The 144,179-nt window shown below is 36.1% G+C and overlaps 1 non-coding gene and 2 pseudogenes across 1 annotated transcript; 2 read left to right on the top strand and 1 right to left on the bottom strand.

The window, feature by feature from the left end:
- Positions 1 to 46,851: 46,851 nt before the first annotated feature.
- Positions 46,852 to 85,836, bottom strand: LOC143640134 (transport and Golgi organization protein 1 homolog; annotated as a pseudogene).
- LOC143388572 (U6 spliceosomal RNA) lies at positions 68,617 to 68,723 on the top strand. The gene has a single exon (XR_013090025.1). It is a non-coding gene; the product is annotated as a U6 spliceosomal RNA (small nuclear RNA).
- Positions 85,837 to 101,959: 16,123 nt separating the features above from the next.
- LOC143640135 (TATA box-binding protein-associated factor RNA polymerase I subunit A-like) lies at positions 101,960 to 113,895 on the top strand (annotated as a pseudogene).
- The last annotated feature ends 30,284 nt before the right edge of the window (positions 113,896 to 144,179 follow it).

Consider the following 144,179-nt stretch of genomic DNA (forward strand, 5'->3'; position numbering starts at 1 on the left):
AACAAGAGGTGAAAGACCTCTACATTGAAAACTAGGAAAGAACAAAATTGTAGAAAACCTCAGAAGATTAAAAGACCTCCCATGGTCCTGGATCAGCAGAATTAATATTGTCAATATGGCCAAACTACCAAAAACATTACACAGATTTAATGAAATTCCTGTTAAGATCCCAATGACATTCTTCATAGAAACAGAAAAAGCAATCATGACATTTATTTGGAAAAATAAGAGCTGCAGAATAGCCAAAGCAATACTTAGCAAGAAAAGTGAAGCAGGAGGCATCACAATACCATACCTTAAACTACACTGTAGAGCTATAGTAACAAAAACAGCATGGTATTGGCACCAAAATAGACTTGTAGAAGAATGGTACACAATAGAGGACATAGGGACAAACCCACATGAATTCAATTATTTCATATGAAACAAAGGTGGCAAAAATATTCACTGAAGATAGCTATACAACAAATGGTGCTGGCAAAACTAGAAATTCATACACAGCAAAATGGAATTAAACCTCTATCTCTTATCCTGCACAAAAATCAAATCAAAGTATATCAAAGACTTAGGCACTAGAACACAGACCTTGCACCTAATAGAAGAAAAAGTAAGCCCAAATCTTTACCACATTGGACTAGGTCTTGACTTCCTTAACAAGACCCTCAAAACACAATTATCAAGAATACAGTCAACAATAAAAGTTGGCAAGGATGTGGGGAAAAACATATACTCATATATTGCCAGTGGGACTACAAATTGGTACAACCATTATGGAAAGCAGTATGGAGATTCCTCAAAAAACTTGGAATGAAACCAAATTTCAATCCGACCAGGCTATCCTACTCCTTGGTTTATACCCAAAGAACTTAAAATCAACATACTACAGTGATGCAGACATGTCAATGTTTATAGCAGCTCAATTCACAATATTTAAACTATGGAACTAATTTAGGCAAATGGATAAAGAAAATGTGGTGATATATATTCAATGAACATCACTGATCTTTAAAAAAGGAAGAGATTATGTCATTGCCAGTAAATGGTTGGAGTTGGAGAATATCATGGCAAGTGAAATAAACCAATTACCAAAAACCAAAGGTCAAATGTTTTCTCTAATATGTGGGTATTAATTCACAATAAGGGGGGGGGGGACACTAGAGAAGAAGAGAGTTACTTTAGGTGAAGGGAAGTAAGGGGAGGGAGAGGGTATGTGGGGTTAGAAAGGATATTAAAATAAGACAGACATTATGGTTTTATGTGTATATGTGACTACATGTCCAAAGTAATTCCACAACATGTACACTCAGAAAAATGAGGAATTTTGTCTCATCTATGTATGATATATCAAAGTGCAGAAATGCAGTCTACTGTTGTGTATAATTAAAACAAATAAATAATTAAAACAAAATAATAATTTATTAAAACAAATTTAAAAATAAAAAAATAAGTAAATTATAATTATATATAATATTGGGTTCATTTTTACATAATCATATAAGCAATGGATATAATTTGCTTCAATTCAGCTTGAAGTAATTACCCCATTCTTCTTTTTTTTTTTTTTTTTTTTTTTTGCTCCCTCTGTTCCTTCTACTCCACTCTACTGGTCTTTATTCTATTAATAGTTTTTTCATCAGTGCATTATGGACATAAGTAAAGATGAAATTCACTTTGGTATATTCATATATGTACATAGGATAATTTGGTCACTTTCATTCCACCATTCCTTTCTTTTTCTGTCCCCATTCCCTCCCTATAAATCCCCTTCCTCTGATCTCTAACTCTTTATAAATGTTTCTTTTAAAAATTATATGAGCATTCATCTATTAAAAAATTTTCTATTTATATCATACATCTATAGTGATGTTATACTTTCATTATTTATCTGACCAAAATATTTTCAATTTTTCTGTCATTTCTTCCTTAATATGTCAGTTATTTAACACACTTGGAAATGTGACATTGAATTTTTAATTTAATTTGTTACAGTCAGATTACATGTTCTGAATGTTGCAATATTATGAAATAATATTATGAAATAATATTATGAAACAATATAATATTATGATATTATATTATATCCCAGTATTATATCTGCCATGGTTCATGCCCCATATATACTTCAAAAATGTGTTTTCTGATATTTAATTGAGGTATTCTATGAATGCTAATTTAAATAAGATTAGTTAATGATATTTTCCAAATATTCTAGATCCTAACTTATGTTTGTTACTTTTTATTCAGGTATGAAAATTATATGCTGAAACCTCCATCTATAATGACATTTTCCCTGCAATGTCTCTTACCAGACTTTTAATTTCGTTTATTTTAACTATAAAATTTATATTAAACATATTGTTCTTTATTTCTGATAATTTAATCTTTTCTTATTATAAAATATATTTCTTTATGTCTAGTACTATTCTATGTTAATAAATTTTCTTTTCATTATTAATTTAGCCACTTACAGTTTTCTATGCAGTTATTATGTCTTTATATTTTAAAAAGTCTTATAGACAGCCTTCATTGTATACTTATATAATCTAACAACCTCTCACTTTTAATTAAATGTTGTTAATGTCCATTTGTTACATGATTTATGTCCAGTATTTCATTATTTGATTTTTATTTTTTTTCTATCTTATTTGTTGTTCCTCAGTTTTTAGTATATTCTCTTCTTTTGAATTGTTCTCCTTATTTTTGTTTTCCCTTCTTTGAAATATTTCTCAAGTGCAAATTGCACTTGCACTTATCTTTTTGTTTATCATTTTATTTTCTCTGGTGACCATATTATATATTCATCTACCTCATAATTTTTCTAAGCTTAATGTTTTCCAAATTTATGTAAATGAGTTTTCAACAGTATACTTCATTTATGATACCTATCCTAATGTTTGCATGTATTATATAATGTATAATGTTTTGATTTATTGTATTTAAAATAATATAAGTCTATATTTGTAATAATATATGTATATATATTTATTTAACATAACTGGAATATACATATATTATTTCAAATATACATATATACACATAATATACATACATACAAATATACAAATATACATACAAACATGAATAATATACATATCATATATACATTATGTCAAATACAAATGTGTTCTTTGGAATCCCTCATTCTATTCTATAAGTTCTTGTTTTCAAATTTTGTGATTTTCCTTCAACCTAAAAATTATTAGCTATCATATATGTTGAAGCAGATTTGTTCCTAATAAATTCTTTCAGATTTTATCGATGTCCTTATTTTATACTCATTTTTAAAATGTATTTTTGCTTACTATATAATTCTGGATTAAAAGTTTTATGCCATTGTGAAAATGTTGTTCTATCGTCCTCTGCATTCTGATATTTTTGTAGAAAATCCAATTATGAATAGTCGGGGTATTCTATTGAATGTCTCCATTTATGATTTTTATATTATCTTTGCAGCAGTTTTACTGTGATATATCTGTGTGGCTATCTTTTTGTTTAGCATGCTTAAGATTGATGGAATTTCTTATAAACATAGAGCAACTTTTTTTGTACATTGAGTATTTTGATCAATGTTTTTTTTTAATATTACATGTGTGTACTAATATTTATTTTAGCCCTCTGTAACTTCAAATAAGTGTTCAGTAGACAACTTGATATGATACCCTAGCTCCATACATACCTGTCCATATATTCACTTATTTTGCCCTTTTTCTTAGATAAAACTATTTTTATTAATGAGTCCTCAAACTCACTAATGATCATTCTTCAATATTAATTCTGCATTTTAAATTAGTTATCATGTTTTCTAGTTTTGAAATTTGATTCTTTTTATAGTTTATTTTTTTCTATAATCCTTGTCTGCTCATGTAAAAAAAATCCATGTTGCTTTGGATTTTGTTAAGGTTGATTGACTTTTTTATTGTTAGTACATTTTATGCTTCTTCATGTGTCTGATAGTTGAATTATATTCTTCACATTGACTGGATACACTGTAGAGATACTGTATTATGGCACCTTTCTTTAATGGATATTCCATTTTTCTATGTGACCCAGGATCTTACTGTTTTTGTCAGACTTAAAAAAAATACTTTTTATAATGAGGTTTGTACCAGTTGTTTCCTTAGTTGTAAGGCACATCTTTTATACTATGACAAGATTTTTACTCTAAAAAGTTGGCCTTTCTGGAGTTCCAAACAAAAGCTTTTGAAGTATTCGCAAAGCTTCCTTGGGCTTCTTCTCTGTGGCTGCAATACTTCATAATACCATGAGAACTCTGTCTCTTATATTCTTCTTTCAGCCTCAGGGTAACTGCAGGGTAGCAGAACTTGGTCTATCAGAGTCCCACTCTTTGCTTATATAGCACTGCATTTGGCTAAGGGCCCATAGCGAACTCTAGTCAGGATTTGGGGGATTTTTTGCAAAGTTCTTTCTTCTCCGGTATCATTTCCCACAAGTTCTATGCAATTTATCAGATCAAAATTCTGACCTCTATCTCCCCAGCTCAAAAGAAATTGTTGTCTTGTACTCTTCCTTCCTATACCATGATAACTATGATGATTCTCTTTATAAATTGTGTATTTGCATGAATTTTCTTTCTATGATATCATTTCTATTCTCTGATGTTTAAAACAGTCACATCATAGTTTTTCAAATTTTATTTTATTTTGTACAGGAGCAAAAATATGGTATCAATTGTGTTTTTATGCCCAGAAGCACAAATATCATCATTGTTTATCCTTTACATTAAATATAATAGTGGTAAGAGGCTTTCTTTGAAAAGTCATTTGCCCAGTGCTAGATACAGCGAGCAAGGAGGGTTTAGGCCTAAATACTTTTGAGCAGCAGCACTGTAACGTGAGATAGACATAAAGTAAGTAGAGTTTTAAATTTCTGTGCTAAGAAATTTACTAAAAAGCAAACAAATACTTGTGGAGAAAGAAAACACACACTTAATCCTACAAAATAAGAGATAATGAATTCAAAATGGTAGGTAGAGCCAGACAAGAGTGCACACACCTGTACTTTCAGTGACTTCTGAGGCTGAGGCAAAAGGATCACTAGTTTGAGGCCATCGTTAGCAACTTAGTGAGACCCTGTCACAAAATAAAAAACTGAAAAGGTCTGGGAGTGCAGCTCAGTGGTAAAGTACCTCTGGGTTCATACCCTGATCTCTAGTACCATACAAGGAAAAAAACCCAAAAAACAATAAGTGAAATTTAATTGATTTAGCAAATGTATCAGTTCAACAGACCAAATTCCTTTGTAAGTATATTAAAATATGTGAATATACTGAGAGAAAAATCAGAAAGGATTAAAAATGCATTTAGAAATTAAGGTGTTTCTGTGCTCATTTCAACGATTGTATTCGATTTACCAAAATATTCGTTGAGGATTTAGTACCTTGGTGGATTCCCAATATGGTTGTTAGCCAAAAGCAGATTTATAATGTATCCACTGCATTGGAATAAAGAGAAGAGAGCATTTTATGAGAACTGTCAGGAATTAGGTAGATCTATAAAGACATTATCTATGTTTGTGCATTTCTTTCATCAAGTGACCCAGTCCCAGGATAATGCACACATGGTGCTGCTGACAAGGGGGACGAAACAGGATTGTTTCCAGGAATATGTGCAGGGTGAACAAGGTTCTCTCACCCTTTTTCCTTAGGGCTCTTATTCCAAGGCTGTTACAGACTTCTCATCATTCCTGTGAATTGTGACATATAAGAGGTAAGAAATTAAATAGGTCAAAGCCATTCAGTGAAAGAGTTTAACTCAAAAGAACTTGAAGGCATCTGGTGCTGTACTTTTTTTCCCCCTATTTTTATTGGTTTATTTTTATTTTTATTTTTTGGCTGTGGTTTTGCTTTATACCATGAACAGTCATCTATATTGACCTTATATTTCTCTTTACTCTTTCAGGAGAAAGCTGGCCTTACTCAAAAATGGATATTAGCCTTAATGGAAAAAAAAAGTCCTTGTAAATGTTTCTGATTAGCAGAGATAAAGCAACATGAATAAAACAGAAAAATTGTTTTTCAATTAATCATGTAAATCATCTTTATCTTTTCTTTCTTTAGCATGCAGATTTACAAAAATCAGTAGAAAAATAGAATTTTGCTTAGAGAACACTTAAATAATAATGGCATAGCTTTATACATTATCATCACTTTCCTTAGTATTTAGAAAAATGAAAAATGTTCTTTTTCTAGTTTTTACATATTTGTAGTGTGAAGAGGAACAGAAGAATGTAACTGTAATATAACAAGTGCAATATCAAGGTAATCTACCATGTCATAAGATAAAAAAGGAGGATCTCAAGTTTGTGATGGCAGATGGACAAGGGGAGTATTCTAGGAAGAAGTGGTGGCCTTGATGAGATGGGATATGAGAAAGCAGTTACTCAGTTGAGGTGATGGCAATAACATTTGAAGAAGGACTGTCTTGACAAATTGACACATCAAAAGGAAACTCCCCCTACCATGTTTAACGTACAGCACGGAGTGTAAAGAAAGAATGGAGAAAAAGCATCTATTAAACATCATATTTGAAACAATTTCCTGAGAGCTGCGAAATCATAGAGATACTTGCAGTTTAGAGATTGTAGGAAGAGAATGAACTTGAGAAAAATCCATCTGAAATTAAGCAGCTTACTTGGGAATCAATAGATGAAGAACCCTAGATAAAGCCCAGGTGCCAGGTACTGTGGCACACACCCATAATCCTAGCAGCTTGGAAGGCTGAGGCAGGAGGATCAAAAGTTCAAAGCCAATTTCAGCAAATTAGCAAGACCGACTTAAAATAAAAATATAAAAAGGGCTGAGTTCAGTGGTTAATTGTCCTTGGGATCAAACCCTGATTAAAAAACAAACAAACAAACAAACAAACAAAATATCATGTGTAGGAGTTGTAGGGGTGAGTGATGCTATAATGCTATGAATACTTAGGGAATAAAGGCTATAAGAAAAGGTAATTGCTTTCATGTAGGAGAACTTATGGTAAAGAGAAGGGAAAAATCCTGTACTCATAACTTGGAAGACTAACTTATGGAAAGATAAGAAATATATATAGAGAGGATAGAACAGAGGGAGGATGAAGAAGTTTGGTTGTGACTGAATTTGATTTTGAGGTGTGCACAGAAACTATTGCTAAAGGCTCAGTGATGATGTATAATTTGAGCATAAATTTTGAGATTCATAACCACACTGTGGTTAGCAAAACTGTAGAAATGGTAAGCTGAATTTAGGAATAAAAGTAAAGAATTTTGAAAGAGAATGATCAAGGATGAAACTCAAGGAATATCAAAATTTAGAACATAAGGATAGAAAATGAAAACTAGGAAAGAGAAAAAAGATATTACTGTGAGAAGAATTGGCAGGGCAAATTAATTGAGAAACAATACAATTTTCAACAAATGATGCTAGGACAACTTGAATCCACATGCAATAAAATAAAGTTAGACCGCCTTCCTCATAAATATTTTAAACTTGGCTCTAAATGGATCATAGATTTTTATTTAGAAGGTAAAATTCATAAAACTTTCAGAAAAAAAGGCATAAATTTACTTTGTGTTGGATGAAGTAAAGACTTCTTAGAATATCAAGAGCATAAATGATGAAAAAAATAGGTCAATTAGACTCCACCAAAATTAAAAACATTTGTGTTGCAAAAGCATAATATCAGAAAACTGAAAATATAAACTGTTGCTTGGGAACATTTGCAAATTATATATTTAAAAGGAAATAGTATCCAAAATATGTAAAGAACTCTTACAAGTAAAAAAATAAAGCTTGAATGAAACAATTTTAATAAGCAAAGAACCTGAATAAAAATATCTACAAAAATATATAAAAGTGGCCACTAATCACATGTAAAGAGGCTCAATATGATAAAGTAGTACAGATTAAAACCACCATGCAACCACTTCACACCAGCTAGGATATTAATAATGACAACAAATTTAAAAACTGAAAATAATAATCAGTGCCAATGATGTAGAGAAATTGAACCCTTGGTGAATTAATTATAGGAAAGCCCAATGGTGCAGCTATTTTGGAAAACACTTTTGCATTTTCTCAAAATATTAAGCATAGAATTATATGAACCTAAACATATATCCAAGATAACTGAGGAAAAAAAATATTTACACAGTCAGTTTTATAAGGGTATTCATAGTAGCACTATTCATAATAGCTAAATCAAGGGGAAAATCCTAATGTATTTTAAATAGTGAATAAATAAACAAAACATAGTATATGCATACAATGAAGTATTATTTGGCAATACAAAGAAATGACGCACTGATATATGATATAATATGGATGAATCTTGAGACATAAATGTAAAAAAAAATAAGATCACATGTAGTAATAAATAATATAGATGAAATGTCAAATACTGGGAGAATTCATTACAGACAGAAGTTTGACTACTGTTTTCCAAAATATTGGGAGAATGTGTAAGGAGAGGAGTGACAGGTGGATCCCAATGGATATAGGGTTTCTGGTGGGGATGATAAAAATATCCCAGAGTTACATAAATGATGAAAAATTAAGTAAATTAGACTCCACCCAAATTAAAAACTTTTGTGTTGCAAAGCATACCATCAGAAAACTGAAAATATAAACAGTTGCTTGGGAACATTTGCAAATCATATATTTAAAAGAAAATTGTATCCAAAATATATAAAGAACTCCTACAAATAAAAAATAAAATTTGAATGAAACAATTTTAGTAGGCAAAGAATCTGAATAAAAATATCTACCAAAATATGTATAAGTGGCCACTAATCACATGTAAAGATGGTGGTGGTTTTGTAACCTTGTGAATATGCTGTTTTTAAATGCTGAATTATAAACTGTAAAATGTTGAAATTTCTAGTACCTGAATTAGGGTTTCAGTAAAGTTGTTCAAAGAATTACCTTTTGTGTTTCCCCATCCCATCACTTTATAGAGATTCAGTGTAGCTATGTGGTCTCCCTTGACCTTCTTTGTCAGACTTTGTATAGTTACTTCAACAACATTTGCTGATTCTAGTATTGGAACTCAACATAGGACAAGAGATTACAGCTGGGTGAATCTGCTGTCTGCACTACTGCATCATTAAAATTCACATACCAACTCTGTGAAACCATGAAATCAATTTTGGATTTGAGCTTTCTTACAATCATGTGCACAGAATGTCATGGGTGATGGTGACTCATGATGCCACAATTGCCCAAGAAGATAAATCTTCTGCTAAGACATACCTCTGTATTTGAGTTTAGAATAATACTTCAATCCTCTAAATCTTCAGGAGTTCCAAAATCTCATGTAGGCTTTCCTTCGAAGATGTGCTTCTTTAATTCTCTCATGCCCTTTAAAGTTAGATTAATTTTTTCCTTGCTTGCAGAAAGTTCAAAAAAGCCAACAAACCTTTTGTTTCTTTATAGGCATCCAATACAGGAGGCACAACAGAATTTTGAGACACAGTCTAAAGAAAGTTCACTCTGTTACTTTCCTTTCTTAGTTGACAATCTTATGTTACTTAACTGTTGTTTTACATTGTATGTCTAGTAAAAATAAATAAATTTAGGTTGAAGAAAGTCTTTTCTTGCAAAGTTATGTATATTTTTTTCTTCAATAATACATGTTTGGAATTCTTCTGTAAAAATTTGGATGCCAGCTGCACTATCTAATTACTAAGTGACCTTGAACAAGTTACTTGACCACTCTGTCAATTTTACTGCAAGAGAGAAAAATGATAGAATTGAAGATCACTTTTGGTTCCTATACTTAGGACATAAAAATAATAATTCAAAGATTGTATAAACAGAAATGGATTCTAGAAATTAGTGTTATTTGTGATTACAAACATTTTTTTAAAATTTTCACTTAGCTTCATGTTTTATTTGAGTATGCAACTTCAGTCATTATCTTTAAAAGTGAGCAAGAAATCAACCTTTAGAAAACTCTGATGGCAATAAACCAGAGTACCTATTATTTCTTGGAGTCAGAGTTCTGTTAGCCAAGTATGGTGCCATTTTTCTCTGAAAATGGTAAGCAATTCACAGTGAGGTGATTTGTATATGCCTAGTTGTATCTTTTGAGTATCTTACTATCATTCAAGGAATTGATATTCACTGCAACAGTTATTACTTGTCTATTCTGGTAGCCTGAGATTTTTAAAGAAAATCTATCTGTATGAATATCTTAAACTTCAACCTCATTAAAACCAGAAATGAAGCACAGTAGTAAATTATATGATTAACTCTTTGCATTTTCATCATCCATAATTAATCATTACAACACATTCATTGTTCCTAAAATAATATGAAAATGAACTTAAAGTGGATGCTTCATCTAAACTTTACTGTAAATGTCTTATCCCTGAACCAAATTATATATATATATATATATATATATATATATATATATATATATATATATAATGTATTATATATGTGTTTATATATACACATATATAATAAGTTTATATATGTGTATATATATAAAATTAATACATATATATCCACACACATACATATATACACACAAACATACATACATAGTCTTTGCAAAATACCAATATAGGGTAAATCCCTGGATTAGATGATCTAGGTGTGACATTCAGGACAATAGTCAGTTTTCCTTAGTACTTTGGAGAACTAGATATTTATTAAAAAAATAAAATCGAACTCAGATATCTAAGGTCCTCACTTTCCTTACATGTAAGTAAATGATAATGTGAATTTCTATTTTGTTAAGATGTCTCTTTTTAAAGTAAAGAGAAGTGCTTTATACATTTATTTCACCAGGATATGCTATTATAATACACACATACAACACATACACGGTACAGCACACACCATTTAGTAAAAATCTTAGAACACAGTGTATCTCTAGATGATGAGTTCCATTTTCTAGAATTGATTTTGCAAAAGGAATCTAGTATTTGGTTTGTGCTGTTGTTTTCTAGTTTAATTTTCTAAATAAAGCTTATTAAATATTGGCTGCTTCTTATAAAACAATTGGAAAATAGAGAAAACAAATGACACATAAAATCCTCTCTCTCCAATACCATCAATTGGAGTTAAGTACTGTTAGCAATTTTGATGAATTTTTCAGTTGTCTCCCTGACAGGTCTCACCTAAGGAAATGGACTCCTTCAGGTGCTTGAACATGGACCACCAGCTCCATACCCATTGCTGGTAGCTGATAAGAACAGACAAATTGGAATCAGAGGAATATCAGAAATCTTCAAAACCCAGGAGCAGCCGACTTTTCAAGGGTCCCAAAACCTCTTTGTACTTGACACAGTCTGCTTAAGAAGCTTGAGATGGCATTATAGGCTCAGGGTGCATTTCTGGAGGCTGCTTACTCCTGCTCTCTTTCCATCCGCATCAGGGAAGTCATTATGCATTTCTAATTAGAACAATATTTTTAAACACTCTTCAGAGCTCCCTTCTTCCAAGTAGGTTTAATCAGGCGAGAGACACCTTGCCTAGGACTCCAAGAATCTGATCTTATTGAATCCACTCTCACCCCTTACCAAGCATGTCAGTTCAATTATTGGCAGATTGGATTTTTCTTTGCACCCACCCCCCACCCTCTAGTCCTCAGGAGAAAAGGGATTAAATGATCAGCTCCCGACTGGTGCTCACCCGAGTGACCAGAGTACAGCCGGGTGACCGCAGCCGCGGGCGGGCGATCGCTGGACACCCCTCCCTCTTCCCGCACCGCCTCCAGCTGGAGTGAAAACGCACCCTCTGGGCTCCGGAGCCCTGGAGCTGAACAATCCCAGGCAAGTCTAGCCTCACCGGTGACATCACTCTCGAAGATAATCCCAGCTCTTAGTTCCTGCCTTAGCTGGCGTCCGTCCGTTTGTCCGTCTCCATCAGTCAACCACTGGAGAGTGCTTATCGCTTCCTGGGGACGGAGCCGGGCACTGAGGAGTGACAGGACCCGGAGGAGGCAAGGCAGCAAGGGAAGGAGGACCCTGGCAGGCGACAACATGAAATTCAGCCCTGCGCACTACTTGCTGCCTCTCCTGCCAGCGCTGGTACTCAGCACCAGGTGAGTCCAGGAGCCAGAGTGACCTGTGCCGAGGGGCGCTGCCGGTGCGTTGTAGGTCCTACTGCGTGTCACCAGAGAGGGTCAAAGGCACTTTAACAGTTCGCATCTCCCGCCTTAGAGAACTGCTGTAAGATTTGGGCTCAGACATCCTTCCGGGAGAACAGATACCCTTTCTAATTAACCTAGTCCCTTGGAGAAAGTCTCAGGATTGCTTCCAGCAGAGACCAAAAGCTTTTTTTTTTCCTCTATAGCTCTAGTAGCAGTGAACAGAAAACATGCGGTAATAGAACAAAATTAAGAAAGGAAATCGAGAAACAAGAAGGGGATTATCACAAGGCAGTGTCTTCACTGCTGGAGCTGTTGTAATAGTTAAAGAACTCACCATCCTGCTTCAGTGTGCCTGATTTTAAGATATAGGAAACCAGGGCAAACAGAACGTGCTAGATTTGAAAACTCATGCAAAAGTTCTTGGACTAGTGAAATGGTCTGTTTGACTTCTTGGGCAGGCTTAGTGATAGGTGTTTTGTTTGGGCTGTCTTGTGCATAGGTCTAATTAAAGAGCACAGAAGGCAATTAAAAGTTAGAAAACATTCTCAGAGTGCTGATGCAGAGACCCAAGTCAGAAACAATTAAGCACTGTACTCCATCACTGGGCATAGATGAGACTTTAAGGCTTAGTACAGAGGAGCTATTTTTAGTGGAGATTTAAAATGCAGCGATTGAGAAGAGTTTTGTGACTTACTAGTGTTGATCAAGTCCAAAGTTGGTGAGGGGCTTGCTTTCTTCTTCCACAAGCATAACACAAGGGTGGACTGTTTCATTGCCCAGGACTGAGTCTTTATTCTGCATGCCCTCAGCTTTATATTGGCAGAAACCACTCTGCCTTGGCTACTATAAAATAAACTAACACACAGAGGATGAGGCTTCTTTCAAATCTACATGAATAGAAACATTGTCTGATGGTGCATTTGATAGAAAATAAGAAAAGAACATAGAATTGCTTATAATTCTGAAGTGGAAAAAGATAAAGAAAACTCATTACCACTTTAAAATGAAAATGATAAAAAATTTTAATCCCATTCCTAATTCATAAACCTTCTCCTTCTCAAAACTTTGTTATTTTGTTTGTGTGTGTGTATGTATGTGTGTTGGAGCTGTTTCATTCAGCCCCATTAAGTGGATGGATTTAGTCTTTCTTTGCACACAAAGCCCAGGTGAATTTCTCAGACTAAAACACAATTTAAATTTTATTTTCCTTAAGGTTTGCTTGTCACTTTGGTTCATAAGATGCACATGGTTTTAAAGAATACCACTTTGCCTCTGAGTATTATCATAACTTGCTCCAAATGCAGAGACAATTTCAATATTCGTGTTTAGCTCTAAACAGATTATTATATATCACAGTGATTCTTTGAATTTTTGCCATTTACTCTTATGTTCTAGTTTAATAATTACTTGTGTAGTCTTCTAGAGAAAGAAAATTTACAGAGTTTATGCACTTAAGTAGACGCCAGTCAACATATGCTTAAAATAGTAAACATTTAAGTGCTGGAAACCCAGTGTACAGTGATTTTAAAGGGAATAGGAATTTTCAAACTTCCAGAAGTATATTTGTATTTTAAAGATGTTATAATTTAAATAACTGAGAAAGCTGTAAATTCTCATCTCCAAAGTTTTAGGGGTTAATAATATAACCACAAATAACCATATTCTTTCTCTGATATTAAAGTATTAATTTCTATAGAAACAAATTTCTTTAATAAAAGTCAACACATTTACAACAAAAAATTGAAAGTCATTCCTTGATCTCTTTAGATATAAAACTTCTGCTATGTTGGTATGTATAAAATTGTGATAGGTCCTTAAATTTTTCAAAAAGAGAATACTAAGCTTGAAAAGACAAAAATTTCATGATCAATACCACATATTGTTAATGTGAATACACTGTAGGAATTTATTTTACTGGATATCCAGTTTACCTTATGATGGTGAACACATTTCCAAATTAACGTGGTACTATCAGGATGTAACTTTGCAAAAAGAGAATATGTTTTAAAGAAGTCTAACAGAAGGCCATTCTCATTGCAATATTTGACAGTTCTTAAAGGCATATGGATAATGTGCAGGTTAGAACCCAAACTGAACAGCTTTGTGGGAACAGTTGCATTAGTAAGGTTTAACTTACTGTCCTGCTGTGAAAAACTGTGCAGCTCAGTCATGGCCACCTGTGACAGTGAATTTTCAAGCCAAAGACTACTGTTAACTTTGTTTCTTAGTGAGTGGTCCTATATGTGAAGCAAATGGCATTTCACGTTCTTAGGCTGTGTAGAATGCCTTATCAGAGGGTGGTAATTACTGTTTTTTTTTTTTTTCCTATAACCTTTGGGTAATGTCACTTGTCTTTTAATGTCAACTTCCTTGTAAAGTGTGGGGAATATGCACTGAGACCCTTTTGAATAAAAAAAGTATTTGTTTTATCTCTTACTCTGAATATAGCTCCTCCATACTTTAGTATTTTCCCCAGTAAGTCTAAAGTTGGTTTCTATTGTAAATTAAAGCAAAAAGTTACTGAAAGAAATACTGCAGTTCAGAAAAGTCACTATTTGATAGTATTTGTGCTATAGGAATAGAAACTCTAACACAATTCTGAATTTTAAATAGAAAATTTTGAACAGAGTTGTTTCTGTTTTCTCCTCCTCTTCCTCTCATGTGCTGTAGCAACTCTAGACTCTGAAGCACTAAAATACCCAAATTTCATTGGAAAAAAATGTAATTATCCTCCAATTAGAGTTCCTTTTTGCTATGAGAAAGATAAATGTCACCTTCAACAGTAGCCAAGAATTTTTCTCTGTTTTTCTGGTAAATTCCATAGAGTCAAAAAGAGCTGTTTAATTTAGTGGTATATTGTCTTTCTTGTTTGGAAAGTACACATAAATTCAAAACATCAAGTTAATAATATGAATAATGTAGCTAATACAGAGACCCATTTAACCTGTGCACAAATAAATGTGGTCAAAGAAAACAAACATATGTGTTGGTTTAATAGCTTCAGAGTAGAATGACTGTACTTTTTAAATAGCCTCATTCTGTAGAGGTATTAAATTGATATTCCAAGGCAGCCAGTAATTCACTTCAGAAAGAAGTGTAAGTATTAAAAAGAATGGTAGGGTGAAAAATTCTTTAGAAGTTCTTGGTGAAAAGGGACTCATGAGGCACTGGAGAAGGTTTGTTATTTAGTCTCCTGAATCTCTGTTCATTTAGGCTGTGGCTATATTCTTTATGCCTCTGGATTGTTAAGTTTTTAAATGATTTAATGGGCAGAGATGTAGCAGGGAGGAGTGAAGGTCCACATACTTCTGGTGATTTTCCATTAAGGAAGAACTCTCAGCAGATGGTCGGTTATAGTCTTCCCAATAGGAGTCACCTTAGAGATCTCTCCTGGGCCTTCTGATCAGCACTCACACCACATGTTTCCTTGGAGTCTATGTTTAGATGATATTATATATTGAAAATGCCCCAAGCCTCTGTTTGTTCTGTGACTTACTCTAACCTCAGGATAAAGTTTAGAAAAGGACAAAGATAAAGATAACAGTAAACACAAAATCAGTACACACACTTACACACAATTATTTTTTGAGACAGCATCTTGCTATGGCTCCCAGGCTCAGCCTTGAACTCATGATACTGCAGCTTAGCTTCCCAATTAGCTGGGCTCACAGGTATGCTATGCTGCATGTGAATTCACTCACAAATATTTTATATTTGATGTGGGAGGCAGTCTCACTCTAATTCCCCTGGAATAGTGTGAGGTAATTTGTTTTTTCCCCTAATTTTACACAGCGTGAGCTACACATGACCCTTTACGTGAAACCACCTAGGCTACCAGGGTGAAATTCTTTGTGAAAAGTATTGGAATATCCTATGTAAATAAGTTAGAGAAATAATTTTCACAAGAGATTTGGAAAGAAAAGATATTACAACATATGAGGTTTCAATTCTATCCCTGAATTGTCTATTGTTGAAACAATTTATTTGGAGATTATCTTTGGGGATTAAATTCTTTCTATGACTAAATGGTAGGGACACCCAAAACATTTATTTGTTGGCTGTGCAATTGACCCAAACTAAGTAAGTGGTTGAAGAGAACTTGACCTTCCAACCAGGAAGTAAACATCAATGGAACCACTGAGGAGTTTGTGAAATGAAATTTTCTCACATGCATTTTTAGACACTGTGTGTGTGTGTGTGTGTGTGTGTGTGTGTGTGTGTATTTCTGAGTGACTTCTAGAGGATTTGTTATGATTACTTGAACAAATGGGACTAAACCATTTAAGAAACCTGATTTAACAGACACTGTTCAAGATTATGTTTTCTTCTCTGAGGAATTAAAAATGAAACTACCTGAACTTATCTTTATCCCTTCAGAGTTGTCTGTTATGTTTTCATTACCATATAATGAGTGTGCTTACAATCAGTTAGTTATTGCATGAGGCGTAAGGACAATGAAACAGTAGATTAATGACAAATATATATCCCTAGAACTAGTTATATACACAAAAAGGTATCTATAGGAAAAAAATGGATGAAAGACAATATCAAAATTTTATGCAATGTTCTAAGTGTATGTGGAGAAAAGAGTGAATAATGCCAATTAAGGAGAATCAATAGCAACTTCTACTTTCTAAGGATGATGAGGTGAATAATATTTTGTAATTAATGTTAGTATCATGCAACAATTGCTAGTTGTATGATATTATGGAAATTGCTTATCATCTATAATCACGGTACCCATGTAGAAAACAGTACACCTCATGGAATTTACCTATTATGTTGCTTTAAAGACTGAATGAAGGATGGAGGTGAAGCAGCATTCAGAGCACTAACCTCACATGTGTGAGGTCCTACATTTGTTCAGCAGCACTACAGAAAAAAAAAAATTAAAAAGAAAAAAAAACTTTTGAAAAGAATTTAGCCATATTCCCTGGAACACAGGTGGAACACAGTAAGTATTCAACAGTGTTAGTCTGTTCAGGTTTCACCATACTATTACTATTATTTTCAGGAATTCTTCCAATCTCTGACGAATCTGGTCAAAGAAAAACAAAGAAAAACTTGACTGTAAATCAATTGAGTGACACAAAATTGAAAAGAATCACTGTCATGATCTAAAATAAAGAAAGAGAATAAAAGCTGTAGAAGGTCTAATAAGATCATTTGGTAGCTCTGCTAGTCCTTCTCAGTAGTGTTTTAGTGGCATTGTGCCTGAATAGTTGCACCCTTTGGTGAACATTGTGAAAATTAAAGATAGTTAATTAGTTAATTAGACTATGATTTAGCACAAAAGTATATGTTTAGCTACTCCTGTTCCTATTTTAAAATACAATTGCATTGACACTCTATGAATTATAATATGAAATCCAAGCCATAAGCAGAGATGTGGATGAACAATTGAAAAATGGTGTTTCCTTATCACATTGGCAGAATGAATATATTTTTTTCACTACATTTTCTACTTGTTCATAGGTTTCACCATCTATTAGCATTCTCTAATATTTACAAAACTTAAAAAAAAATAGAAAGAATATCTGACTTCAGGACATTTTTTTCTTCTATGGAAAACAATTTAAGAATCACTGATAGAGGAAAAGACAAAATGTTACATGTCTAAACAATCATCATCTGAAAGGGACCATATACTAAGACAATTTGGCAAATGGCTTTAGTGATATTCTAATTCAATTAGTTTGCATATATATTAACCTCTTCAAAGTTAAGTCATGCAATGCTGATCATTCCATGAAAAATACATATTATTTCATATATATGTTTGTGGATGTGTATTGACAATGACAAATATCAGCTGAATAGACCATAAAACAAGGTATCATTTGTGGCTAAAGGGAAATAAAAGGTTCAGATCATGTTCATTCTGCATCCAAAGAAATGCACATGTTTATCAAAACTTCCAAGAACTTGTCTCCAGGATGATGGAAGGCAAAGAAATATTGAAAATAGACCATTCTTCTCAGACACAAGCTGAAGGTCAACAGAGTGATCAGTATACTTTTGAAATGCCATCAAGAATACCAGGAGATGCTATTATACCATAGGTGGTGATTGCTTTGCAATTATGCCTGACTTCTTTGGTGTTGCTTTTGAGTGCTTTAATCTCCTCAAGTGTACTTTAAAGAGTTCTATTTATTGTGAAACATGCTGTGAATACAAGGTTGTGTTCTAGTCAAAAGACTTCCATTTTGGAAATGAGAAAACTGAGGCTGAGAGTGGTTGGGACTTATCTGGGGCCACAGAGGTAAGGCAAAACTAAAACCCAGAACTTTTCACAGGTTCTTTTATGTTCTATTATGTGACTGCTCTTTAGAATATATATCTTCTCTTATTAAACAACGTGTGAATTTTAATATCTCCAGTGTATCTACAACTATTCTAGTTATTGTGAAATAAAAAGCAGTCTTAAAACAAATTCCCTGACTGCATGACATCATGATAGAACAACACACTATCAACAAAGGGCATGAGAGAATGAAAAAGCAAACACCATTTGTCACCCTGTGTTCAGGTGATTTTTGAAGAGTGAGCTGGACTAAAAAAATATATATAGGTCATTTTCAAAACTCAATGCAGACTCATTAATGAGTTCTCACCATTGCACACAATTTACCTCTCAAAGGACACACTAAAATGGTTCGTATTGACCCTTCAGGTCTGTTGTGGGGTGATATTTTTAATGTCTTTGAGATGGAGTCAATGGAACTCTTTCCTGTAAGTGTAGTTCCAAGGTACTTGCTCATATTTTTCTCAGATGTTAGATATATCCTACAACTCTACATGTTGTTCAATGGGCAGTTACTTACTTTCTTGAAAAGATGACTTCCTAAATATGTTCATAGTTAGCATTAATGTAAGATGATGGTACATTTGTTTATTTTTTCTATATAGTTTCTTCCATAACTATAACAACTTTAGGGTCAAGTCTCTGAAAATGTCTTCCACCCAGCTCATACCACAATTTTTTTTCCTTTAGATAGGTTACTTAAACTTCATAATACTTAATTTTTTTCTTCTAGCAAATGGAAACCAATAATATGTATCATTTAGGATGAGTAGGATTGAAAAAAATATGTATTTTCACATGTGGCACATTTCTGTAGCTTGAAACCACTCAGTAAATCTTAAGTCACTTTACCTATCATTATACATAGGTTACAATTTAGAATGTTGGTTTTCTATAGGATACCGCAAGCAATCCACATGCAATTTAATAATTTGTTTAAAAATCAAGAAAAATACATTGCTTTAGTTATTTTCAACATTCTAGACTATTATATACCAAATTATAAAACTGAGGTTTATTTCTATTAGTATTCTTCTTGAGTGGGGAGCAGTGAATGTGTTTCACGATATGGCAAAACACATTTTAGAGAGTTCTTAAAAAGAAAATGCATTGCCCTAAATTCTAATGCTTGTTTATAAATAAATAAGTAAAGGTTGTAGGCATTGACCTCTCATCTTCAGTCTCCTTTTTCATTTTTCCCTTTCTTGCTTAGGAAACACTGGGATTAAAAGTGTGGTATAAATTTCTGCCCTTCCAAACTAGTCCTTGCAGCTGAACTAAGACATTAGTAAAGGTTAATGCAGGTTTGTTTCATGTCTGCTACGGAGGATATGACTTTCCTTGACTTATTCCTAGCCTCAAGAGATTAAGAGAGTTTCAAAATTTTTTACCTTTCAACCTTTGATTCAAAACCTGCTCCTATCATCTAGACACACTTACTCTTAAGTATATGTTTAGTGGTTTAGAAGGTAGAAAAGGAGGTTGAATATCTCCAGAGATATTTGCCCTGTCTCATTGGGTTACATCCTAATATTATGAAATCAGAGACTTAGAATTACATGAATTTAGAATAGTCAATTAACATCTCTTTACCACATTTTCCTCCTCAGTGAAAAGGTGATAACAGTGCCTCGGTCATAAATTTGTTAAGAGGATTAATTAAGCTAATGTATATAGAGAATAATGTCCAGCTTGGGGAACTGTAATTCAATATATTGCCATTCTTATTTTATTTGATTAAAGGGACTAGACATGTTTTAGCCTCCTAGAGTGAACTTGCACTTTAGAAAAAGTGATCCTAATGACAACTCCTCTCACACACCATAAGCAAGTTAGAATTTTTCCAGACGAGATTTTGGGGCTTATTCTTATCCTTCCTCATTATAGATGAAAGAAAGAAAACACAAACTAAAATAATAATAATAATAATGCTTTCCTTCAAGTTCATGCAGGCAATTTGAAACCAATATGGAAAGCAATTCACTAACATTCAAACCAATCCCAGTTAAGAACATTAATTAAAAAAATCTATAATATCCTTAATAAAAAATAAAAAGTAAACATGAGCATTTTCAAGGGTTCTAAAAACTCCAAATTGTTTTGACAATATGATTTAAAAAATAAAAATAGTTATTAAAATTGTCTCCTCATAATATGTCTTTAATGCCTCCAAAAAAAGGTTTATTACTCTAGGTTGCAAAATATGTCAAAAACAAAGGGATCCGTCTTAAACTAGGAAAGCATAAAAACTGAGAAATCTGACAGATTAAGGGTCCTGGACTCTTAAAATTAAGTGGTCCCAAAATGGAGTAAGTTTGGTAATGACCACTACAGAGGGGTCCAAAAGAGGGGCTGGAATGGAAGGAAGAAAAGGGAAATGTAGCAATCTGGAGCTCTTTGACTGACATATGCATAGCAAGAGATGGTAAGAGTGAAGAGGAAAATTCCCATCAGCTGCCTGCCTGCTTTTTGTTCTTTTATAATTTCCTTTTTCCTTTAATGCTTGTAGGCATTCATTGCTGATCTTCACAGTAAACTAAGCCTTTAGTACTGGATAGCAAAATAGGAAGAATATCTGAATTACAAAAAGAACCAAAAAAAAAGCATGAAAAATTAAAGTGACATGTTGGCAAGAAGCAGAAGTGGTTGAAGAAACTCCATATTATTGAGAACATGTAGGTTTTCCCTTCAGATATTAGCTCATTTAACAAATAAGAAGTTCACCCCCAAAATGGGGTAAATCATTCTTTTCCTGAAAACTACCATTTAGAATGATGCTGAAATATATTGAATCATTTTTGCATATTCCATATGCATCTTTACTTCAGTTGGTCATTTTATAGAACTGTAACTTACGTATCCCTGGATATGTGCTAGCTGTTTACCTTCTGTTACTTAAACCCTGTGTCTTAGCTTTACATTATATTTATACATGTTTTATAAAATAGGGAGAGCTGAGTTGTGAACACATTAAATGACTAGCCCATATTCCTTCAGCTAGAAAGTGAACAGATATCAGGCCATCATTTTGGGAATTGCTTTGTGAATTAAATGATAGTGTTGCCTATACAATTTAATCTATTCATTAAAGCACACAGAAAATAAAAACTACATATAAGGATGCTGACTCCAAATGGTGTTGGCAAATAACAACTTGCCATGAGATGGTATATGCTACATTAAAATTATTCTTAAAATAAATCAGCCAAAGTAATTCATTAGTTTGAACAGCAGCCAAGTTGAAGCTTTTAATATAAATAAAAAAGTTTGCCAGCTAATTTAATTATTCCTGTATAGAAAACATATATGTCCACAGGTGAGTGTTTCTCAAAATATACTCCTCAGTGTACCTCAATGAGAATCTCCTGGAGTGCTTCTTATAAAGGCAGTTTCCAGTTTCATTTGCTAGGTGGATTAGATTTGATTCTCTGAGAAAGAAGGCAGTTAATTTTTATCTTAATGTGGAACTAGGGTACATCTAATAGCTTGGAAACCACTGCTCTAATATTTCAGAACTGTGGAGTTTGAACACCTCTTTGGCATGTACTCAACAGAAAAATTGCCTCTGAAGTCCAAAGGACAGGAATTTGGTGATGTTTTGACAATGTATAAATATATTTAATAAGTCTTCCACCAGGTTGTATTTGTGAGCCAAGTTACATGAAAATTATTCTCTGCCTTATAGACATTTCTGCAGAGGACTGAGAAAATAGTCAAACAAATTGAATGATAGCAAATATTCAAATAATTTAAGTGGTATATAACGGTGTGCATGGATTCACCTTTGAATATATTCCATTTAAAAAGTATATGAGAGTAAAGGGGAATCTCTGAGGTGTACCTAGAAGAATGGATACTTGATTGTGCCACTTCCAGGCTTTCATCACTTTAGTTTACATAAAAGGTAGGCAGTAAAACCAGGCCTTACCCATGATGCCATAGAAATGCTTATTGTCTTCTAATAGAGGCAGAAGGTCTGAATATTCAGACAAAGTGTAAGTAATATTTAGTATGGTGAAAATAAAGGTTTGATCAACTCCCTATGACCTAGTGGTGATCAGTTGTTCATGATGTGGAAAAAAATTGGGAATGATTCATTTTCTGTGTTAAGTATAAAGTGCATCTATGGTACCCATATTTTCTTACTGTTCTTCTCTGTAGAATCAGTTATGTCTCTTGGAATTAAAAAGGGAAGGGAAGGGAAGGAAAGGGAAGGGAAGGGGGAGAGGAAGGAAGGAAGGAAGGAAGAAAGGAAGGAAGGAAGGAAGGAAGGAAGGAAGGAATTTGGAAATTTGGGAGATGTTTTAAATTTGGGAGATGTTTACTGATACTTCCACTTTCACTGGAGTGAGATTATTTGCCCAAAGTTATAAACTGATACATGGAAGAGCCAGTCTAAATTCAGACCACAAACAGCGCTTGGGCTCTTGCTTGGAATCAATATTCTACAGCACCTCCTAGTGTGTAAAGTCAAGTACTGAAATGAATTTGTATTGATTTCTTTTGCAGGGGGGTAGATTTCTGGTTTAATGTGAATATTCTTCTTAAAGGAATGGGTAGCTGAAAATGTTACATGCAGTGAAAGAACAAAAGCAAAATGCAGCATCTTCTCAGATGCCCTCTAATATCTCAACTAAAGATGACAGAAGATCCTTTCGTTAAAGTTGTAAATTGCTTATTTTGTTTTATTGTAAAAGAAAGTAATCCTAGTCCCATAAAGAATTGTCTTTCTGTGTGTAAGGTGTTTTAAAATATGCCATGAATTGCATCGTTCTATTGCCTGGCTTCAGATGTCCTACAAGTGTAAACTGTGGGGCTTAGGAGCAAGTGTGTAGGAATCAGGCTGATCTTTGTTCAACCTAATTGAAGTAGCTTAAACTTTAATTTTGAAAATAAAATTTTAACAGTAGCTATAGGTTATTTTTTTGTGTGTAATGATTCTACAATGAATTTCTCTAAGTTTTATTAAACTTAATGCTTTTCAGAACCTCATGAATGTACCTTATAGATTAAGATGCTAGGAATTAGAGAGGTTAATCAACCTAAGGTCATAATAATAATAAAGAATAGAGATGGAATTTGAACCCATGATTTAATAGGCATTAGCCTGAAGGTCAGAAATCTGAGTCCATAAAGGTTACCATAAAAGTTTGTGATGTCTAGGGATTTGGGAAGTAATTCAGGAAGTAAAGGACCTGTTGGAAACCACATGAAAATTGGCAGGGAAGAGGACTTGAGTCATAGATACTCATGGATGCATGAGCTGAGTTGGAGCTCAGAATGCAGTAGCATAAGCTTCCTGTTTGCAAGCTGACTCTCAAGGCATCCCATGTGGGAAGAGTATCACCTTTTTTTTTTACAGATGTGAAAAGCAACAGATGCTTCATCTGAACATAGTCTGTCTTGAATACAAAATAACAATAATAAATAGCAGCCAGATATCTCTTACGAAATTTTAGTGCTGTTTTACTGGAACTGCACTTCCACTAATAATCAGAAGATGGCACTGTGAAGTACTACAGTCATATCTATTCTAGTTAATCTACTTATAGAACATGCTCATTCCAAAAATGATTTAAAAGGAAAGGTTGATCTCACATCAAAATTATTGCAGTACAGGTATATATGTGTGCACAGTATATATAATATTCATACATATATGTTACATATAAATTAATACAATTTTAATAAATATGTATTATACATAGATATTTCCCAGTTTTCTGAGAACTTGTTATTGACAATATGTTTTGTTTAGCAACACACTACTTATCACTAACTGAATTCTGTGAATTATTACAATGTTTCTTATATGATGGCCTTCCCAAAGAGAAATCAAACATGAAAATTTCATAATGTAGGCATTTCCCCCCACAAATACTTTTACACAAGAAACTACATTATAACTTCTATGGTACAAAGACAGTTTTACCATCTTGAATACAATGTAACTTCTCCAATCAAGTGTATATATAGACATGTATATGGACAGGAAGGTTGTCCTGGTAAGAAGGCTTAATTAAGACTTTTCAGCTTCATAAAGGTGTCAAATGATATACATTCAGTATAAACTGTTCTTTAATACACATATGCTCATTTATGGTGACCACTTGTACAATTAATCTGTTTCTCAGTTTCAATACAGTATTCTTATAGATACTCTTTGCATTTTATTATAAACCAGTCTTGCATAGGTGATTTTGCCCTGTCATAGGCTAATGGAAATGTTCTGTTCTAAAGTGTTAAGATCACAGGCTGAGCTATCATGTTCATTAGGTGAATGTATTAAGTGCATTTTTGACCTAGGATATTTTCAACTTAGAATGATATATCAGGACGTAACCTTATTGGTAGTCAAGGAGTATTTGTGTATGTGTGTACACTGTGTGTGTGTGTGTGTGTGTGTGTGAATTATGTTTAATGATTGTTGATATACAGCTTAGTACATTAATATTGCATACATAATTCAACCTAAGAGTTAATTTTTGATGATAATTCTAGAGGAAAATGTTTGTGAGAGCTCCTAAATGTATTGTGTTGCAAACTAAAAAAAAGCTCAGGGGCTGGATGTTTCTACTGGGTTACTGAAGGATATGCATTTGGTCACAGCTGAGAAAAGTACATATTGATGGTGGTGGAGTATTGGTAGTATAAATCTTAAGAACATTCTCAGAATTCTATCATTTCATGTATTGTTGGGTCTTTAATTTCTACTCCAATTTATGAATTAATATAAGGAGGTTCTTATGTCATAGGCTGCCAGATTACCAGAAGTGATCTAATTGCCTTAGAGTACAACCAAGACAAGGGGGAAAATAGAACAATACTCACATTACACATTTTGTTGCTGATCCAGCCACAATCTTTCATAAAAACTGAGAAACACTCCTTAAAATCTTGAACTTCCCTAATCAATGTGAAACTTCCTGGAAAAACTATGAATAGCTCATGATGGTAGTTTTCATTTCAAATGTCTAAATTGTTCTTTTCCAAATAGTAAGAATGTTCAAAATTAGAATTATTTTGTGCTATTATGTGGTGCTAATACTTTACTCAGAGTTCTTATTTATTTACATATAAAAATATAGCATCACTTACCCAAATGTGACGTTTTTGGTTATGTTTTCTCCCATATGACATAACTTTACTTTTGTTCTATTTTTTTTTCTTTTCTTCTTATTATTATCATTTTTAAGGTAAATAAAGTATGATGATTATTGTTGCCATCTGAGCTATTAACATGATTTTCTCTCAGTTAATGGAGACCTACTTACAATGAACTTCTTTTAAAGTTAAAAAAAAATTTTTTTGACATGCCAATCATCAAAAATTAAGCAATTTTCATCTACCTTGAGATTCACAAAAAAATTTTGACATCATTAAAAAATCTTTACATAGAAAAAAATTTAGTAGTCATAGATGGTTAGTCTTCATTCTTTAGTAATCATTGGTAAAGTTTTACTTTATTTTTTATCAGTGCAACAATTAAAAACAACAAAGAAATGAGATTTTTTTTTAATAAGACAAGACCTATATCCCAAAGGATTATCAGATATTGGGACAATATAAACTTATCAATAGCCACTTTGAAATTATATTGCTGCTTTGTCTCCTAAGTAATAAAGGGTAAAGATTATTTATTTTAGTATGCTCAGGATTAATTCAGGACCCATATCATTTTGCCTGTGACTCATTTCTGCCCCTCATTCCTTGTAGCCATACTGTTTTAAGGCCAGGACTTGGGTCCTAGACTGATTCTAAAGCCTAGAATATACAATGGAAGAGCAGTCAACTCATTCTATTAGTACCAAGCAAATGTTAAGTTCTGGCAGAAATAAGTGAATTGCTCTTTTAGGAAATCACCAGCCTTTGTCTCCCTATGACCTTTCAGAGACTGGGGCAGACAATGTTTATGTAAAAGAAGCGATGAAAAAGATGATAGGATGGAAAAAATAGGAGTTGCCAAACCGAATGCTAAGTGGAGGAGCCAGTGAGACCAGAACTGATCTAGTGTTTTGATGTTAGCAATGTATACAGGACTCCCTGGCTATGTTTTACAACAATCTCATCTAGCTAGGGAATGAAAGCAGACCTATGGAAAACAAAATGATTTAAACATGAGTGGTGAGCACAGTGACCATCAATAAACATATGTTTTATGTCACTGTTACTGAACAGCGATCTGAATTGGCAGCAGAGAAATCCTCCACTGAGTGTTGAGTGACTTTTTTTTTCATTTCTAAGCAACAAAATGACATATAAGACAAATTGGAAGAGAGAGAGAGAGAGAAAGAGAGAGAGAGAGAGAGAGAGAGAGAGAGAGATAAAGAGAGAGAGAGAATATGAAAGAGTTCTTAATTCCCTGTCCAAGGTGAAACTAATAATAGAGTGAGAAGAATAATATATTTATTTGTTTTGCATTATTATAACAAAATGCCTGACACTAGGTGACTTCCTAAAGTAAAAAAAAAAAGTATTTAGTTCATAGTTTTGGAAGCTGGAAGTTTAAGATTGGTCAGGACCATACTCAATAAAAGAGAAAGATCACATCACAAACCAGGAAGCAAGAGAGAAGGGGAAAAGTACAACTTACTCGTTTTATAAGAATTCTCTTGCTGGAGATGTGATTCAGTAGTAGAGCACTTTCCTATCATATGCAAGGTCCTGTGTTCAAGGAGAGAGTACAGTGTGGTATCACAGAAGTACCTGAAGTTTTTTTATGGATTCAGAACTTAAAAGGTTTTTAGTTATTGTTCGTTGTTGTTGTTGTTGTTGTTTGTTTGTTTGTTTGTTTGTTTGTTTGTTTTTGCTTGTGAAAATAAATTCCAGCCAGAGAATAGCAATGTGTAAAAGCAGTAAAATAAAATAATAATAGTGTCTGGCTGATATGTAGGTAAAAAACAACAGACTCCTTCTCAGGGTGGGTTTGGGGTGGGCTCACATCTGGGATGCATTTGGTGCTCTTGAGTTACCTGGGGACTAGGTGAAGCTGGTTTCTGACAGGGATCACTTCCTTTTTCAACTTCTTTGTCCTCACATGTCATTCTCTCACGTTCTTTAGAAAGTGCTCATTCATCTCCTGTATATCAAATTTCCAAAGGAAACTTTCACCTTAGAAGACAGACCTGAGGCAGAGACTAGTTCACCCAGCTTTGAATCCCAATGTTTCACATCACTAATTATGTGATTTGGAAGGACTGTGGAAAATTACTTATGTGAGATTTTCCTCTAGCTGATTTGTGAAAATAATGAGGTGAAGATTAATAGAAAATATGTTTATAAAGGTGGAAACTTATACTTACTTGGTATATGCTACTATCATTTACCATTAAATGACCAACATGATGTTAAATGCAAAAAAATAAAATCTATGGGATAGGTCTTACATGAAAATAAAATGCAAACAGGTTTAGCATATACAAATTATGTGACCATTAAATGTAGAAAACATTATTTGATAAAATATATATTCCAATACCCTCTGTTGACATTTATTTTTCAGATTTGAGATTCCTTGTTACCTTATATATCACTTTACTCTGTTAATTATTCTTGATACAAAATAGTATTTTTTCATTATAATATATTTTGTTTTATGTTGAAATGTAACATGGAATCTTATTTTGAAAACAGCAGTTACTTAAGAAGTTTTTACTAAAGTTTAAGAATATTTTACATGAATATTATCTTTCAGATAAAATCTTCACCATTTTTTTTCAATTTTATATAATTTTAGTTGTCTAAACAATGACTCCAAAAATATGAACAACTTCAAGAGATCATAAAGCACATTACTTGTTTTGGTTTTAATTTTTTTGATATGATATCCATAATTTATTTTCTTGGAAATCCATTTAAGAATGTTGAATTTATCAAAAGGCTTAAGTAACTAAATGAGAATTTTGTCTCAACATAATGTAGAATATCTCTGTTGCCACCCAGTGTCATTTTCTTATTGTGTCTGGAGAAAGAAAAAAAAATTCTTTATGTGTCCAATGTGTATGTATATAAGAGTCTCTTTTTAATGATGTAGAAGTTCTGCATTTGTATCACTGAGAAAATAACTTTCCTCCTGTAAAATAACAATTTCCTTGTCATTTGATTTCTGAAATGACACATTCCAGGAATTGTTTCCAAATGTGAGATGCTTGCATGTTCCCTGAACACTTTGTATCCATTAAAGCTCTACTGACTTGGGAAATAAAATGCAAATGTTGTAGAGAAAATGATTCTTTGAGATGAAGGGAGTGAACCTTTTCCTTTTACACTTTATTCATAAATAAATAAAATAGTTTTTATTAAATTAAGGTAGAGAAAAATTAGACATTACTTATGTGTTAGATATTACTTCATTTAATTAGTGAGTTAGGTAATTTAACTTGGTATGAAGCTTATATGAGTTAAGAAAATCGTTTCTCCTAGTCAACTAGTTAATGATAGAAACAGAATTTAAGTGCAGAGCTGTATAAAACTATAGCATGACTTTTTATCACTACAGCTATACTTGTATAAAACTCTGAATTATTCAGAAGAAAAATCTGTTATGCTTGTTTTCTCCTTGTAACATTGTATAATTACAGTTTGGGTTAGCACAAAATAAGTAGATATCTAAAGATATCCTTCTATACGTATTCACTGAGAAATGTTTCCTTTCCCTTTGAAAAAAATGTAAAAGAAACTGCTTAGAGTTATTAATGATAATGCTTATTTGTTGATGTTGATGACTGAAACACTGGAATATTAATGTGGGTTTTATGCACATTTATTAGGGTCATCTTCTCCTTGGTCTTTATATTTTTTTTGTTTCCAGTGTACAAGTATTTAATAGAGGAAGAGCAGGAGGAAAAGTTTAACATTAAACAGAGTCATGAAGTGGGAGGGAAAGGGAGAGAAAAGGGAAATTGCATGGAAATGGAAGGAGACCCTCATTGTTATACAAAATTACATATAAGAGTTTGTGAGGGGAATGGGAAAAAAATAAGGAGAGAAATGAATTACAGTAGATGGGGTAGAGAGAGAAGATGGGAGGGGAGGGGAGGGGGGATAGTAGAGGATAGGAAAGGTAGCAGAATACAACAGTTACTATTATGGTATTATGTAAAAATGTGGATGTGTAAGTAACCGATGTGATTCTGCAATCTTTGTAATGTTTTGAATAACCAATAAAAAAGTATTTAATAGAGAATGTTTTCATAAATTAATTTTTTCTTCCAGACTGTTCTCATTTCTGAAGTCTTCCTTCATATATTAACTATAGTTGTTTATCACACCATTAAGATCATATTTAAAGACTGTTTATGGTCTGTATCTTAAATATCCTTGGAAGCACATATGTTGATCCTCAGCTAATAGTGTTGTGGGGAGATGCCCTTTCTGTCTCTGCTACTAGACGCAATGAGGGGAGCAGTTTTGCCCTTTCTATCCTGCTACTAGACACAATGAGGGAAGAAGTTTTGCTCTACCACCCACACCCCAACATGATGTTCTACTTTGGCACGTGCTCAAAGAGATGGGGGCAATTGAACTGAAACTTCTGAAAACATGAACCAAAATAGATATTTTCTCCTTTTAAATCATTTTTTTCTGTCACTTTTTGTCACAGAAGTGACTGACACAAAACTTGTTCAGATTACTTCTCAAACACTCCTCAAACATAATTAATTTGAACGAGTTTTGAGTTTGATAGAGTCTTGCACTTTGAAAAATAGAGTCTGTCATTTAGGAAGATCCAGGAACTTAGATATCAGTTTAGGGAAGAAGACAAGATTTTCAATAAAAAATTTTTTCTTTGAAGTTTGATTGTTTTATATATTCATAATGTTTTGTGCTCAATTCCTTGAAGAAAAATGACAAAAGAAGTATGAATTTTCCATAATTGTGATTGGATAGTGAACATATTAGAATACACACACTATTTCTACCTCTAAAACTGCTTCTGTGAAAAGTATCTGGGAAGAAGTTTTTACATTCATTTCAGAGAGAATGAGGCAGTTCTTCACATGTCCTAAAATGTTCTCTCTTCTCACATCTTGATTTCCTTGGAAAGGTCATTTATTTATTTTCTGTTACGTGAAGGCTATCCCTCAGCTTTTAGCAGAACCCTGCCTTCTCAAAGTGAATAAATTCTAGTCACAATGCACTTTCTAAAATACATACGGAAGAAAAAAAAGCACTTCATTTTTTTTCAAAACATTTTCTGGCTTATCTTTTAATTTTTGAGTGTATCTAATTATTAGAAATGTTTCAGTTCAGACAATTTATAAACATGTATTAATTAACAAAGGACTGGAACTATCTTCACTCCACTCTGCTGACACAATATAACAACAACAGCTACTATTAGTGTCATGTACCATCACAAAGGCTTTACTTTCACTATCTGAATGCTTTAGTTTCATTGGCTTTCTTAGCTTATTATCTGATTTCAGAAACTATATAGTTATTTGGTAAAATCACTAATATCAGCAATTTTTAATTTTGGAGAATTGGAGGAGGAGGATTGTGGGCTCAATGTCTATGACCTAAAGAAAGGTTTTGGAAATGAAAGCCATAATAGAAAGATGAATAAAAGGAATTTGATGCACATGAATGCATTTGTACTTGATTTTGAAGTATTCTCTACAATAGAAATCAGGTGTAATTTCCGAGTTTCTCTCCAAAGAAAATACACATCTAGTACAAGTTGATACAATTGTTAAACTTGCACAGAAGAGTGTCTGCAAACTTAAAATTTCTATAAAGTGCTGATAAGGCTGGGTGCAGTGGTGCACACCCTTTATCCCAGGGACTCCAGAGGCTGAGGCAGGAGGATGGAAAATTCAAAGCCAGCCTCAGCGCCAGCCTCAGCAACAATAAGCAGCTCTGACCCTGTGACTAAATAAAATACAAAATAGGGCTGGAATGTGGTTTAGTGCCCCTGAGTAGTTCAATCTCTGTAACAACATCAAAAAAAATGTTAAACTGCTGAGTAAGAGTTAATAGAATGCTTGCCTATTATCTTTAATTCACTTTGAAGAAGAGTTAAGTATATCCCACATTCTTATTCACAAATTCACATATCATAGCTCAAGATAGCTATGGGAATTGAAATAGTTGGACTTGTCTCTCACCCACATACAATAATAATGTGTTAATCATTTGTTTGGGGAGGGGACGGAGTATAAAGAAGCATAGTCCAGAATGAATTCTACTCATATGAGAACTGATATGTGGCCTTGATTAGGTGTAGGAAACCTTGATACTACAATTCAATACATAGCAGACATACCAGTGAAGCACCAGATCATAGACTCTCTCTCAACTAGCAAGGAAGTCCACAGAACAGGGTAGAGGAGAATGTGGCTATGGAGTAGCTAATCAAGACCTCCAGAGATCAAGCAGGAAGTAGGTCTGATTTTACTATGCAGTTACCATGTGTATATACTCAGGTAGTAGCTAAGCAGATTACAAGCAGCCACCAATACAATTTCTGCTAACTGTCCTTGCAGAGACCAATGGAAGCATGGGCCATGGTGCAAGTGCAGGGAGTGCAACACATGGCCTCACGCCCAGAGCTGTGCCTACAGGGTAAGGGTAAGCGGTTTGCTGCTCACACACCTACCATGGGGGAGTGGTTTGCCACTCAAATGCCCTTAAAATATGCCATGTATGCAGTATTCTATGCGCTTATACCCACATCAGATACTTAATTTTGGTAGGCAGAAAGCAGGTTCACTAATTAGCAGTTCAAAGAGTAAATTCTCTCTGCACATAAAATTGCAAAAAAACATTGCTATGGCAAACACCAAAAACAAGAGTCCATACATCCTGGTGTGTTGTTAATTCCACTATGAACTTGGAATATATTCGTCTGAATGTGGTGGGACAACATGCAACAAGCTATGTGAAATGGGTTTATTATGGATAAGTAGGTAGCAAGGGAGAAAAGAAATCTTGGATCAATTGTAATTCACGTCCCTTTTACCCCACATTTCCACAACCATTTATTAGTATTTGTATTCTTGATCATTGTCATTTTAATACAAATGAGAAGAAATCTCAGTACAGTTTAAATTGACATTTCCTTGATTGCTAGAGATGTGGAACATTTTTTTATATATGTATTGGCTATTTACATTTCTTCTTTTGAGAAGTGTCTACTTAATACTTTTGTCCATTTATTGATTAAATTATTTGTGTGAGTGTTTTCATTTTTTATTCTTTATATAATCTAGATATCAATGCTCTATCTGAAGAGCAAGAGGCAAATGTCTTCTCCCATTCTGTAGGCTCTGTCTTAATGTTCTTATTTCCTTTGCAATGCAGAAGTTTTTTTAACTTAATGCCATCCAACTTATTAATTTTTATTTTTATTTCTTATGCTTTAGGAGTCTTGTTAAAGAAGTTTGTCCCTGTGCCAACATGTTGGAGTATTGAGCCAAATTTTCTTTTAGTAGGTGCAGGGTTTCTGGTCTAATTCCCAGGTATTTGCTACATTTTGAGTTGACTTTTGTATGGGGTGAGAAATACAGATAAATAGAGATCTAGTTTAATTATTCAACATATGTTGGGACTGCAAATCAGTGCAACCACTCTGGAAAGCAATATGGAGATTATTCAAAAACCTAGGAATGGAATCACCATATGACCCCGTTATCTCAATTGTCAGTATACATCCAAAAATTCTAAAATCAGTATGGTAAAGAAATGTAGCCATATCAATGTTTAAAGGAGCCTGATTCACAATGGTCAAGCTATGGAACCAGCCCAGGTGCCTCAACCAAAGAACTGATAATAAAAATGTGGTATACTACACAATGGAATATTATTCAGACTTAAAGAGCAATGAAATTATGGCATTTGTAGGTAAATGAGTGGAACTAGAGACAATGATGCTAAGTGAAATAAACCAGACCTAGAAATTCAAAGATCAAATGTTTTTGCTGATATGCAGAAGCTAGTCTGAAATAAGGGGGAAATAATGCCCAGTGTAGTGGTGCACACCTTTAATTACAGCAGCTTAGGAGGCTGAGTCAGGATGATTGCAAGTTCAAAGTTCGCTTCAGCAACTTAGCAAAACCCTAAGCTGTAGCCCAGTGGTTAAGTGCTCCTGGGTTCAATCCATAGTACCTAAAAAAAAAAAAGGAAAGAAAAGAAAGGGGCTAGGGGTGAAGTCCATTAATATAGTGCAGTAGAGGAAGGGGATTGATTTGGGGGGTGGACAGAAAAATGGGGAAAAAATAAGAATGGAATTAATCTGACCTAACTTTTCTATGAACATATATTAATATGCCACAGTGAATCTTACATTTAGGTATATCCACAATGCACTAATTAAAACAAAAACAACAAACAAACAAACACTAAGTGAAAGGTTGAAAGATCAGTAGACCAAGAGGGAAGGGAAGTGGGGAGAGAGTATGGGAAGCAAAGGGATATTATTGGGGCTGAATTAGAACAAATTATATCACATATTTTCATAATTATGTCAAAATGAATCATAATATTATTCATAAGTAAAAATAACTTATAAAATGAATTTCAGAAAAAAAGAAATTATATTAATGGTAGGAATTTTCACTCAAATTCTTGGTTAGTTTGAGACAGCATAAATTACTGTTGCTTTAAAAAAATATCATATATAGCAAATCAAATAATCTGTCATAAAACAAACTTGGGATTCTTCTGAACCTGTTTCAGACATTGTCCTGATGAAATCTTTTTGTTGTGGTTGTTACTATTTCTTTCTTAAACTGGGAAAGTACTATGTCTGAAAGAGATACATTAGATAAATTTCACTTGGGAAATAAAAATGCTAATGTTATAATGAAAGAAAGAAAGAAAGCTGTCCAAGATAATAGGAATATTGATTGCATATTCCTTACTTCACAGGACAGCTGAGGGACTACGGATTCAGACCATCAGGTTATACTTCAGGGCCCGGGTGAAATACTGGGCAACACTCTGGAAGATGTCTTATTTCTAGTGAAGAGGGGAATAAAGCATGTGTTATCCTACACAGTTCTTTCCTCACTCAAGATGTCGCATTCCATAGGAAGGACAAGAACAAGGCCAGGAATGTTTCAGCTGGTTCCTCTCTGTCTCAGAATATTATGTTTAGAGAACATTCTTCAGTTACTCTTGAGAACTATGAGTAAAAAAAGGGAGAGAACTAAGTCAGTCTGAGGTGGTCTATGGAATTGTCCAGCAATCTGAATACAGCAAAATAAGCCAGATCACCTGAGAAGATAGGTCATATTACTTAAACCTAAAAGAAGTTGCACCATAAGCTAAAGTTTCAGTATCACCATTGAAAAGGAGAAACAAAATACAATGGTGGTAGATACTAAGGTTTTATAGTCACTTTCTTACTTCCCTGTGGGGAAATAACCATGGATAATGAAATCTTTATCAGATCATAGTAATAATGACAATAATTATTGTTATTGTCAATCATTATATTAATGATAATAACCAAAACTTCATTGGTCTCATCACTATAGTAAATACTTCATACATTTTATTCCTCTTAAGAAACTTCATAGCACAATTGATTTTTTTTTAATTTTAAATCACTGTCATTATAGAGATGAGGAAAATGATGCTTGGGGAGGTAAAGAATTTGCATAAGCCTTGCAGCTGATCAAAGACATAAAGAGGAGATTTACACACACATTTGTCTATCAGTAGACAGATTAAAAGGATCTTACCCAAGTACATATGAACTTTAATTGGAAGTAGGACAGTTGGCTGTTCTGAAGAATAGCTTAGACATTCATTCATTTATGTGGAAGACATATAAGTAGTAACTGATTACCTTTCTCTCTTTGTCCACTGAAACTATATCTTTTATTTGGCCAGTGAAAACTATTCTTTTTATTTTCTTTTCCCTCACCTTTAGACAGAATGATTCATTCATTTACTTGCTTAGTTATAGTCGTGTGTTTCTATGTGTCTTACTACTCTTTTTTAGTCACCTTGAAGAAGTGCTGTGTGAACCCCACCCTCTCATCCACACATGTCCATGTAGCTCAAGATGGTGTGTCTTCATCATGCATAGACTTCACCAGGCTGCTTCTGAGGGAGCCCTGTTGCCTCTTCTTCTGACTATAAAATTATCATCTTCTTTGTAGTTAATTCAGGATGCCTTTCATCATCAGAACCATTAAATCATCTTTTGGACCCAAATCTTGCTGAGAGTGGTTTCCCCAGATAATCTTGGAAGTCTTATTTTAAACGAGGACTGTCTACTGAGTATACTAAAGTAGTTGTGCTTCAAAGGAGCTTGTCCTGGTCTAGTTTGAGAAAATTCTAGTTTGCCTTTAGAAGTGTATATGTATTCTTTCAGAATCTACAATCTCTACTTCATGTAATAAAGGCACTCTCAGAGTAGATTTTTGTCAACCTGCACTCCACTGAAGTAATACTCCTAAACTTGTTTTAAGTAGTAGAGGCTGCTTCCCAGTAAGGACTTCTTCCTTCAAAATTTGGCACTTTGTATTCCAAACAAAACTCTTAATATATCAACCATATACTCATTCAGGCTTTGATAAAATTAGGGATAATGGCTTATATCTATATCCCTCAAAGTTCTCCAGAGAAAAACAAGTAATACAAGATAAGTGTGTGTGTTTGTGTGTGTGTACATGTGCACGCATTTGAGAGGAAAAAAATTTACTTAAGGAATCCTCGTATGGTCATGAAAGCCAATAAGTTCCATGGTGTGCCATCTGGAAGCTGGAGAACCAGGGAAGCTTATTTTATCATTCGAGATAATTCTGAAAGCCAGAGAATTGTGGGGCCAGCTGCATGTATCTTATTCTGATATATGCAGTGATGCACTTATTCTGAGTCCAAAAGCCTGAGAACCAGCAGTACTGCCATCCAAGGGCACAGGAATATGATTTCAAGCAGAGAGTGAATTGTCTTTCCACTTTTTGTGGTTTGATACCTCAGAATATTGGCTGGTATCTGCCCGCACTGGAGAGGGGCAATTGCTTTACTCAGTTCACCAAATTAAATGCTAGTCTCTTCTACATACATATTCACAGACACATCCAGAAATGATATTTTACCAGCTGTCTGGGCATCCTTAGCTCAGTGAAGATGACACATAAAAGTAGCCATCTCATAAGCTAACCCTTAATAATTAACACAATTGCATTTTACCTTCAGGTTTCTGAAGAAGATACCATTTGTCATGGTGGCACTGTTATAAATCCCACACAAAAGAGCATACTATCTAACCCCTGCAGAACACAGTTGCAAACTTGGGACACCGGATTTTTAAAGCTTTGTGGATAAATGTGAAGAAAGAGAAATTATTAAAATAAGGATTTATAGAAAAATTAAATTGAAGGTATTCATATATGTATAAAAGGAATAAAAACCCAGATTGGTACTGAAATGCACTTGAGAAACCTTGAATTGACAATCTGAAATGAACTTTATTCTTGGTAATAGCAAATTTTGAATTTTCAGGGCAGTAGCCATGATTTAGTAGGCACCATTTTATAAATTGCCTCTTTGCTCCCAATTTCTCCTAAGAATCTGTAGGGTACACTACTTTCTCCTACTTAAATGTTTGTGGCAACAAAATGTTATTAAAATTGCTTTTTTGGCTGACAGAATGAGACATGATTTGTTAATCCGTGATTCAGGTTCATAGATGAATTGGATATGGATCCTGTATTCTAAGAACATAAAAACCAGAAAGAGATTTTTTTGTAAAATATTTAATATATTTCCAAAAGTAGATTATGGCTTGGAAACATACATTTAAGGTGTTATAGAGGTAAAAGAAAATAGAGCTTTTATTCTACTATGATAAAGAATAAAGAATAGCCAATAAATATCTAATCAAGACTTGTCTTTTACTACACATCTAATATTTTCTGAAGTTCTATTATATTATTCAATATATTCTTCTCCCAGATGGCTGGAATTCTGTCATTAAACTGATATCCAACTTGGAGATTATAGGAATTACCTTACTAAGGTTTCCAGGGTTGTAGTGGAGTCAAGAGGGTGGCAGTGGCAGCTCTGTCTACACCCTGGTTAGCTCTAGAAGGAAGTGGAGCAATGTTGACAGTTGACAGAATGTTTTCAATCCCCTAGCTTTGTGTTTCTGTAGTTGAATATGAATGAATATGTATCTCATCTGTATGTAACCTTTTAAGAACAACAATGTAATTATGTTTGATGATAACAGAGTAATAAAGGAAGGCTAAGCTAAAAGTCTTTAGGGCATGTTTCTTTAGGAAGGAGAAAAAGGAGCATCACATTTCAAGGCTAAAGAAGGAAAAATTTATTTTGGATTCAGTAGTATACCTACTTCATGCATCAATTTGTCATTCCCCACCTTACTTTTCACAGAGTAATGAGACAACTTTCATAGAAGTCACCACACATAGTTTAATTAAGAGGAAATATATTTGGAATTGCAAGTTTAATAACTCTGGTTCCAGTGAAGCAGATCACAATGAGGGAGCAGCTGCTTTGCAATTCAAAACAGATGGTGCCTTTCTTTTTCTATTCAGATTTCCCTTTTCTAAATGGCATTTCCATTGAATACCAGAAAAGCTGGGACTTCAACACTTCTAGGTCATGAACATGCTTATGGAAGATGAAGGTTAGAAATGTTTTGTGCTTTATATGCATGCTGCCTTTGACCACCGGTTTGTGACCAAATATTGGAAATGACTTTTTCCCACAAAACTGTAAGAAATTAGACCCTGCAAAGAAACCTGTTTTGAATAGTTTAAAAGCATAAGTTGCCAGCTATTTTTCTACAATACATTAACTGATTTGATATGAAGGTATATTATCTGAGGAGAGAACATGAAAGAAATAATATGGTAGGAAGTCATAGAACCAACAGGTTGTTGCTGATGCTTCATCAGAAGGGCATGTTTTCTTAAAACTCATGAAGGAACTATGAAACCTGTGTGGAAAGACAGATAATTGGGGCTGGGGTTGTGCTCAGTGGCAGAGTGCTCGCCTAGCATGTGCAAGACCCTAGGATCAATCCTCAGAACCACATAAATATAAATAAATAAAGGTATTGTGTCCAACTACAACTAAAAAATAAGTATTTTTTAAAAAGACAGAAAATTTGCTATCAATACTCAGACAATTTTATAAGATTTATTCTAAAAGTCACCTCATTATCAAGATTCTGGCTTAGCTTATTGTATATTTTTCTGAAAGAATCGAAATCTGTTCAAGTCATCTAAATATACAGTGCAAAGATATGAATATGGTTTTGGAGCCTCAGTGCATCTGTAAGCAAGTCTTGGACTTGTGAGCAAAGTGGAGGCTCCGAGGGTTGGGTCTGTCAGGCTGCTTGGTATCCTGCAAAGTCAATTGTCTAAAGTCAGACTCAAGTTTTAAATGTGTGGTTTGATAATTTGTCAGGTTGGCTGCATTTGAGCTGACCTTTAAATCTAAGTGGCAATCCTAAAATACTCTACATTAGCTTTTATATAGTCAGCTAAGAAAAGGTCTGAGATTAAATGTGCACTGATCCTGTTGACAATGAGAAGCTTGTTGAGCTTTTAATTGGAGTTTTGGTCTTGACGCTACTCAGAATGACTGATATTTTAAAGCAAGATTTTTATTTTAAAGACATTCTATATTAATGATTTAGAGCAATAAAAAACTTTGAAACAGTCTTTGTAAATCCAATTTCTATAAGAAAGAAAAGTCATTTTTATACATATGCACACAAACTCACACACACAATTAGGCCTGGCAATATTCCCTATGATAAAACTTTTATGACCTGCTTTCAACCTCTGGCCATACAGTGAGAATCCTTCTAGAAGGTGCATTCATTATATGTTAAAATTGCTTTTGGGTTTAAGAAATCTAAGTTTTTTCCATATACTATGTCCCTCTAGACAACATTTAATATTGCAGTTTAATATTCAAAAGAAAACTATTTTTATAGCACTATAGACTGTAGAAAATAGAGAAAGGCAAAAAAAAAAAAAACTATTCAATTTTAACTTTCACATTTATATAAATTCTTCACGTCACAGATCATGGATAGTGTGTTTTAATAATGCTAACTGAATAAACATATATGATGATTCACTTACAATATCAAGGCTTAACTTTTTGAAATATCTTAATTTAAAAATCTGATACATTGAAGACATTGGTAATGGTTCTCATTTTGACAAGAAGCATGTTTAGACTGACTTCTTAGCCATGGGTCAGGAATTCTGGTAACCAATATTCATAGATAATTAGTCATAATAGAATGCATTATTATTTTAATTTAGGTCATACTTAATCTCAGTGAATAGGTAATGATTCAATAGTCTTAGCATTTATTATAAGCCTGCAACATTATTTTGTAATATATTAACTCTGACTACAACTAGATATATACATTTAAAGCAGTAGAGAGAGTGAAGCATAAAGTATTACCTAAAACTAAAAATGCTTTGACTATATATATATATATATATATATATATATATATATATATATATGAACAAAAAATGAAAAAAAATGAAAATCTCTTAATAGAATATTTTGTGAAGACTTTTTAAAAATCTTGAGATCAGGTGAGGTATAAGGGCAGTGAAAGCCTGAATCCATACTTCCATTCATTTGTCTCATTAATGAGTCAGAATTTAATTCACTTTAAACAAGGATATTGGACAGATGCTGATATGGAATAAAAGTCTTGTTCTCAAATTAGTTTCTTTGGATATTGTAACTGTTTCAGCCACAACATTTTCTTTAGTTCTACTTTTATAATTTAAGATATCTCAAAAGACATATTAATGTATGTATATATGCACCTTGTGCATATAGAATTTAGAAAGAAACACATAGAAAAATATGCCTGCCTTATCAAGAAAAACAATAATCATGATTAAATGAGGGCAACAGAATAATGTGTATAAACATGTGGAAGTATGGTATAAAACATAAAAGATTAAATTAGGAGGGTTGTTAGTGGTTGGCCAAAAATCGGCACTAACTATTAGTTTGCAGCATATGTGCACACACACACAGAGAATATGTTGAAATTATATAATTCACAATGGCTACGTAATTTGAGAATATTCATCCATTCAGGAAAGTATGCTATTACCTGTAATTGAGATTAAAAGAATGTGTTTACATGGATTCCCAGAGATCGTAGTATACAACAGAGTACATAGAATTTTCTTCAGTATCCTTAAAATGAACAGAACAGTGTATTGTATATGACTATATTTTTATTATATTTGATATTAACTGCATTTGTTGACGCAGAATTTCTTAGATGTGGCACCAAAAATAAAGAACTGATACATTGAATCTGATCAAAATCTGAAACTTTTGGTCTGAAACAAATGCTTCTGCTAAGAACAATTCAAGCTACAGGAAGGGATTAATATTTGCAAATCACACATCCAATAAAGGACTAGTATCTAGAATATATAAAAAAATTCTCAAAACTCAATGTTAATAGAGGTAGAAAAATGTTGGAGGTGAGTGATATCTGTATATGATTCACAGGTGCCTATCTGATGCCAAAGTTGTATACATTAAATAACTAGAGTTTTTATATGTCAATCATATTTCCATAAAGTGGTTTTTAAAAAGGAAAAAAATAAGAGTAATAAACAGACTTTTCAATGGGAAAATGGGTAAAAGACATGAACTGACAATTTACCCATGAGGACAGATTGTAAATAAATGCAAGGAAAATGCTCAACATCATTATGTATCTAAGAAACTCAACTAAAAATCACAATGTGATATCACTGTACTCATATCAGAATTGATGAAATAAAACACAATGATAACCTCAAATACTGGAAAAGACAGAGAAATTGATCACTTGCACATTGAATGTGAAACACTATAATTATTTTGGAAAATAGCTTATCAGTTCTTTTAATAAAGTACACATGGAATTATGAGCTATTATATAACCCAGAAATGGCCCAGTTGTGATCCTGGGCATATTACAGAGAAATAAAAACTTAAGTTTACTCATAAACTCGTACATATTTGTTCATAGAGGACGTATTTACAATAACCAAGAACTGAGAGAATCTACAATAGTGAATGAGTAAACAGACTGGCAAGAACACAGAATGCGTCAGTATAGAGGAATGAAATATGGATATATGCAACAATTTTGATCAATCTCCAAGGAATTTTGATGGTTGACAAATGCCACTTCCAAAGGCTTACATACAATCTGATACAACCCATATACTATTTTTGAAAAGACAGAGTTATAGGAATGAATAACAAAAGAACGGTTTTCAGGGATCAAAACTGGAGTAGGAGCATCAAGGGAATGATGGGTGGATGGTGACAGGCCACGTGAGATTTTTTTTTTTTAATTTTGGGGTGATAGAAATATTTTTGTACCCGGACTATATCAATGTCAATTTCCTGGTGTTTATATTTTACGATAGTTTAAGAGGACATTATATCTGTAGGAAGATAGAAATTACAACATCTCTTTTGTTTCTAACATATGCATAGGAATCTATAGGCAGTTGAGAGTCATAAATAAATGAAAGAAAAAGGAAGAGAAGGAAAAGAAAGGAAGGAAGGGAAGCAATCAAGTTTTTTATGAAATTCATTATTTTAATTAGTAATGATTAACTGCTAAGTTTTATGGCTTAACAGAGCACTGTCCTGTTTTTCTGGTCACGTTTCTTTAAATCTTGAAGGGCAGTAACCTAATAACTAGAATGGCTGTCAAAATTTGAAAAAAGATACTTTCAGCTTAAAGTAGTATGTCATAGTATAAAAATCCATCATTTAAATCTAATTCAGAGAGAGAGATTCTCTTTTATGCATTTTATAAGCATATAGATGTCGAAAAAAATCCTAAGTTTCCAAACTTTATTTCCAAAGTTTTCCTAATACACAATTGAGAAAAGAAGAAAGAATAAAGTAGAAAAAGATGTGCCTGGGAAGATGATTTTGGATTCTCACTCTTAACCATCACCTCAGGTGTTACCTCCTGAGTTCATTAATATTAAATATTGGTCACACCAAATCACAACTACTACAAACGTTTAAAATTTAAGTATTATATTAAAGAGGAAAAACATGTGATGGTGACACACATTTCATAGATGCACACCTTTAGTGTCATGTATCTTTAACAAAGATGATCTATCTAATTAGTTTAATATAAAAAGTTCAAAGGAGGCTCACTTGTTAAGTACAAGCAAATTCTTTCCTAAATTCAAGGAGGGATTGTGTATTCAATAAAAACATAGGAGCGTTTTCTTTGTAATTTTATTTTAATATTGGACCCACTCTGTGAGTCTTAGTATTAATTATCACCATAGAAGCATGGATTTTAACAGTGTAACAAAAGTTGTGTATGACTAGCAACTTTGGAGAATATTAGAGGAGTGATAGATGTGCCAAATCATCTTCCCACAGTTGTGAACTTCTTCAAACATTCTTAACATTACACTGTCACATACTTGACCAGAGCTAGGACATAAGCTTAAAATATTCAGAAAAGGAGTACTATGACTGGAAACCATCCTACTAGATATCTTTCAGAATATTTGAGCATTGATATTGCTACTTAATTTGCAAATTTGATAACAGGAATAACATAATATATTTTGCTCATTTTTTATTTATCAGATATTATGCTAAGAACTTTCTAGATTTAATCCTTAAAAATTTAAGTGTAGGTATTATGGTTTAATGAATAAAGAACTAAGAAATGAGAGGAACCAAAAACAAGTGTCACAAAGTTATGGCATGTCCCCAGCCAATCCAATTCTGATATTCTAGCTACTAGGTTCCCTGAGATAGCATGTGATAATTGGGATTTGTAGTTTTCCCAGTCATAAGTAGTTCCTCTTCCTTGCCCCAAGTCATGGCTGATGTTTAAGGGAACATAAGGAGGACAAAGCCACACAACAGTGGAACTTGGTCAACACTTTTCTTATATTCAATACCTAGGAGAGGGTACAAGTAGAAGACAGAAAGAGATAACTGGGAAAAGAATCAGGAAAATAATTATGGAAAGTAAGGAAAAATCCACCCCCAAATGGATTTCTCATCCTTCAATATCCAGAAATACAATCTCCAATTGGTGTTCAGGTATCTTCTCTTCCCAGGATTGCTCTGGGTACTGAGGTGCCTGTCTCAAACAACAGCAAGCATTTTTTTTTCTCTTTATTATTTTCTGCTGTCTTACAAACACCAATGTTCCTTATATGTATTTTGCCTTGTTGTTTATTCTTTAAAATAGTGCTAATGGGTAGATGTGTCATGGGGAAGAGTGTCATGCAATTCTGGAAATGAAGTTATGTCGCTTCTCTTAGAGATAAAGAAATCACCTTCCTCATAAAATCCTAGAAAACATGAGGGGGCTTTCTTGGTATTTCTGTTCTCCTAATAGTTTTGATATTATACCTTTGATCATAGTGACTTTATCCTTAAAATGACTTCCAGGCAGAGTAATCAGCTTGTAAAAAATATTGACTTTCAACTCTGAAGCAAACTAACTTGAAATGACTGTACCTTAAGGAAGACAGGTGTGGTCATAGGTGGGGTCAGATTAAACAGGTTGTAATGTGATTGAGGAGAATTTTGATTAGATTGATACTAGTGAAACCAGGGAAAGATTATAATAATAGGTGTTAGTGTATTACTTTCTTTTCCTGATTTCACACAATTTTAAGATTTTGGTCTGGAAATTTTCTGATTTATTTTACACACACACACACACACACACACACACACAGACACTCCTTAGTGGCAAATGTGTATTTTAGAAGGTGTTCTAGGAAATCATAGACGTGTCATATTTTGATGACATATTTAATTTGACCAACTTTAAGGAAAAATCTTGAATTAAAACAGGAAGTGAGTAGATGTCATTCAAAAATATAAGGGAGGTGACCAGGGTCAGTCCCATTTACACTTGAATTTTGCTTTTATTATATGTCTACAGTAATGCTTTCTATTTTTACTCATAATTCTAAGGAAGGATCTTGTGCATATAGTTTCTTTCAGTTAGCATATTTCCTTGTCATAGCATGTATTATGATTTTATTAATTTTTATTGATGAATTTACAGTATTACATTGTATGGCTGTCTCATGTTTTATGTGCCTATTCACTCATTAGTTGGTTGACATTTGAATTTTGGTTATTATTAATAAAACTGCACTGAACAATCATGTGCGATATTTTATGTGGACATATTCTTCATTTCTCTTGAATAGATACCTATAAGTAGAATTGCTGAGTCATATGTTAAGTAGGTAACTTTTTACAGTAGCTGTCAAATTTTCCAAATTGGGTGTACCATTTTATATCTCTACCAGCAGTATGAAGGTGTTTTCTGTTTCTCTATATAGCAGCATTTATTGTCTTTTTGATTGTAGCCATTATCAGTATACTTAACTATAGGTTTAATTTACATTTTTCTAATGACTAATAATGTTGAATGTCTTTTCATATGCTTATTTTTCCCTCTGTAAATCTTGTTTGTGAAATGTCTGTTCAAATCTTTTACCTATTTTTAAATTGAATTATCTCTTACCTATTGAGTTGTAGGTGTTCTTCATGTACTATAGATAAAAGTTCTTTATTTTTACAATGTTTCCTCCCAATCTGTTGCCTAATTTTTGAAAACATGATTATTTTAATTTAGTCTCCTTTATTCTGATTATTAGTATTTATTTATTTATTTTAAAATATTTATTCTTAAGTTTTAGATAAACACAATATCTTTATTTTACATTTATGTGGTGCTGCGGATCGAACCCAGTGCCTTGTGCATGCTAGGCGAGCACTCTACCACTGAGCCACAACCACAGCCCTGATTATTAGAAACTCAAAAACAATTTGCTGGAGAGGACTTCTAAAACTTTTGAGATACAAAAGTATAATTGAATCAAGGGACAGTATTCTCTCACAACCGGTATAAGGGCAGCTACCTTGGGCTTTGCTACAGAAGTGGTACAATCAGATGGATGTAAGGAGAGGCAACTATGGGTGGGTTCAGAACTGCTCAGATAAACTACGTAGAATGCATCATAGCTTACTAATAGAATAAATACAAAAAAGGCTTTAGAGGGAAAACTACTGTTTCTTTGAATAAAAAAATAAATCTGCCTTTCCTTGAAAATCTATCTTCCTAGCTGACATCACCTTTATTTAAATGCTATTTTAAAATTAGAAGTTATAGTAACTTCAGCATTGCCTTGTGTCCTGTAGAGGTTGAAAGATACATTCAAAATTGGTGTTTGTGACTTAAATTTTATTTTACATGGTTAAAAATGGCATAAGCTATTATATGATTTTCCTCTTACACACAGCTGCTGCTTCTGATATTAAATGGAGGCTATGTAGATTGAATTCTTCCTAAGGGACTCATTCTTTTTGATTCTGAGTCATCTTCAGAAGTTTAGAGATTTTGTTTCACAGAGATTTTTTTTCACACTGAAGCTTTTGCCCCTATTTTGAGAATACTTAGGGGACATAAAAAGAACAATGATATGTTCTAGGTTTCAACAATCCTATTACTTTCTAGAACTTTAAAGAATAGAAGAATATGGTCTAGCAGTAAACATAAGTACCAGGCTTTTATAATTTTATTTAAATCTTAAACCTCTTAAAATGCACTGTTAAAATTGCTGTAATTAAAATTACAGCTCTGGAGAGCTAGTTCTTAGAAACATTGTTTTAAAGACAGTAGTTACAGATTCAGGACTTGCTTTAATTGATTTTTAAATAAAATATATTTGAGTATCTGTAAGAAAAAGAATTTAATTCAGCCCATAGTTGCTGATTAAAGACATTATAAGCCTTAGAGTTTCATTCATTCTTTCTCAGAGGATTATAGTTTTCTAATTTTTTTATCATATTTCTTGAAAATCAGTGGCAAGGTATGGGAAAGAGAAGAGTGTGTGTGTACATTTTTTAAAAGAAATTTCCTTATTTTTTATAGACACAACATACCACCCTATATTTTACCGTTATAATGCAATAATGGCAAAAGCAGTAGAACTTCAGGTCAAACAACTCTTGCTACTAATGTAAACTCATTCTCAGAAAACCATTCTCACATGGACAGTGGTTAGAAAAAAGTACATGAATGTGCTACAAAAATAGAGGCATAAGACTTCTCACAAATAAAAGAAATTCCTCTGTATAAGTCCACAGTTGACCAAGGGCCAGCCTCCTTAACAGTGAGCAACAGGAAATATGCTGCCAAGTCACCATCTTCAGTTCTGAGAGTGAGTTTACATGCTTCCCCAAAGGCACAAAGTCTCATGACGATCCAATGAATCAACAGACACTTGGGAAATATTAATAAACAAGTTTTTATGAACTATTACAACAAAGAACTTCAGCAAGAAGGAAAATGAAGTTTATGATCCTTGAGTAAACATTTTTAGTGTAACAGTCTCTGCGACCAGATATTTAAAGAGAAAAATTAAGGTTATAAAACACCATTTCTCTGTTATCAACTGGAATACACTAAAAATAGGATAATGGAAATACATGTTCTTAAAGCATTTCCACAGGAAATGTCCATAATTATGACATTCTAAACCATTTAGCAATTGTATATGCTACATTAACTAAAACAAAGGTATTCCTTATTGCACATTTTAAAGTTGGAAGGATACTCTAGTTTAAGTGGGGGATATTTAGGGGGAAAATATTTTGGCTCCAAATGTATACTGCGCCAAGGCAGCTTCATTCTAAAAACATAAACCATTTAAAATAAACTTTTATATTTTGAAGCCAATAATCCTTCAACACAATGAATAGTTCATAGTCCACTTTCTGACTAAGTGTCAGAGGTTAATTTTATGGGCCCTGTTTTAAGGCCTGTGAACAGCCCTCACTACTCTGAGAATCGGGTGTAGGTGGAGGTTCATCTTTAAAGCCTGAAGACATTAAGTCTTTTGCAGCAGGTGGTGGCCCATAGTCTTGGGGACCATGAGTTGGAGGTGGTAATGGGGCACCAGGAATGAAGTACTCTCTTGGGCCAAATGAGCCTAAAGGTCTAAATGGTGCAGGTCCTGGAAAAAAATCACGAGGGTCAAAAGGCAAATCCCGTTGTCCAGGTGGAACACCTGGTGCATATTCTCTGAAGCCTATTGGTGGACGCATACCAGGACCTGGAAAATAAAAAGGAAGTTACGTAAATACCCAGAAATTTCTGAACTTGGGTGATTTCAAGTATGTAAAAATAGTCTTTAATTTCTCCCAAGCCTAGAACATCAACTGGTGAACATCCTGACTTGCCAGATGAGGCAAACTGAAATGGAACAAGTTTAGGTTATAGCCTGGCCAACCAGCCATGAAGCAACATATTAAGGATTTAAACATGGCTCTACCTAGCTCCAGGCTTATCTTTTTTCTTTCCCTACTATATAATTGCAGAATTATTTCTATCTCACAAGAGCTCCATTTATATTTGGAAGTACTATATTACCATGACAAGATGATAGACTATGAAATAAGAACTTGACTACATCAAAGAAATTTTGATAAAAGGAAATCTTACTATTTATTACTGTATCCATTAAAAATTCATAAAGTATTTTAGCATAGACTTTACACATGCCATCAGAATCAAGGTGCATGCCCCCCTGGAAAAGGCCTTCCACAGCCACCTAATTAAATCAGCAACATTTATTAGGTCACTGTTAAATCCTCCTCTTTAACACTTCCCTCTGACTTTTCTCAAGGTAAGGAGGGTTTGACTTTTCCTTTTCTATATTCTATAACCTACTGCTTATGCTTCCATTATGGGTGATTACAAACTTTATGCTATAGGATTTTCATATCTGTGACAAAATTTTAAGTTATGTCATGTGTCTCATCCACCTTTCCATCTATTGCAGTGCATATCAACATATTTTCAACAAACATCTGCAGAAGTAATATTTCTGGCTTTTCTCTATATAGCCCCTTATCCTTGTCTATGAGATAGCTATTGCCTATCTCAGTATAAGATTATGTAGTGTCCCATATGTTCCAGAAAACTGGAGGAAAAGTAAAAATGTACTCAGCTGTATCCTTTCATTGTTAAGACCTGAGATAGCAACCAACTGTTTTAGCAAGCAATAGAAATGAAAGATGAATGTGATTTATAAGTCAATCACTAGTGTTCAGATAATCATACCAAATGGTGAAGGAATTGGCCGAGGCCCAAAAGGCCCACCGAGCTGAAATGGCGGTCCATACCAAAAGGGAGGTGGTGGAGGCCGTCCCATCGGGGGTCCCATAGGGGGGCCCATGAAGGGTACCCCTGAGAAAGGAGGGGGCCCTTTCATAGCCATATTAACCTGCAATTTAAGATTTTAAAGCAGTTAAAAGTTTTTAAATTCCTATGTATTAAGACAAAGTACCAACACCGATAAAAGCTAAAACCCAAAACAGGCACCTGTCCAGAGAACACCATCAGTGCAACAAAACTCTACCCACCCCTCCTGTGTATTCCCACTGACAGCTTACAGAAGTTAGAAGGATTCCACAAGAGGGAGCAGTTTGTAACTGATTATATCTGCACAGGAAAGGGAAAGGCAAGAGGACTGGCAGAGGTTATTAACACAGATGATTTCTGACCAGTATGTCATGCTGTATTCACTACAACCTATTTCAAAGGGAGTCCCCCCCCTCCCCATCACTTCCTTTTCATCACAATACCTCATTACTTCCATATTAAGAATGAACATAATAAAATGAAAAATCCATTCTCTACCCATGTAATAATAGCTACTAGAGTATCTTCAGTAAGTCTTTCATATATTATTCAACCTCTGAGATCTTTAAGTAGACTGTCTTGTTTTAAATAAGAGGGAACAAAAGCAAATGGATTATCATAATTTGTTGAAGGCCACACTGCATATTAAAGGGTCTCAATCCCAGGTTTGCCTCCAAACCATGCTTTTCCCACCTCTACTCATCTCTAACAACGGGTCTTTGCTCTCTTTTTAAGTCTTCTACTACAAAGGGGTTTGGGGGTCTTATCTAAGCTGCCCTTAGATTGCTCCAGAGATGTATATTCCTGGAATATGTATACACTGGAACTTGAGAAGTATTTTCCAACACAATGCTATATACACAAATTAGGAAGACAAGGCTTTAATAATTTACTTTCATTTACTGTACACCATTTGAGATATTGATTTATCATTTCCTATGAGTAGTGGGTTTGAAACTAAACAATTAAAAATTTGTTTTATTATAGAGCTGCAGAAGACCTACCAGATATAATAGCAACACAGTTACAAGAGAATGCACTTCTGTGAACAAATGAGACCATTGCTTGGGACTGGCTTAAGAGGTCATTTCAGATTATCATTGTTGCACTGAAACAGTATTTCACTTTCAGAAAATCTGATACCAATCTAATTCAAATCACTCAAAATAGGGTTTGCACAAATGGAGGAATTCTTAAATAGCATTCTTCCAAACAAAAGTAAAAATGATGAATTATATAATTTATGATGAATTTACTTTGCCTTAGATCATTCAACACAAAACACCATATAAAGTTAGAGTGATAACTTTTCACATTCTGTAGTTCATTATAGTTGTACACACTTAAGCCACATTTCCAAGTTAAGGAGAAAAATAAGCTCAATATTGCATGCCGTTTAAAGCAAACAAGATCAGTGTGATGCTCTGAATATCCTTCCCAGAAATGCACAGAATAAAACCCAATTCAGTTCTCAACCTCTAAGTACTTACTCCAACTGGATGCTCAGTCAAAGAAGTAATGGTAGAAACTGAGAGGGTCTCAGGTTCTTGGGGAAGAGTTTGCTTTTAAAAAAACAAATGGGATAGTACAAATAGAACACAAAGAAGGAAAAAGCAAAGAGCAAGTACTGTAGGAAAGCTACATGTTCCTGCACGACCACGTGATTCACAGTAACTACAGAACTTACCTTGCCCTCATCCGTCACCTTAGCTGGAGAAGAACTTCTGGAGCTGCTGTTCATGTGAGCTGGACCACATCCTGGGTCTGTTAGAGATCAAAGAATGGATTCAGACTTATTCTAACATGAAAAGAATAAAAATCCTGCATCCACAATTACAGACTCTTTGAAATTACTTGGTCTCTTTACCAGAGGCAACGGGTTTCCCAGATGCCTCAGAAGACCATTGAGTACGAGGTAAAGGTCCATCCATTGACCCTTGGTAAAGAAAGATCAGAGCGCTTGTATGTATTTTTCAGAAGAAATAAACCACTGGTGGACAGGTCAGGGTTCAACAATAACTAGAAAGCAACATTAAAAATGGGTTGGCCAGGGGTTGGGGTCGTAGCTCAGTTGTAGAGTGTTTGCCTAGCATGTGTGAGGCACTGGGTTTGATTCTCAGTACCACACCATCTACAATTAAAAATATTTATTTAAAAAAATGGGTTGCCCAATACGTAAATCACAATTTATGAAGAGACTTAAGTAAAATAAAGAACTGCCTTGGGTTGATAGAACAGCAAATTAATACGTACTGGTCCTAAACTTTAAGCTATAGACTTGAAGTATGTGTAGGTTGGCTTTTCTTTAGTCTGTATAACCTGACTTCCAATCTTACCAAGACTACAGTCCTATTTAGAATTGGAAATAAGACTCAGTATTTCATATTGGAAATATGTATGCCACATAAAGTTTAAGGCTACTTTAATAATATTTGGGAAAGGAACACCATAGAGATTTAATTTAAAGATAAAGGTTTACACTTCACAGTGTAAAATTTAAAAGAAAAAAACAATACAGGGACCTCCAGGAAAAAAAATGTTTTCTATTCTAGAACAGATTTTACAGAAAACATTCACTAAGATAAAGTAAGAAATCATCTTCTATATATTGTACAGGCCCAAATTCTATGTTTTCATTAGAATATTCAAAAGGGAAAAAAAACCAAAACCTTGAAGCAGTTTACTATAAAGCAACATGTGAATGCTCACCAAATCCATTTCTAGGCATATCTCTTTGATTAAGAGTAGCAGAAGGAGGTCTCCCAGCTGGCTCTGCTGTCAGTGGAGGGGAACATTCTCCACCACTCACGGGGGATGGACCAAAAGAGCCATTATGGCTCAGTGGACCTAAAGATAACAATGCCATGTTAATACTTTAAGGCAGAATTCTCCCTGACACCAACCCCCACACCTCCCGCTTTAGCAAATCATTCAGATAATTTCATAACCATTACACACAGAAATAAAAAGTAATTTACATACATTCTGCACCCAAGAAATAAAATAGCTCCTTTTACAAAGTGCTCCCTACCTCTCTCAGGAGGATTTTGTAAATTTGGTCTCCCCGGCATTGGTTTTACAATCACAGGTTCATATTGCCGCATTGCCATCTTTTGGGTTATTTCCAGTAGTCTTGAATATTGAGAAAGAATGGGCTGAATTATGAAACAGCAATCATAGATAATATCTAGCATAACCTTAAAACACTATAAAACATATAGTAAGATATAAAAATCACATACTTCTGTCTCAAATTAGCAGCTTCCCTTTTCTCTTCAGCTATAGCTCTTTCTGCAGAACGAGCTTTGAGCTATTAAAGAGAAAATATTCAAATTCAGTTGCGGTAGGCTATGCAAAAAATAAAGAAAAGGGGGAAAAAATCTTACCCAATTATCATGAGCTTTCTTCTCATGCATAGCAATCTGAAAAAGACAACACATTAAAAAAATGTTTTTAGGGACTCATTATAATAGCCTATAATTGTCTGTATTAGATATCAAAGAATTCTGCAACTACAGGACAGTATTAATTACTACCTGGTTTTTAAATGAGCGCTTGGTTTTCTGTAATTCTTCTTCCATCTCTTCAATTCTCCGCCTAAGAATTACAACAATTGAATAAAATTTGAAACATTCTGACCATTTTCCCTTTATTCCATCAGCTATACTTTTAAAGACTTTTATCATACATAAAAAAACATTTCTATAGTTATATGAATCCAGTGTGATAAAAACTAATACTACAGGCCAGGTGCAATGCCACATGCCAGTAATCCCAATGATTGGGAAGCTGAGACAGCAGGATCACAAGTTCGAGGTCAGTCTCAGCAATTAAGTGGGAACCTATGCAACTGAGACCCTGTCTCAAAGTAAAAAAAAGGTCTAAGGATGTAGCTTAGTAGTAAAGCACCAAAAATAAATAAATAAATAAAATAAAATAAAAACCTAATACTAATAACTTTTTTATCATTTAATTGCTAGAGATTCTGAATTGATAAATTATAATTTCCTTAACTGTTCATCAGTGTGTTCTCAAGTAATTCTGCTAGAAATATCTTCCTCCTTAAAACTTTTTTTCTTTTTTTCAAATTATATCCATAGAAGATTTCCAAGGTCTATCAAATGCCACACTTTTGCGGGTCTTGATATAACACACAGCAAACTGATTTCTTAAAGAATTACTACAACATACAAAACCCCCAGAACTGTTTGCATTGACCAAGTTCCCTATGGTCTTGCCCATTGGGTACAAGTGAATTTTTGTTAACATTTTTCATTTGTTAAGTTGAAATTTATTTTTTCTCCTGTGTGAATTAAATGTGTTCATATTCTCTCGTTATTCATACTTACGTGCTATTTTCTTCTATCTACATAATGTAAAAAAAAGATTAAAAAGAAAGCTAACACTAATTCATTAGACATTGACACCCTCCTTTAGAAACTGAACTCACTTGTAATTTTTAACTTCCTGAACAGCGGAAACCACCTTTTCATCTGCAGCTGACAGCTGCTGCTCTTTTTCTAGTCTCTCACATTCTTCTTGACTCAGTTTCCTAAAATAAAGCCAGTTATCAAATCAAAAGTTTCTCTTTGTAAATATCACTTCCCACAATTCTATAAAATGCTTAAGCACATAAAATAGGAATTCAAACCTGCAATTTCATAAATCAAACTCTGGCAAATCACTTACATTTTCTAACTTCTCCTCTTAATTCTCTACTTACCAGTAAATAAAATAAATGTGAAAACAACATGTGCCCTAAGGGCAAGTCTCCTGTGTGTAAGATAATAAAAACTCACTTTACTTCAATGTGGAAGATCAGGACTGATCAACCTAACATAATTAAACATATTAGGATAAAGCAGGGGATAATTCTTTTCTCGTTTCTGCCATGGGTAGGACACTAAGTATATCTTTGTCATGGAGGAACTCTTTTCTCAATCCAAGACTGGTACCATAATAAAGATATAGTCAGTCAAAGAAAAAATCTTCTAGAATATGTCTTTTAGCTATGCAATTAACCACAGAATATTTTTCACACTTTAGATATCTATTTCAAAAGAATTGTAAATTAAGCAAAAAGACAAATCTGAGTTTTGATAATGTCTATCAACCAGAAAAAGAAGCCAAACTGACCCACTATCAGAGTATTATCTACTGAGAAGTTTTAACTCTGATCATAAAACTCAAGATGTTCATCTACTGACACAAAGGTAGCCACATTTAATGATTTAAAAAATACTATTTTCTGCTATCCTTGTACTACTTTAGCCATAGTTCCAATTCAAAAGATAATTAACTTGAAACTTAATTTTCCATAAATCAGAAGAACTGCAGTAAAAAAGGATTACTGATACCAAATAGAAAAAGGGGACTATATATTCTTATATAGCTTCTAATTTAATTCTTCAGCAAGTATTTTATGAGTGGCTATAATATACTAGTTACCTTGTAAGATGCTAAAGAATAAAAGAGCTCACTGTTTCAGGTATAAATGATGCCTAAAGGAATATAATAATTTTCCCCACTGGCTTAAGAAGGAATATGGAGAAAACTGAATCTTGAAGAAAAGAGAGAATTTTGTTTCCAATTATCAAAGAGTTAGTCTGAGAGCACTAAGAACAATCAAAACATCTTTATAAGAACATAAAATTGTGTTTGAAGGGATCCAAGCTGAAAAGCCAGTGAAGATATATGTATGTGGCCAAGATCCATTAGAAAAAGGAATCTCAGAATTACAAGTAAGGCTGGTGCTTTAAGGTAATTTTCTCCTATTGAAGATAACACAAAGATATGAGTCTGAACCAAGCCTTCATTAAATTCCTGGGCTTAGAGGAAAAAAAGAGGCTACCAATAAAGGGACCCTTAATAAAAGCCCTAGCCTTTGAGTTTAGATTAGAAAGTACTGCACACTTAAGTGATGAACAGGCAAAAAATCTAAAAGGAACAATACTGAAACATTGAAAAGACAAGTCATTTTTGAATTACTTAATTGCTGACTAAGTTTAAAGTGACAATCTTACTCAAGTAACCTCAACACTTTTCTATAAGAAGATAACTTCGTCTTAGTCCTCAAATTTCATCTATAATTATCACAACAATGTTGGCCAATCAAAACTGATCAGGCACTCCATAAGACAAAATTCTGTGAGAAAAAATCCCACAGAAAAGGAAACCAACAAATGGGGTTATCCGCACATGTTTTAAAATCACTGTGCTTTGTATAGTCAAAAAAGTAAAGTCAAGATTATGAATTTTAGGGCTGGGAATATAGTTTAGTTCTTAAAGTGCTGCCTTGCATGCACAAGGCTCTGGGTTCAAACACCAGCACCACAAAAGAGGGAAAAAAAAGATTACGAATTTTGTCAAAGGATTAGAAACTATAAAACCAAGAAATAGTTGGGTGTGGTGACCTACCTACAGTCGAAGATACTCAGGAGGAAGAGGCAGAATTATGAGATTAAAGATAGCTTGGAAAGCACTAAGACCCTAGTCCCTTATGAGAAAGAGCAAGGAGTCTGGGGAGGTAGCTCAATAGTAGAGCACATGGCTCAAGGTCCTGGGTTTGAGGTGTAGTACTGAAATAGGACTGGGGTTGTGGCTCAGTGGTGAAGCATGAGCCCCAGATGTGTGGGGCACTGGGATCAGTCCTCAACACCACATAAAATAAATAAAATATTGTGTCGGGCTGGGGATGTGGCTCAAGCAGTAGCGTGCTCGCCTGGCATGCGTGCGGCCCGGGTTCAATCCTCAGCACCCCATGCAAACAAAGATATGGTGTCTGCCAAAAAATAAAAAATAAATTTTAAATTCTCTTTCTCTCTCTCTTAAAAAAATCCTATAAAAAATAAAATATGGTGTCCATCTACAACTAAAATAATATTTTAAACCCTGAATTTTTTAAAATCCTAAACTCAATGAATGATTTTAGCAGCAGATTTGGGAAGTAAAATAAATCCTAGCGCTTTTAAGACAGGTCAGAAGAAAATATCCAGAAGAAGTAAATCCAGAATGTAGGAGGCAGGGGAAATCAAATTCGAATATGCATTATTATAATCAGAAGAGAGAATGAGGTAAAATCAACATTTAGAAAAAGACTCGAAAATTCAAGAAGTGTTTAATGGTCCCAAGCAACATAACTGCAAGAGGAAAAGTGGGTGGCGTGGGGAAAACTACACCTAGGCACTTCTCAATACAACTGTTATAAAAACAGAGAAAGGACTACAGAAACTATGGGAGAGATAAGACCAAACAACAATGATAATGGGCTCCTTAAAGAAAAAATTTAAAACAGATGGTAATTAATTGGATATTTTTAAATTGCTAAAACTAAGTAACAGTCAAAATTCAGTAGCCAAAAGAAAGATCCTTTAATAATGGAAACTGGTTTTAACTCTAATCATGAAGTTCATGTCAACCTAATACAGATTACAAAGGTAGCAATATTTAGTGGATAAAATACTATTCTCTGTTTATCCTTGTACTACCTTTGATACACTAATCAAATCTATCATTAAAGGACGATGTTCAAATAGAATGAAAATAATTTCAAATAAGAAACCAACAGTGTAGAATGCAGAACTACAGAAACTTTAAATATGTGTATAAATTGAATGAATGTCTTGTGGAGTTCACAGTATATGAAGTACTAACATACAATGCCACAACAGTTATCTGATTCAGGAGCTACTTAAAGCCCATAAAAAAAATAATAAACCTATTAATCTATGTCAGGTTTTTATTAAATCCAGAATATATACCATGGCCTTTAAATTATGAGAAGATGAATAAAATTATAATTATATAATTATAATTCCATTATAATTTATGATTACAACAAGCTTATACAGGGGATAAGGAAAATAATTAAAAATATTTAAACTATTAAAAAGATACAACGAAGAAAAAAGAACAGGTCATCAAATAGAAAGCAAATTCTTCATAAACCACAGGCACATATTCACATGGACAGACTTATATTTTAGAAAGTCCACTTCAAGCGGCTATAGAGAAAACTACTAAGAATTTGAAATAAGTTATATACAAATATAAAAAATGTAGAATGAAGACAGATGATCTAGGTTAGAAACAGAAAAGATGACACAGGCATGAACTAACATAGTACCTGGGGATCAGTAAAAAGAGTAAAAACCACAGATGATGACTGAATGAATTTTGGAGGAGTTGAGAAAAATAGTGCTACAATTTAACTGCATTACAAAAAAATTAATTGCCATTTAGGTCATTCAGATTACTAGTAGGGACAGAGAAAACAAGTGTTCTTTTAAAAAAAAAAGTGATAAAATGAGAAATGTTTCTTTGAAACAGGCCAGGAATTTAGAACTGGCCTGAACAAAAATTTGAGATTCTAAAAAGGTTGCTTGGAGATCACAGAATTTTAGAAAAGTTAATGGAAAGGTTTCAATATTTAATGCATTAATTAGGCAACAGAAGTCAAAATACCTAAAAATAGTTAGGTCTATAAGAAGGTCTGTCTTTTCTTTACAAGATATATATATATATATATATATATATATATATACCGAAGAGTAAAATCAGGTGCAAACAAATAAAATCTGACACAACCTATTTTTAGAGAATTCAAGTATTTTTGTGGATTAAAAACTTCAAATGAACTTTCAAAAAATAACTAGCTCCACACTAAGAACATTAATATATAAATATATACTACAAACAAGTACTTCTGTAATCATAACTCCTAAGGTCCTTGCCACAGTTCCATTTTGTGTGAACATCTGAGATATTCAAGTCCAAAACTTGTACCATCAATAAGTAAATATTATTCCTTTTTGAAGTTTTTATTCTGCTAAAACATGTCATTCCAAATCACTCAGTATTTTTAAAGGTCCAGAGTTAGAGATACAAGTTCAAAACATTAGAATTACATGACTGATCACAATGAAAGGTAATTAAAATAAATAGGGGGATCATAGAAAGGGTCTAGAACTTTGAGAGGTATTTCCACATCAGTGACTGTTAATACCATTTTACCACTTCCTGCCTTCATATGAATTTGACAATTGATTACGATGTCCTCACAGCCTTAGTTTATGGTTCCAACTACCTCAGGACTCTTAAGACTGATGATGGAAAGAAAAATGCAACTTATAGGAAACAAAACACAAAGGAAAAAAGACAAATCTCTACTTATTACAACTAGAAGAAATTTTAAATAATCTTAAGATAAAATTATCTATTAGTTCACACAGTGATAACAATAACAAACAATGAAAATCTTACTTTTGTAGTGCCATCTCATCTTTCTGGTAGAGTTCATTTAAAATCTCCACTTTCTGCCTTAGAGTTTTGCATTCCTCTTCCAGTACAACTTTAGAAGACTGTAGTGAATTGCAGTCACTTTCTAATTTCTTTATTTGGTCTGTAAAGGATAAAACAGCTTATCTCTACATGTGTACAAGGACTTAAGAACATGTTTGAGGGAGTCCTGTCAAGAAAAGTAAGAAGCATGAAAGCAAGAAGCCATTCTTTATCTTTCCAATAAAATTTTAAGTCTTTCCAACATGGCAATTTCTTCTCAAGAACAACCCACCTTCTAGATTACATTTTGTGGACATCGAGGCTCTTAGCTTAGGTTGTAAAAGTTTTAGATCCTCTTCAACTACTGATATTGTAGTTTGTGTCTAAAATTTGCAGAAAAGAGAGGTATTCTTAAAAGTGAGGCACAGGAAGAATTCACAGGCACTATGGGACTCTTACAAAGAACTATACCCGAGAGACATCCATCATCTGCTTAATTTGATCATTGATCTTCTCATTTCGATCACCTAAAAAACAAAAGACTTTAGCTTTTTCTTTCCTTACTTTTAACTCTATATTCTCCTAACTTCCCGAAACTAAATAATGATTGTGTTCAAACACCAGAAGAAAAAAAAATCAATTAAATAACTAACCTGATTAGACTAATGACTTTTAAGAAAATTGCAAGCTTAGATTTAAAAAAAAAAGAGAGAGAGGTGAATTTCAGGCTGGGGTTGTGGCTCAGTGGTAGAGTGCTCACCTAGTATGTGTGAGGCACTAAGTTTGATCCTCAGCATAAAAATAAATAAAAGTACTGTGTCTGTCTTAAAAATAAAACAAAAAAAGGTGAATTTCTAGTTTGCACAACTAAAATATTATCTATGCTATTCTTGTAAGATAAAAGCTTTTCTTCTCTCTCAGATCTATCTTCACCTGGGCAAGTAAGTGTCTTATTTAGAAAGATTCAATCCTCTGTCTTCTCCCTGAATCTACTACCAGGTGTGGTTTGAAATACTTGCTATGTAAGCAATATCCAACTTGGGAGAAAACATCTGGAAATATTTTCCTCATCAGTAAACACTGTTACACTCCCTCTCTCTAGCTTTCTGATAGTCTCTAGCCTCTGTTCTCACAGCCTTAGTTTATGGTTCCAACTACCTCCGGACTTTTAAGACTGACTGTGGACCTTAAAACCACAGAGCCATAGAGATGATGAGTATCAAAATCAACTATCATCTGCATAAGTTAAGAAACAAATTTCTCTTACTGTACAATGTTCAATACTTAGAGGTATAGGATGTGACTATTGTAGCTGCAGTGTACTTACTAGTTTTCAATGGGATAGAAAAAGTCAGTGTTCTTCACATGCCTATTGCTACATTATACCCAAGCAACCCACCTCTGCCAATGCAATAGACATATCTATAGATCCAGTGATATGTGTCTACAACCCTGAAGCTTAAGAAGAAAATCAGCCACCTGAAAAGTGGCATCTGTATAAATACTTAATTAAAGACACGAAAGCAAAAAAAGGATTCAACCTCCCTGAGACTGATCTTACCTGCTACCTCTCCATTGGTTAATTCATCTGACTCATCTTCTCTATTTTGATCCTCAGATTCAGATTCACATTGTAACTGATTCAACTGTGTGATATAATTAGTCAAAGCCTAGAAAAGAAGCAAAATGTTGGAAGACTCTCGATTTTAATTCAGAAGATTTCAGGAGAATTCATGAGATGAAACATGTATTTGGAGTATAAATTGACATTAATAGTATCATCTTTGTGATTAAGAGCTACAAGTAGATCTTTCTGGGTCTTCTCAAATGATTTGATTTGTTCACTGAGCTCAGCGTGTGATGTACTCCAGTCTTTGACTTCCTACTGCAACTGAAAAGTCAAAACACATGAATTCCTATGGGTTAGGGAGGAGTTTCTGCACTGGATACATCAGGACTACAAGACTTAGACAAAGAAATAGAGAACCATACTCCTCGGTGGCCTGCCTCAATCGAGGGGGTTGAGACCTTGGTTAAGGAAGAGGGCAGAGTGGCCCCAACACTCACAGCTGCAGTAAGAACATCAGAGCTCTCAGGAACTTGACCCTGTTTATTGCATTCCCCAGAAAATTGCTGCCAATTCAAATAATTTACCTCCAGCAGGAATGGCTGGGCACATATGACTGTCTCCTAAATTTAGACTCCTTATCATGTAATCTTCCCTTGGCCGGTGAATCAGTAACTACTCAAAAGAGGATCATAAAATACTTAATTTTCTGGTTTAAAAGTTTCTTTGAGGCTATGCAAGTTAATAACTGATTGACATTTGATAAGAAAAGCAATAATCCAAAAATCCAAAACAGATGGAGAACATATATATGCACTCAATTTAGGGAGCATGTTTAAAGTTTGCATATCTAGAAAAGGTCCAACATGAATATTCCTTACCTCAGAAACAGATCCAAGAAAGATACAAGATAATGATATTCACTTCTCTAGTTTACATTATGTATGACATCAAATTTTCTTTACCTGCTCTTTCGTCTTCTTAAGCATGGTATTTTCTTTCTGAAGCTGACAGCATTCCAACTTCTCCTTCTCTTCACGAAGCTTAGCTTCATTAAAGACAATTTGAAGCTAATGCAAAACACTACAGTTAGTGAATTAATTCCAAAGAAAAAACAAAGTTATACTTTCCCAAACCAGACATCATATAGTTCTCATTTTTTACACATTTTAGCACACTTCAAATTTTTGGTCCGCAACAAAACTAAGATGTAGTATTAATATCCCGTTAGCAAGAGTTGGCAGCTTTACCTCTGAAAGTTCAGAAGTATTCACTGAAATGACATCTTTAAGCTTCTCTATAGATTTCTTATTTTCCATTATCTGCCAGGTGAAAACAGAACACAAAATATGCATTAGGATTTCAGTAGAAATAGTGATATGTGTGTGTGTGTGTGTGTGTGTGTGTGTGTGTGTACACACATATATATACTAAAAAAGATAAACACAACAAAATATTTGTCAAGCCATCCCATTACATTTCAGGTAAATGCAGGGGATCCAGCAATGGACTAAGCAAAAAATCAAGAACTGAAAGAGATGAGGGAAAATGAAGTCATAAATATTTCATGGCATCCACAACCTTACTGTTTATGAGATAACCAGAAAAAAAGGTCAAAGTATAGAAAATCATAATGCAATAATAAAATGTTTTAAAGCATAGAAAATTAATTAATTACTGTTTCAAATAAACCAGTTCAAATTACTAATTTTTTTCTAGTGATAGAGAAAAAAATTTCCGAAGATAATTTTTAAAATTTTCTTATCTGAAGTAAAAAAAAATGATAAAATTTAAGGGAGAATAGACTAATCTCACATACAGAAGAATTCCAAAAAATTATAAATATATTTGCTCCTTAAGGAAGTGGACATAACTCTGCAATCTTTGTTTGCAATGCCTGGGATTGAATCCTGGGCCTCATGCATGCTAGGCAAGTGCTCTACCATGAGCTGCATCCTGAGCTCGTAACTCTTCATACTTTAACTGTGGGCTGTGCATGGTAACGTCCAAAGAATATAATATGAAAAGGATTAGAAAGAATTTTTACAGTGACGAAATCTGATAAATACTACCTCAGCTAGGTGATCAAGCTTACTTGGGGGTAGGATATTTCAGAACACACTCTCTACTATCTTTTGCAACTTTTATGTAATTACAGAAACTTATAGAAATTGGAAATGAAATATGTAAGTAAATTTTTTTTAAGTACAGAAAATTGATTAATTCATTACTCTTTCAAGTAAAAAGTAAACAAATACTGTTCAATTGGACAATAGTTTTTTAGTTGATATGCATGTTTCCAAGGGCAGAGCAAAGCAATATGAAAATTATCCAAGGTTGAGAATAAAAATATTTCCTAGGCCCATAAAAATAATTTGTTGTATCAGTACTTAAAAGTTCCACAAAATGGGCACAGATGTGGGTTTAACTTCCTTGACTCCTAATCTTACTTTAGTTAACAGCTGGACTAAGTTCAACTTAACCAATTTTACAAAATATTTCAAAAGCCCAATTAAAGTAACACTTAGCAGCAAAACTCTTACCAAGTCGTGATTCTTAGCATTCTGTTCTCTTTCAGATTCTAACATAACATGAAGACTTTTAGCTCTCTCATCCAGAAATTCTTTAGCTTTTTCAAGAAGCTTTATTTTATCCTGGGAAAAAAGGTGTCAAGATTACTCACTCATTACATTTACTTTTGAGTTTAGAATGTAATTCCCCCCAAAGAAGGGATTTTTACCTTATATTTAGTTGCTTCATCAGAAAGAATCATATTTTGTTTCATGGTTTCTTGGATCTGTTTCTCTGATTCCTTTATCTATGTAAATAAAGCATTCAGAATTAAGATACACAAATTATAGTGCTACTATACAAGTTACTTCCAGACAAGTGACCCTTTCCAGAAGAAAGCAGTACTTAATACATATGACTGCTTAGAATTTGGATGATTTGTAGGAAATAATGAAATAAAAACTTTAAGATATGATGTTTAAATTAAAACAGGTAGAAATGATTCAAGCTAGAACCAAGGGAGAAAGAAACAAAAAAATAATTATACCTTCTGTTCATACTTTGAAAATTTCTGTATCAGTTCTTCATCTTCTTTCATGAAATTGATTATCTTTTGGGCAATTTGCTGTTCAGTGACTAAAAGGGGGAAATACACAAGATTATTACAATCACTAAATGAAATCCAATTACTCAATCTACTAAAAGCAAAGACATGTTATATGGTACTATGAGGAAATACTTCTTAGCATAACTATTATGCTTTTAAAAAGCAATCTATGCTTATTAGCAATTAGAGTATAAAATTATTAAAATTTAAGAAAAATATAAGAACAATGATATTTTGCTGGGCGCGGTGGTGCACACCTGTAATCCCAGTGGCTCAGGAGGCTGAGCTAGAAGGATCCCAAGTTCAAAGCCAGCCTCAGCAAGAGCGAGATACTAAGCAACTAAGTGAGACTTGGTCTCTAAATATAGGGGTTTTGGGATGTGGCTCAGTAGAGTGCCCCAGAGTTCAATCCCAGGTACCCTTCCCATCCAAAATGATATTTCAATTTAAGCTTATTTCACAGATGGGAAATACAGTAAAGTGTTGTAGCTTGATATTCCTCCCTTCTCAAAACACTTTCTTTTCAGAAAATGGAATCATTTAATTCTTTGCAAAGAAAAACAGAAATTAAAGCATACTGATTCACATTACCATTCTTTAAATTATCTACTCAATTACTTAATGCATGATTAAATCATTAGCATAGAAATACTCTTCAAATGTAATACATCTGCATTACATCAATATTCAAAGTTAATCTGCCCCAAATTAAAACTTATCATCTCCCTATCCACAATTTGTTCCTCCTCTTTATTTCCTATCTCAGAGTTGGAACCATCATCATCTACTCAGTTATCCATGCTAGCAACCTAGGAATAGTAAAATTTTCAGGAGGTAAAAAAAGTAATAGACATTAAAAGTCACTGTATCTACTTCTAACATACATAAAACACACATCAAACACCAATACAATACAAGTTTAAGAAACCTAAAAATTTACCTTGATATACTCTATCTTTTACCTAGAAGAGAGAAAAAAGATTAAATTTGATGTCAAACATCTGCTCAATAGAAACAGCATTCCTAAAACAACAGTCAGAATCATAACCAAGTGAGAATTTAATAACATTCTGGTTCAGAATAATAAATTTATAGGATTAAAAATAAGTAAAGGTTAACAAGCATTTTAAATTTAATTGGTAGTTATATTTCATAAATAGGCTCTGACATAAAAACACTAAGATATGTACCTTATTTCACAGTAAAGATGTGTGTGTGTATGTGTGTGTCTGTGTGTACTCAAAATCATTTACTTGAGAATTCTAAATAACCAGGATAAAGTCTAGAAACAATGACTATTCAAAAGGAATTTGAGGAAACAATATTAAAGACATAATCTTTGTACTAAGATATGCCACTTTCACTCACCAGAAAACATCTTAGAACTCCAACTTAAATTTGGCTATTGGCTGAATTTAGAAACTAATAGGCTACATCATCTTATTTCTACAAACCACTAAATATATAGCAAGAAATCTGAAAGGGAAGACTGCTAGAAGAAAATGCACAAGCAACAAGAGAAATGACAATTAACATATTTTGGAAAGGACAAAAACAATCATTTCCTAAAGACAGCAATAAACTGCCTGATAATAAAACCTAAGCAGAAATTTTTTTAAAAACATCACTAAATTTCTTTGTAACTTAGCATATACTTGTCCTTTCAAATGTTATAAATGGTGATGGAATACTCAGATGTGTCCATGGATCATCCATGGGATCTTTGTAATAGGAAATTGCATTCAGAAAACTCCAACACAGAAAGAAATGGCATTTCTTTAATGTCATAGCCTTGCTAACCTTTTACTCAAAATGACAACAGAAGAAAATGGGAAGTAGCATAAAAGCAGTCATCTAAGGAAGAGACTAAAGCTCCAAAGTCAAATGCTGAAACTGAGGAGCAACAGCTAGGAACCAGATCCCACATAACCTAGTGAAAAGAGAAACAGGTATTGTTTCTTTCTTGAAATGAAAGAAACAAGAGAGAAATATAAAGGGTTTTCATGTTTTTCCCTTCTCTTTATCCTTCTATTTCCTTTTTCCTTTTAGCTGAGAAAAAGTTCAATGAGATTGAACTGTGAAAATTCCTCACAGGAATCCAGGCAAACGATTCTTCTTTAAGAAGGGAATGCTTTTTAAGAGATCTTACACTCAATTGTACAAGGAGAGGAAACTTATCTTAATAATGATATGTCTGATATAATTAAGAAATCAGAAAAAGAACACTCAGATTTGAAAAGATTTGTATCCAATGCTTTTGGCCTCTTTAACTGTTAGGCTTTTCATATGCAAAGTCCATTTACCTAAAATAATTTTCTTCCAATTATGTTAAATAACTATGAAACAGAATGACCTACAGTACAAACATATGTATGTATAAGCTTATATATATATGCTTATACATATATGTACACACATACACAGAGATAGACTAATTCTGCTCAGAAAAAAAAGACTTAATGAACAAAACATTTAATGGATTTTTGGACAACACATAATCTATACGTCCAAATAAAAAGGTATTTTCTGAACATATGATCAAATCATAAAATCTGGGGAAAATATATATAAAAGACTGGAAAAATTATCTTATCTCCTTTTTCTCATATTACTGTATTTCTTTGTAGCATTTCCCCCTGTTTATATGTGTTTATATTAACATACAGTTCATCAACATTTAAATCTTAGTTTCTGCTTTTTATTCCACTTCACATTTAATTGTGAGCATTTTCTGTACCTAAAAGCTTTGAAATAGATAAATCTGCCTACTATTCCATTAAGCGAACATACAATATCCCCTAAATGAATTATGTTGTGCTAAGTCTTCAATCTAAACACTGTTCCACTGAAAAACATTACCAAAATCTTCAAAGCATAGTTATTTCTTTAATATAGATTACTAGACATATATGCTACATAAAAGGATATTTATCTAACCTATCCCATCTTTTATCCCACTTTTAAGACTTCTGATATGTATGAAACTACTGGTCAGGATGGCTGTAAGAATTACCAGTTCTACCAACTGCACCCACACTATATTATTTTATAAGGTTAGTTTGACTTAAACCACTAATTTGTGTTTTAGCAACTGAAAAGGAAAAAAAGTGGGGGGGCAGTGACTATATAAAATAATCCTTGTGCTTATGTGCTAAGGTATAAATAAGTTAATTTACTCACAACAAGAACAATTCTCCAAAAGAAAATGACAAAGGATACCAATCCAAAGAAAACAGTGAAAACTACAGGCTCCCATGGTAGTCCATAAAAATCAGGCCCAGGTTCATACTCATCAGGCAATGTAGTAAACAGCTGAAACAGACAAATTAGAAGAAATGGGAAACCTTAAATTTATAACAAAACAGTCACAAAGAATCATGGCAATTCTAAACCAACCTCCTCGTCAGAAATCCACCTCCTCAATATTTTCCAATAGTTTCTTCAAGAGAAAGGATACTGACAGTCTCATATTTTTTGTTCACTTGCAGTGTTTTCAAGTATAATGAATCTAAATACTTTTTTAAAATTTTAGTTTCAGGTGGACACATTATTTTGTTTTTATATGGTGCTAAGGATCGAACCCCTAACCGTAACCATCTAACCCTAACCCTAACCCTAACCCTAACCCTGTGCCTCATGCATGCTAGGCAAGCGCTCTACCACTGAACCACAACCCCAGCCTGAATCTAAATACTTTAAATTGAGCATACTTTAAATTTTCCAGTTTGTAACAGGCCCTATATCATCACATTGTCTAACACCTGGCTAGAATCCCTCTGGATCATTCTTTTCTCTTAGATAACCTGGTTTTTATAATTTAAAAAATTCATTTAAGACAAAAACTTAAATATATGAAAGAACTAATTAATTTTATGGCAACAAATAAAAACAATGAAACAATAAAAAGATTTCAAGCCCCTTTGGGTATCATTTGATAAGCTAGAAGAATACCTTACTATTCTGAAAAGTGTTTAAATAAAGAAAAGGAATCAAATATTTATCTCCTGCCTTAACTATACAAACCAAATAACTGTGTAAAGAATAATCAATCATAGCCAGGCGCCGTGGCACACACTTGTAATCCCAGTAGCTAGGGAGCTGAGGAGGGAGGATAGCAAGTTCAAAGTCAGCCTCAGCAAAAGGGAATTGCTAAGCAACTCAGTGAAACACTGTATATAAATAAAATACAAAATAGGGCTGGGGATATGGCTCACTAGCCAAATGCCCCTGAGTTTAATTCCCAATACCCCCCCCCCAAAAAAAAAGAATAATCAAATTTTTATTTGTGTAGGCATCCCATCCTTTAAATGAAAAAAGAAAAATCCAGCAACTCAGACCATTGCTATTTTGCAACCTATAATATATTAGCAAATCTCACCAACGTCACTGTTGACTAGTAGTCAACATCAAAGGAGAGGATATGCATATGTCAATGCAATATTTCCTATTAAGTTTTCATAAGAAAAAGAATTGAACCTAAACCTGACTATGAATTTCCAAGAAATATAAAGCAACAGAGAGAAGCTGAGGTTGTTAGCTCAGCACTTGCCTAGAATGCATGGAGCCCGAGGTTCAATCCCAGCACCACAAAAAAAAAAAAAAAGGCAATAGAGAAAACAGGTTAAATTGTTGTACCAGGGGAATGTCATTTATTCACCAAAACTACAATATATCCTAGAAGTCCCACAAACATATTTTTTTCAATTATTGCAAAAAGTTACAACAAAAGGAGAAATCAATTAACTTATATGAGACTTGTTCTCCCACTGAAAGCAACCAGAAAGTTGGAATATATATATATATATATATATATATATATATATATATTTGGTACCAGGGATTGAACTCAGGAGCACTTGATCACTGAGCCACATCCCCAGTCTCAGCCCCATTTTGTATTTTATTTAGAGACAGGGTCTCACTGAGTTACTTAGAACCTCACTTTTGCTAAGGCTGGCTTTGAACTCATGATTCTCTCTCAGCTTCCTGAGCCACTAGGATATTAAGGCATGTGCCACCATGCACAGTCAAAATATATTTTTAAAGAGCTATTTTTCAGATAGAAAGCCACAAGGGACATGCAACTGTCACCCCTAAGAGAAGGAGAACAAATAGGTGAGCATTCTACCTTGAGGCACCCTCTAGACCTCAGTTTGGGAAGGGGAACCCAAATGGGGCCTAACAGTCTCACTGAGGAGAAAGAGACCAGAGTTCCAGGAGATTAAGCAGCCAAAAACATGTAGAGAAAACTACCAGAAAGATGGAAGCCACAAAGAAAAAGAGTTCCAGAAATCTGCATGGAGGTGCTCTTCAGTTTGGGGCTACATTCTAAGCAGTACCTGCGAGGGCCAAGAACAACTATAAGCTAACCAAACCCACAGTTGGCACTGAGCTGGGAGAAGTCTGGATTCCAGCTAACCAGAGAGTTGACATACAAAAACAGTATGGTCAACAAGCTCATGAAAAAGTATTTGATCCAGGCATGATAGCACATGTCTGTAATCCCAGCAGCTCAGAAGGTTGAGGTAGGAGGATCCCAAGTTTGAGGCTGGCAACTTATCAAGAGCCTAAGCAAGTTAGTAAGACCCTATCTCAAAAAAAAAAAAGTTCACTCAATATCATTAATTATCAGGAAATAAACTCACAAAGACATACCCACTAGAATGGCCCAAGTGCTAGTGAAGATGAAGTCAAGTGGAAGTCTCCTAAATTGCTGGTGGAAGTATAAAATGATTGTGGTCATTTATTAGCATGGCTTGACAGTATCACATAAGATAAAAACATACATTAAACATAGGAGGCAATTGCACTCCTAGATATGAGTCCACTTATAGGGGCATATATATGAAATAGTACTGTAGGAAAAATGAATCTATAGTTTAAAAAAAAAAGTTATCAGTGGTTGCCTGGAACAGGTGGTGAAGAAACTCACTGGGAAGGATCCCAAGAAAACCCCTTTTCTAGTGAAAAAAACTGTTCTATATTTTGATTATGGTAGTTTTTACATGGGTATCTACATTTGTTAAAACTCAGAGTGTGATTGCTTTGGCAGCACATATACTAAAATTGGGACAATACAGAAAAAATTAGCATGGTCCCTGAGCAAGGATGACACCCACATTTGTGAAGCATTCCATAGTTTTGTGGAAACAACCCTTCAACAGATGAATGGATAAAGAAACTGTGGTACATATACAAAATGAAATGTTACTTATAGCATTAAAAGAGAAAAAAATTATGGAATCTGCGGGTGAATGGGAATATCAGGCTAAGGGAAGTAAGCCAATCCCAAAAACCAAAAGCTGTATGTTCTCTCTGAAAGTGGATGCTGACCCATAATGGGGTGAGGTGGGTGGCAAGGGGCATGGAAAGAATGGAGGAACTTTGATTGGGCAAAGGGGAGGTAGGACAGGCGAGAGGGCATAGGGATAGGAAAGATGGTGGAATGAGATGAACCTCATTACCCGAGGTACATGTAGGACTACTACACGTGTTGTGTACAACTAGGAAAAGTTTTGTTCCATTTATGTACAATGAATCGAAATGCATTCTGCTATCATGTATAACCAATTAGAACAAATTAAAAAAAAACTCACTGATATTGGCTATCAAGGAATTACTGTTAAGTTGGGTGATGGCCCGTGGGTTCATTATACTATTCTCTAAAGCTTTTCTAATTAAATTTATTTTTTAATTAGTACATAGAAATAAACATTATAATTATTGAAGTAGGTAACATGACATTTTGATGCATGTATACACTATGTAACGTTTAAATCAGGTTAAATATATCTACCTCCTCAAACATCATTTATGGTAAAACTTTCACAATCTTTTCTTCTAGTATTCTGAAATGTACAGTATGTTATGGTTACCTATAGTCCCCTACTATTCTCTCTGCTCTTATTTGAAAGTTTCCATGATAAAAATACTAAAAATAATTTTTAAATTAAGATATAACTTCAAATATTTAAAGGATTTCTATGTAGAAAAGAATTCAATTTTATAGAGGAAATCATGTGGAGGAAAATTTGGAGTCAATACAAGGATGAACTAGACAACAGAGGAACATATAGCCTTGTAAGAGAGTGACTCATGCTAGGAAATACTGGTGTACAGGCCTCATAACTACTCATCAGGGCCACAGTAAAGAAAATTACAGCAATGAGTGAGAAACTAGACTAACAGCCTTCCAAGGTTTCTTTTAACACTAAGATTCTACTAAGATTCCATTGATCAATGAATCTGATTGGTGCACATCTCCCAAACACATCAGAGCCTATTACTCTCCAGTCCTATCAGATATCATACTACTTGTTTAAGATTTTACATTGACTTGTTCATAATTTTTGCATATATTTGTTAAGTCCTTTTCTTAAGGCTTTCAAAAATCACAATCATGCCTTACACCTGTTAGACTCTTTTAGTCCTCGCACAATGTCCTGTACATACTGGGCATTCAAAATGCCTTTTTGAAGGCTCCTTTCAAATCAGTCTCTTAACATTGTGCCTCTTCTTTGCCACTCACGTCAATGTCTTACCTGTCACCGCAAAATCACTGATCATACCTGCACCACATTCGTGTACCCCGACCTAGACCTAGAGGAGGGCTCTGTGCATACGTAAAAATATGAATAAAGAAATCCTTCCCATATCGTGAGGCTGTAAAATTTCCAAGTGATATTGATTCATTCTGATAATCAAATTATGACTGTGGAAGACTGCTTTAATCACTGGAAATATCATTATTCTAACTGCCTGGCTTGTACATACTCCTTACCCAGGTGGCTGCCACCACCATGAACAAACATGGAGCCAACTGAAAAATGATTCATTTCTCCCCATCACATCTTTTCCACCCTGGTGGTCTTTCCTCCCCAGGTATTCATTGTCTTTATACCACCTCTGACTGCCTACATGAGAATTAGGGGGTGCGTGGGGGTAAAAACCCTACAAAATGCCAGACACCTCACCAGACACTTTACCTTGTCAAATCATTTAATTCTTATGATTGGAGTAAGCATTATCTACATTTTTCAGATGGGGAATCTGATATTCAAAAGTTTAGTTATTTGCCCAAACTTCTAACTGATAACCTTGGTATTTGAAACCAGATCTACCTGGCTTCAAAATCTATACATTTTACAATAAAAACAACAACATCACTTTTCTTACACAAGTCTTGAAATAACACAACCTACAGGAAACAACTTCAGTTGAGAAGGATTACTGTCACAATGGCCCTAGGACCATCTTATCCTCCAAGCTCTAAAAGCTTTCTCATTCCTATAATTAAACTCTAAAAGTCCAATATCAACAAATACCATGAGGGGGAGGTAAGTCCTAAAATGCTTAGATAAGCTTTTAGACGGATTAAATGTCTTGTTTGGATCATGATTTTCTTTAGAAAGGTCAGCCTTAAGTGACTCTTTCTAAGAAACAGATCTAACCTAATTCCTTTCATTCTTAAAACTTTCTAAGGATCCCCACTATTAATGGTCTAATGCTACTTTGGCTCATGACTTCCTTTAAGATTTGCTGGCCTCTCCAACAGACCATCCCCCTCCAACTTCACACTTTATACAACACCAACTATTCACCTTCTCCTGGCCTCCCCAAATATCCTTTTCTTCATGTTTCCATTTCTCTGAACACATTTCTTCTGACTGCCAGGTTCCCCCACCATCCTCCACCCCAGCCTGTCTAATCAACAACAAACCACATGTCACACTCCTGTTTGCCCTTTGCCTGTGCTTCAAACACATCTCAACTACTTTCTGACCTTATTGATCACCCTTTCAACCATAATAAATGCATTTATGGACAATAATGTTCTACCATCAAATAAATACCTCTTTCTGCCATTATCTTACTGTGTTTCAAGTGAATGATATTATCTCCCTGCCAGAATGAAAGGTTCTGAGGGGAAGAACCAAGATTTTACAGGTGTACAAATGTCCAGCCTTGGTAGACAGCAAATCTTCCTCATATGCTAAACTAAGTAGCCATTAAGCCACACCGCTATGGCTTTTGTTTTAGGAGCTATCTACTCAAAGGGTCAGGAGTCATTTTCATAAAGACATTTTAAGTTCTTCACTTCATGACCAGAAGCCACTTAAAAACTAATAAATAATCAACATTCTAATTGAAGAAACTATGTCAAACTTACCATCTTAGTGAAATAAAGCAAGAATGAATATAACAAGGAAAGCACATTGTCCAAAAGGGTGGCATCTGCTGGCTCTTCCACCTTTGTCTCCTTTAGTTGGTTTTCTATATCAGCATCATCAACAGGAGTACCTTCTGTTATAAGTAGCTCTAAAATTGAAAGGGGAAATGGCTATTTTATTTTATGTTACAGAATAAAAATTGTCTCTCTTCAGTTTCAATATTCATCGAGTGTTTCACTAAATATATGAGTCACAGTGCCTGGAATATGTGGCTCTCCTAAAGACAATTAACACAGAGAAGAAAACTTCAAAATCCTAATTAGAGCTGTCAGACCCTTCAATTATAAAATGAACAAACTCCAGTCTACTCTCCACTACTTCCATGGCCATACAACTGCTATCAGAACAATATTTACTAATGGAAAATTTTTAAAACCAGAGATATATAGACAGGGTCACATTCAACAAACATGGATTTAGTGCTGGTGAAACTCTGTGGTAAAAATTTTAGGAAAGCTGAAAGAGAGGGAGTCTTGGTTTGCAGATTTACAGGTGGAATGAGCCAAGGCTTAACACAGCATCTGGCACCTGGCAGAGATACTCAACAACTATTTATTGAGTGGACAGATGACAGCTATTTAAAAAGAACACAGTAATACCAAGAGAGACTAAAGGGAATTGGGTACAGACCTGCATTGAGGCTCTATGAATGAGGTAGAATTCCAGTTAGACCTGAGAGCTTGTAGGGGTGGAATTTCAATATGAGTTACATGAGCCTGGGGTACGTTTGATTAAACAGCTAGGAGTCCAACATGCAGTTATTAAAAAGTTGGACCAGTTGGGCTGGGGATGTGGCTCAAGCGGTAGTGCGCTCGTCTGGCCGTGCGGCCAGGGTTCGATCTTCAGCACCACATAAAAAAAAAAAAAAAGATGTTGTGTCTGCCGATAACTAAAAAATAAATATTAAAACTAACTAACTCTCTCTCTCTCTCCCTCTCTCTAAAAAAAAAAAAGGAAGTTGGACCAGTTGCCTCTAAGTTCTTTCTCAACCCTGAGATTCCATTCACTACTATTTTTTAAGCTTTTGCCTAATTTTTAAATTTTTTTTTTAGTTTTTGATGGACCTTTATTTTATTTATTTGTATGCAGTGCAGAGAATCAAACCCAGTGCCTCACATGTTAGACAAGCACTCTACCACTGAGATAAAACCCCAGGCCCTCCATTCACTATTGGTCTATGAATTTGACTGCTGGTGAAGTCTGCCCATTGGCTCAGCATCTCAGCACCTGAGACACATTAAATGACATTTGGGAAGATTTTACATATAAAGGTGATTGACATCATTTTGTGGTGGAACCTAAAAGGCCAGGGAAATAATTCATGCTTAATTTTGTAAGCCAAGTTTTTTTTTGAACTCACATGTACCTATATCACTCTCTGCTCTATTTTGTACCTTTGGCAACAAACATCCTTAAAAGCCTTCATTATGATAATGCCTCTACTTTGTAGAGAAAAATTGGCAAGCTTTACCTGGGTCTACTTTCTCAGTATTTGGGATCTGAGACACTTCTAAGACAACCATGTCCTCAGTCACAGGTTGACTCAAGAGGCTGGGCTCTTCAGGATGGTTCATATTTAAATGATGACTCAGGAGGCGAGGCTCTTCATGAAGATTTCTATTAAGATGATTTGTGTTCTCTTTAGGAAAATCATCTTCATGGGGTGGCTGCATCTCTACAGGGGAGAAGAATGCATTGAGCCAGCTGGATGACAGTATCTACCCCCACTTAAGCCCAATGATCAGCACTCCCCCTCAGCACACAGCTCCAGATACCTCAACACTGCCCTCCATGTCCTGGCATGCGCCCATGAGAACAACTGGGCAAGGATACGGGAGGGTTAATTTTTTTCATCCCATTTAAAGGATGACTGAACTATACAGTCAAATATATAAAGAAGCCTTTAATACAAAGTATTTCATAAACAAATACATTTATGATAGAGGCTTCAATAACTTACCTTCCCTTGGCAAATAAACATACACCCACATGAATAAATGTGCAGAAGAGAATTCTGGTCCAGAACAAAAATGTGAAATGTCTATTCTGCTCAGAAATAACAGGAACTCTTTCATCTACAAGTGTGCTGGTCTCACCGAGCCAGTATAGAGAAGGGAATTCCGTAAGTCTAGCTTGCTAATGTGCCTTTCAAATATGTTCAAAGTAACCTAGGAGCCAAATGGTGAACCTATCTCCTTCCTGAGCTCAGGACATAGACCAATAGGATCCAGAGCAAAGATTATCTCTTTACAGCTTCATATTCTACCCTGAACATTCACTTGTACTTTGCATTCTTATCCAAAATATATCTGCTTTGATTAAATGTACAACTGTTTTCTTCCCCAAATTATCAGGTAAAATTAGCATTCTTGGGAAGTAAATTTTTCCAATGGCTTTATGTCCTTCTGGAATTCTTATCATATACTCTCAGTTGAAATATTTCAGTTTGAAAAACAATGGATAGAGATGATCAAATATGAAACAAGGAAACAGAAAGCTTTTATCAGGATATTGGCTCATTGTCAGTTTGACGAATATTTAATTGAAAGGCTTCTATGTGTCAAGCACTACATTATAAGGCTTGTCATCCTGGTTCCATCCTTTATTAATATGAATGCAAGGACCTTAGAACCCAGAGGAGTAAAACCAGAATAAGTGACCTCTCCCCCAAGAGACTGGAAATAGCATGGTATCCACAAAAGATAAATGCTGGGGAGGGGAATTCAGGCAAGCTATCCATTAAAAGTTATTCTAGGGCTAGGCTTGAGTGACAGAGCACTTGCCTAGTGCAGGTGAGGCACTGGGTTCGATCCTCAGCACCACATAAAAAGAGATTAAATTCTTAAAAAAAAAAGTTATGCTAGTCACTCCACACCCACATGATCTAGTACAGATATTTTATGATTAAGAAATTATGTTTAATAAAGCCCTTTTATAATTTTAACATAAATTCTGTACTGTTAACAGGTCTACTTTTGTGCATTAGTTTCTCATTTATATCTTTCTCTTTAGCTTTTTATAAAATTTCTCTTTGAACATGCTAACAAATCCCAACTGTTCTAAAGGAAAAAAAGAATAAGCAATGTCCTTTCATACTCTAGCCCAAAAAATGAATAAAGGAACATATGGGGCTCCTGAGTCAGCCTTCTTTCTCCTTTAGGCTCATGGAAACTGAACAGAACTTTACAATAATACACAAAAACACCTGGATGGAACAACTCCTTTTCTCCAGCTCAAGCTGCAGGCAGGTATTTACCTTCAGCTTTAGCCCAGATTTCCTCTAGAGGAGGCGCTGTTATCAATGGAGCAGTCTCTTCCACTGTGGAGTGCTTGTACCTCACAAAATAGATCAAGTATTGGATATCATCAAGCACTGCAGCCTCTTCAAATATGTTACTTTCCTTTATTCCTATATCTCTAATATCATTCACATGATTATCAAGCATTTGCTCTGCTACGCTCAAAATGTGTGACTCAGAGGCACGGAAGACCTTATCTAGAACTTTTTCCACGTTATAGGGCAGGCTCTCCTGCTGTGCCGACTTCAGCTTTAATGACATTTCCTGCAACATGGCTTCCAGTTCTTGGACATCAAAGTACTTCAGGAAGCGTTGCAAGGACTTTTGTTCTGTAAAGAAGCTGCGGATTATGGGCAAGTCTTCCTCCTGATCGCTAAGCTCTGGCTTTAGGGCTATATGTGGACTCTGTGGGAGTATATCATCTTCAAGATCTGCAGAAGCAGGACCCTGGCTTTCTGCATCCGTGATATGCCCAATGTCCTCAAGGTCCTCTTTTGAGATTTCTTTTCCAGTAGCCTTTTCTGTAGACCCTGAAGTGTTCAGATGTTCCTTAGGGTTGTCTTTTTCAAGATCATCAGAATTTTTATCCTGAAATACTTCACTTATCCCTGAAGTCTGAGTGTTTTCCTCATCACTTCCGTCAAAGAGTCCCTGGGCTTCCTCATCTGCCAGAGGACTTTCCTCCTTTCCCATTTCCATATCACCTCGTCCCTTGTCCATCATGTCTAGCCTTTTGGATGTGGTTTCACTTTTCTTAAAAATCTCCCAAATTATACTCATTTCTTGTTTGTTTTCTTTGGTTTCTAGATCAGGATTGATAGTCTCTAAAATTGCTTTCTCAAGAACATGCTGGTTAACATTCTGAATCCCAGAATGTTTTTCTTTTGACTGTTTTGCACTTACAGCATTTTCATCCTCCAGTAGCTCTTCAGGGGGATAATGATCCTCCTCTACTGCTGCTGGCCTTTCGGTATGGAGACCCGGTACTTCTACCTCTTCAGTTTGCTCTGTTTCTTTAATTTCCTGTGTCCCCTGTGTTGCCTTATGCTGAGTCAATTCTTCAGCCGAGGACTGCTCTTTACCCTCGTCCTTGGAAAGCCCTATCTTCTCATTTACATGACTAACTGTAACAATCTCATCTCTTTCTTGTTGCCAAGAAAGATTTTTTCTGGGACTGGGCACCTCTTCTTCTGGTTCTCTTAACAAACCAATTCCATCTGGAGAGGAGAATCCAGATTGATTTTCAGTTTTCAGATCTAGTCCCTCTTTAATTTCCTGAAGTTGATGCTCCACTGAGTCTATGTGCAGGGTTGGTGTACTTACTGAACCTGGCTCCTCCATTCCATCTTTGGATGCATAATTTTGATTATCTCCCAGGAATATTGCAATACCCAAGGATTCTGGTGGTTTACTCTGTTCTTGGGTCATCAGACTCCCTACAGCTTTATGTAGAGATTTATTCTCTAAGCTATCTTCCAAAATCTTCTCTCCAGGTGAAGAGAGTTCTTCATTCACTTCTTTTGAGTCTTTTGAGATATGGATAACTGCTTCTTTTAGGTCATTCTCTTTGTTTTCAAAGGCTGATTTTAATGTGTCCTTGCCCTTTTCAACAGTTGGCAATGAGCTGAGCTTATTGCTTTGGGGAGAAGTATATGCAATCATCCCTTCTGTCTTCTCATCCTCTAATTCTGAAACATCTTGCATCAGGTGCTTCTTAGGCTCCTGAACATCTGTCTCTTTTCCTTTAATATGAAGTTCGATGTCCATTTTTGGCTCTTCATCATTATCTGTCTTAGAGATTTCCACAAAAAGACCATATTCTGCACTTTCAGGATAAATATAATCTGTTGCTGCTTGTGGTTTCTTCTGTTTTCTATCTGGAACTAAAGCTTCCTCATCTTCTTTTTCTTCTTCTGAATAAGAATTCCCCAAATCCATCATATCTGTTTTCTCGTCACCACCTGTGCCAATAAATAAAGAATCCTCCAAGGTTGTCAGTATATTTTTATCATTATCCTTGATGCCTGGAGGCAGAGATACCTCAACCGTATCTTCTTCATTTGAATTCTGCTCTTCACCTATTGAATATTTCTCCACTCCAAACTCCACTGGGAATTTCATGCCTTCTTCACTTATAAAGGTTAGTAACGGGAGCTCCCCAAAGCTTTCCTCATTCTCCTCTTCTTCCTTATCAAATGCATAATAATCAGCATCCAATTCATCATCATCAAAATCATCTTCTAATGAAGTCACCAGTCTGGTCGTCTCATCATCAGACACAAGTGCATCAGCAGTAGAGCCAAATTTGGTTTTCAAGTCTAATGTCATTTCTTTTTTCAAAAGTGTAGAAGCATCAGTCTTCTGTTCGTTTGAGACCTGAGAACTGTTGCTGGTTTTGTTGTTTTCACTTTCTGGCACTTTCAATTCATCTTGTAGTATTTCTTCAAAGGGTTCAAATGAAGTTTGTTCACCCTGAGCATTATCTGTTTGACTATCTGCATGAGGATGGTTCTTCTGAGCCAAAAATTGTTCCTCAAGATCCATAGTGTTTTCTGAGAATGCACTTTCAATTTGCTCTGAGTTTGCTACTACTGGTTTAGGTTCAGGTTCAACGTCCTGGGATACTTCAGGAAATTGTTCCACTTTTTCTATAGCTTTCTCAGAATCTTCATTTGCAGAATCATACAATTCCAAAAATCCTAGAAGTTCTTCTACATTATAATTATCAAAATCATCTCTTCCACCATCAAGACAGACAAAATGTGTCTCCTGTAAGGAAAAGGAAAACATTAGTGTGTCAATAACAAAGTGTCACAAAAGCAAACTCATCCACGCTCCCAAATTCAGGATTGGTTCTAAAGAATCTTTGGGGTCAACCAGATTACCCTCCTCCAACCCCCATTGGCTAACTCCTTCTATGGCTGAGTAAATCTGTCTTTTTCTAGACTACAGTGTTAGAAAGTCTATTCTTTCTTTCTTTATTTCTTTCTTTTTTAAACATGGGTCATGTTCTTTAAAAAGCATAATGAGTAAAAATGGTGACAATTTGGTCTCCAACAGCCTGACTCTTGGGTCTCTCTCAATTTGCTCTGAGCATAAGTAGGAAAAGGCAAGGTATCACTTATAGGATCCTCCAGCTCTTAATATCTACACCTATGTTTCAGAAATTTAATTCTTAATCATTTGCTCAGGAGAAGCTGGAAGATCCTGCAGCATTGAGAAAGATGAATCAGTTTTAAAGTATCTTACTGAGATACAAGTACATTTGATGGAATAAAGAATGATATTAAGGAGGCTCCTCACATTATTACCACAAGAACAAACTGAAAATAAGATTCAACAAGTTATACACCTTCCTCTTCATCAGGGTTACACAGTCACTAAGATCTCTCTCAGGACTATCTATATATTTATCTAGTCTTCCTTCTTGCCACTAGTAAGCAAATTGACATATAAAAGAAGCCATAGTATGAATGAAAAATTTTTAAAAATTTTCCATCTCCTAATTAAATCTTCATAATATTCTGCGGGGGTTCTGGGGGTGGGGGAGGCAGTTCAATGTAGTAGGGATGAGTGATTTCCTCTCCCCATCACATGCATTTCTAAGCCATGAGGGATGCATGTAATGGGAAACATAATGAGAAGGCAGAGTTCAAAACAAATGAGTTCTCTGTAATCAGTGAACTGCTGTCACAGCTTAAATCCCAAGAACTAACTCTCTTTACCAACAATGAAGTCCAACAAGCAACAGAAGTGATTTTATGGCCCCTGAGATTATGAAGAAATTTTAGGAACAGCAACAACAAACAGGATGACTTTATCCATTCACCCCATCTAATCTAAGAACTATCCTAGCCTAGCAGCTTGCATATTCTACAGCCAATACAAAGAGCTGCCCAAAGATGTTTTAATGTTGGTGGGCATCAATTACTACATAATTTAAAACTCTAGAAAATAATCAGCTCAAGTGAGAATTCTAGAACACGAAATCCTTTCAGTCACAAAATCAATTTAAGTCAGAGCACAATACAGGAATGCTGTATAAAGGAAGCAGTTGGGGCCTTAAAAGATCTGAGACTGAACATCACCTGAAACGCTCAGGTCCCCTTTTCCAAATCTATAACATGACTATGATCCCATATATGACTAAGAATAAGAAAACCTTTGTAAGTACATATTTCTAGCCTAGTATAAAAGTTAGAGTTTATTAATTTAACCTAAATATACTTAAAATGTCTAATAACTATCCAATGAGTAGTTTTCAAGTTGGAATACCTCCTTTTGCCTGTAAAATGAAATTATTTACCTCTTAAATTTAATAGCCAAGTACAAATATATTAAATTATTTATTTTTCACATATAAAACAGAAGAGAAAAGCCCTATAGTTGAGTAAACAGCCTTCTACAAGAATATCTGTTTCAATATATTAGAAAACTCTCAGATTATAATATGATCACCCTTGAATGCCTTTCAAAGTTTTTTTAATAGGTAGTCTGATTTCAAATGAAAATCTGATACACAAATGTTATAAACACATTATAAAACTTTCAGAAGCAGTTAACTGAATATAATGGGTGGATTTATAAGCCAGTTTACAATTGAGAACAAAAAAGAAATCTATAACTTACATCTGTTGGAATTTGTAGCTCTTCTTTAGTATATTCACGAACTACCTTGATGAAATCTTTTGGAAAATGTCCAAAAATATGGCCAACCTATAGTGCAAAAGAGACAAATATCAATAGAAGTGGCAGAAAATATACACATAATAGATAGGTATATGGGATAACCAAGAAAGAAAGTTGCTATAACAATTACACTGAGATTATTATTCCAAATAAAAATTAAGTACAGAACTGTTAAAACAACATTTCCAACCACTGAAGTTTTCTTTTTTACATTTAGCTTAATTCTCAACACAGAGCATATAAAGTTAAGACTTCTGAAGTAAATAAAAGATCTGCATAGGAGATTATTGTATATTATATGGTTAAAACTATATAAATCAAAGCTGGTTATAAATGCAATTCCAAATAACCTCTAGCAAGAATTTACCTGTACATTTTGTAGCATTGCTCATAAACCAATATTTATGTCTTTCTTACCCAATACACAACAGTCATGAAAATTAATAAGTAAAAACAATACAAAATCTCTAAAATGTATTACCACTATAGCAAATGTATTGATAGTATATGCTCTCCTAACTTTTTCCAAATCTACTTTTACAAGTACTTGGGAGAAAATAAAATTACAATATAATGCATACTAAACCACATATCAAGTTTCAGTTTCACCCAAAATAAATCCTCTGCAGAAAAGAACCCCATTTATTTTCAGCACCAACAGCTAAATTATATGAAGTTACATAAAGCGTACAAAAGGTATATAAAGTTCCCCTTGAGAAAGACACTCTTATTACTAACTACTGACTAAAAGGAACAGAAGATTCTTGCCAATAATTAAAGGAAACTGATAGGCAAATCAAATGCCCAAAAAAGAAAATTAAAAAAGGCATCTTATCACTAACTCTAAAATATCCCCATTCATGAATGTTCTTGTTATAAATAGAAACCATCTGAGAGCCAGTATTAGTGGTAGAATACTGCCATGAAGATTAGATAAGACGGAGCAATTAAAAGCTTCATCACTGGCAGATAAAGTCTGAGACTCTAGAAAACCAACAACATTGCAGAATGAAAACTAAAAACTCAAAAGAAGAATCATTTTGAAAACTAAAGAGTTTTTAATTTCCTAAGTATAACATTCATGACATGAGAGGCGAGTCTGAGGGGAAACACACTTTTCCCTTCTGATGAAAATTCTATTAAGGTTAACTTTGGAAAAGGAAAAAAAAAACAGAGATGTATGGAGAAAGGAAACACATTTATCTCTTCTTAATCTGTGTCAACTGAGACCATAGATTATATAAAGCTCCATAATCACACACTGGGTGGTATCCTATTTCTTGTGATATGAAAAAAAAATGATGCAGAATTATGGAGGCTCATGACTGGAAATAATTTTTATACCTAATTTTGCTTCCATACATCATCCCTGCCAAGGTGCTGCTGATTTGATTTGTGGGTGGGGAGCAAAGAACTGCCACAAGAGAACAAATTCTGCATAAGCTACTATCAGAACAAATGTACTTAAGTGCCACTGCCCTGAAAGGAAATATTCAAAAGGAAGATGGATTAGACAGGGGTCCTTTCCTAACTGAGTTTTTCACTTTATAGGGAGCTAAGATAAAACACAACCTGACTGAAGGCAAAGAAGACGAATGAATGCCACGGGAGCAATGCAAACAAAGTGCCACCCAAACACTCATCAGTCGGCAAAGAACCTTTCTGGTCAGGTGCTGAAAGCAGGGCTCCTCAGGAAGACAGGATGAGTGCTGCCACCCAGAATGGCAAGAGTCCTAGGGATGAACATAGTTAACAGGCTACAATGTGACAGGAGAAAATGTAAATCAAGCCCATTTATCCAAAAGCTCAAAGAAGGGGAGAAAGATGACTACTGTATGAAAAATGCCACTTAGGTACATGGAAAAACAGTTCCAAGTTTAAAGATTACGAATCCTATTTGGTGTACTTGAAAGAAACAATAGATGGTTCTTTATATGGAGTACTGCAACTGGGACTCTGTCTAAATATAAAGTTTGTACCTAAAGGCACCACACACTGGGTGGTATCCTATTTCTTGTGATATGAAAAAAAAATGATGCAGAATTATGGAGGCTCATGACTGGAAATAATTTTTATACCTAATTTTGCTAATTTATACCTAATTTTGAATCAGAAATGGCAACAAAATGAAACTAGTTTTCCCATAGGGATTACTCTTATTTTCTGCTGTGTGGTATTTTATTTAGGGTGAGAACTTTCAGGGATGCAACCCGGAATGTCTCTAAACTGGAACATTCCTACAGTCATCAAAGACCCTTGCTACCATTTTAAGTAAACAATCCACATATCGCATTTTTTTAAATGAAAAGGACAATACTCATAAATGTCTCAATGAGGTCACTCCTAGTGAATCTCCCCATTTAAAATATCAAAGCATGATATAAACAATGTCATGTCTTTCATCAGAAGATCCATACAACTGGCTAAGTAGAACCCCTGGGGGAACCTTCAGGCATAGATTATAGGTAAAGCAGGAAATGGATGACCCAGAAGTTGCAAAAAAGAAAAAAAAAAGCACATAATGAACATAAAATTCTGCTTTTTTAGAGTAAAATCAGCACAAATGATTAGGTAAAATACACAAAAAATCAACTTTAAATATGCATGCCTGAGTTACTATATCAGACTTAATTTACAGGATTAATTCTAATGTCCATGAATCCTTCCCTTTTGAAGCAGCAAAGCTAAGAATTGTCAGGTTTTCACCATGACAACCTTTATAATGTGTAGAGCCTTCTGGAACTTGATGTGAGGGGTAGCAACCACAACCAGTTCAGTTCTGTTTCAGAAAGTCTACTGAATTTCTATGCTGTGCCAGGCCTAAGGCATGTTAGGAGCACAGGGCCTGGCAGAGAGGTCAGGTTAACTCTACAAAGACCCCAAGAAATCAGTCATTTAAATCTACACTGCTGAAAAACGCATCAAAAGTAAAAATATAACACCTGTCAAACTTTTACTTACACTTCCGGCCCAAAGTTCTGGTGATACCTCTGCCAGTTTATAGTAGACATATACAGGGTCACCTTTTTTAAAATTCACAAAACGACAATCTGAGCCTCTGAAATCTTCAAGAGCTTCACCTCGGTACATTAACACTGTATATGAACATTGAAAAAAGAAAAGCAAACATTAGGACTTGATTTTTCACAATCCACATTGACCCATCAAGAAATACGAATCCCACTATGAACAAAAATCAAGTTTTTCCAGTACTGGAATCACTTTTAATTCACCTGCTCAAAGTATCTAAAATTCTTAGAGATTTTATTGCTATAAAATACAATATTCCCTGCAATTAGACAAGGGAAAAGGAAGCTTCTCTATTTTTCTCTGTGCTGAGAAATAAAAAGCAATGTGGCTACCACCAACCATGGCTGGTTTCAGTGAAACTCTTGGTTCTTGCAGGCCTCAATTTTTTTGTTTCATAATCATAAAAAGCTTCATTTTGCAAATATGTAAATCCAAGTGTAGACACAGACAGGCTTAAGTATGGCTTCATGCAGAGGTAATAGGGAGGGAAGAGGGAAGAATATCCAGGAACCCCCAAGGGGTTAATTAACTTGAACTAACCGCTAAAAGACATTACCTTTAAGTGGCTGCAAGTGCTACCATGCAGCCATAAATACTGTCAATTTCATTTGCAGCAGAGTTGCTGTCTCTGTGTTCAGGATTTGGGTAAATTACCAGGAAATATATTTTCTCTGAGCAAATATTGTTGACTATATCCAACATTAAGATTGTTTCAAAACATCCTCATTCGTATTTTTTTTTTAATAAACAAAATCAAAAGTGGGTATCCTATCTGACAAGGAACAAGTTTAACCATGAGAAAAGGTCAGGCAATACCTTCATGCTTAAAATGCAGGACTAGAATCACAATTGATCTAGAAACTGGTAGAAGCAACATTTTTCTTTTGGTTGACCAAATACACAGTTTCTGATTTAAGATGAAATGCACAATAGATGTATGTAAAAAGCACAAAGAAGAAATGGAAATAACACTTTTTCTAAAAGCCAATTAGCAGTAAAATACACAAGAATGTGTGTTTTATAAAAATATATGTCTGAGGAACAAACACAGATTTGGAGAGGGTAACTTGTTTTTTTGAAGCTAAAACAGGACTGTTTTCAAAACTGTCAGCATCCTAATTCATATATAATTAAGAGGCCAAGTTGAAGGTGAGAGACACTTTAAGGTGGGGAATTCTCATCACAAGTGGAAATGGCAATGTTTCTCTTGTTCCCCCTTAGGTCATAGAGGGTTTACAAATCAGTAATATATTAGGTGACAACATAATGCATACTATGGAGCACCTATTTAGTTCTTATTTTTTTTTTGGAGCACTTATTTGGAAGGCACACAAGGACACCTGACATACACACCTCACTACTTCCTACAACACAACACAGACCCACCTGTTGTGTTTGGTCACATCTGTTTGGACACAGGCCATTTCTCAAGTTATGTTACCCCACTGAACCTTACCAACACCATGTCTTAGTACTGAGGAAGCATCAGTGATGAGATTGTCCAGGTAGCCCACATAGGATAGCGAGTGATAGCAAAGAATAGCAAACATTCTACCATGCTGGAAGCCTGATTTTGTTCACCCAAAACTGAAAGGAAATATCATGGCAGCTGCTTTGCTTTTCTGAGTGTTTATTTACTCCAGCCTTAGGGTTATCTCTAGGAACTGCTTAACATATATTGGAGACATCTTTTTTCTTTATTGGAGTGGAACAAACAATTCAAATTATAAAATTTGTTTTTGGTAACACCAATTTAGGCATAAAGAGCTCAATGGTAAACTTCTTGGCCTTTTTATCATGAATATTTTAAAATATGTACTGCTTACAATTTATGGACAACACGGTCATCAAGTTACAAGGTTACTAGAAACCAAGCGGGAGGCCATAAGAAGTATTCTGGGCCAGTAAATATATAGAGGAAAGAGGTTCCAACAACACTAGCGACTGAGTCTAAAACTGAATTGGCTTATAAAAATCTTGGAGTATTTATTATTGTTATTGCAACAAACCTCTTCATCTCAATCTGAATGGCTACATCCTCCCCACCGCCCACCTCCAATCCAGGACTGGGAAGCAATTCTGTCTGCTTCCTGCGCACAGAAGAGGCTGCAGTTCCCAGGTGGCCGGTGCAGATCCTTGGCCTCTTTCAAAAGCAAAAGATTACTGGCCCACCTGCTACCCTACCTCAAATATGAAGGGAGGCTTCTATGCACAGAAATGACAGGATTGAAGCAGAGTCAGGGCCGAGACCTCGGAACACATTGTGTGCCTGGACTCGGTGCTCTTTCCAAGCCTAAACTCTAGTCCCTGTTAAAAGGCAAAACCAGCCCAATCCCCAGTGCAGCAAAAGGACAAAGGGGCCAGTGAGCCTTTCCCAAGTAGCCCCACCATCAACCTGCCGCTGGGATTAGGGCCACCGGGCCCTGGAGGGCATCTTCCCTGATACCGCACCGGCCCAGGTCCCTGTGGCGGGGGCAGAAAAGTGCTCTGCTACAGCGTGGGGAGCCCCAGGCGTGCAGGGCGCAACCCCATCACCCACTGAGATCCTAGTCAAATCCTGGAAGGGAATAAACTGAGAGCTGTCCCTGGGGAATCCTGTTTCCCAACCCCCGCCTCAGTCAGTAGAGAAAAATAAAACACTGGCAACAAGTGGGAATCGAAGCCCCTGGCAACCTGAGCGGGCTGGCCGGGGTGCCGGCAGAGCCGGAGGGGACACGCAGGGTCCCGAGGCTCTTGTCACTACTGCGCCCCACCCGTCATCCTGCGACCCCCTAGCCCAGCCCACGGGGCTGGGGACTGGGGGGGATCGGAGCCCCATGCAGCCCCGAAGAGCCACTGCGGAGACCCGAGGACGCCCGCCCGCCTGCGCACTCACTGCTGCATTCGTGGTCTGCACAGAGTTTGTGCTTCCAGAAGCGCCGGCCGGTGCTCGGGTCCGGTTGGCCCAGCACTCGCCAGGTCGGACAGAGCACGAACAGCCAGAAGAGCAGCCCTGGCACTGCAGCCATGTTGTGGTCACCTCAGGGAGCCTGTGACGCGGTGGAGTAGGCTGCAGGACTCAGGGGGCGGTGGGTAGCGAGGCGCGGAGGGGCGGTGCCCGGGAAGGCTTCAGCCTTTCCCGGTTGACACGTCAGCAGGGATATATGGGGGTCGATGCACTGGCTCTACTGGGGAACACACGGAGCCGAAGCTCCCCGTCCTTCTCTAGTGGAGACCTTCTCCTCAACTGAAGACCTTCTCCTCTAGTCGCTGCCGTGGCAACTAGGACTCTTTCTCGTCCAATCACCTGCCTTTGCTTCTGTACCCTCACAAGCCACCCTCCGCATGATTCCATTCATCACCCACCCATCCCCCGCCACTCCACCAACTGGTCCTTTCTGGCTTTCCTCAACCTCTCATTTCTGGTCCATCCTGAACAAGCCTACTCCACTTCACCATCATTACCATCCCCCATTCCTGGTCTGGTACCTCCTTTTCTGAACTACCAAATCCCACCCATGACTTGTGACAGCTAGTCTATGGTTTCAAGCTCCCTCCCCTTCAAACTCCTAGAGGTTCCTTGAAGACCCACCCCAAGATCCATCTGATTAGGAAAGGGGAAAGTAGGAAAGTGAATGGAACTGTGAGTGAGGGTGTAAGCTGGAGACTATGGCCTGCTCTTTTTTAAGGCGGGGACAAGTGAGGGCAGAGAGATGGACAGTAGTCTTCGGGCTAAGATCTTGAGATTCTTATCTTTATCCATAAGGAAAGAAATCATTTAATTCAACAGCATATTTTTAACTTTCATTTTGTGCTACCATTCATGCCAGACACTGGACAAAGCCCTAGCATGGTGTGGGAGTGGATGAAAATCATAAGACAAGATATCTGGTCCTGGTCCGAAAAAGTCCACAACATAGTGGGAACCAACTGTCAAAACCGATTGTCAGAGAAGAAAGCTATTAGCTAACATTTCTTGAACACTTTCTTTATGTCCAGTTGTTATTCTGAAGGTTTTATACATATCAATTCATTTAATCTTCATAACAATAGTACCTTACAGTAGTAGTAGGTCCTATTCCAATCCTTATTTTAGAGTAAATTGAAGCAGTCACACATCCAGTGAGTAATGGAGCTAAGTTTCAAACCCAAGGAGTAGACGCCTTTTCATCACAACCCATCAACTAACAAGCAAATGTTGTACTTTCTGACAAGAGGAGCAAAATCTGATTTAAATCATAATATAGCTGAATTACTGATATGTACAGTTAAGGGGGGGAAAGGCACAAGCTAGCCAGCCCAAGGAAGAATGTCTGCAATGCTCCCATCCTTAGTGGAGCCATTCTCACTTGTCTGTGACCAAGGGCTTGTTACTATAGTCTCTGCTAAAGTTATTCATCAACCTCCAACAATGAACGCATCAGTTGTTTCCCCAAATTAACTGAATCTTTAAAACTTAGAGAAAAGAATGTAGTCCACCATGTTCATAATGTTAAATAAAGAAAACAATGGAAAAAAGGTGTGTACAAACATTTGTCTACAGGGGTCATGAGAGGTCCCCATTGGTCCAGTGTACTTCTGACAATTTAATTCCCATTATCCAGGTGCTCAAAGCCCAAAACTTAGAAACCATCTTTGATCTCTTTTCTCTCACATTCCAACTCCAGTCCATTAGACAATATTATGTCTTTATTTTTATAATTTTATTGAGATATAGTTGACCTACAATAAATTGCAAATGTTTAAGGTGTACAATTTGATAAGTTTTGACATGAATATACCCATGAGACTATCACCAAAATCAAAAGAGTCTTTCATCCTTCTTTGTAATCCCTCCCCTCACCTTTTCTGGCTGTCTCCAAACATCTCCTGTCATTATAGATTGTTTTGCATTTTCTAGAATTTGATATAAATTATACAGCAATTTATTTATTTATTTTTCTGACTTCCTTCTTTCCAAGTAAGAATTTGAAACATGCCCAGAATCTGACCACTCCTCTGCATCTGCTAAGCCAATATACAGGCCAAACCCACATCATAAGTCACCTGAATGATTTCCATAGCCTTCTTCTGTCCTTGCTTCTGCCCTCATTTTCCCCAATATCTATTGTCCTGATGGCAAGTAGACTGATATTTTTAAATATAAATTTGATTGTGTCTCTCTGTTCAAAATCTTCCTATAGCTTCCCATTTCCAAATAAAAGGCAATGACTTTAGCCAGGCCTGGTCGTACTCATCTGTAATCCCAGAAGCTCAGGAGGCTGTCAGGAGGATCCTGAGTTCAATGCCAGCCTCAGAAATGTAGTGAGTCCCTCAGCAACTCGGTGAGACCTTATCTCTAAATAAAATATTTTAAAAAGGACTGTGGGTGTTACTCAGTGTTTAAGTGCCCCTGGGGGTTCAATCTCTGGTATCAGGAAAAAAAAAGCCATGACTTTATTATGGACTGCCCTGCCTTAGTATGGACTGCTCTTAATCAATGTGACTCCCCTCATCCTTTTCTCCCCATTTCCTAACATTCTTCTCTTGCTCTGTTAGTTCCATTTAAATACACCAAGCCCACCCCTGCTTCAGAGCATTTACACTTGCAACTTTGCCTCAACCTTAACTCCCCAAATCATCTGACTAGCTAACTACCCCCTCACTTTATCATGTCTTTGTAACAGTGGCATTTCATGTGATAAAGGCCTTCCCTGGCCACCCTACACCAAATAGAGCCTCTTGCCATGACTACCAAGCCCAGCACGCTGCCTTTCTTTCTCTTCAGACTTGCCTTACCACTTTAGACTTCTCTTACTACTTGCCTTACATTTGTTTATCTACTTGACTGCTCCAACCCAACCTCAAACACAATTTCCAACACGAGCAGGAAATTAGTTGTTTTGTTTGCTACTGTTACATCAGTGACTAGGGAAATGCCTAGAATGTATGAGAGAGTTAACAAATGATTTGTTGGATAAACTCATGGTTCCAATGATATTATAAATATACTACACTATTAACCTAAACACATATATTAACTATTAAGCCCCATATATAAATAGTACTGAGAGGAAATAAGCTATGGGAACAAGGCATTTAAGGTCCACCTCTCAGCAGCATGCATCCTCAACTCCAGGAATGTACCCCTGAATGTTTGTGTTGAATAAAAACATAGTTGTTGTGGAGAGTAGTTGCTTGGTTACATGATACTGGAATATTTAAGCAGATCTTTAAAAACTAGTTTTAATTTTTCCTTATTTTTCTTATTATAGAATATGGTATGTTGTAGAATTTTTCTTATTATAGAATAGAGATTAATGATAATTCACTGGTGGAAAAATCAGAATAGCAAAATGATCTAATTGCATATTATCTTCTTGATATTTACTTTGACTCATAATCAGATATAATTTTATATGCATAGTTAGTGCTTCCAGTTACTGAAGAACTAGCTGCTTAGTTTGTAGAGTTTTCAATATTTTGATTTATCAGTATCATTTTTTAAACTTATTGCCTTAAAGACATATTAACTAGTCTGGTGGCTAATGAGAAGAAAATTTCTCAACTGGCCACAATAAGGTAGTGGTAGTTCTTTCTACCAGGATACATACAATTAGTGGATGAATCAGCATTCACTTTTACTCATAGCATTTAAATATGTGGCATTGATGTTTAATATAAGGTTATGTTAAAAACCTTCAGAAAAGTAACAGGATAGAATGTGGTGGTGATTGTTGGCATGGAGATAAATAATCTCAAGTGCATTATTCTTTAATACCTCAAAGGGAATTCTTATGGGGTAAGGGTTGAGTAATTGTTAAAGGTAAATGTATCCAGTTTGGGTGGAGGGGACATAAAATTCTAAGTATGAAGTGTTTCTAATGTCAGAGTACAATCTAAATGAGACAAGAAAAACATATCTGCAACAAATAATTGGCAGCATAATAACATATACCATTGGAAACTTGTGAAGGCACTTGCCTAGGAGCATTCAGAAGGCCTAACGCTGCCGTTACCAGGAAGAACCTCATCTATTGTAAATGATGTGCCAGAGAATAGTGTTAAACATTATGGAGGACTAAATCTCTCCAAGAGGGGCAAGAGATTTACCCTCGCATATGAAACATTGGAAAAAAGTGGACAAAATACAAACAACAACAGTTCTCAGATATTAGATAATAAGCAGCATAAGAGTGACCTCTAAGATAAAGTTAAGCATGAGAGATGAGTGCTAGGATTATCCCAATTTATTCCCTGGAAAGAATTTTTCAGGCCACATTCAAAGAAGGGAAACTCAAATAGAAAATCTCCTGAGTTGAAGAGATGGATTTTAAACTCTGAAGAGACGGATGCAGCTAGAAGTCACAGATCAGAGTAAAGGAGAGAGTAGAGAACTGCAGAGGGAGAGAGAGTGTGTACATGTACTAGCTCTCTAGAAATCTATGGAGAGTTCCCCTGAAGTCTGTGGTTAAGTAACAATGGGCACACATGTAAGGCCAGAGAAAGAATCTTCAGAAAGGAACAGGATGGAAGGTGGTGGTGATTGTTGGCATGGAGATCAATTTTTGTAATCACCAGCTGGAATGGAAAATCTATAATAAAAGGGCATCAAGTAACATAGTCAGTAAAAGGCAAAAATTAGCCCAAAATTGAAGGTAACTCCTGTCTAGCAGAATCTTAAAAAAGATAAAAATGTTTCCAAGATAGTTCAGAAAAAAGCTGTACACAGCTCAAGAATATTTAAAAGAATACAAAATATGTTTCCAAGATAGTTCAGCAAAAAGCTGTACACAGCTCAAGAATATTTAAAAGAATACAAAATATCCAATACTCAACAAGGTAAATTCACAATGTTCGGAATCCAATAAAAATGTATGAGGCATGCAAAGAGGTAGGAAAATATAACCCATGTTGAAAAGAAAATTAATAGAAATGATCATTAATTATACTGTGATAGAGTTATTATACAAGGACATTAATACAGTTGTATACCATATGTTCAAGATGCTATGGAAAAGCATAAGCATGTAAAGGAGAATAAAGAAGATATAAAAGTGATCTAATTCAAACTCAGATAAAACAATGGCTAAGGTGAAAATTACACTGAATGAGATTAACAGCAAATTCTACATTGAAGAAGTCAATATCAGCAAACTGAATATGCAGTGATAGAGACTCTCCAAAATGAAACACGGAGAAAGAGACTGAACTGAACAGAGCATCAGTATGCACAGCTTCAACCAGTCCAATATATGTGTTATGGTAGTTCCTAAAAGAGATGAGAAAAACACATTTGAAGAAATAATAAATAAAAATGTTCCATATCTGATGAACACTCAGATTCAAAAAGCTCAATGAACAAGAAAAATGATAAAGATGACACAAAAATGCACTAAACGCTTAAAACCAGTGCTAAGAAAAAAATTGTAAAGCATCTACAGAAAACAGATACCATAATGTACAAAGGAGTGAGAGTAAAATCTCAAAATTCATTCAAGAACCATGCAAACCAGAAAACAGTACATCAATATTTTCAAGTTCTGAAAGAAAAAAACACTGACATCCTAGAATTGCATTCCAAATGAAAATATATTTCAAAAAGATGTAGTCTTTAATGCAAAAGAATTAAGTTAAACCCTACCCCACATAAAAATTACCTCAAAATGGACCACAGACATAAATGTAAGAACTCAAAATGGACAACACATATATGTGTAAGAACCAAAACCAAATGTAAGAAAGCATAAGTAAATCTTGGAGTAGACAATGTAGTTAAGACAACAAAGGCCCAAGCACCAAAAGAAAAAATAATAAAGTAATAAACTTCATCAAATTTAAAACTTTTAAAGGCTACCATCGAAGAAAGTGAAAATACAATCATAGAAGAAAATATTTACAATTCATGTAGTTAGAATATAACTACCTAGAATATATAAGCAATTCTTATTGTTCAATATGAAAAGACAAATGGCAAGAAATTAGAATAGACATTTCTCCAAAGAGAATAAGCAAAAGCTAATAAGCAAATGAAAGGATACCCAGCACCATTTGGGAAATGTACAAACTCAGTGAGATACTACTTCACATCTATTAAGATGGTTATAATCAAAAAGGTAATAATAAGTTGGCAAGGATGTGGATCAATGGGAGCCCTCACACACTACTGGTAGGGATAGACTACAGACCTAAATGTAGCAGCTAAACCTATACAACTTCTGGAAGAAAATATAAAAAGCTGCTTGGCAGAGACTCTCTCTGCCTCATGCTCTCTTTTTTCTCTCTCTCCTCTCAGAAATAAATCAGACTTAAAAACTTTGTCTCATGCTGGGCGTGGTGGTACATACCTGTAATACCAGTGACTCAAGAGGCTGAGGCAGGGGGATTGCAAATTCAAAGCCAGCCTCAGCAAAAGTGAGGCATTAAGCAACTCAGTGAGACCCTGTCTCTAAATAAAATACAAAATAGGACTGCGCATGTGGCTCAGTGGTGGTATGCCCCTGAGTTCAATCCCCAGTACTAAAAACAACAACAACAAACTTTGTCTATTCTATATTCATTGTTATGGAAATGGAAAGGTAAGCTGACAGACTAGGACAAAGTATTGGCAAAACATATATCTCTCAAGAGAATGATATCTAGGATATACAAATGATTCTTGCAACTTATTAATAAGAAAAATGACCCAATTTGAAAGAATGGGCAGAAGATTTTTTTCTTCACCAAAGTAGATACAAATATGGTGAATGTGCACATGAAAGGGTATCCAACATAATTTGAAATGTAAATCAAAACTGCAGTGTTATTACACATACAGTAGGATGGACAAAATTTAAGACTGATCATAACAAATGTTGACAAAGATGAAGACTATGGTATCTCTCTTAGAACTGCAGACTGTAACATGTAGTACAAAGAATGGCACAAACTGTTAGAAAACTGTTTGGCAGTTGCTTTAAAAATTAAATCACATCTGTCGAGATATTTACTCCAGAGAAATAAAAGCATACATCCACACTGAGACTTGTGCACAACTATTCATGGTGGTTTTATTTGTAATAGTCAAAAAATCCCCAATGTTGGACTGTGGGAACATGTCATGCCTCAGAACCCTTATACTCATATTAACCATATAGTAGGCATTTGATTACTAACTATTCCATGAATGTAGAGATTGATTTTTTTTACTGTTAATAGAACTTCTCTTTTATTAAATATAACAGACAAAAGAAAATCATGTATAGCACAATGAATTATCACAAAGTAAACATATCCACTAAACCCTAACCCAGGTCAAGAAATTGGACATCAAATGCACCTTCATGAGCCCTCTCTCATTGCTCCCCTAATTATTCCCTCCACTCCCCCAGAGTTAGGCACCATTTTAACTTCTAATAACAAGGATTAGTTTTGCCTGTTTTGTTACTTTATTCAGTGTAATCATACACATGTGTTTTTTGGTGTGTGGCTTTTTTAGCTCCATATGTATTTTTATAAGATTTATCCAAGTTGTTGAATGTGAATGTACTTCTTATTATCATTGCTTAATAATTTTCCACTGTATAAATATAACCTGGTTTCCTTAAAAAAATACCCAATGTATATCAATAGGAAAACAGATAATAAATTTTGGAAACATACTTAGCAAGAATAAAAAACTATTGATAATAGCAAAAACAGGGAGATTCTGAATGAAATAAACTAGACAAAAAGTAATATGCATTGAAAAATTCTTTTTTTTTGTACTCCCTAGTACAAATATCCAAGGGTGCTCTAATGCTGAGCTACATCCCCAGCCCTTTTTATTTATTCATTTATTATTATTATTATTATTATTATTATTATTATTATTATTATTATTATTATTATTTGCTATCAGAGATGGAACTCTTGGGAACTCAACCACTGAGCCACATCCCTAGCCCTCTTTTGTATTTTATTTAGAGATAGGTCCCACTGAGTTACTCAGGGCCTCGTTAAGTTGCTAAGGTTGGCTTTGAACTCCCAATTCTCCTGTTTCACCATTCTGAGCTTCTGGGATTACAGGTGTGTGCCACCATGCCCAGTTTAGTTTTTATTTTGAAACAGAGTCTGGCTCAGTTCCCCAAGTTTACCTCAAACTTGCGATCCTCCAGCCTCAGCCTCCTAAATATCTGGGATTACAGACTCTGCCACCACCTCTCAGCAGATTCAGTTATATTTAAAGGTAGAAAGTTATAAACCAGGTGAATCCAAGTAAAGGTCTTAGTAAAAAATTAATAAAAATAAGAGCACTATGCTTGGTCACAATATGGAAAGTCAGAAAATGACAACAAATATCCATTTTCTCTCAGGTTGACCAGAACAATATCATTTCTCAATGGATTTCAAAGGGTCTCCTTCCTTCTTTCCCGGCCCTCCCTCCCTCCCTCCTTTCCTTCCTTCCTTCCTTCCTTTCTGAGTTTTGGTGTGTGTGTGTGTGTGTGTGTGTGTGTGTGTGTGTACATCATCTTCTGTGCCAGTGTAAGAGGTTTAGGCAATGGATCAACCTTTACACCTGTGCCTAAGGACCCCAATCTTGGATCTATCTCCAAGGGTGGAGGTGACTCTAGATCCTCATTATAATCTCTAGAGTGGGAACTCCTAAAAAATAAACAGGTCTTTCTTGGTAACACCAGTTTCCTCTTTGGTAAGAGTTAGTGTAGTGGGAGGGTGGCAAGGGCCCTACCCTGCCACAAAATAAATGCTAAAATGTATTTTGGTACAAATTGTAAACACTAAAGAGTTAAAAGTAAGATATGAGTCTTGGGATTTGAGTTAGACCTGGATAAGTACATAGGATTCAGATTCTAAAAAGAGAATAAAAGGCAAGTGAACTAAACAGCATAAGAAAGACTCATCAGAAAGAAATATGTTTAAAGGACAGTAAGGACACCTCATTTTGCTAAGAGGAAAGGATTCTATAAAGGATGACATATTTGTGTGCTTAGGTAAGATTATGAAATTCCTTGAAAATCAAGCATAAGGATTTAGACTTAATAAAAATGCAGAAAATATTAAACTTTAAGTAAAGGGATAATATAACTTAAGTGGAATTTAAACAAGTATCTTGTCCTTAAATCCAGGGAAGATGGAGGTTTAGGCTGGGCATGACCAGTAGGGCTGAGGCATTCCCCACAATTAAAAAGTCATGTCGAAGTGTACTGAACTAATGGGAGTGAGTCATATACAAGGCAAGGTCTTCTGCCAGCATCTACTGTTTGTCTAGCCTTGACAAATATTATACCACTTTCAACTGTACAAAGAAAGAAACTCAAACATCTGAAATTGCCACTAATATATGGCATGTATATGAGTTCCTGTTTCTGGTTCTGCCTAATTTATCTTGGCATTCTTTTCATGGAGGTCAAATATTTGGTGTGTTGAAATAAATGCAGAACAGATATTGGGGACATGTGGCCTATACATCTCAATTTCCACAGTGCACTCTTTGGCTTTTTTAATATTTATTTTTTAGTTTTCAGCAGACACAACATCTTTGTTTGTATGTGATGCTGAGGATCGAACCCGGGCCGCATGCATGCCAGGCGAGCACGCTATCACTTGAGCCACATCCCCAGCCCTGCACTGATCCATTTAGTTTTCAGAAATATAAATTACTTCCTTACCAGAACAACAGCAGAAGTAAGGAATATAGCCAAAAGGATTCTAGTAAGAGTCAGAAGTTAATTGTGTGACTATAGGCAACTCATTAACTTTTCTGAGTCTCAGATATTTCATCTATACAAATATGGGTCAAAGTTAAAATTGTATAGTTCATTTTTTAAGAAGAAAATGAGATAATATATGAAAGATTGCCCATTTATGTGGTTTAAATAATTAAACAGCAAAATCCTGGCTGTTACAGCCAATATAGACAATTGACAAAGCAACAAAAGTCTTGGAAATAAATGCTTTCATCACTAAGGAGCCATTTTTAGATAGTGCCTACTCTGGAAACTGTTCTCTTCTCACTGAAACAAAGTAAGGCTGATAACATCCTCCCAAAGTGTGCTTGGAAGATCACAAGCACCTCTTGGAGGAGACAGGGAGAGTGGAGGAGAAAATATGTTCTTTGGGATAACATATAGTCTACCAAAGCATACATTGAAGCAAAGCAAGCCCTCCTGAATCTTCAGCATTTTAACTGATGCATGCAGTATAAAATTAGAAACAGGATCATAAACACTATTATGAAGACTATACTTAGTGGGGGACACTGATCAAACATATATGGGAAAGTAAGTTCTCTGCGATTAGTATGAAAGCTCAGTCTTACCCAAATCCACATGAAATTTGAAATGGTTTGGAATACATAAGAGGATCAGTGAATGACATCAAACCCAAATGATGAAATAGAGAATCTGAACATGATCTTTCTCTTATTTCTCACTGATCCCTTAGAACCACCAATAGAAATATAATATTAACTCTACATGTTAATTAGAGTAATGTAAATTCAATTTACATGTAAATTAAATTTTCTAGAAGTCATATTTTAAAAAGACAGATGAGCTTCATTTAATAATACATTTTACATAATCCAATATATTCAAAATGTCATCCTTTTAACTTGTAATCAAAATTAAAATATAACTGTTATTTTACACTCTTCACAATAAGTCTTTGATATCTGACTTATGGCACATCTCAGTTCAAACTGGGCACATTTAAAGACAGTCGCAGCATAAGAAAGTAGGGATTGTAAATTAACACTAGGCCATATCATATATTTGCACTTATTTTAAAGAAAAGCCAAGTTTAAAAGTATGTTTTAGGTTTTAAAATATTTTTGGCCAACCTCTCTTGGTACTTACGCAGAAGTGAGAAAAGATGATTGAAGGTATCTCAACATCCCTCTTTTTTTTCACTCAGAGGTTAAGATTTCTGTTGCAATAGCTAGGGATTGCATTGTCATTTCAGATGAATCTCAAGTCTGTAATCAAAAAGTGTAAGTCATCATTAGGTTCCTACACTTGTCATTCTTTTATTACTTTTCATTTTTTATCTTAAATATATTTACTTCTTGACAAACATAAAGAAATAAAGAATTATATTTAAATGGATAATAAAACAATTTGACTGCATAAAGTTCCTTTTCGTTTTAGGTAGACCTACTGGTACATACAAGTCACCTGGGTGGTCTATTTTTCTTTGGTAACAGGGATTGAACTCAAGGGCTCTAGACCACTGAGCCACATCTCCAGCCCTATTTTGTATTTCATTTAGAGATAGGGTCTCACTAAATTGTTTAGGGCCTTACTTTTGCTGAGGCTGGCTTTGAACTCAGGATCCTCCTGCCTCAGCCTCCAGAGCCACTGGGATTACAGGCATGCAGCACTGCACCCGGCACCTGCTCTGTTCTCTTACTTAACTGCAACTGTGTTTTCCTTGCAGTTAAGTAAGAGACCTTGGTAGATTACTTCTTTGCACCAGGGTTTCTTGATAGAACTCTATTGGTACTTTGGTTTGGACTCTTCCTTCTAGCTGAAGGTTATATACTATCTATGGGCCTGGCCAAAAAATGTTAGTAGTTTCCTCAGTCATGGTGAAACAACAACAAAATGCCCCCAGGCATTTCTAAACTTCTCTTGATAAGATAGTATCACTCTCCCAGTTTGAGAGTCACTGCTTGAAACTTAAGTTAAACTCTGATCATTTAACAAAGCACCTTTAGTTGTAAGTATCCTATATTTTGTAGTTTGCAAGTATTCTGTATTTTGTAATTTCTCTTATCAGCTAAAAAGAAAGGATTATAAAATCCGGGCTTCATGATGCACACTGTAATCCCAGTGGCTCTGGAGGGTGAGGCAGGAGGATCTTGAGTTCAAATTCACCCTCAGCAACTTAGCAAGGCCTTTAGTAATTATGGATTCCCTATCTCAAAATAAAAAAAAAAATGTAAAAAAGGGCTGGTGATGTGGATCAGTGGTTAAGCACCTAGATTCAATCCCCTGTGCCCATCCTCCACAAATCAACATTTTAAAAACCAGAAGCACTAAAACATCAAAGAAACCCAAAGGCCCTTGTAAACACAACTGACTTTGCTTCAAAGGTTTTTTTGCTTTTTGTTTTCCACTTCAAGTTAACACTACCTTTAAAAAAAATCACATTTTTGAATTTACTTTTTCTGACATCTAAGAGGGATCTTACATTTTTCTACTTCCCTTTCCAAGACTATTCCCTCTTTTGCACTGTGTAATCTTAAATTTAGATCTGAATTAGTTGCATTGATTTTCCTTTGTCATAATAGTCAAATTATGATACAATTTGAATTATTGAAATGCATATGGAGGGGTTTATTTTCTTATTTTTAATGAAAACTCATGTTTTTAAAATTAGCACCTAGGGGACTATAGGTGGAGACTTAATATGTAGAGTCATCAGCATGATAATTGTAATTAAATAAACACAAATCAGTTCATGATAGCTGATTTCATTTACCATTATAATCAACTTTCTCCTCTATAAAACAGCACAATTAGTCCTAAATTGACATTCACTAATTGTATATTAGAGTTTCAAGGAAAACACTGAAGAGTTAGTGACTATCATAATGATTGAGATGTGTTTTGACATCAGTAATTATTATTATTTTTAAGATGGGGGTTTTGCTATGTTGCCTAACCTGATCTCCAACTCCTGGACTCAAGCAATCCTCCTGGCTTGGCCTTCTGAGTAGTTAGGACTACAAGTCACCAAACCAGCCCAGTAATTATTGTTTAGTAGATCTCTTTTGGGACACTAAAATCACTACTAATATGATTGTATATGTTTGAAATTGGTTTTATGAGCAACATACAGATTTGATGTAATTCCCATCAAAATACCCACAAATTGGTGTGAACATACTTTGTATACAACCAGAGATATGAAACTGCTCTATATATGTAATATGAATTGTAATGTATTCTGTTGTCATATATATATTTAAAATAATAATAATAATGATAATAAGTGTCATTTTTCCAGAAATAGAAAAAACAGTCCTGAAATCCATTTGGAAGACCTCCATCCCCCACTGTTTTCATCTCCCATAGCACCACACTGAGGCCCAAGCCAGTAATCATAGTGTGTCTTTGGGCAACAAAAACCATGGCACTATATAATATGCTAAACTCTTTCCAAAGTAGTACCAATTTATATTCCACTGGTAATCTGATTAGGGTTTTCTTTTGTCAGTATGTTCCTTAACATTTGTTAATTTCAGAATTTTTTCTATATCTGCTAGTTTATTGGGTATAGTGGTCTCATATTTTTTTAAGAAAATAATAGCTTTATTGAAAATAGAGAATATAGTTTATATGCCACATAAATATACCCACTTAAAGCATATAGTTTTTAATATATTCATAGAGTTGCCCAGTAATCATCACCGCCATTAAATTTGGAACATTTTCATCACCCCAGAAAGAAACACTGAACTCTCCATTTCTTCATAAGCTTCTAGGCAACCACTAATCTACTCTCTGTCTTTAGAGATTTATGTATTCTGGGAATCTCATGCAAGTGGAACCATCTATACAATATGTGCTCACTTAGCATAATGATTTTAAGGTTGCAAGTACTGTATTTCATTTCTTTTTGTTTTTGAATAACATGCCATTGTATAGAGATACCACATTTAACCATTCCATGTTTATCAATTTATCGACATTTGGGTGGTTTCTACTTTTTGAATAATATTGCTGTGAATATTTATGTTCAGTTTTATTTTTCTTGAATATGTTCTTAAGAGTGAGATTTCTGGATTATATAACTATGTTTAACCTTTGGAAGGAGCACTAGATTGTTTTCCAAAATAGCTGCACTATTTTATTTATTTATTTGCATTTTATTAATATTTAAAATTAGATTTATTTTAGTGTAAACCTCCTTAACTTACAAATGTAAACTATTATTTAAAAATATTACACATTTACATGTGTAGTGTTTGCTCTCCACCAGTCTTGAGAGATCTAAGTCAAATCATGTACAGAATGACATGGAAACTGCATGAAAAGCTGAGACACCAGCGCTCACCGAACTTTAATAATGCACATTACAAGTCACACTATGGAAAGCAAGCCCTAGAGCTCAGGCAACATCGGTCCATAGAAATGGCAGTTCAAAGGCACAGCACGTCTGAGCAGAGCGTGGAGCATTAGATCTAGAGCCAATCTGATCTGCAACCCTCCCTTCTCGGAGTCCTTGTTTCCTAGCTCTACCTCCAAATGGAAATGTAAGGGACGGAAAAAGGCCTATTTGATCATTACTGTGTCCATTCTGGGCAGCTCAGAGGTCATCCCTACAGTCAGGTTCCAGGGCTTTGCAGAATGCAGTTCTAATCGTCTCAAACATGGCTTCCTTCACTCGGAGAGACTATTCCATGGTTAGCCTTTCAGTTTGGGCCCCAGAAGTAGTGTTGCCCGAGCAGCAGGGACATCCCAGCACCCCGGGGAGAGGGAAGCGAGCAGGGAGCAAACACCCTACAGCATGTATCTCGCCCTTTCCAACCACACACCCAGCCGCCAGCCGGCCCTCCGCGGGCCCGGGCGGTGACACTGGAAGAGAACCCGCGGCGGCCCAGCCCCAGGGACGCCGCTGCGGCAGGGTGTCAGCCGCGCGGGGCCTCGCCCACCGCCCGGTTCCTCCTGGCCGGGGAGGCCGCAGGCTAATTCGCGGGGTCCGAGGGCGGCATCGCGGAGAACAAAGCGCGCTCCAGGCGGCCGCCGCATGGCGCCGAGTGCCGCCGACCCCACGGCTCCACCGCGCGTTGTGGCCGGCGGCCGCCTGGGGCGCGCGGCCCAGCAGAGACGATCACTTCGGCGACGGCTGTGATACCGGCTGCAGCCGGACCCCTGGGGCGGGCGATGCGATCCTGCCCCCCTGACGCCAGGATCCCACGTCTGTGCCAGGCGGACCCGCCGCGGGGGAGGGGAGGGCCGCAGGGGCGTCGGGTCGGGGGTGCTACCGACCTGTCGATCAGGAGCTTGTGGTCCCCCATCCAGGGGATGAGGTGTTGTCATTGCTCCTGGGCCAGGGCCCGCTTGCCGTCCCAGAGCAGCTTGCAGGCATAGCCGAACACCAGCAGCTCCAGTCGACTGCCCCCGCCGCCGGTGCCACCTGGCCCGGCCTCCTCCTTGTGCCGCCTTTCCTCTCGGGCTTGTCTCGGCCCCGCCGGCGCCGTACATGACAGGTCCCCGGCGTCCGGTCCGGTACTTTGCTGCTCCCCACCACGTTCCCGATGGCTTGCCTGGCTTACCCCCTCAGTCAAAGGCGCTGCATCCTGGCCACAACTTTAACACCACCGCCATGGCGGGCCACAAAATGGAGGAAGCTCGACTTCCGGCAGGAGGGCCGCAATTCTGGCGAGGGTAGTAGCAGATTCGCCAGGGCCAGGAGCCGTTTCAGCCGCTTGAAAATAGGTAGGCCTTCCTTTTCGCTTTCCAACACGCTGCGGCCGTGGGAGCTGCCGTGCTCAGGAGACCCACATTGTTTTCTGTTCTCTGGAGCTGCACGGCAACATGACGAAAGCGCGGCGGGACACCGCGCGCCCGCTTCTGCTGCGATGGCTTCTGGCTGGGGCCCTCCCAAGAAGCTGCGCGTGACCACGGTGCCACCGGGTTTTGGGTCGCTTAGGGGTCTGGGTCCCAGGCACCTGCCTCGGAAGGTGCCCAAGGCTGGTGAGTGCCCCAGACCCCAGGGCCGCGTGCTGGGCAGCGCGTCTCCGACTGGCCTGCGGCCTCCCCACTTGGGGCTCTGACCCAGCGCTTTTGGGTTGGAGGGTCAGGAGCTGGAGGGCCACGGGTCCTGCGGGTAGACAGCCCGTTTACGCCAGGACCCGAGGCGAACATTCCCGTTTGTGTGCCTAGAGCCCCCCCCCCACCCCGCGGGGGCCCGGGGACGTCTTCCTGCCAGGAACATGACAGCGAGGCCGGGCCCTCGCAGGGGTGGGCGGGTCCTGCGGTTTCCCGTGTTGCCCCTTGGCTCACGTTGGTGGTGCTTGGAGGTAGCACCCTGGGGAGTGCAAGGGTACCGTTGCCGCCTGCACTGGGGGGCTGCTCGGCCTGCCGGCCCCTCCCTGGTGCGAGGCCTAGCCAGGTGCGGCCCTGGGGTTGGAGGAGCGCCACCCACGCTCCGCGCAGCCTCAGGTGCTGGGCACCAACCGAAAACATGCTGACCAGCAGTACCCCTTTTTTGAAAATTCGCTGCACTATTTTAAATTACCACCATTATCAATGGAAGGGTACTAAAGTCCATGGTATTTGTGGTTTTGATTTGCATTTCTATAGGGACTAATTATGTTGAGCTCTTTTCATGTGCCTGTGAGCCATTTGTATGCCTTTGGAGAAATTTATATTTATACCTTTTGCATATACTTTGATTAAACCATTAATTTTTAGTTATTGGGTCATGAGTTCTTTATATATTCTAGACAGAAGTCTCTTAGTAGATAGACTTAATAGAAATCTCTTAATAGGAGATATTTTGTCCTATTCTGTAGGTTGTCTTTTTACTTTCTTGCTGATGTCCTTTGAAACACAATTGTTTTTTAAATGAAGTCCAATTATGTGTTTTTGCTTTTGTTGCTTGTGGTTTTGTTGGCATATCCAAGAAACCATTGCCCACTTAAAGGACACAGAGATTTTCACTTATAAGAGTTATAATTTTAACTCTAGCATTTAGGTCTTTAATCTATTTTGAGTTAATTCTTGTGTGTGATATGAGTTAGGAAACAATCTAACTAAATTATTATGCATGTGAATGTCCAGTTGTGCCAACATAGTTGTTGAAAACAAGTATTTTCTTACTGAATTATCTCGGTACCCTTCTTGAAAATCAGATACCATAAACATGAAGGTGTTGTTCCTGTACACTCAGTTTTCTGTCATTGATCTATGTATTTTCGTCCTTACACCTATATCATACTGTCTTGCTTACTGTAGCTTTGTAATGGATTTGTAAAGTCATGGTATGAATCTTCCAACTTTGTTCTTTTTAAAAATTTTTTATTCTATTCTCAGTCCCTGGGATTTTCATATAAATTATAGTTAGCTTGTCCATTTATACAAAAAGATTACCTGCGCTTTTGATAGAAATTATAGGACTCTGTAGACTAGTTTAACAATAGTAGTCTTCCAACCTATGTATCTGAGGTGTCTTTATATTTATTTGGGTCTTTTGAAATTTGTTTCAACAATATTACTTTTCAGATGGAACTTTTCATCTCTTTTTTAAAACTTACACCTTTTATTTTTAGTTTTTGATGCTTTTACAAATGGCATTGTTTTCCTAATTTTATTTTTTGCTTCTTCATTGTAAATTCATTCATTGTATTAATCTTGTACCTGGCAACATTGATGAATTCATTTATTAATTCTAATAAATTTTTAATGGAATTTTAGAATTTTCTAGATAGAAAATATAGTTTTCCTTTTCAGTCTAGATGTCTTTTCTAATATTTGCTGTAAGCCCTAGCTAAAACCTCCAGTATAATGAATACAAATAGTGAGAGGGGACATTCTTATCTTGTTCTTGATTTTAGGGAAAAAAGCATCCAATCTTTCACTATTAAATTTCATGTTTACTGTGGGTTTTTCATAGATACTGTTTAATCAGATTGTGGAAAGTTCCTAGATTGTCAATGGTCACAAGATGATCATGTGGTTTTTGTTCTTTGGTCTACTGATTTGGTTTAGATCAGTAGATCTTTATTTACATTAATAGATTTTTAGTTGTTAAGCCAACCTTGCATTCCTAGAATAGATCCCACTTGAGCATGATGTATTATTCTTTTAACAATAGCTCAGTTTACTATTGTCTTAACAGAAGTTCTCAATACTAAACAACTTTTCTCTCTTTTTTTTGTTTTTTTGTGATGCTGGGGATTGAACTCTGGGCCTTCACCAAATGACTTTTAAAATTTTTTTATCTTCGGGCAGATGAAAATGATTATGCATACAGTTCAGCAACCCAAAGTATGCTCAGTGACAGCTAGAAGACATCTGTAAATATTTGTGGATTGATTAAAACTCCTGGAGTTTGGGACCCTTTTGTGAAGAGTTATGTAGAGGTAAGTAGACTTTTCATAAAATTGTATTGTTTTTATTTTTGTCTTAAGCCTATGCAGAGATTGCATGCTTAATTATCTTTATTGATCAGGAGGAAATTTAATGGAAAAAATTGTAAATCTAACTAAATAAATAGAAAAAGAGTATGGCATATTTCTTTCTTGGTCTAAATAATTTGGGTTTTTTGTGGGGAGGAGGTGGTGGCAGGTACCAGGGATTGAACTCAGGGACACTCAACCACTGAGCCACATCCCCAGTTCTTTTTTGTATTTAGAGACAGGGTCTCACTTAATTGCTAACACCACGCTTTTGCTGAGGCTGGCTTTGAACTCTGTCCTGCCTCAGCCTCCCAAGCTGCTGGGATTGCTGGTGTGCATCACTGCACCTGGCATTTTGTTTATTAATAAGCTGTTGATGTTACTTTTTTTTTCATTACTGGATAAACTGTCTGGGCCTTCACCAAAAGACTGATCACCAAATGGTGATCAAGATGAAGCCTGAAAGATAGCCAAATATCTACAAAGTAAATAATAATATAATTGTAAGTGTCTGTTCTGTATTATTCTTGTTGAGCTTAAAAGCTGAAAGATCTTTTATGATTTGCTGGGATATAAAACGAAGTGAACAAAAAAATCTGAAACTAGGTCACAATATATGAGATGAAGAATAATGGCTTCTAGAAAGTTTATGAAGATTCTCTATCATCTCACAGTCATTGTAAAAAGGCCATTTGTGGGCAGTGGTTATAGCTCCGTGGTAGAGTGCTTGCTCAGCATGTGTGAGGTACTGGGTTCGATCCTCAGCACCACATTTAAAAAAAATAGTAAATATATAAAATAATGGTATTGTGTAAAATACTTTTTTAAAAAATATATTTTTTAAAAAAGTCATTTGTCAGAGGGCTTTGATACTGAACAATTGGAATAAGTTTTCAAAATAAATCATTCTTTGAAAGTTTGAGTACTTAAAGTGCTGAACATGAAAAGATGGAAACAAAATGGAAGAAGCTATAATTGTTATGCACTCTTTTGTGACTGAAGTTATAAATGGGGCACTGAGGTTAGTAAGCATCATATTTTAGTCATTAATATTTTTGATATGAAGCTGGGTGAGGTGGGATTACACTCCTGTAATTCCAGCAGCTGGGGAGGCTGAGGCAGGAGGATCACAAGTTCAAAGCAGCCTCAGCAAAAGCGAGGTGTGAAGCAGAGACAGGTGAGACCCTGTCTCTAAATAAAATACAAAATAGGGATGGGGATGTGTCTCAGTGGTCGAGTTCCCCTGAGTTCAATCCCTGTCCCCCCACCCCCAAATTATATATATTCTCGCTTTGAGGACATGAATTTCTTATAGGAATAGTTCTTATGTTGAAATTACTATTTTTTTTCAGTAACAAAATAGCACAAGGAAAAATGAACTTTATAGTCCTCTATTTTAAGGTGATTTTTTTTCATAGATGATGTAACATATATGCTAGTGGAAGCATGTTCCTTCTGTGGTACTCTTTGTCAATTTTGTACTCAGCAATGAAGTTGTGTATTATCTTTTGTATCTTATAAAATTCAGCTAAGATATTATAACTTATTTTATATAGATGTTGGAATTCTATGGTGATCAAGATGAAGCCTGAAAGATACTTACTAATTATGCTTATGATGAAAAGTTCCCATCAAATCCGAATGCCCATATATACTTATACAATTTTCTAAAGAAGGAAAAGGCACCAAGAGCGAAACTGTTAAGTGTGCTTAAGGTATAGATTTTTTATTTCACTATTTGAACAGTTTTGGAGGTTTATGTTCAAACATTTCGAGGTTATTGTTTTCTAACTTTTTATATTATAGCACTCATAGAAAATGACATTGTATGAATAGTATGCTAAGGTATACAGAGAAAGTTGCTCCCTCTGCAGGCTCTAGGAAGACACTCTACTTCTACTGAGGAGAGAGGATCTGTGTTTTAGAAACCCTTTGCCACTCTGGTTGGAGAATTCTGCATTTTTTTTTTAATCAACGATTGAAATTTTAACTTATATATAGTAAGTGTACTTATTGCAAGCATATGCTTAGTTTAACATATATCCATGTCACTTTCCTAATAATATGATATAAAGCATTGTTGTCACTCCCAAAAGTTCTTTATTTCACAACCCATTACCCACATATTCCTGCCTTCAGGCAGTCACTGGTCTGCTTTTTGAAATCATGGATTAATTTTATCTTTTCTGGATTTTCATATGAATGTAATCTCAGTTTTATACTTTTTTTTTTTGTTTGTGGGGGGTGTCTGGCTTCTCTTACTCAGCATGTTATTGAGTTTTTGCCATGATGTTGTTTTAGCAATTTATTAATGCTGAGTAATACTTCATTTTTATACATTAAATTTTTGATGAACATTTGGCTTTTTGACTGTTATGAATAATGTTGCTAAGAACATTCGTGTATTTCTGTGAGTGCACATATATTTTTGTTTTTCTTGGGTAGGTGTGTAATTGCTGAGTAAGGAAAATAGATATTTAACTTCTTAAGAAACCATCAGCTGTTTTTTGAAGTGATTGATTGTACCATTAACATTCCCACCATCTATGTTTCAGAGTTCAGCTTCTCTACATCCTGTCAAACGTTCGATATTGTTTGATATTCTATATTTTTGGGGGGTTGTAGTCATTTTAGTTATGTCTGTTTTACATTTCTACCAGCAATGCATGAGGTTTTCGGTTTTTCTACATTGTTGCCAACTCTTAACTTTTTTTCATTTTGATAGTAGCTATTCTAGTAGTATTGTATTCCAGTAGTGTGGTGTCTCATAATAATGGCTTGTGATGCTAGGACATCTTTTTATGGCTATTTATCATCTTTGTAGAGATGTCTATTCCAAGTATTCAAGTCCTTTGCCCTTTTTTGAATTTGATTGTTTGATTTTGGAGTATTGAATTGTAGAAATTTGTGTGTCAGGATTAAGCACAGGGCCTCAGATAGACTACGGGTGCTGTAAACTGCACCCCCATCTCCTATAGTAGTCCTTTATATATTTAGTGGTCAGTTTTTAATCTGCTGTTTTAGAGGAGAAAGAAGAAAGGTTCTTTTCAGCCTATACAGATGACTAGCAGAAATTCTTATCTGTTAGTCTTCTTTTAAAAGTCGATTAGGAAATCAATAGGGTGAACATTTATTCTTAAGACAAGATAGACTTAGGGAGAAATGCTGTTTTCCTTTTGAGAAGTACAGTATTGGGATCTAAGAGCTCAAATTGTTGGGTTTAATAGCAGATTGGGTATGACAAAAGAGAGGGTTAGTGTAATGTGTAGAAAAAGCAACCTAAAGGACAGCAAAAAGGGTGGAGAGTGCAAAAAAGATTGCATTGGGGGCTGGGTGGCTCTGTGGTAGAGCGCTTGCCTAGCATATATGAGGCACTGGGTTCAATCCTCAGCACCACATAAATATAAAATAAAGACATTGTGCCAACCTATAACTAAAAATACTAAAAAAATAAAAATTAAAAAAAAAGATTGTATTGGGGACTTGGTGGAAACGTCTGATACCTTTAATTGGAGTTTTGGAGGAGGCAGAAAATGGGACAAAAACAAATAATAATAAAAATATATATGTATTTGAACAGTTAATGGCTAAGAATTTTCTAAAGTTGATGGAGAAATTTTTTTAAAAAATATATTTATTTATTTTGTTATATATGACAGCAGAATGCATTTTAATTCATATTACACATATAAAGCAGGATTTTCATGTCTCTGGTTGTACACAAAGTAGAGTCACACCATTTGTGTCTTCATACATGTACTTAGGGTAATGATGTCCATGTTCTTCCTCTGCCTTTTTTACCCCCATACTCCCTCCCTCCCCTTCCCCTCCCCTTGCCCTATCTAAAGTCCCTCCATTCCTCCCATGCTCCCCCCACCTCTTCCTATTGTGGATCAACATCCTCATATCAAAGAAAACATTTGGCATTTGTTTTTTTGAGATTGGCTTACTTCACTTAGCATGATGTTCTCCAACTCCATCCATTTACCTGAATATGCCATGATTTTATTCTCTCTTAATGCTGAGTGATATTCCATTGTGTGTGTGTGTGTGTGTGTGTGTGTGTGTATACCACATTTTCTTTATCCATTCATCTACTGAAGGGCATTTAGCTTGGTTCCACAATGTAGCTAATTGTGAATTGTGCTACTATAAACATTGATGTGACTGTGTCTCTATAGTATACTGTAATCGGAGTCTTGGAAAAGGCAGGGTATAAACCAGAGTGGGATATAGCTGGGCCAAATGGTGGTTTCATTCCCAGTTTTCCTAGGAATCTTTCTGATGGAGAAATTTTATAATTCTGATGGTCTTTTATTTGATCTGGGTACTGGTCACCTGGCTGTGTTAAATTTTGTGATGATTTATTCAATGTCATAGGACTTATACCTTTCTAGTACATATATTTCAATTAAAAAGTTAAAACTAAGTGACTTGAGCGGTATACAATGTGATTTTGGTAGGAACCAAGTTTTAATAATATTCTCTGATACTGGTATGTTGATCTTTATTATTGAACCTGGTTGATTGATTTTTTACAAATCATTAAGAGAAGTTAACAAACTATTTTTTGTTTTGTTGGGAATTATTTCATTTTAAGTTCAAAGTACTTCGGAAAGTAGACAATGAATTTGTTTAGTATTATGTGTATTGAAATGAGAAATAATTAAAAATTTGGGGGTTTTGTATATTCATAAAAATAGTCCTTGTTTTCAGAGAGGAAAACCTTTAAATTTGTTCCTGTTGTGTGAAGAATTGTTAAATTGTGGGCTGGGGTTGTGGCTCAAGTGATAGAGCGCTTGCCTAGCATGTGTGAGGCACTGGGTTTAATCCTCAGCACCACATAAAAAAAGATATTTTATCCACCTAAAACAAAAAATAAATACTTTAAAAAAATTGTTAAATTGTTTACCCAAATAACTTTAGGGTACTGTGTTCCTAAATCCAGTCTCCCAAATTGTTGCCCCTTTTTGAATTTTTGTTTTATGTATTATATAAAGGCATTTCACAATATCTTATATGTAATGTGTATATAAAACTTTGTAATCTGTGATCTCTTCTGATTGGTATTTTCTGTGTGATTTCTCCGCCCCCCCCTGCCCCCAGTCCTTGCTTCTGAAAATAAATTATTTTAAGTGTGGTAAATATTGTAGCTATGTATAAGATGCAAATTAAGAATTCTCCCCCATCTGTTTCCTCCGATAATCTTGTCTATCATGTTAGTAGCATTTTTATTTTAAAAAAATTATTTACAGAGAATACTTTTTATACCCAAGTTAAAATTGGATCAAAGCAAAATATCTTTTAAATCCTTGAATAACTTACTGAGAGTATATTAACCAATGAGAGCTTTATTTGAACATAAGCTTAAATTTGAGAAATGTCTTTGTATCAATTACAAGATTTTTTTTCCAGAATTTGTATCAGATTGTACCCTTGCATAGACTGATGTTAGAATTCCATATGTTACTTAGAAAATCAGGTAAACAAGTTTTTGTTTTATGCCTCTTTGTACAGATAAGCTATAGTCAAGGAATTAACCAACTATGTCCCAGTGGCCAAATTGACCTCATGCATGTATTTGTAAATCAAGTTCCATTAGAACTTATTTATTTATGTATTTTCTATAGCTGCTTTTGCACCATAATGGCAGAACTAGTGGTTGTAATAGAGACTAGTATATATAGAATATTTATTATCTGACCCTTTACAGAAGTTTGACTACTCCTGCTGTAGAACATCATTTCCCAATTGGAAAAAGAAAATTGCCTTCAAGTTATGTAATTTCACTTTGTTTTAATGCCTCCTGGGCTTCAGTATAGAAAATAACATGCTTCTTAAATGAAAATCAGTCCACTAATCCAAATAAATCGGTGCAAAGATTGCATCGGTTTTTTACCTAAGGGAAGAGAAGTTCCAAAGATGGGAAAATAGGGCAGGAACTTTAACTCATGTTCTCCATAGTATATGAATTAGTGCATATAATCAATATAGGGATCAAACTGAACACTTGGACCTCATTAGCATGTTTGATATTATTGAGCGTTCTTCTGATTTATTTCAGGAATATGAGCATAATGAATTGTTTTAAACCATTAACCAAACTAGAAGGCTTACATAATTCATTTTGATCAGCTGTACATACCTTTTTAGCTTTATGCACTTCTTCAATCAATACCTTATTTAAACCTGAACTGTTATGAATGTTGCAGAAAAAGAAGAACTCCGTAAATTGGGGTTGAAAGTATTGTTTGGAGTCCTGGATTTTGCTGGATGCACTAAGAACATAACTGCATGGAAATATTTGGCTAGATATCTGAGACAGCTCTTAATGGAGTGAGTAATAAACACAGCATTTATTTGCTTGTACTTTTGGATTTCTTCAGCTCTTTTCTTCTGAATGTCAGAAGCTAGAAAATGCAAAGTCACAAACTTAACATACAACAATTCTTTCCAGATACTGTGTACTATCAAATACTACATCTTGTAAGTCCATTGTGAGCTGGATATGTAAAAGTTTACCTATTTTTTGGCAGAATAAAGGATATCACAAAATTGTTTATATATTAATTTTAGTTGTATAAGGTACCCAGGGTAAGTGGAAACTTGTTTCAGACTTAAACTGATCTTGGGGGGAAAATGTATATCTTAGTCTATTTGGGTTTCTGTAACAAAATATCATAATTTGGGTGGCTTTTACATAACAAATTTATTTTCACAAGTTCTGGAGGCTAGGAAGTCCAAAGTGAAGGTACCAGCAGATTCATTGTCTGATAAAGAACAAGATTCTCAGTTCATAGAGGGTTCCTTCTATGGTGGAAGGGAGCAAGGCAATTGCCTGGGGCTTCTCTTAAAAGATCACTAATTTAGGTCATGATTCATCTCCTCATGTCCTAATTATTTCCAGTGGTGATTAGGGTTTTTTTTTTTTATATTTATTATTTTTTTAGTTATAGGTGTACACAATATCTTTATTTTTATGTGGTGCTAAGGATTGAACCCAGTGACCCACGCATGCTCTACCTCTGAGCCCAACCCCAGCCCGTGATTAGGTTTTAACATGAATTTTTGTGGAGGGTGGGCAAGCATTCAGATGGTACTCTCAATGTAAACTCCTTTCAAATATAAAGGACTGTTTAAACCCCTGCTAAACCATAGGGCTTTTTTTTTTTTGCAGGGGAGGGGTTTGCCAGGGATTGAACTCAGGGGGCACTTGACCACTGAACCACATCCTCAGTCCTATTCTGTATATTATTTAGAGACAAAGTCTCTCATCCAGTTGCTTATTGCTACCCTCCTGCCTCAGCCTCTGAGCCGCTGGGATTATAGGGGTGCGTCACCACACCCAGCTATCATAGGGCTTTTGAAAGCCAAGAAACATAATGTTTGCTTTTTAAATTTCTAGAAGTTTTGCACAGGAGACATACAGGTGCTAAATAAGTGTATCCTCAAATTATTGATGAACATTTAGCATTGCTATTCAGTTGTGAGATCCATGTATTTATGTATTTTATAATAATGTCATTTTAATTAAATTTTGGTAGCATATAATTTAAGGTTTTAAAGTAACTTTTAAATAATTATGATAGCATTTATTGAACATTTGCTGTGTACCAGATACTGTAAAAGGAGCTTTATGTGAAACCTGCTTCTGGTCTAGTTTAGTCCTAATAACAATGTCATGAAATAAGTATCATTTTTATCCTCAAGGAAATTGAGAATCAGAGAGGTTAAGCAACCTGCTCAAGATCAATAGTAAATGGAATATCTGAAATTTTTAAAAAAATTACTTCAGAATCACTGCATCACTTTACTGTAATGAACTGGCTATTTAGTTAAGAGGAAATCAGTATGTGGAGATCAAAGAGAATTAAAAAGTATTTGATTTTATGTTATTGCTGATGTTAGTCTGGAAATAGCTTCCTATAGCTAAAATCAAATTCTAATGTACAGATTTGTCCCCATCACTGACATTCCCTTTTGACATGTTGGGTTCAAGAAGAATGGAATTCCAGGAAAAACTGGTGGCCAACCTTTCACTTCAGCTACTTTTGGGCAAAAAGTGATTGGAAGGAAGATACAGATTTGACCTGTGAGAAAGCTTTTGTAGCTGGAGTACTGCTAGGATAAGGTACATTTTTTATTTCTTTTAATTTTATCTTTTGAATATGACCATTCTTTGACTGTAGAACTTATCTAATGTGGTCCATAAGGATTCTGGATGCTCAAGAAATAATTGTTGAGCTGGGCGTGCATGCCTATAGTCCCAATGGCTCCGGAGGCTGAGACAGGAGGATTGCAAGTTCAAAGCCCTCCTTGGCAAAAGCGAGACACTAAGCAACTCAGTGAGGCCTTGTCTCTAAATAAAATACAAAAATAGGGATGAGTGATGAGTATGTGGCTCAGTGGTTGAATATTCCTGCATTCAATCAACAGTATCCCCTTAAACAACAACAACAAAAATAAAGAGTGGATCATGAGTTGGAAACTGGTAATGTGCTTATAAGGAATCCCCTAGGGTTAGAAACAGTGCTTTCATGTTGTTGATTGTGATTATTTCTCATGCTCTGACTTGGGTGTTGTTGGGGGCATTAAGATGCACTATGCAAGACTGTTTCACAATCACTGACTGCTTGGCCTTGTTGCATAGGTTTACTGAAACTGTCTACTAATCAAGAATGTTCTTTCATACCTCATTGTTCTTTAATAGATCTGTATTATATACACTTAAATGTTCCTGTAAGGAGAAAAATTCTCCTTAAGAATGCCTCCCATTAATTTGTCAAATAGTCTTCTTAAAAGGAATGAGAAATTGATTGTTTCTTTATGGAATATTTTGGCCAATAAAACTCGTACCGGCTTTGTACCACTGAAATATTAAAGTTAGCCAGTACTGAAATGAAACTGCTACAAAATGTACAGAAATGATGTGTATGATGACAACTAGTAAGATATATTTTGCTAGGGAGTTTAAGGTGTCCTAAAGAGATTCTTCAGTTCACTTGTTATCTTCTTCTACTTTATGAATTTGGAGTCCAAAGACCTGGACTAACTTTCTCATTCTCTACTCGTCATGTGACTTAGGTCAAGCAATTAACCTTTGGGATTGTCCAAAGGAATTTGGACACTGGGATTGTCCTTTGTGAAATATCAAGTGAACATCACATCAAAGGGCTTTATGAATTCTGAAGTTGTCCAGGAATATCAGGTGTTGTTATGCCTGAAAATGGGCACATCTCTCCTGTCTGGGTGTTAGTGTGGAGAGAGTGAATCTATTCAAAAGCTGAGCTTTTTTTTCCCTCTTGTTCTGGTTATCATCATTACACCACAGTACTCAAATTCTGGTTGTGGTCTGCTTTTGCTTTGTGCTTAGAATGGGGTATGCTAGCTTTCTCCCCATTCTGTATGAGAAACAAGATGGGCCCCTTGCTCTGTGGAGGGACCTTTTCTGGTTGAAATTCAGCTATTTGGTTGCTTTGCTAGTTAAGCTCTCTAGTGGATTTACAAAGGAGGTGTATTTTGTAGTTTGTTTACCTTTTTCTGACTGTGATAATGCCTCTTTTGCTGACTTAGAAGCTAAAGTTGAGAGGGAAGTAGTACTAATTTGATCTTGGAGAATATTCCTTTAATGTACGAATGTACATAATAATGTGTATATCACTATAGGATTTGGGGAAAGAGAAGGAAAAAAGCTAAAATATATGCCTTAATTATAATGGATCAAAAACATCTTTGTGAAGTAATACATTTTATTGGTGGCAGCTCTTAGAATATGTGTGGGCCATACTGGTATATATAGAGTTGAAGCAAAAATTTCAAACTATACACATGTACTTTAAAAATTTGGATGATAAGTATTAAAATTTTTTGCTCATTTTATTTTTTAGGTTGTAGATATTTTCGGTATATTTTAAAACAAGATCATCAAGTGTTAAAGAAGAAAATTAAGTGGATGAAGAAATCAGTGAAAAAATAGAGTATTGTAAATCCAGGAGTCTGATATTAAATTTTAGTTATTTCACAGTTGTAGCCACACTGTAGTAGCAGTAGATTGTTACTAAATGTATTTATTTGATAGTTTAAGAAAGTATGACTATAGAAAGTATTTATGACTATGGAAAGTATTTTTGTATTTCCTTTTACTGTAAGTTATAACTAGAAAAATAATGCCACTGCCTTTGTTCCATGTAAATATATATACACACGCATTTTTTTTTTTTGTAATTTAAAATAAAATGTTTTTTATGGAATGATTCTCCAAGTGAAAAAATAAATATGTTTAATTAGAGAATATAGCTCTGTAGCAGTTATTATTTGCAGATAACTTGCCTCTTGCTGTTATGTAATAAAATACAACTAGTGGTGCAAAATGAATTTTTGTATTTTTAGACTCTAAATTTACCCATGTTAGATTTAACACAATGAAGAAAAATATTAGTGATGAGTTCTGTTGAATTTTGGAAAGAGAGATGGATTTTAGGAAGTGACTTTTTTTTTTTTTGTATTAAGACATGGAAATTTAGGGTTGAGAATTTTTCTGCCAGAGAGAAAAAGAACCTTCTACCATGAAGGAGTAATTTGGATCAAAGAGGTAGTGGAAATTGGCTGTTTCAACTGGCACTTGCATAATTTAAAAAGGCTGCTGGGTTTTGTTTTTGCCTAGCACATCAGTCTTAGATGTTTCAGAACACAGGTGTCCTCTCTCCTTTCTTGGAAACTAGAATGCAGCAGTAAGCATTTGCCTGGTGGAAGACTCCTTACCAGTGAAATAGTAACCCAGCATCACACAGTTAAGCCCAGGGGCAATTTTTTAGAACACAAGCTGGGCCTGATAGCATGTTGTGATAGTTGTTCGGGGGTTCAAGGAAGTGCTTCATAAATGTCTGCCTTTTATGCATTTTGTGTTCAGATAACCAGTAACTGAGTTCCATGAAAGCTCACTAACTTTACAGTAAGCCTAATATTTAGATGACAAGCCACACATTTTTCCCATTGTACTTTTTTATGAAGGTTACTTAATACTCAAGTTAAAAACATTTTCTGTTCTTTTCTATCTGTACTTTATGTCACTCAAAGCATCTGCAAGAAAATTGGAGGATAAATTATGCTTTGTCAATTTATAGTTCAGTATTATTTTGCACTTGATAAAAACACTTCTATCAATAAATATCCAGCCTTACAAGGTACACACAAAACAAGTAGGTATTCCAAAAGGGCCATAACAAATCAAGCTAAAGCCACCACATAATTAGGTCTAACTTTACTGCTGGGAGTGGGTGATTGGGTTGTGTAGGAGTTCTGTATATGAAAGACTACCACTAGAGGAATGAAATTCCCAGATAATGTGTTCAAAATCTCAAAACAAAGGCCAAGATAGCCAGAGCATCTATCTACTCCCTGAAACCTTTATCAAAAGCTGTAAAATGGCTACAGAATGGAGGTTCAGAATGTGAGGTGAGTAGATATAGTTCTTGGTTTGCACACAAAGCTTTCCTAGAATTTTTTTAGCATGTTCATATCTGATTTTTTGATAAAAGCAGTATGAGTCAACCCTTGTGGAAATTATTTAGGTCCACTGAAGGTAAAGCCAGTTCCATGAATAATAACAATGGCCAGAATTTATGAAGCACTATGGACTTTACATTTCATCATAACACCACTACATTTCTATGAGTTATTCCTATTTTACCAAGGAGGTGAATGGAGCCCGTGGAGATGCGAGTAACTTTGCCAAGGTCACAGCTAGTAGGTGTTAGTGCAAGGTTGCTAACCTAATTAGTATGATTCTGAAGATCACACTGGTGCTATCTGTATCACCTCCCAGGTAAGTCACTTTTTACTACCTGCCCAGCTGGGTAGCCAGAAAAAGAATAGAAAGGGATTCATAACCCAGAGGCCATTGGCTCAAGCAAAAACTATTCTTACTCTCCCAAGCGATTGGTAGGCTTCCCATTTTGTGTCCCCACATGCTCCTATATCAGATCACCACTCCCCCTGCAACCTTAGCCTGTATCTTAGAATATGACCTTATTTGGAGACAGTCTTTACAGGAATAATGGAAGTTAAAATGCAGATATTATGGTGGGTCCTAATCCAGGATGACTGGTATCCTTATCAAAAGTTAAAAATTGGGGCTTGGGTTTTAGCTCAGAGTTGGCCTAGGATGTGTGAGGCACTGGATTCCATCCTCAGCACTACATAAATATAAATAAAATAAAGGTATTGTGTCCAACTACAACTAAAGGGGGGGAAAAAAGAGAAGGGGATTGACACACGCACTGGGAGAATACCATCCCAACATGAAGCCACAGATTGGGTATCTCCAAGTCATGAAATGCAACACAAACCATCAGAAGCTTGGAGAAAGGTCTGGAACCAACCTTGTTGACACCTTCATCTCAGACATTGAGTCTCCAGAACTGAGAGGTAATTTCTATTGTTTAGGCCACCCAATTTGTGGTTCTTCGTTAGGGCAGCCCTAGCAATTAAAAATAATGATTTTTTTAAAAAGTATGCTTCAGAGTGAGATCTGAGGTGATTCAGTCTGGTTCTAGTTTTTTAGTTCCAGACTTAGAGTAAGTTCACCTAACACTCAAGTTAAAAACGTTTTCTGTTTTTTCCTACCTGTACTTCACCTTCAGGTAGAAGATTTTCTTGTTCCCTTCCAGCCTGTTGTCATCTCTTTCCTTGGATTCTGAATAGCAATTTGTTCCTTACTGTTATCTTAGTATAATCTGTTTATATTTGGGGGTAGGGTCACTTTTAGCCTTCTCAGCATAAAAGTTGCTTATCAATTTTCCATTAAACATTCCTCTTCTAGTATAATAACTTTGCACACAAGAATATATATTTGTTAAATTGACACAATATCTACTGCAAAATTAGTTATTGTGTAATTATGTTACAATCATATGCATTATGTAATTCTATCTGAAATGTAGCTCCATATGAAATACAATGTTTTAGAAGCTCATACTGTCATTACATCCCATGAGCTCCTGCCAGCTGACCTTCACTTGCTAGTCTTGCAGGGAGTTTTTGCCCCAATCAATGTGATATCCATATTTTCATGGCAAAAGGAAAACTGAGACAAATGTCAAAGATACTCTCAGTTCTTAATGGAAGGAAAGAATGCATTCATTCATTCTTACATAATTCTGGGTCAGGTGTTGCCTCCTTTCTCAGAAGGTCACAGTGGCTGTGAACTCACTTGACTTAGTCCAGCTTACTCTTCTTGCTGAGGTTTACAAAGCAATGAATTATCTGACCTTTGGGCAAACAACCCAGTGGAAACTGCACCATCACTAGTGAATCATGGATGCCTTATTATATTTTAAAAAGCAGGGTCTTGGGATGTAGCTTAGGTAAAGCACATGCCTAGTGTGCGTGAGGCCTGAGTGCCATCCTTAGCACCACAAATAAGAAGGAACACTCAACTAGGTCTGATATTGAACAGTACAGAGCTGTATTGACAATCATTCTGAGTACTCCCTCTTTTTTCCTTGGTTATAAAGATTTGGATTTTAAATGCTGCTTGGGCTGTCATAATTGAGAGCACTGTAATGTAGACTTGGCTAGGTTGAGGCTCATGCTTCCCTCTTGACATCCTGGCAAAGGCTGCGTGTGAGTGGAAGCCAGGTGGGGTACCCTCTGTAGCAACACATTGGAACCAAGACAAACAACAAGTAGTGCTGGCGAGGATGCACTGGGAAAAGTATACTCATACACTGCTGGTGGGACTGCAAATTAGGGCAGCCAATTTGGAAAGCAGTATGGAGATTCCTTGGAAAGCTGGGAATGGAACCACCATTTGACCCAGCTATTCCTTTTCTTGCACTATACCCAAAGGACCTAAAAACAGCACCCTTCAGGGACACAGTCACATCAATGTTTATAGCAGCACAATTCACATGGCTAAACTGTGGTGCCAACCTAGATGTCCTTCAGTGGATGAGTGGATAAAAAAAATGTGGCATTTATACACAATGGAATATTACTCAGCACTAAAAATAAGAATAAGATCATGGCATTTGCAGAGAAATGGATTGCATTAGAGCAGATTATGCTAAGTGAAGTTAGCCAATCCCCCCAAAAAACAAATGCCGAATGTCTTCTCTGATATAAGAAGGGTGACTCAAAATGAGGTTGGGAGGGAGAGCAAGGGAGGAAGATTACCTCTAGATAGGGAATAGGGGTGGGAGAGAAGGGGAGGGAGAAGGGGAATAGCATGGATGGTGGAAGGAGAGGGTCATCATTATACAAAATACATGTATGAAGATGTGAGTTTGGTGTGTCAACATACCTTAAACACATACAGAGATATGATAAATTGTGGTATAAAGGTGTATTAAGAATTGTAATGCAAAAAATAAGAGTTCATGTATAATGGCATAATTTGGCGTGAACATACGTTATATACAGAGTTACGAAAAATTGTGCTTTGAATGGATAATTATGATTGTAATGCATTCCACTATTGTCATGTATGTAAGAAATACAAAATTTTAAAAACTTGCATTTCAAAGGTAAGCTTTTGCAAGAAAGGAAATTGCAAAGTGAACTGGAAACATGGAAAATAAAGAGTAAGCTCAGGGAACCAGATGTCCCCATGGACCTGTGTCTCTATTTGTGCCTCTGGTTTTGTGGCTATTTGTCTACTCATTCAAGAAGAATTTCCAAAGGCCTGTTATGTGTAAGGGACATGTACAGAGCAAAACACATTCTTAAGTGGTGTTGGAACTTACACTAAGTGAAGAGGAGTACCCCTAAAGCTGGTATAGACTTGGCAAAAATAGCCCAAACATCCTGTGCTTCCTGGTAAAATTATCCCAAACAGTCCTTTTTGGGTCACACTCCTGTGTCTTAATGTGTCTCTCAAAATTAATATACTGAAACTAATTTGCCAGCGTGTTAATATTCAGAGGCAGGGCCTTGGGCTGGTGTGTTATTCAGCTTTCCGTTATTGTCACAATCACCTGAGGTAATCAGTTTAATAAAAAGGAAAGGTTTATTTTGGTTCACAGTTGTAGAGGTTTCAATCCATGGTTGGTTGGGGAGCCTGGGTCCACTATCCCTTTCAAGGACACGTTCTCAGTGACCGAACTTCCTCCACCTCCAAGAGGTTCTACTATCTTCCAGTGGCACAATGAGTCAAGAACCAAGACTTTAACACATGGACCTTAAGAAGACATTCAGGGTCTAAACTATAAGATGGGCTTGGTAATGCACACCTATAACTTCCAGCAATTTGGGAGGCTGAAGCAGGAGAATGGAAATTTTGAAGTGAGACTTGCAACATAGTGAGACTGTCTTAAAAGATGGGGAGGGCAGGGTGCTGGGCATGTAGCTCAGAGCATCCCTGGGTTCTATCCCTGGTACCTGGGAGGAAAAACAAACAAACAAACAAACAAACTATAGCAGGCAAGGGTGTAGCTCTGTTAGAGTGAGTGCCTAGCATGATAAGGCCTTGGGCTCAATCTCCAACACACACACAAAGGTGATGCCTTTAGGATTCAATTAGGGCTTCTGTAAGGGGGCTTGAGAGTTGGTTTGTTTCACTCTGACCCTTCTGCCATGTGATGTCATGAAGATGCAACAAACAGTGTCATCAACAAGGAATAAGGCCCTCATCAAACACCAAAACTTGTCCTCCATCTTAAACTTCCCAGTCTCCTGAACCATGAGATTAAAAATGTCATTTATAAATTACCCTGTGATATTTGGTACAGCAGCTTGATTTGACTAAGACACCCTCCTCTTCCTTTACTGTCTTCTCTTTCCTCACCCCTTGCTGCAGATGCAAGACTCACGACATGTCCTTCCTTCTTCCCATCCACATACACACCTTATCAGACCCCAGGGGCCATAGGGCACCCTGGCTTCCACAAAGCTCCCCTCCGTCTTCCCCCACCCACACTTGAGTTCCCACAGTGCCTTTCAGCACCAAAGGAGCCCTGGAAGTCTGCCTTCAGAGTCTGCTGTCTGGGACTCAGTAATGTGGTGTTCTCACAGCGACTCTGGGCCACTCGGCCTGTGAAGAAATAGTAAACAAGTGTGGATTTTCCAGCCTGCTCTGCAGAATTCTGTGCAGTTTTAAGGAATCAGGCCCCTCTGCTGTTGACACTGTTGCACCTTTTGGCCCAACGACTCAGCGCTGGCTTGAGAGTAGCACAAGCTTCATGTTTAGGTGGGATGGAGGAGGTAGGGACAACTTCCTTTTCCTTCCACAAGGGACGCTTGGCCACCAGCCCACAGGAGGGACACTGCCCAGAAACCACTTCTTGGAACTAGGGGTGGGGATGGGGGTAGAAGGAAGAAAGAGAAAGGGGGTTGAGGAGCAAGGAGGAAGAGAGGGAGGGAACGTGGGCAGAGCAGGGAAGCCAACCTGAGCAAACCGCAGCCGGAGTGTTCCCAAGGCCAAAATGCTGAGAAAGCCCAAGCCCGATTTGCATCATGGTCGGTGTTCCTGGGTCCCAAGGCTCTCTCCCGGCACTGTCTGTCTCTGTCTCACATTCGTGGGCCAGATAGGCTTGCTGCAGGGACACCCCCAGTGCCTGGATTATGGGCCTCCCTTTCGGCCTCCGCTGCATCTTGAGTTTTGCTCCGACTATGAGTCCTTTGGCTGCTGTGACCAGCGCAAGGACAACCGCATCACAGCTCGGTACTGGGTCATCATGAACTATTTCGATCTGAAGGGCCATGAGCTGTACGGAGGTTACATTAAAGACATACTTTGCCAGGTAGGCCTGAGTGTAAACCCGAGGGGAAACAATGGAGCCAGCTTGGCAATGTGCCTTCCAACCCCAGCGGTAAAGGGTGCTGGGCTGCTGGCGAGTCCTAGTGGAAGGGTACTTTGGACACTCAGCCTTTTAGAGATTACTTGCCTGCTAGGTGCCTTGCCAGATAGCAATGTGCTCTGTACACTGAGGCACAGGTGTGCTGAGTTTTGCTTGCACAGGTTCCTCAGAGCTCTCCCTCTGGGGCTCTTCCCCAGGAGCCAAAAGAATAAGAGAGGTATTTTTCATGGAGCTCTCAGAACCGCTGCTGTCCATGTCCTCTCTGCAATGATCAGAGAGCTGGCCACAGCATACCTGTGACACTTCCAGAGTATGTGAGAGAGGGAAGCATTGGCATCTGCTGGGGTCCAGCCCTTGCTTAGCTGGGTACTTTGTGCCAAGGGGGTCTCTGGTGTGATGGTAACGGTGGCAGAGATTATGGGGCTCTCTGTGGGGTACTGGCTGCCCAACACTACAGAACTGGACTGAGAGAGCTTCAAGCTGCTGACAAGAAATGATTCAGAGTTTCTGCTTCTCCAGGCTCATCAGTAGCCAAAATCCACATTTCTGGGAGGCATCGCGTGAGTTGAGTTCAGTCTGGAAACCTGATGTGTACAGGCTGCAAACAGACTTTATGGGAAGAGGGTGTTTAGGAGTGCAGGGAGAGAGCTGAAAGAAGTGGCCATGAGGAAGGTGTACTCTAACAATGTGACAAAAGTCCAGACCGGCCTTTTATCTGAGACCCTGCTGGGCATTCATGTCCCTTGCTGCTGCCACAATTCAGAAGTGCACTGGCCACCCCAACTCCCTGCATGCTGCAAAGAAAGATTTTCTGAGCCCCTCAGAGTCCAGGCAGGAATTACCACTGAGCCTGGTGCAGAAGTCAGCCACTTGGGTGGCACTGCCCCAGGGCTGTACTCTTTCACTTAAAGCACCACCTCTTGTTGTTTCCTCTAGAATTAACTCTGGGATAGCCATGTGGTGTCAGAAGTTGGGCTTTTCTTTTTTGGACCAAGGATTGAACCCAGGGGCTCTTAACCACTGAGCCACATCCCCAGCCCTTTTTATTTTTTTATTTTGAGACACAGTCTTGCTAAATTCAGGGCCTCAGCTGACCTAAATCACAGCCACAGCTCTTGCAAAGTGTCAGGCCTGAGAGAGCTAAACTCTGCACACTCGAACCCCAACACCTAAGAGTGTCATTTCACATGCATAGACCTTCACCCTCTACTGAAGAGAAGACAAATGATCTCTGACTAGGGAAGTATGTCTCACAAACATCTCCTTTTCTTCTTTTAACAATACAGAATTTGTGGAATTAGTTAAGTAAAATAAAATTGTTCTTTCTTGAAAACAGATAATCTCTAATAGGCATTTAATTTTTTAATACTTTAATTTTTTTCTTTTTTAATTTGTTCTAATTAGTTACACATGACAATAAAATGCATTTGACACATCATACATAAATGAAGCATAACTTCTCATTCTACTGGTTGTACATGTTGTAGAATTACAACATAATAATTTAATTTTAAATACTAAATACCTGATCCCTTTCCTTGTGTTGGTTCCATTCTGAGCTCTTAATATCATTCATGTCCTCAATGTGAAAATGGACTTTTATTGGAAAAGATGATGATGAAACTTTCTGTACGCTTGACTCATCTTGTCTCTTTGGTAATAAAAAATATCTACTAAACTACCATTTCTCATTTCTGTTCTCACAGTCTCATCAACATTGTAAGTCTATACAAACCAAAGCACATTATTCTGACAGTGTAATCCACAGGCTGAGCAGAAGACATGATTTAAGTATAGACGATGAGCCAATAATTTGTCTTCTCAGTCTAATGATATCCCAAGAGTATACTGTTTAATTCTATATAATGCCAGTTCATAATAGATTTTGAGAATACAAACTTATTGAATTTGGCAAAGAATTTCTACAGCAGGCTTATTTCAGATTCCATGGCAAGTATATAAATAAGCAATGCTCTTATTTAATTTTTCTGCCACTGGTGGTTTAGGTGTGTTCTTGCCTAGGGAATAAGACCAAGACCCTTGGGAGTAAGAGCTATGCCAATTGGTGTATTTTTTCCCCCACATTTCACAGCTGGGTGTGACATACACTGAGTGATTAATAACAGATGGAGCTGTGGTGTGCTCAGTGGTAGAGTGCTTGTCTAGCATGCATGAGTGCCACAGTCCAGCTGCAGAAATATTACCGGGGTTGGGGGGTGACGAGCAACTTGTGTACATTGATACAGCAGGAGTGGGAGCCGTTTATTGTAGGACAGGAGGGGTATATATACATTCCACACAGCTTATCTTAATTAACATAAAGTAGATACAGCAGTCAACCAATAAGGAATCTCCACACTTAATGGCTCGATGGCATTACTTCTCAAACCACTTCCTCTGGCAAAATGCCAGGTGCCATCTTGACTTGTTTACAGACCCTAGCACATGAGGTCTTGGGTTCAACCTCCAGCACTGTGAAGATAGACAAATAAATAAATAGTGTGAGGTGACAAGTGATCACTGGAAGTTTATTCTACCATATATATTCTCATGGTTTAAATTTATTTTAATAAAACAAAGAATTATTCTGTTTCAAAAAAGATCTACAGACATTTATGGTAAAGAAAACCTATTTCAAGTAACTTAAGCATTCATCAGAAAAGAAAGATGAATAACAATTGAATCCACTAGTCACTGTAAAATGATATTTTACAGATAATGGGATTTAAATGGTAGGATATCACCTTTCCTTTTCATTTCTTTCTATTTTGACCCATCAAGTTACTGGCACAGTGAATGACGTAAGTACAGATATAAACAAAGGAATTTGGCAGTTTCATTAGCTTGTCACAGTTTTAATATGAGGAAATGTGCAATATCATTTTGACTCTTTGAAATGAATTATGACTTAATAAATATTTGGAAGACAGATTTCTTTCAAAATGTGAGGGTGATGGGAGGAAAAATAAGCCAAAGGATTCCTTAGTTGTGAAAATGTTGGGTGCTAATAGCATAAAAAGAGTTGTCAAAGGAACAATCAACAGAGTGAACACCTGACTTATGGGGAGAAAGTACTCTCAATACACATATCTGACAAGAGGTTAACATCAAACATATCTAAAGAACTTCTACAACTCAACAAAAACAACAAAAGAATATCGGATAACCTGATTTAAAAAATAGGCATTTAGCGCTAGGGAGGAGTTCAGTGGTAGAGTGCCTGTCTAGCAGGCCCAAGCCCCAGCACTGGGAAAAAAAAAAAACAGACAAAATCAAAACACAAAAGCAAAACAAAATCAAATGACAACAACAACAAAAGGCAACTGAATAGACAAAGAAAATACACAAATATCCAACAAATGTATGAAAACATTCTGAAAGTCATAGATCATCAGAGAAATGAAAATCAAAGTCACAATGAGCTATCTCACACCCGTGAGCGTGACCACTATTAGGTAGAAAATAACAAGCAACAGTGAGGTGGTGGGGAAACTGGAACCCATGTGCATTATTGGTGGGAATAAACATTAAGGAAATTTCCCCCAAAATCAAAAGTAGAATAATCATATGATTCCACGATTCTACTTCTGAATACATAACCAAAAAATTTAAAAGAGATAATTATAATTGTACATCCATGCTCTTTTGCAGCATTATTCATAATATTCAAGAAGTAGACAATTCAAATGTCTACCAAGAAATTAGTGGATAAAGTGTGGGATCTACCCACATGGAAAAGGCAAGCTTTGTAAAAGTTAATCCTGTTACATCTACAACAGGAACGAACCTCAAAACTGATGTATGCAAGCTAAATAAGCCAGTCAACAACGGGCAAATACTGTACTGGTTCACTCACAAGAAGTATCTGAAGTAGTCAAAACTATAGAAACAGAGTGGAATGGATGGTCAAGAGCTGGAGAGAGTGAAGAGAGGAAAGTGGTGCAGAGTGGAATAGAGTTCAGTGTTGCAAGATGAAAAAGTTCTAGATCTGCTGTGTAGCCATGTGCATACATTTACTACTACTGGGCTGCATACTTAAACATGATTAAGACAATAAATTTTATGTAATATGTTTTTTTCTAATCACCATTAAAGAAAAAGAAAGATAGAAAGGCATGACAGAATGCCACCACAATCAAGCATTTGTGGAGCATGAATGGGTGCCCATGGCTCTACCACTCAACAGCACTGAGGTAGAGCATCTATTCCCTTCCTGTCTCATTTCCTGCCCATTAGTTAACACCCTGGCCTCTAGTATGTCCCCAGGGACTTAGATGGAAAGGAACTGCAGCCTTTGAAATTCATTCTGACTCCTCTTCCTTGGGATCAGCCTTCATGTGGGGAGCACATGCTGTTTTGCTGTTGGCCATGTGGAAGGAAGCTCAGCAGTAAGTCTCCTCGGGTATAGGAGGCCTGTGGTTTTCTCACTCGGGCCTATACACAGGAGCCAAAGCCTCTCCACCACTGGGGTTTGTACATGGGAAGTCCACTGTGGCTGTTCACCTAAGCCACATCCTTCACCCTAGCCTCTATAATGATGACGACATTTTACATTTGTCCGACCAGCTCCATTATCTCTCTCGATGGATTCAGAACTCAATACCTAAAAACACAGAGGAGCGTCTCTTTCCTCACAGCAATTACACGTTGAGGGAGAGTGATCATATGAAAGCAGATCTCCGTCCATCAAGGGGTGCATCCTCTATCTGTGAATCACCCTTTTACCATGTAAGATTATTTTTGGAGTGTACTGAAGGTTCCAGAAAGAGAGTCAATATTTGCATTTCTATGACTAAATTTACACAGACTCCTTTGGAGTTCATTGTAACTTTAGATATGTTCCCTGTTAGCTTTCTGTCACCATGACCAAACACCTGAGATAAACAACTTCAAAGGAGGAAATGTTTATTTTGGTTCATGGTGTCAGTGGTTTAGCCCACAGTCACTTGGTCTTGTTGCTTTTTGGGCCTATCACCAGGCAGTGCATCACGGCAGAAGCACATGGCTCCTGGTGGCCAGGAAGCACAGAAAGTGAGATCAAGAAGTCAGGGTCTCAGTGTTCTCTTCAGGTGTACACTCGAAATGAACTACTTCTTCCAACTAGGACCCATCTCCTTGTTCCATCAGCTGGGGACCAAGAGGTAGGGCGGGGTGCATTTATAATCCAAAGTGTGATGGTCATTACAGACTTTTTTAGGAGAAGCTATTTCATGTGGCATTTAAAGAACTAATTACACTATGATAAATTGGAAAAGTTCTTTTTTTAAAATGCCCAAATATTCTTTTTTAATAACCTGAAACCATATTTTTGTCAGGTCCTATTATATAATGCTGGCATATTTCAGATTCTCAGTATTTTCTCAATCAGCCCCATATTCTGTATCTTTTGCCCATTCACTTGCCTGTATTGTTAGGTCTGCAGACATTTTACAACACATTTTAAATTGCTTTGCACTAGATTTTCACCTTTTTCTTTATTAGGCAATAACCAGACTAATCATTCCCTTCTAGAATCTTCACTGCCAGGTGCACATTGAAAGCTGAGCTATTGGGTCTTTTCTTAAACATAATTCTTTTCTGTATATGCTGGGGACTGAACCCAGGGCCTCACTTTATCATTAAACTACATCCAAAGCCCTCAAAGAAAAATGAGGAACTGATAGAGTCACATAGAATATAATGCTACCTACATAGTGAAAAGCACCTCTTCTGAATTACGGCACGGAATATTTTCTGGATTATCACAAAAGAAATATTATCCTCAATGTGATTTTTATTATTAAATATATCCTTATTGATAATCCAGTTATTATGCTTTTTATTAAAAGAGCCCTGGAGTCTCTGGCCTCATGGAGAAACCACTTGCTCTCTGTGATTTCCTCTGTCAGGGTCTAAAGAGATGCCATCCATCATCAGATCTCCAAAAGCTAGTTCTTCTGTCTGGATGGGTCAGCTGATGTCACACCTTTAAATTGCTGGGACAACAGTGACATCTAAACTAACACTTCATCTCAACAGCCTAATTTGATGGACACAAGATTGCATGTCACTGTTGAAAGGAAAGATGGGATTGGGAGGAAGATGGTGGCTACAGAGACATTCCAGAGATTACCTCCTCACAGAGAAACTGATTTGGCAGTTTTCCACACACCAAACTACCTTCAGAAGAGCTCAGGAAGCCGGCGTTAGACAACATAATGCCTAATTTTAGCATAATGAATGAGAAAAGATGCACTGAAGAAGGCAGGAAGGAAAAAGTGGCCCATATCTCTGCTTCTCCAACTTTACACAGCACAGCAAGAAAAGAGATGTCTCCCCCTTGGGAACAGGGGTGGGTGGGACAGGCACAGACTGAGACCAGGCCTTAGACTTGAAGCCCAGCAACAGGCTCACTGTGGGGAAACCCAGTGGTAGCCTCAGGATTCCTGCTCTAGGCCAGTACCTGCAAACTGAACCTCTGGCCCCTCCTCTACCAGATGGCCACAGGGCTGCCTCCACCACGTTAGGTACAGAGAGGAGCAAGATTCTCCCCAGCAGGTAGGGCAGGGAAGTGAGCACAGGGTTGTGTCCTGAAACTGAGGGTTGGGCTGGTTGAAACCTAACACCTGGCAGATCCTAGCAGTCTCTGTCCCCTGGCCAGGGCCCACAGCCAGAGCTGTGGCATTTGATAAAATTCAGCATTCCTTCATGATAAAAACAAAAGAGGAAGAAATGTACCTCAACATAATACAGGGCATATAAAATAAGCCAGCAGCTAACATCATACTTATAGGGAAAAGTCTTTCTCTCTAAGATCTGGAACAAGACGAGGAAGCTCACATTAACCAGTTTTGCTTAACAGCATTGGATGTCCTAGTTAGAGCAATCAAACAAGACAAAGAAATAGAGGGCATCCAAATTGGGAAGGAGTAGCCAAATTGTCATTGTTTCTATATGATTTTATATAGACAACCCAAAAGATTTTTCCAAATAATACTATTAAAGCTAATAAATGATTCAGTAAAGTTGCAGGATAAAAATTCAACATATGAAAATCAATAGCCTTACTATACACCAATAGTAAATTATCTGAAAAGAAGCCAAGAAAGCAATCCCAATTGTAATAGCTACACAGAAACAAACAATCAAACAACAACAACAACAAAAACCTAGGAATAAATTTAGCCAAAAAAGTAAAAAATCTCTCCAATGAAAATTATAAAACATCGATGAAAGGATTTGAAGAGGATGAATAGAAAATTTTGTGTTCATGAATTGGAAGAATCAATATTGTTAAAATGTTCATACTACCCCAAAGTGATCATACTATCAAAGTGATCAATGCAATCTCTATCAACACAATAAGCACTTTCTTCACAGAATAAAGAAAAAAGTCCTAAAATTCGTACAGAACCACAAAAAACTTCAAGTAGCCAAACCACCATAAGCAAAAAGAACAAAGCAACTGTAGATCATCATATTAAGCAAAATAAACCAAAGAAAGACAAGAACTGCACGTTTTCTCTCATATATGGAATCTGATGCAGGGGTAGGAACAGAAAACGTGAAAATAGAAGGGAGATTATCAAAGAAGAGGAAAGGGATCAGCGAGTGGGGTGAAGAGAGTAGGAAGGGCTTCAGGGGGTGAAAATGATTCAAGTTATATGCATGTATGAACATACCATGATGAATTCCCCTCTTCTGCATTGTCAACATGCACTAATAAAAAATAAAAGAAAAAAGCAGGAGGCATTACACAACCTGACTTCAAAATACCTTATAAAGCTGTAGTAATTTAAAACAATTTTAATTTTAATGCCAATAATGATATTGACATTAAAAACAGGCACATAGACCAATGGAACAGAACAGAGATCCTAGAGATAGATAAAACCACACATCTCTAGTCACCTGATTTTTGACAAATGTGCTAAGAACATGCATTGGAGAAGGGATTTTTTTTTCAATAAATAGTGCTGGGTAACTGGGTAACCATATATAGAGGAATGAAAATAGATCCCTACCTCTCATCAGTTCTAAAAGACCTCAAACCAGACTAGAGACATAAATGTAAGATCTGAAACTATAAAACTGCCAGAAGAAAAAGGAGAAATACTTCAGGACATTGGAATGGGCAAGTCATTTTTACATCAGTCCCCAAAAGCACAGGAAACAAAAGCAAAGGTACGCAAATAAGATTACAGTATACTATAAAACTTTTGCACAGCAAAGGAAATAAGTAATAGAATGAAGTCACAACCTACAGAATGGGAAATATTTGTAAACTCTATATCCAACAAAGATTTAATATTCAGAATACGTAAAAAACACAAACAATAGAAGAAAATCTCAAATAATCCAATTAAAAATGAGTAATAGACTTAAATAGACATTTATTTTTTTTATTTTTTAATTAATTTTTATTGTTGGTTGTTTAAAACATTACATAGTTCTTGATATATCATATTTCACACTTTGATTCAAGTGGGATATGAACTCCCATTTTTACCCCATATACAGATTTCAGAATCACATCAGTTGCACAACCATTGATTTACATATTGCCATTCTGGTGAAATAGACATTTCTTAAAGGAAGACATACAAATGGCCAACAGGTATATGAAAAAATTCTCAACTCACTAATAATCAAAGAAATGCAAATCAAAACCACATTGAGATATCATCTCACTAGAATGTCAAGTGATATCTACACAGTGATATCTCTACACAGCTAAGATTATGAGTGAGTAGAAAAAAAATAGCAAGTATCAGCAAGAATTTAAAGAAAAAACACACACTGGAAGAGGTGTAAATCAGCACCACCACTGAGAAAAACAGTGTGGAGGTTCCTCAAAAAAACAAACAACAACAACAACAACAAAAACTTAACAACAGAACTATCTTATGGTTCAACAATCCCACTACTATATATATATCCAAAGGAAAAAAAAATCTCTGTGTTAAAGAGACATCTCTACTCTCATATTTACTGCACTAATATTCACAACAGCCAAGAAATGGAAACAACTTAGTGTCCATCAACTGATGAATGAATAAAGAAAATATGGTACATCTACAAAATGGAATACTATTCAGCCTTAAAAATAGATGAAATCCTGTCATTTGAAATAACATGCATAGAATTGGAGATCATTGTGTTAAATGAAGTAAGCCAGGCACAGAAAGACAGGTACGCATGAGAAGGATCAAAAAAATTGGGTTCAGTCCCCAGCACCAAACACACAAACACACACACACACACACACACACACACACACACAAAAGTTGTTCTCATAGAGGTTGACAGCAGAACAGTGATTCCCAAAGGCTTGAGAGAGTAGGGAAAAGGAAGTGATAAAAGAGATTGATAGATGGGTGCTGAGTTATAGTGAGACAAGAGCAAAACATTCTGGTGTGCTATTGCACAGCAGGGTGACTACAGAGAATGATAATGAGCTTCATATTTCAAAAAGATAGAAGAAAAGATTTTGAATGTTTCCAACATAAGGAAATGGTGTTATAAGAAGTAGATATATTTATCCTGCCTTGAACATTACAGAATGTAAACATGTACTGAAACATCAAACAACATGTACTAAAACATCAAAAACCCCATAAACAAGTACAACTTTTATGTTTCAGTTAAAAACAATTACAATGAAAAGAAGGAGTGGTACTAGAATGTAAGAGAGAACACAAATATCTTTCATTGTCTAAAGATAGGAAAATTAGCACTTTTTTTTGCAAAAGTACAAGAATTCATCTTTTTCATTTCTGATTTACCCACATGAATTAAAATAACTAACTAGGGTCTTCTAATGTATATTCTTGTTAATATACGTTGAAAATTCTATGGATGTTAAAAATGCTACCTGACAAAGAAGTTAACTCTTCCACATTGAAAAGGGAAGGAAAAAAAAAAGAAAGATGAAAGAACAGATGATTAAGAACTGTTTGCAAATACTTAAAGTGTAAACAAATTCCTCTTTTCCACCTTGATGAAATTGGAAAACTAATTAAAGATGCGCTTTCCAAGCGAAGTATTACTGGGAGACTTTTTTTTTCCAAAGGGAAACTCAGAAAAGGTTAATAGACAAAGACCTTGGTACAGAAACACATTATGTGGATAATGAATTATGCAACTTTTGTTTTTAAGAAATTTGTTATGCACTGATAAGTATAAGCCAAGTATGTAGCATGCATATAGTTATATGGAATCTACACATGAGTATCAAATAATTGTTGTTAAATTTGTTTCTTCAAGATGGGTAGTTGCAACATGAATGTATTTTCTTCTCCTTGCAATAATATTCCATTTTAAATAGTAGATTGGTTCTTTAAAAAGGGTCTGAGAATTGAATCTTTCCTCTGTTGTTTCAGAGACGTTATTACTTTTACTTTGGTTAACTTTTAATGGACTGAGTTGCCCATTAAAACCACTGGGTTTAAAAATAAGGAAGAATAATTTCTTCACCTGTGGCTCACACTTTTGAGTTAATCAAATTTAACCACAGCTGACATATACTCAAAGAACAGTGACCCCCCCAGGAACTTTGCAGCAAGTAGCTTGGAGCTCAAGCCAGCCCTGTTTCCAACAGCTTCTGCTGGTTCCTCACTCTCCTGCTTCAGACTCCTGAGCCAAGCCCTGGCCCATGAGTCAGAGCAGGGCTCCTGCTCCCTCCTGCCCTCATCAGCAGGCACCCTTCCTTCCACTGTTGTACACTGCAAAGGTCAACTCACAAAATGATCACAAATTAATGGTTCACGTCCTGTAAACACACATCCGGGAGCCTATGATGTTGCACATAAGGCCGTGTTAGCTCACAGAGACACTTACAGCAAAATCACACCCAGTGCTCTTTTGTATGTCGTCCACTGTCAAGCCTTCCCAGAGCTCGATCAGAGTCAGCCCTTTTTTACTGTCCAGGTCAAGCACAGCATGTGGGAGACAAGAAAATGACAATGACAATTTTCATCACCATAATTATTTTACAGTACAAAACAAATAACCTCCCGAGTTTTTTAAAAGACAGACAAGATCTGGGACAAAAGACTCTGAGAATCAGCAATGAAAAAAATGTCAGAATGGGAAATATTTGTAAACTATATACCCAACAAAGGTTTAATATTTAGAATACGTAAAAAACACAAACAATAGAAGAAAATCTCAAATAATCCAATTAAAAATGAGTAATAGACTTAAATAGACATTTAAGCATATAAATGAACGTCAACTCCCTAATCAGCAATTAGATACAGAACACTATTGGTGTCGAAGAAACAACTGTTTTGACTCTTGGTGGCATTTGTTAGTATTGTAACCCACCCAAGAGTAACACTTTTGGTGAAATGATCTGAAGAAAGAAAAAAATGAAGAAAGGGAAGTAGGGAGGCAGGGGATACCTGAATGGAGAAAGGACAGGGATGACTAAAAAAAAAAAATGTTGATAAATGGTGTTGGGTGAAGAATTACAGGAAACAAGATAGGGTATTCTGAAATGCCTAAAGGTAATATAAAAAAAAAAGAGTTATCCTGGCCGTGAAAAACAAGAGAACTAGTCCAGGTAACCATTAAACTATGAACTGTTAAAATACTCACTTTAAAATCTATGAAACTACCTACATCCCAAGAGGAGAGTATGAAAATCTCCTCCGGTATGCAAATCTGATGCAAATCAAACTAAGACGCTATGCTCAGTGCAAGCATGAGACACCAACCTCATTTGAACATTTAGTTGCTACATTCTGGTCTAAAGTCCCAGGTGACGGTAGTGATAATTGCCACAGCCTAACCTTAGTGGAAAGGAAGGCATCAACATGACCTTCCACCTCAGCATTCCTGTCTACTGATGGGGAAGCTCTGAGCACAAGAACCGCTTCCCTGTGACTTTTCCCCCTGCTTCTCCAGTATGTTAGGCACCATTCCCTCTTTGAGTTCTCACGGTTAGCTTCCTCTTTCTCAGACTTGAATGTTATGCTTCCCAGATCTTTCTTCTACTCTGGATTTAATTAATTCAAACATTATTTGCAGGCTGAGAATCTGTATTTTCTTCTTCTTTCCGAGTCCAACTCTGAACTGTCATTTTTAACGCTCCTGACTAGAAGGCTAATATCAGGACACAAAAACATGTATAGGAAAGAATGTTGCTTTTAGAGCTGGATGAAAATTACAGCTCTGCTGCACGACAGCTGCGCACTCTTGGTGAACCTGTCTTTGCATCTATAGGCATGTATCTCGAAAAAAACACTCCCCAAGACTGTGATACAGTCAGACACAATAAGAAAACACACTCAAATTACCAGGCCAGAGACACAGCAGGGGCACGGTACAGCCATGTTCTTACTCCTAAGCAGATTAACTCATCATTTCTGTGTGAACCCAAACTCTAAAATGATTACTATCTGCAAGTGATTGATATTTTCCCCTAGAAGCAAAACATCCCAGGACTGGAGATGCTTGCCTTCCCTCTTTGCTTGATAACATGATAGATTATATAGAAAAAGGTAGTTTATACTTAAGAGGAAATATTTTAGCAAATATTCCTTTTGTTTGCACATTTTTAAAATGCTTCTTAAAAAGAACTATTTTTTAGCAGAAATGTGCTTTGATAATTTAGGAATGTCCACATATTCCATTAACTTACTTCATCTAAAATGACTTTTTTTTTTAATGGACATTCCCCTTTAGAGATAATGTGTCTAGAATCCTATTCAAAATTATTTACTTTTCTCCTGAATTATGAAAAACTGTATATTTATAAAAATGGAACAAATAAAAAAAGGACCTCTGGATTATGTTATTAAGAGCAAGCACAGAGCTGATTTAGACAGAATTAGGCATAGTGAAAATAAGGTTTCAGTAATCAGGGAGATTAAACTTACAGCAAATTGACTCATTGCTTTAAAAAATTTTAGCATCTTTATCAACCCTTAATTATTTCCCATGATATATTAGAGAGCCAACAATCTATTATTTTTAAAAAGAGGGAAACTTACTTTAAAAATATTTAGGAAGATTTCCACTTAGTGCTATAAGCTATAAATATAACTTGATAAAAATGAAGACTAAAGCCTAAAAATTACCATGAATTATTCTATTATCAAGAATAATTCTGGGCTGTGGGCTGTGGTGCATGCCAATAATCTCAGCTACTCAAGAGGTTGATGTAGGAGAATCACAAGTTCGAGCATGACCCTGTCTCTAAATAAAAAGGGTTGGGGATGTAGCTCAGTGCTAGAGCACCCCAGTATTCAATTCCCAATACTGATATAAAAAATACTGAATCAAGAAAGTGCCTCCTTTCCAGTTGTCTCATGGGAATTACAACATTTCAACACCCCTGAAATTCAAATCTGGAACAGAAAGATGACTGCAATGCTTCTCTGATCTGAGCGTCTTTGGGTTGTACCAATGGCCAACATTTTCCATTTAATAAGAAAATTCTAGAGAGGCACTGAAATAGCTGGTGTGTTCTGAAGTCCCCCTATAAGAGAGGCAGAAAGCATTCAAGGAACAAATATAGTTCTTGGCTCAGTACAGGGTCTATATTGTAATGTGCACCCAAATGATTAAAACTCAATTTTGACTGAGCTTCATAAAATGAAACCCAACGATTTGTACTAGGAAGAACCAAACCGGGAAGGCAAGAAAGTAAAGTAGGAGTGATGAATGTGCCCTTAACTCTGCATATATCATCCAGCTTGACATCTTAATAGTCAAAATGTAGGGATCAATAAAACTCCTCTGATGATATACTCTCAGTTACCAACATAGCAGTTTGATTTTGTGTGTATATATTTCCAGAGAGTTGCCCATGAAAAATTTTACAATTAGAAACATTAAATTGATGAATTTTGCTATTCATTTTACCCACAGAATCAATTAATCCTATGACTACTGATATAATACACTTTCAGGAGGTAATAAAGAATTCTAAAGATGCTTCTAAATAAAAAAGGCTGTGGCGGATATTGGAGGGAATAAAAAGGACAAAGGCTCCCTACCTTCTCTGTAATGATGTGGTTGACACACTCTTTGCCAGTCAGGGGCAACGTACATTTCTCCATGATTTTTTGGACATTTCCCTGTTTAAAAGAAAGAAAGAAAGAAAGAAAGAAAGAAAGAAAGAAAGGAAGGAAGGAAGGAAGAAAGAAAGAAAGAAAGAAAGAAAGAAAGAAAGAAAGAAAGAAAGAAAGAAAGAAAGAAAGAAAGAAAAACATCAGAACAAGAAGTTAGGGATAAATTCTCATTTAGAACTGATGTGACCATGAAACATACAGGAACTATCAGAAAGACTGTCTCCTAGGCACAGGCTATCTTAAAATTTTTACACAGGTTAGATTTGACTTCCTTTCTGGAAGCAGCTTCTGTCTCTAAAATAATTTAGGGACGGTGCTACATGAACAGTTAAAGGCATACATAATTTCTTTGGGAAAAAACCCCTGCCACAAATTTGGACTCTTGGGCCTTGGGTCTTTGATGTGCAATCTCACTTTTAATATCCAGCTTATTTTTTCCTTCCAGGGAATGATCTCTAGGAAAACATGTGAGCAGCTATCTGCCAAGTATAGAAAGCACACATAGAACATAAAAGCTAAGGTCCCTTTTAAAAATAATACATTTAATTTCATTCACTAAAATGCAATACATACCCAGAAAATAGCAGTATCTTGTCTTTCTACCCAACAGGAATCCATTCCTTTTTCTTTTCTTCTCTTTTCCCCCTCATTTCCTCTATATTTCTATACATTTTCTTCTTATATCCACATTTAAAATTATGTTTACCTTGCTATTTGTGTCTTGACTAATTAATTTTATTTATTTATTTTTATTATTATGTGGTGCTAGGGATTGAACCTGGAGTTTTGTACATGCTAGACAAGTGCTCTATCACTGAACAACATCCCCAGTCCTTGGCCAATCAATTTTAAACATTACCTACCGATTTCTTATCATGGTAGAAAAGGACTTAATTCTCTTACAAATGCTACTCCCACCCCCTACTGTCCCCTCCATCATCTTCAATTCTCCCATCTGAACATGTCAAAATTTGTAGTTAACTCCATAGTCAAAATCTACATCATTCTGACCTATGACCATATAAAACTGATCACTGCTGGGCCCCGTGGTGCAGCATATTATGATTATAGTTACTTTTTTACACAGCTCTTGGCTCTTCCTGGAGTCTGTCTGAGCTTCTGTTTGCTCATTATTGAACGTGAGCTGGTCTAAATGCATGTTTTCCAACTTTCAATTAGCCACAGTACCCTTTCTTCACACATAAAACAAAAAGCAGGACTGAGAGTGGAAACCAGCTTTCTGACTTTCAGATAATTTTCTTCTGATTGTGATTAAGCTCCTTTTTAAGTACCAAGCACCAGGAACCTAAATTGCTACTTCCCTTGAGACTGAAGTCTAACTGGTGACACTCTGGATCTTCTCTTAAAAATGGCAAATGCTTCTACTGCTCCCTTCTAGATATAAGCACACCACATACATGTCACCATTGTCTTTAGCCATCTCATTTTTAACCCATTGGAATACTTACCTGCTACCTAGTTTATATCTTCCCTGGAACTTGCATGAGACCACGTATATGATCAGAGGCAATGAATTTCTGATAACTGTGTTAAATTAAGATTTTACTTCTTGAGGTAACCAGTCAACTCTGAAATAGCATTCATTTAAAGGTTTTGGTGTACTTACTCCGTGTGAGGCATAGAAGGTATTCAATAGGTTTGGAGTGAATAAATGAATGAATTTATGAATGAATAGCAAAGGAAAGAGAAGTCTACTGGAAATCTTGGATGGACTTTTAAAAACGGACAAACTCTATTATCTTTTTTCATTCAAAACTAGTGCTAAATACATATGAAACACACAGACATCATACAAGAAAATTTAGAGATATAGAAAGAGAACCGTACTTTCAGTTCATTTCTAATTATCTATTTTCCTTTTGAAATTTCAAATCTGGCACATATCATGGAAGCTAAATTGAACAGCTGATATTAATGATGAATATTCAAACTTCTACAGTTGTCAGGTCTTCTTACATTTAATATAGCTCCAATAAGGCATGTCACAATGAATTCCAAGCTTGACTTCAAACAAAGTGAACAATCTGTAGGCCTCTGAAGAACATTTTCTGCAGGAAGCTCTTAACATCGTTCTCATTATGTGAGCAAGGTCTACAGTACCCTTTCTTCACACACATCTGATGTGAAAGCAGCCACTTGGATTTTAATGAACAACCAATTTCATTTTAGGAAAAATCATGCTTTTCGACTGATAGCACCAACTGTGTCCTATGACAGAGACCTTTTATAGATCATTTTCTGCATAAACAAAATGACACAGTGGTAAAAAGTATGGGCTAGAGCCAAAGGACCTGACCCTTTTCCACACTATCTGTGCAAGATCCCTGTGCCCATGCTTCCTCATCCACCTTATTTCACATAGTTATTGATAGAATTAAGTGAAATTCAACTGTCTGGTAATTAGAAAGTGCTCAATAAATGATAGGTGGTATTGTTTATTTCTATACCTACCCAGGGAATTCAAGGACCTTTGTGAAGTAATCTGACATAGAATTACACATAAAGTGGCCTAAACACAACTCCTGAGACCCACAAAACTAATTAAAACATGATTCATATTTGTAGGCAAACTGTAAAGCTTGCCTAGGAAAAGAGCGTCAAGTATAATCTCATAGTTAGAACAATGTAGCTAGATGATTCCATTTACATTTAGCTCCACGACATAGCAGAGATCAAGGGAAGAGAGAAAATGAGATGCAGAAAGATTTTAAAATGTCACAATTGCAATATTCAACAACAGATTAGCTATGAAGACAAAATACGGCTGACTCCCACTTTAGCACACTGCTCTAACTTCACGGGGCTGAGCCTTCCAGGATGGTGTGGCAGCTGCATACATTAGTGATTCACAAAGAAGGAACAATAGCTGAGCTTATAGTGTTTAAAAATAAACCCTAATAAAGACAGGCAGTAGAGTGTGGCAACAAAGAACAAGGACCTAAACTTTGCCGTTAGAAAGCCAGAAAGCCATTCTCTGCACTGTAGTGTGCTCTTGAATTGCCTCATCCTCCTATGCAATCACTGTAGAAATCAAATGGAATGTTCTGGAATCTATATAGCAACATCCAGGGTTGTGGGGTTTTGTCCATCTTTATCTTTCCTCATTTTTCTTGCCTTCCTGTAGAAGAGATGTCAGAAAAGTCAGAGGAATGGCAAACGACTGCTACGAGGGTTCCTCATTTCAGCCTGCTATTGTTCGCTGACTTCATCACAACCTGGATGTACACTTAGATCCATTTCTTCCACCTGCTTCCCTAGTTTCTTTCTTTCCCCTTCAATGGGTAGAGGCCTCATGTAAGACTTGTACTGACAGCATTTTAATTCTTTAGATGTCTGCATGAAATCGTAGACCTACATTCTACAGTAACGCACAACTCTGGTTAAGTGATGATAAATCCCCTTGCTATCATAACAATGTCTAATGCTGTCACAGAGAACTTGATCTCAGATAGCAAGCTCTCTTTTGTGTGACAGAATGATTTTTGCATTTGATGTTAATGGTTCATTGACATGAGGCAAGTGTATAAGCTTTGTTTAAGATGTTGCTTTATATAAAACTCATTTCACACTCATCATTTGTGTTAGGTACTTCCTAAATGTGGCTGCAATATATTTTTGTCTTTCAGGAACCGTCTTTAGGAAAGTCTTAATAATCAACTGCACAGAATACACAAATTCTAGAAATCAGTTGTTCCTAAAAGAATTAAGCCCTTGTTAATGCTCACTGATACCTGGAACATGACCACCTCACGTCCCATCACCCCAGATTCAAATGGTATCAACTTCCTATCTATCTTCAGGACTTGGCTCAGGTATTATCTTCTGTGAAGAATCTTCTCCAATATCTCCTATCTGCTGCCTGCACATCAGTGTCCCAGGGGCATCTCTGGTCTAGAGCAACCTCTTGGGTGCTTCTGTGCCTTCTTCTCCCACTACCCGTGTTGGAACTGTTGACCTACAACCACCCTGCAATAGTTCTAGAGCTCCCCGAATGCTGAGACCATTCATCTTTGTATCTACAGCCATCAGTAGAGCTCTGGCAACAAAGTGATCAATAAATTCAGTTTGAACATTACATTTCTAATTCAGGAACTCCTACAGAGTTAGAGCTATGAAATACCACAGGACTACTTGCCTCTGGAGCACTAGAGGCTGCTTTCTAGTTTTTTGGATAAGTACTTGTCCATTCCCAGCATCTCTGTGTTCACTCCAGGAGGAGCATGGCTGAGAGAAGCATGTGAAGAGGCTCACAAGACTTTAGGGAGACAGATCAAGGGGAGAAGAAAAGATAATCCAGGACTGAAACAGGCAATATGCAAATTTAAAAGGGCAGATGAAAACAGAATGAATTATCCTACCTCTTACACCTGTTTCTTTTTAGTCTTCAAAGTTTGCCATAATCTGCTAAAAAGAGGGGCTACAAGGGCTGAACCTGCAAGGAGATATTTAAAACTTCTCCTATTACACATGGAAGCCAAGGAAAGGCCTCTATTAGGACTCGCCAAAACATCACAAGAGAAGGCTGACAGTCTCCATTCCTGGGCCTCTTCCTTCACTCCACTGATTTTTTTAAAAAATACTTTTTTTTTAGTTGTAGATGGACCCAATACCTTTATTTTATTTATTTATTTTTATGTGGTGCTGAGGCGCAAACCCAGTGATTCATATGTGCGAGGCAATGCTCTACCACTGAGCCACAACTCCAGACTCTCTCCCCTAATCTTAATGCTAAAATCAAATGAACACACCCCCAAATATAAAATTTCAGGAAATATTGTATTAGAAAATCCATGACTGTCTCCTCACTATGATGATTGACTGGTAACCAGAAGAGAGAAATGGAATTTGCTAAATAAAGAAAATCAAGGTAAACAGAATAAAAGGACAGAATGAAATGACTCATACTGAGTTCATCCTCATGGGATATTTTTGGCCTTTATACAGCACCTACTCAGTAGAGATTCTGGCAATCCACCGGGGACTTCGGTGGAGAGGTTCAGCTAACTGAGAGAACATTTGCTGTTACAAATGATCTTTATCGCTCATGCAATAACCGTTTGTGGTTACTGGGAATTCACAAGGGAAAAACTAGCCAAATGAGACAATGGATACAGCAAGCCATTTCCCTGAAAATAGTCTTCAGGGTTTTGAGGTCTTAGAATAGAAGGCCCTTTTTCTTCAGTATAACACAAAAATCATTAGAGCAGCTGAGCCTCTATCTTCTCTGTAAAGGTTGCATCCTGGGGTCTCTAATGTCCAGATGGCAGAAGTGACAAGAAATTACTTTTCCCTTCCAATCATGCATTGGTAAGCCATCTAACAAAGCTTCACTTAGCATTATTCTTCTTTCCATTTTTTTTAAATGTGAGTACTCATGCACATAAACTCAAAGTTATGAAATTTTAAATTATGGGCTTAACTGAATTCTGGAAGACAAGTTTAAGAGCCCTCTGGCTGTTTGACTGTGTTACACCTTTTCATCCCACAGAATAACGTTTGTGGGGGAGGAGGCATTTGATCACAAGAACAATTAAAAGGAAAAAAATATGTAATAATTTGATTTCTTACTTTCGTTTTTTGGTGGTACTAGAAATTGAACCCAGGGCCTTGTGCATGCTCTATCACTGAGCCACACACCCTAGCCTGCCAGGCTATTTTTTTTAATAGTCAAATTTTTTTCCAAATGGATCCTAGCTACTATATTGACTAACAAACTACAAAAGAGTAATAAGCTTTGAGGAATGAAAATAAATTAAACCAGTTGAAACTATATTAATTAGGAATTACTATTCCTAGCCAAGGAATACTTTATTTACCTTGGGATACTTTTCAGTGTAGCTGACAATTATTTCAGGAATGATTCCCAAGAAAGGATTAAAACAATAAAACTTTCCTTTTTTATTTTTAGTAATATATTTGGTCTGAAAAAATATAATGAATAAACTTGAATAAACTTTTATGATTGTTCTTCACAGAAAATAAAAGAGAAAATAGTCTTCAAGATTTCTTTAAGAGACCTGTGCTACTAGACACTGATTAAACTAAATTAGAAAATCATTCCCTAAGATTTACTCCCACCTTCTTAACAATATAATTATGATTCTTTTATCCCTTGAGAATTCAGACCTCCTACTGTAATAAAAATAAAATCTAAACCTGTTTTAGAAATGCAGGCCTTAATTATGTTCTCAAAAATAGGTGGCCAAGCTTCTCTTGTTTACAGTAAATGACAAGTGTGACTGTTTCTTTGCTTTTCTGCTCTGGAAGTTATACTCTTAGGAATACATTTCCAATACTCAAAACTGAGAACAAAACCCTTGTTCTATGTTATTCATGGTGATGATATTTGCCAGAAAACTTTAGCAAAAGAAAATTGAGACCCAGAGGTAGGAAGCACAGGCTTGGTTTGGTTTGGTTCTTCATTTTCTGCTGCACTTTTATCAGAATATTTAATCCCTATGGAATTCAGTTTGTCTGTCTTTGGAAAGGAAATAATAAGACCTATGTCACAGGCGTACTGTAAGAACAAAATGGAAGTGATAAACATGCAACATCTCAGAAAAGACCAAAAGTCCTCTGTATGTTCAAAATAAACTTCTTATCTGAATAATTAATGAATTCAACAAGCATTCATGGATACAACTGTATACAAAGCACCATTCTGCTGAGTGCTTCTTACAGACAGGACCCCCCTGCCATCTCAAGGAGCTTGATGCATTCTAGTGAAGAAGGTGAGTGAGGATCATCAGAAGAACAGTGAGGGAAAGCCTCGCTGGTATTTTGAGTCTGAGTGAAGTGAGGGAGTGAAATATATAGACATCTGGGGAAAGGTATTCCAGACATGGAGAATAAGTGCAGATGCCCCAGGGCAGGACATAGCTTAGAAGGTTCCAAAATTTTCAGGGAGTATGGCTGAAGCTAAGTTGGGAAGAGGGAGAACAGTTACAGACGGAACCAGAGAGGCAGGGAATAGCATCAAACCAGGTAAGCCCTAGAGACAGTGGCAAAGTGTTTGGCCTTGAATCAAAGCACGACGTGAAACCATAGATTTTTGGAGCTAGGAAGAAATGTCATAGTCTCATTTATGTTTCTTTAAAAGCCACTCTGGCCACTATGTGTGTATCTGTGCATTTAAACCTTCTCCCTTAGCATGTTCTTGTTCTCAGTCCTACACTGCCCTGTGTCTAGTTCTCCATCCCCTGCAACCACGCTCTCCCTCTCAAACTCTGCCCCCACCCTTCAGCCCTGCCTGGAAGTGCTCCACATGTCCCACTGGAAACTCTTCATTGCTTTGCACCCTTCTTTCTTAGGTGTTAATTCTTCTTTTCTATGACTCTTTCTCCAGGGGACTCTGAGCTGCCTAGAGAAAGGACCACATGTCACCAGCTTTTATATCCTCAGACCCCACAATATTACCAGCACATAGTAGGTCCTCAATGAATCAATACATTCATATAAGGAAATTCTATCAAATTTCAAGACAAAGCAACAAAAATATCCCTTTGGTCATTCATACCATCTATCTAAATGCAGGCATCAGACAGGTGTTGTAACAATTTTGTCACAGAGACTTAGAAATCAGGGTTCTTGGGGTGGGATCTGTCTGTGAGAAGCCCGAGGTAGGACAATGCTTTGTGTACAGTGGTGCTCAGTATATACTTGTTGGCTCCATTAAGGCAATGTTAACTGTGCTTGGTGAAGGGAGGGTAAAGATCAAAAGGCGGCATGGGTGTCTTCAGACAGGGACTGGGAAATCACCACTTCTCTATTGGGCAAAAAAAGGAAGAACATAATTGGGTGAAAGGATGGATACACATGGGAATGTGTTGGAGCTGAAGCGGTTCTGAATCAACCCAGCAGAGCTGTCTGATAGGTAGTTAGAAATATAGTTCTAGATCTCATCAAGAGAATTCTGATGTGAAAAAAAACATTATGAAGCCACTCAGTGAAAAATAATAGTTGCTCCAAAAATAGTAGATGGCACCTAGGAAAGGTGTAAATGGTAAGAAGACAAGAGGGCTGAGGATGCATTTCTGAGGAGTCCTGGCAGGAGGCTATAAAAAGGGACAGGGCACCTATGGACCCCAGCTGGGGTGGGGGGAAGCTTTGCAGCCCTCTGCACATGGCTTACAACTTGGAGCCCAAGGGTGGTGCTCTATTTAAGGCCTTTATCAGATGGGTAGAACAAAGACTAAGGAAGTCTAAAAGTCATTGGTTTTGTCTTTAAAGGACATGGCTCAGAAAATAGACATCAGAAATGTTCAAATCCCACTGAACCAAGCCTGGTGGCATAAATGTATCTATATGCAGGACAGTCTGTCCCTGGGCTACTATATGCCCTGGTAAAACTTGCAAGATTATAATAATGGAAGAGAGAAAGGCAGGTTCTAAGGGCACAACTGTATTCTCGGATTGTGTTCCTTTAAGCATTTTACTGATATCTATCTCACCAAAGCAAGAAGGAATTCAGCCCAAGAAAGCAAGGGCAAAGAAAGGAGTAATTCTAAAACCTGAAGCTTTCTGAAAAGAACAGACTTGGGAGCTGCTGGTGCAGAGTCAGTTTTGTAAAGAGGTGGCCCAGTTCAGCATGATGATCACAGGCAGGGACAGACTGAATCAAAGTCCTAGCCCTGTCCCTTACCTGGACAAGCTTCTGAGCCGTATATATCCTGATAGTCCTGAATGATGCTTCAGAGGGTCACTAGGAAACTGAGACTAAGCTTGCGTAGCCCCTGCCCAGCACCCCACACAAGGGACCAGGGCTATCACTCCTTTCTGCTCTTCCTTTCCCTCCCAGTTTTAGAGGGCAGAAGATGGGACATATAAAGAGATGGGGAAAAAAAGCTTTTTAAAAAGGGAGCATTAAAAAAGAAAAAGAAATAAAAAACCTGACTACTTCACAATTTTGCCTGGAACCCTCATTTCTCAGCCTCAGTGAGAATTATGTTACATTGCCAGTTTGATCCCTGCCCTTGTCATACATCTGGAAGGTCATCTGAAGGCAGGGGTCAATTGAAAGCAGCACCAGTAGGCAGCCAGGTTTGGGGTTTCAGAAGTTGTTGTTCCCTACCCTAATGAAAAGAGCTAGTTGCAAAGGCTTACAAGGAAAAAATTTCCTTTCTCTTATTAAGACAATTACAAAAAGGCATGCTTTGAAAGGTCAGGCAATGATGTATTTATAAATAATCTGCATCTGTAACTCTACAGATGAGGGAAAAGAGTGAAAAGAAAGCTGCACCTAAAAAAACTGGTGGACAGGTCCACCCACTCACAGGGAAAAAAAAATTGTTGGCCCAAGAATATAATATTTCTTTTCTTAGGTTTTAAACCTTCATTGCAAAAATTTTTCACTCTCATGTCTTACTAAACACTAGGCATCATTCCCTTTGGCTGTGAACTGGTCATTA

Source organism: Callospermophilus lateralis, unplaced genomic scaffold (genome assembly GCF_048772815.1).
Source record: "Callospermophilus lateralis isolate mCalLat2 unplaced genomic scaffold, mCalLat2.hap1 Scaffold_123, whole genome shotgun sequence".
Classification (NCBI taxonomy): Eukaryota; Metazoa; Chordata; class Mammalia; order Rodentia; family Sciuridae; genus Callospermophilus; species Callospermophilus lateralis.